Source organism: Meles meles, chromosome 4 (assembly GCF_922984935.1).
Source record: "Meles meles chromosome 4, mMelMel3.1 paternal haplotype, whole genome shotgun sequence".
NCBI classification, from domain to species: Eukaryota; Metazoa; Chordata; class Mammalia; order Carnivora; family Mustelidae; genus Meles; species Meles meles.
Window position 1 is genome coordinate 149,250,935 of NC_060069.1, and position 144,179 is coordinate 149,395,113.

Genomic DNA, 144,179 nt, shown 5'->3' on the forward strand with positions numbered 1-144,179 from the left:
CTGGTACTTTGTACTTATTATGATGTAGCAAGTTACTCAAAAAGGACCATCCTATTTTCATCCTTCATGGTTTTCCAGCCCACTAGACCACCATGTTGAGTTCCCATCAACACAAACTCCAGCCATGATTGCATTTTTTTCTGTTTGCATTTTTTCTTTTTTGGTACATATTTTCTTGTCATTCAGTCTTAGGGCTTGTGTCCCGTAAGGCTCTGCTCCTCAAAGAATGGTCCTTGGACCAGTGACATCAGCATCACCCCAGGTGATCCTTTAAAAACAACACATTAGGGGCACCTGGGTGGCTCAGTGGGTTAACCCTCTGCCTTTGGCTTTGGGTCGTGATCCCAGCGTCCTGGGATTGAGTCCCAGATTGGGCTCTTTGCTCAGCTGGGAGACTGCTTCCCCCTCTCTCTCTGCCTGCTGCTCTGCCTACTTGTGATCTCTCTCTGTTAAATAAATAAGTAAATAAAATCTTAACAAAAAGAAAAACAACACATTATTTTCCATTGAGGTTCCTTCTGTTCTCCTTCCTGAAACATTCTCTAGGTCTCCTCTCAGCCAGAGCTATGTATTTTTATTTAAACTATCGTTGTCCCAGCAGAACAAACTCCTTTCCCCAGTTAAATGTGTGTGGTCTGCATGAGGACGCCCCACAGTGGTCATTTCCTTTACAACCACACAGCCATCTGAACATCAAGCAACTCCTCCATGTGGAGGAGAGCTTTGCTGTTTTCCGCTCTTCACTGACCTGCCTTACCCACATACCGCGAATTTGAGAAGCTTCTTTCCTCAGAGGGAAAGCTTGTCTGGATTAGAAAAGTCCTGCGTAGAAACTTGACACTATCCTGAGCCGGGAGTACTTGGAATCACACACAGGAAAGGGCTGCCTATTTGTTGACCTGCCTAAATGACAGAATGTGTGTGTGGCCGTCTCTAATTACAGCACTCCGGAAGCATCACCCCAAAAGTACGACTGCTATGAACCACAGCACGTCCTTCAGCTAATCCTCACTAACCGAGGTGGACGTTCTCTTTCTGCAGGCACTGGCTTCTCAACCGTGTCCTTCCTGCCGTCTTTTCATGCCTAGGAGACTCATGGATCAATCCTCTGTGGGCACACGAGCCTAGCTAGCTCTGCCCCTGACTAGATAAATTTAATAGTTATTTGTAAATAACTGGCTCTTCTCAGCCAAACTCTGGCTTCTTGAAGAAGCCAAGTTCTTCAATGGGTTGAAGGACTACCCACAGGGACACGGAGATAGGACTTCTCACACTGAGAAGTCCGCTGTTTTCTGATGAGCAGGGAGGCAACTCTCATTTGCTGCCTCCTCTTGTGCCAAGAACTGTATGATTTCCACCCAGTTACCTGCCCCGGCTTAGGGGTAGGACCCAGTTGCAGATTGAGCCTCTGGACCAGTCCTGATCTTTGCTTTCTGTGTCTTGGATGCCAACATGGGAAGTAGAGCTTGCCCTGGGGGGTTCTATACTTAAAGAAGGCCTTTCTGTCTCATCTTCCTCAGCCCTCGTAGAGGTGTTCATCCCTTCTCTTTCATGCATCTGCTGGGCATCCGTACACCTTCTCCGGAAAAACATCTCTTCAGGTCTTCTGTTCAGACTGCTTCACAAAGTGACAATTAAATGTATCAAATAATGCTCTCCCTTTTTTGAAAGTAAAATAATACTATAAATTGTTAAATTAAAATTAAATTAATTTTAATTTAAATTAAAAATTTCATATATCTATGAATTAAATTAAAAAAATTTCATATATCTATGTATAAATGAATAAATGTGTTCAAATCTTGCTTCCTTATTTAGTCGATTTCTTTTCCTTTTGGCTTGGTTTCCCCTCCCCCGCAAGGAGAAGTAGTGCCCACACTATCCACCACTCCTCCTCCCAGCCCATGTTCATAAAAGTGTCCTTTCATATTTCTCTCCATGCCCAAATAATCATATTCAAATAGAGCTATGCATAAGCCTACTTATGACTATGTATATGTTTGACACAAAGAAATTGTATTATTCATGTTTTTCTGCATCTTGCTTTTCTCACTCATCAGGCTCTAGAATCCCTCCAAGCCAGCTTCAGTGACTCTAATTCATTCTTTTGAATGGCTATATGACAGACAATCCTTTGTATAACAGTATTGTGATTGAATCAGGTTCTTGCTGCCGATGGGCACTCTCTGTTTCCTTTTTTGTTATTATGTAGCATGATCCAGTAAATGGTCTTTTACTATACTGTCTGTACTGTAGCTTTCATTTTTTGTATCGTAGACTCCCAGGAGTGGGACCTCTGGGTGAAAGGGGATACAGAATCTTTAATTTTAGTCCATGTTGTCAGTTTGTTCTCCAAGAAGACGTTCATTGAGCAATCCGAAACTGTGTATTTTCCCTACAGCCCTGCCAACAAGAGATGTTTTCTGTTTTTAAGAGGTTATCAGTCCAATGATGTATAAGGTGATATTATATTCCATATTTGATTTTCATCCTTGATGCAGCAAATTTGAGCACACTTCCACTTTTCTTCAAAACCCCTATAACTTGTACCCATTCTAGTTTTTTCTTTTACTATCTTCAGTTACACCTTGGGACCAGACATTTTACTTTAAACACAAAACTAATCTTTTTCCCTCATAAAAAGCCTCACATTCATTATATGAACATACATTCATATATCTCTGCCATTACGTACTTTAATCACCCATGACTGATTAGTTAAGGGGTCTTAACTAAAGCCATTAACTTTGAGGTACATTTTCTACATTTTCACTTTCTGGAACGCCTCTATTCAAATGACGGTAGGACTAGTCCTCTGATTTTCTTGACTCTTACTATGCTCCATTTTCCGTCTCTGTGCCTTTTTGTTCCACTTGCTGGTAGGCCCTTAATTTTCTTTTCTACCCTTTCTATTGAGTTTTTCATTTCTACTCTCATGTTCTTAATTTTTTTTTTTTTAATGAGAGGTTTACATGTCTCCCCCCACCCCCAACATGGGGCTTGAACTCATGACCCTGAAATCAAGAGTCACTCTCCCGACTGAGCCAGCCAGGTGCCCCTTGTGATTTTAATTTCAAAGAACTTCTTTCCTTCTCTGAAGGCGTCTTTGTTTTATACTATCCTATTTTTGTTTCATGGATGTTTCATCTTCTTTGAAATCTGAATATAAACATATATATTCTGAATATATATAGCAAATCTGAACATACATATATATATATATAGTGATTGAAGTATAATTAACATACAGTGTTAAATTAGTTACATTAGGTGTACAATATAATGATTCGACAATTCTATACATTGCTCAGTGCTCATCACAATCAGTGTATGTTTAATCCCTTTTATCTCTTCCGCCCAACCCCCCACCCTCTAGCTATATGTATTGTAAGATATTTTTTTCCTCTCTCGGTAGTCTCTGCATCTTCTAAATTGCTTTGTGGCTTTCTGTTTGTTTGTTTTTTTTTTTCCCCTTTATTTTCCATAGTAGACATGTTCCTAAGGTGTCTGGTGATCTCTGGTTGTCTGCTCTTGTTTAAAACTAAGGAGGTAAGTGCTGGCCGGAAGCTCTGAAGGCACAGGTGGGCCGTGCTCTAGAGGGTGATCTGGCTGTTGCTTTTGTGGGAAGCTCCTCCTCCTGCTGGGAACGGGCTTCTTGGCTCTGTTAGACTTTCCTGAGAAGAATCTTCAGTCTCTCGTGTGCTTCACTGTGGAAGGGGAGGACAGGAAGACCTGTGGTTTCACTTAATTCCACCTCCCCACTCTGCCCCATTTCCAGGCAGCTATACCCACTCACCTTCTTTTCTCCTTTCTCCAGAGAATAAAACACCACTCTTCTCCTGGTAGTATGGAGTAGAACAGGAAATTTAAGGGTCTGACTATGCCTCAAATGGATTTTAACCCATCCTCCTTATTTTCATTTCTTACTTTATCCACCCTTCCAGAGGTTCCTGGTACCACCAGTTCCTAAGGCTTTGGAGGATTCTGTGATGTAAATCGAGTTGGTTTTTGACTTTCCCTGTTGATGGCTTATACCCTGTGGTGTGCTCAGCCCTCTGTCCTCCTCAAATCTGGATATTTCCAGACTTAAGCTTTGTGTTGCCTCCTCTTCTCTGTCTCCTTAAGGTTCTGTGCTCATTCATTACAAAATCTTTTGTTGTAATTTTGGAAAGATTGAACTCAAATGTAATCCTCTGGCATTATGAAGGCAAATCTTTTTCTTTTTCCTTTTTTTAAGATTTTACTTATTTATTTGACAGAGAGAGAGAGAGAGATAGATTGGGAGCACAAGCAGGGGGAGCAGCAGAGGGAGAGGGAGAAGCAGATTCCCTGCTGAGCATGCGGGTCTCAATCCCAGGACCCTGGGATCATAACCTGAGCAGAAGGCAGACACTTAACCTACTGAGCCACCCAGATGCCCCAAAGGCAAACCTTTATCACTTGTTCGTGTGTCTTCCTTGTAATTAGTCCATACGGTTAGGATTTCTTTGCTAACCCAATCTGACATTCTCTGGTTTGTAGTTTAAGCATTGATGCGTTAGGTTTTTTTTTTTTTTTTTTAAGATTTTTATTTATTTATTTGACAGACAGAGATCACAGGTAGGCAGAGAGGCAGGCAGAGAGAGAGAGGAGGAAGCAGGCTCCCTGCTGAGCAGGGAGCCCGATGTAGGGCTTGATCCTAGGACCCTGGGGTCATGACCTGATGCCCTGAGCTGAAGGCAGAGGCTTTAACCCACTGAGCAACCCAGGTGCCCCGATGCATTAGGTTTTATTCCTTTTATTTATTTTATTTATTTATTTTTAGATAGTTATTTTCTCTTTTCCTTTCTGAACAAATTGTAATTCATTCCTTCTCCCCTGAAAATTACTATGCTTTTCCAATCTATCTTCCATTTTTGGTTCTCATAATTATATACCTATTTCCCTACCATTGTTGAAAAGAAGGCATCAGTGATTTCCCTTATCAAGAGGCTCTTTATACTTCACCGTATGTCCCTCCCATCTTGATTAGCTGACTCCGGAATAGCGAGAGAGGGAACACAAGCATGGGGGAACTGGAGAGGGAGAAGCAGGCTCTCCACAGAGCAGGGAGTCCAATGAGGGGCTCAATCCCAGGACGCTGGAATCATGACCTGAGCCAACCAGGCACCCCTCCCTGGGTTTTAATCCTGCCTTTACCCCTTTCTTGTTTTGTGTCTATAGGTCAGTTGCTTAATCACTTTGTGCCTCACCCTCCTCCTTGGTGAAATGAGGTTAATACAAGTACCATAGTCCTGAAGGTTTTGTGAGGGTTAAGTTGGTTACTACACGACAAGTACTTGAAACACTGTCTCTTTCATATATATATTTTTTTTAAGATTTAACTTATTTACTTGAGAGAGAGAGCATGAGAGGGGAGAACGTCAGAGGGAGAAGCAGACTCCCCATGGAGCTGGGAGCCCGATGTGGGACTCCATCCCGGGACTCTGGGAACATGACCTGAGCTGAAGGCATTTGCTTAACCAACTGAGCCACCCAAGCATCCTCTTTCACAGTTTTTTTTAAAAAAGATTTATTTATTTATTTGAGAGAGAGTGGTGGGGGAGGGGCGGAGGTGGAGGGAGAGAAAGAATCTCAAGCAGGCTCCCCACTGAGCACAAGCCTGACTTAGGGCTCAATTCCAGGACCCTGAGATCACAACCTGAGCCAAAATCGAATGGGACACTTAACCCACTGAGCCATCCAGGTGCTTCTTTGCCTCTTTCATAGTTTCATAAATGTTAACTTATTAATGCATTTATAAACATTCTTAGATATTATACCATTATTGATTTACGTGCGTGTCATCAAGATGTACATGAATGCATCCATATATGTGTGTAAGTACGTTTGAGTGTTTATATCTATCTGTATAAATGTGTGTATATTTTCAAGGTTTATCGATGATTTCTTTTTTCTCTTTTCCCTCTGTGCCTTGGAACTTCTATTATGATTTGTACTGATAGGTGATTTAAATATAGGATTCTTGGATTATATTGATTATTGATTTTCTCTCAAAATTCTTTACTTCTCTTTCATGATTCTATTTATATTTTTGCTTTGTGCAAAGAGGATATTTATTCCTTTAATTATTTTATACCACCATTTTGGATATCAACATGGCTTTCCTTCCTCCAACTCATCTTGTGAAATGTTAGCTGGAAAATGATAATTTTTAGCTCCAACCTGCTTTTGGACATGAATTGGGACTTCATTTTTCTCCCTTTGGCATTCTCCTATGCTTCTATTTCTCTTGGCCCGTGCTGAATTAGAACAATCTGGTGGATTGCTCTCTCTCTCTCTCTCTCTCTTTCTCTGAGCCTCCTTTTATGTGTCTGTTTTCCTTTGTCCATTCACTGTGGCATAGTTTTGCTCATTGGCATCTCCAAATGGTGGCATCCAAGTCTGCTGGGAAGGCCTGATAGACGCAGGTAGGCTGCTAACCCATTGATGAGACCCCCGGAGAGAAAGTCTCTCTTCCTTTTCTCTTAGGCTTTCCCAGCTTCCAGGTCAGGGAGGGCTTAGCTCACCGCCCAGAAGGACAGGGAGACCATTTCTGGGAGGTCCATAAATCTCTGTGGGCTGAGATGGGTCCTCCAATGCTGATTCCTAGGTCCCCGCCCAGCTGCCTGGGAAGAAAGCCTGCACCACTCCTCTGCTTTGCAATTCTCTTAGAGCTCGACTCCTTCCTTGTATCCAGTTGTTGATGATGTGGCATTTGTGCCCTCAGGGGAGACAAATAAGTGGGAGCTGGTTGTGAAGGGGAAGGAAGTAGTGATTATTGACTCCCCGAATAGAGCCTTCAAGTATCAAAATGTTGATAAAGCAAAGCAGAGTCTGTAGCTTCCTGGCACTGAGAGGGTAAAGGGGGATTTTTATGAAGCCTAGTTTAAGGGGAGTCTTTCAACTTGGTGGGAATTGATTGGGATTGGGCAAAGTTTGTTACATAATGGTTTAGAGTTAGTGGATAAACTGAGAATGCCACCTGTCAGGAAGCATAAAGAATCATCTGATGACGGGGTTGAGGGTTCTACTGTTCTGAGAGGTGGTTATTTACTCATCAAGGACCACTGGATAGTGTTTTTTAGGTGAAAAAATTTTTTTTAGGGAATTTTTTTTTTTTTTTTAGATTTTATTCATTTATTTGACAGACAGATCACAAGTAGGCAGAGAGACAGGCAGAGAGAGAAGAGGAAGCAGACTCTCCGAGGAGCAGAGAGCCCGATGTGGGGCTCGATCCCAGGACCCTGAGATCATGACCTGCGCCGAAGGCAGAGGCTTTAACCCACTGAGCCACCCGGGCTCAGCCACCCGGGCGCCTCTTAGGTGAATTTTTTTTAAGTGAATGTTTTTAGGGAAGTTCCTGAAACACTCCAATTATTTACAACTTCGTCTTCCAGGCTTCCTGGAATAGTGATGTGATGTTAACCTAAACCGTGACCTGCGTGGTTGCAGATGGTTTTGTGTCCAGAGGTCCAGGTCAGTCACCATCCTTGCAAACTTCCCTGCTGCCAACTATGGCCTTCACAGGTGCATCCTCCAATTTGCTCTTTCAGGGTCAGTGCTTCTGACTTTTGGTTGCACGTGGAACAATGATGTCATGGAAAGAATTCGGGGGGAGGCAGGATATCTGACTTCAGCCAAATGCAGAATGGACTTGGGGACAGGGAACCTCTTTGGGAATTCTTACTTGGTTCTTGATGGTTCTTAGGAGGGAGACAGAGGTTGGGGACCTCCTAAGAAGACTGATGCTGGCAAATTGACTAGATATTAGGATGTATAGAGACCCTACTGACCAATCAAAAAATCACAATAGTCTGAGAACTATGGGACCCTATACTGGATTGACATACTCCAATCCAAAACATGCGGTTTTATCCGAGAACTCGAAGATTCTTGAAAATCATTCACTTCTCCCTCTTTGGTGTAGCTCACATGGTTCTGGTCTGCCTGTCACAAGGGCAGTTTGCGATAAGGAGTGTGTTGGGTTCCAAGCGGCAGCTTCCAGGGCTCTTTTTGGAGACAATGTTTGTGCCCAAATCTGGGTGGTCTTTTTACTGACCTGTATTTGGAAGATAGTTTTGCAATTAATAAAACAAAAGAGTTTTATTCTGATTCTTAAAAAATCAAATGTAGAGCGCACACAAAAAATGAGACAACAGTCAATAATAATAATAATAATAACAACTCTCAGAGTTTAGTGGTCTGGTAATTAATAATAATAATAATAGCAACAATAACAACTCTCAGAGTTTAAGTGGTCTGGACCAGGCCCGGGATTACTGGGGAATGTCTGCAGTCCATTCGCTTGAGCTCATAGGTTTTTTTTTTTAATATTTTATTTATTTATTTGACAGAGAGAGAGGTCACAAGTAGGCAGAGAGGCAGACAGAGAGAGAGGGGGAAGCAGGCTCCCCGCCGAGCAGAGAGCCTGATGTGGGGCTTAGATCCCAGGACCCTGAGATCATGACCTGAGCCGAAGGCAGAGGCTTAAACCACTGAGCCACCCAGGCGCCCCTGGAGCTCATAGGTTTTAAGGTGAAAAACGCACAGTTATCTTAGATAGAAGATGGGGATGGAAGAGGGTTGGCAGGAAACTCAAGAGCCAAGGGAGGCCAGATGCTTCTCTCCCACATGACCTCTGACTCTGAGTCCTAGGGATATCTTAACGCTTTTCTTTAGTATTTGATCCTCAGCTGATGCAAACCTTTTATTTATGCTCCCCCCTGGGCGGGGCGGGGATTGAGGGGATGCACAACAGGGCAGTTGGGCTGTTTTCACTTCTATAAAAGGCAGCCACAGGAGTGCTCCCTTTGATGTGTTCCGCCTCTGCTGTGGCATCTCCATTCCCAGCTAACTTGGTCTTTCCCATGTAGGGCTCTGGATTCCACTCCTAAAAGCTCTAATTTGGGGATCAGAGCCTGAAATAGCCCCTCCTGTTTAGCTTGTCATTTAAATAGCTAAGCCCCTGCCATGACCATTTCAAACCCTCTCACCTTTCATTTAGCTAAGCAGTTCTTTTTTCAAATTCGGCTTGTTTGTGAATGCAACTTGTCTTTTTCTTTATTCTGTAGCTATAAAAAGCCTTGATTGAAGGAGGAAAGAGTGAAAACAACATTCCTCTCAGTAAAGGACTAAGCTAGGATTGCAGAACCCGCGAGGAACTGAGCATAAGGGCTTCCAGCATCTCCCACCCCGAGTGGGACAAGGGTGGGGGTTGTTCAGAGCTGGGCAGGATTTAAATCCTGGTTTCAATAATGACCAACTTTGGGAACTTGGGCAAGTTACTTAACTTCTCTTTGCCTCAGTTCCTGCATCTGTAAAATGGGAAGGATAATAGTTCTAACACTTCATGGAAAGCATTCGTTACATAATTCGCAGAGCCCTTTGTTCAAATTTCAGTGAAGTGAATGCTGGGCCCCCTGTTCCAATGTCAAGATGGCGACAGCAGAGCATTAAACCAAGTGTGGAGTCCTTCTGGGGGAGGGAGGCCCTCTGTTGTTGCCCAGGAAGCTGGCCCTAATCATAGGACTGTTCTGAGGATTAAATGAATCATTGTATTTAAAGAAAAATTTAAAAAAAAATTGTTTATTTGAGAAAGAGAAAGCGTGGAGGGGTGGGGGGTGGAGGGCAGAGGAGAGGGAGAGAGAGAATCCCAAGCTGCCTCCATACCCAGTGGAGCCGGAGGGTGGGGCTCAGTCTCACATGACACCATGAGATCATGACCTGAGCCGAAACCGAGTCAGAACCACCTAGGCACCCCTGTGTTTAAAGCTCTCAAAGCAGCATTTAGCATACATGCAATCTCTGTAAATGTTAGTTAGATCTAAAAAATGACAATTCGGTATTCTGAGAACTGAAGAGGTTGTTACCACTTGAAGAAACTGAGTGAGTTGGTGGTAAATGGAGGCTTAGGCTCTGTCCCATGGCTTCCTACGTGGTTTATTTACATATGTTCTATGCTTTTTTCAGCAAAGGGTATTCATTCATTCAGCATTTTTGGATGCATTTTCGGTTCCATCCACAGTGCTAGACCAAGGAAATATGCAGTTTATGAGATTTGTTTTTTACTTACAATGCTTTAGTGCTCTAGAATAGTTCTCAAGTTGTGCTAACTCTGTCCTAGGATTGACCTTGGTGTTCTCACCTTATTAAGCTACATGAATTTAGAAGAGTCAGGTAAATGACACTGGGATCTTATCCTCACAATATGAATGGAACTTATAGGTGTAAATTATTTTTAAAAGATACATGTAAATATAAATGATGGATGAGTCTCTTCATGGGTTAAAGCAGGGAATGACTTAGGTGATTTAAAAGAAACCTAGTTCTAGCATTAGTAATGTAATCACATGTGCTCCAATTCTTTGTTAATGTTCACGGAGACAAAGCTGGAAAGACCTAGTTAAAATCACTCTATTTTTTGCTCTTAATGTGTACTTAAAGAAAATTATTAAAAACAGCTCAGATCGATAGGAGATAAATTTTTTAAAAACCCTTGCTTAAAAAACCTAAATGGAATACAAAATACTATTCATTCTATATTCTCATTCATCTTCATTTACTCTTTTTCTTGGTAAAAGGGAACATAATGTATGTTCATGTGAATTTCAGAATATAGATTTGGAAAGGGAATTCTAAAAGCATGCTAATAAGCCTCTTTAAAAATTCGACTACGTCTACCTGGTGAACACTGAGTAATATATAGAATTGTTGAATCACTATGTTATACACCTGAAACTAATATGACTTTGTATGTCAATTATACTTTAATAGTAAATAAAATAGTAAATAAAAATATAATAGTAAATAAAGTAAATAAAAATGTTTGAATATACATATTTATATGTATTCATATATATATAATTTTAACGTTCATAGGATGCAGTAGTTAGTTAGTTAGTCCAGAGGACTTTTAAAAGCAATAATTTTTTTTCATGTTCAGGAATGCTTTCCTGACAAATAACTTCCATTTTCATGGAACTCGGTCCATAAAGGACCTTATAGTACAGACTTGTCAAATTTAAATTATTAGGACTAGTCTGGCAACCTGTGAAATATCACTTGGATTCTTACCTTGGTTATGCTAGTCTTGAGTAAGGCTTTTTGTTAATGAAGGATGCCTTCACCTCAGACAACAGAAGCATTTATGAACTCTGTCCTCACTATTGATAGGTTTCTTATATTTAATATATTCCCAGATCTCAAAAGGAGATCATCTCCTGTCCTTCACTGGGATTTTTCTGTTCCAGGAAAATGTCTGTTTCTATTTGTAGTCTCTTCTAGGAAATTTTTTTCATTCTCATTTAGCTGGAGCAAGGATGGGAAGCTGTCCCTTCTCTGGTGGACTTAACGATGTTATTTCTGTATCTCATTGGAGAGGTGAGGCATCCATTCATTTGTGGTTAATACTGTAATTCTTAAAATGTATTTTTAAGAGCGGATGGAAATATCGGAAACTCCATTTTCGCTTGAATGCTATCACTGCCTAAGCTCACACAGAACTGTCAGCAAAATGCTGTTTGTATTGGGCAACTTCTATGAATTGAAAGTGGCCAAGCTAAAAAAAGGGAAATTGACAGGTGTCTTATTAGGTTTTAGCTGTTAGTCATTTTTGTATCTGCACAAGTAATTGACACCCCACTTCTAAACAAAGATTATGCATTTGCATGCTTTCAGGAAGAAGTCCTGCTGGGTGATTCTAATCCACTATTTTAGGATGTGATGGCTTAATTTGAAAAATGTTTTGATGAACAAAACATGATCTCTTCCTTGTCACTTTCCTCCGGTTTCACAGTATAATCAGGGACTGAATGGATTTTGCTGGGGTATGAAATATCCGATGACTAAATGGGTTTGGCAGTAAAATTGGGGGTGGTGTTGGTAACTGGCCTCAACAGGAAAAAGAAGAGGGATTATCTTCACTCTGTTCTTGACGGTTGCTGTAAAATGTATTTTTGGTTTATTACAAACCGGTTGTCCCTTTACTGAATCAAAACTAGTGAAGGAATTCTGAGGATAATTTGTTTTTTTTGTTGTTTTTGTTTTTTTTTTCATTTTTAGGGCTGTTCTACCTCCCCAAATGAAAGAATTTGGAATTAGAGGAATTTCAGAGAGCCTCAATTTTATGGGGCACCTGGGTGGCTCAGTGGGTCAATTTTAAATCTCTCACTTTCAGATCAGGGAAAGTGTGGCCCTGGGATGGGAAGTAATGATGTCAATGCGGCTAAGTGAGTGAGAGACAGAACCAAGATGAAAAGGTGACTAAAGCATTGTGTTGGGTCATTTTTCTTTTACTCTCATGTTGGTGACTTTTTCCACAATAAAGGTGAATTGCTAATGTGTGTCTTCTTTACTGCCCTTCCAAGTCATTTTACTTTTCTCCTACCTCTGAAAACACGGAGTCTGTGTAAGCTGGTAATGAAATGGAAACGTTTTGAGTTGTCAATTTAACTAATTAAATACCTCCACCATCAACAGCAACATTTTTCCATAACATCGGCTTCCCATTTAGATGAGTCTTGCAACTCTCCGTGTCCTTGGCCTTTGGGCACCACTCAGGAGGATCCTGTGTCATAGTCTAAAGTGGCTGAGCCCTTTGGGTAACTTCTGTTGTCTCTCCCACAAGCAATCTTGGGTTTAGAATCACTACTTTTTGCTTTTTATATTTTATTTATTTATTTGAGGGGGAGAGAGAGAAGCATGAGTGGTGGGGAATGGCAGAGGGAGAGGGAGAAGCAGGGGCCCCGCTGAGCAGAGAGCCCGATGCAGGACTTGATCCCAGGACCCTGAGATCCTGACCTGAGCCGAAGGCAGATGCTCAACTGATTGAGCCACCCAGGCACCCCCAGACTCGTTATCTTTTTACATCCTCAAAATACACATGTCCAAATGCATTGGCGAACAAGGTGGATTTTACTGTATGTTTCCTAGGGAAACGGATTACATACTGCTCAGAAAAATGTAGACTATTCCTTTGGAATCTCATGTTTCTCTTCTTGGCATCCTGTTGTCTGGTCTCTTTTCTCGCTTCCTCTTTCTCACACAGCTTTTTCAATTCTCTTCATTTTCTGGAGTGACTCAGCTCTGGCCTGGAGAGTGTATGGTAATCCCACCTTATCCATGAAGGATGGGTTCCAAGACCCTTGTGGGTGCCTGAAGCCACGGGCAGTATCACACCCTCTGTATGCTGTATTTTTTTCCTGTGCCCATGTTAAAGTTGAATTTTTAATGTAAGCACAGTAAGAGATGAGCAAGATTAACTAAGAATAAAATAGAACAATTATAACAATACACTGTAATGGAAGTCATGTGAATGTGGACTGTCTCTCAAAATGTTTTATTGTACTGTACTCACTCTTCTTACAATGACGTGAGCTGATAAAGTACCCACATGACGAGATGAGGTGAGGGGAATGATGCAGGCATTGTGACCCAGCGCTGGGCTACTCTTGACCTTCTGATGATACGTCAAAACGAGGGTCATTGGCTTCTGGACCATAGTTCCCTGGCAGGAACTGAAACCATGGAAAGCAAAACTGCCAGTAAGTGGGGGGACTACTGTATGCCACTCAGCAAAACTGAGGCCGCCCACAGTCAGCAATGACCTGGTGTGTTCTTCAAGCGTGCCTTTTAGGGCAGGGATACCTCAGTTCATTTGGTCATCCCTGCGGCTTTTTGACTACTGATTCTTCACAAAAACTGCTCTAGAGTTAAGATCAGTTCAGGCCTGGCAGTAGACAAAATTAGAAAAACCAGCAGAATAAACTGATAACTCTTAACTTCTCTCCTGACATCCCTGCTTTCTCTGGGTGTCTTCACTAGACACTTGGATCCCAGATTCGATTTAGTTCCCGTAATATTTATTGAGCTTCTGCTATGGACCAGGCACCGTGCATGTGCCTTTGCTCTAGTAGTTTCATGGTGGAAAGGGGACCAATCTGTAAAGAGATGGAAGCAACACCAAGTGCTGCGGAGTGTTTTAGCATGAGCATGCGCAAAGGCTTTGGGAATAGTGAGTTCAAGTGGCTTTACAGAGGAGGTGACAGCAGAGATGGCCTTGATCAGCAAGAGCACAAAGTAAGTACCAAGGCTATAGTGTTTGAAGGCACTGAGGGCTCAGTGTGGCCCCTTGTAGGGAGAGAAGGCCATGAGCTGAGACCAGAGGAGAAGAGGTCAAGGTGAGAAGACTTGGAATGGTGAATATTATCTTCTAGGCAAGACTCAGCCCACAGATGGAGCCTTGGACATCTTAACTTTTATCAAAGTTTGACACGTTGATACACTGACGAGCTGAGTATTTCCACAAGATTTGTTGAAAAATCCTAACAGCGCTCAGCCCTCCTCCCCAGTTCTCCCTTCCAAAGGTAACTGCTTTCTAGAATGATGTTGGTTTCTACCTCTAACCCCTGCACCATGCGTTTGCATTACGATTTCTTGCTTTTTTCGGTCTGCGTCATTATCTGCTGGCGGGAGAATGAGGATTGGGTTCTGCCTCCCTATACCCTGGTGCCATCACACACACAGGCACCCTTCCTACACCACCTCTTTTCAACAGTGAGATTTTAGTTGGATCAGTATTTGGTATTTACATTATTAAGGTCATATAACTACTATTCACAGCTGAGGCGAATAGTCAACTACTGTTCCTTCTGCTTTGCTACAGATGGCCCTGTTCATTTTCTTGTTTGTTTCCTTTTTCAGTTCATGTATTGTCATTAATTCAATCCTAAATGTCTTTGCTCTTCTGCCAACAGTATAAATCTCTTCTCATATGGTACCAATAAAGTCTAACTGTTTCCTATTCCTAAGGAATCATTCCTGTGGTCTTTGAACCTGCCTCTGTGGCCTGTCCTCTGCTCCTGGTCCATAGGGTCACTCTAATCTCCTTTACTGTCATGCTGAAAGTATTTTCCCTTCTCTTCTGTCTCCGTGTCTGAGGCCTCCTCTTTTCTAGTTTACTCCAATAGCTTTCTGAGAAAAGTGTATGGGATATAAATTATTTTTTTTTAAGATCTTGATTCTCACTCTTGATTGTTGTTTTGCTCCGATATGGAATTCTACATTGAAATAATTTTATCTTTAGATGATTCAAGATTAGCTCCATTTCCTTGTGGTTTCCAGTATTGTGACTGAGAGTCCCAAAACATTGCTGACTACTGATTCTTCTATTTTTTGCCTCCTGTTATGAAGATTATAATCTACTTTGAATCTCAACTTGCCTTGCTAAGGTTTGATTCAGGTATCAGCAGACTACTCATCCTTTCTTAGTTCCCTTCCACCTGCTTTCCAGCTTGTAAAACTTTGTTCCTACTGTGTTTGTCCCTATTTTCCCCCATCCTTATGGATTTATGCCTAAAAGCAAAAGCAAAATAAATAAAAACAAAAGCCAGCTACAACAAAAAAAACTTTACTATCATTTTAGTAGGGCTTCAGAAATGAAAATGTTTGAGCTGCCATCTTTACCTGTAAATCTCTTTAGAAGTGGAGGCATGGATCTTGGTTAGTGGTGTTTGAAGCTCATGGAATTTTGTTGGAGAAGTCTAGAAAATGGTGCATGCCCTCTATGGCACACTGATATTATGAGATGACCAATGGCTCTGCATCCTGGTGTTGTCATGCTGTGAATTGGCACAGTGGGCGGTGGGGTTATACTGGAAGCCATTCCCACACTGGCTTAGCCAGACGTATATTCTGTACTGAGACAGAGAACCACAGGAGTATATGGATAGTACATGTATCTCCAGTTCAACTTTCCTTTAGCCAAATTCCCACTGCGAATCCATTTCTACTCAACACAAGAGGAAATGTGACAGAGGGGAAGCAGAATTGGTAAGAGATGAAAATCTTAATCAATGTTGCTAATCTATTTCAGTTTTGCAGATTTTATAAAGACATATGACCATGTGAACCCATTGCAAAGGTCCCACCCAGGCTTTTGGAAGGGGTCTATGGGAGTCAGGGTTCCCAAAACCTGCCTCTGTCCAATGGATACTTTTCATCAGTGTATGATAGTGATTCAGACCTTTCTTTTTAAAGGAAGGTAAATAATGATGTTGTTTTGGTGATGAAATCCACACCTGGATGTTGTGAAACATATTTGGGAAGAAGTCACCCAATTTGGTGATCAGTTCTGCATGGAGAGGTGAGGGAAATGATGTTTTGTGTAAGAATCAGTGAGATCAGGAATCTCTCCTACTTCACTTCTGCCTTTCTTTCAAAACTTAAATGGTATAAATCCATACCTTATAAGAGTCTTATTGTGCTTTCAAAAGTAATATTTGGTTGGTATATCTGGACTCCTGTATAAATTTAAGCTTATAAAGAGGATGATGCTATTGAAGCAGGTGTGAACTTTTAGTGCTCATCTTCCTATTTGTTCTCCAGTCCGAGGGCATAACCTTCTTTTTCTGGGTCTCAGTTTCCCCAAGGAGTCGGATTAAAATCCTAGTCCAGTGTGATATTCTTTGTTTCTCGGACTGCTGATTATGGAGGCTTCGTATTCATTCCCTGCACAAGGAATAACTCGTTTTTATTCATTGAATGAAGTGACAAAGTTTGTATCTGTTGGCATTTGATTGTTAAGATAAATACACCCTGCATTTTTTGAGACTTTGCATTTCTCCTTTATAAAGAAATGACTTTTGAGACTCCCACTCTGGCGATGGGAAAAAGCATCTTCTACAAAGGCAACTTCAGCCATATGCCTTGAACAGGATTTTGGTTTGTAGATGAAGAAGTTTATTTTGGAAAAAAAAATTGGTCTAGTACTTTGTTAGCTCTGCAACTTAGACAAATTACTAAAACTTTTGGAGTCTTTTTCTTCCTCTATAAGACAGAAATGACTGTAGCCATCTTAAAGGTGTGTTTTGTGATTAAGTGATGTCATGTGTATGAAAAGAACTAAGCCAAGGTCTGGAAGTTATTGCCTCATCAGGTAAAATGACCCATCAAGGTCATTTTCACCACCATCTTGAAATCTGAGTGCCTCATGGGACACTGATATACCTACTTCCAAAGATAGTAGCATAGGATTTTTAAGTGGCCTTTTCTTTCCTTCCTTCCTTCCTTCCTTCCTTTCTTTTTTGCTATGCCAATACCAATTTATCAGTTTGGGGACTAATTCCCTCTGTACCCAACTTTCTGGGTGGGTCTGTGACACAGGCCTCAGTTGTCCAAATACTCTACTCCTTGTCTGTCCACAGTGATGGATATGGTCAATAACTTGGCCAATGACTCTTGTATCCAAGTATTCTGAGGAAAAGATATTCTCTCTCTCTCTCAAAATATTTTGTTTATTTATTTGACAGAGAGAGAGAGATCACAATTAGGCAGAGAGGCAGACAGAGAGGGGGGGAAGCAGCGTCTCTGCTGAGCAGAGAGCCCGATGCAGGGCTCGATCCTAGGACCCTGAGACCATGACCTGAGCTGAAGGCAGAGGCTTAACCCACTGAGCCACCCAGGTGCCCAAGATATTCTCTTTTGATCGGGCTTTTAAAGCTGATAGGATGTGAATTTAGATAGCTTATGGCCCCCACATGGGGAGTCTCCATTTGAGAATGGAGTTAACTCTAGAGAAAGATGACCCAGGAGGTGAAAAGAGACATATTCCTGATGTCTCTGTGCCTTTGTATAAATCCATTTCTGAAATGAGAAGTCCCCTGGATTACCTAGTCATGAGAACCAAAGTCATGAGAACTTTTGTTATTTATGCCAACGTTAAATTGGTTTTTGACTCTCATACCTGAAAGAATTCTGATATAAATCCTAATTTAAAGCTAAAGCTTGTTTTTACTCTCCCTCAATCACATGGGAGGTTTGACTGGCATTTGGTCTGCTCTCACAGTTGGAGGCTTTCAAAGTAAAGACATACACCAAGAAGACAGACAACTACAATAATTAATGGACCATACAGTTCAGTGTCTGGGATTTTTAGCAGTAGTTCAATGATTTTCTTTAGTAATTTCAGTAAAGATGTAACCTTAAGACTGAAGCTCATTTGAGAAATGTCAGAAAAATATTCAGGATATATCTACTTAGGCCTTCCAATTTTAACAGGCTGTGTTCATGGGTTAATATGGTACAAAAGAAGCAGTTGTGGTTAGAGAAAAGGAGGCCAATATTTGCAGACACCAGGTGCTGAGCACTTTCTTGATCATGTGTGCTTGTGTGAAGGGCAAGGATGTCATGAGCACCAATCAAGCATGAATTTCAATGTAGGTCGCAGAAGAAAAGTCCCATAAGCAACCAGTCATCATGCTTGTAGCAGTGTGGACAGAGGAACACTAAGGAATCATACTCTTCAAATGACTACTATATTCAAGTTGCATATACTCGCTTATTTTCAGGGAAGCCTTCTGTCATCTTAAATTAATGGGGTTAGGGGCGCCTGGGTGGCTCAGTGGGTTAAAGCCTCTGCCTTTGGCTCAGGTCATGATCCCAGGGTCCTGGGATCGAGCCCCACATCAGGCTCTCTGCTCAGCAGGGAGCCTGCTTCCTCCTCTTTCTCTCTCTCTCTGCCTGCCTCTCTGCCTACTTGTGATCTCTGTCTGTCAAATAAATAAATAAAATCTTTAAAAAAATAAATTAATGGGGTTAAATGGTGTTTTAATTGTGTTTAATTTATAAACATGTTTTTTATAAGTGTTTTATCAATTTGGTTTTAATAAGTTTCGTGAGAAGCTTGCACATAGTTTTATGCATGTTCTTAGGTACCATTATTATCAAAATTATCTAAGTCAATATTGGAGAACACTTTTTCTTTAAAAGAATAGTATTCACTTCCTACGAAGCAGTCCTGCTTCTCCCAGCCCCCCGCCCCCCCCCCAAAAAAAATCAAACCTGAATCTGATCAAGTTTCTGGATCTAACTGTCAACTTACAGGGAGTCTAGAGGGAACCTCTATGGTTTTCTAAAATAAATAAATTACCAAAAAATGAATTGTAGATTAAAAAAATGTAAAAACAATAGCAACCAATCATGTATGCAGACTTTGTTTGGGTCTTGATTAAAAATAAAAGATGAACTGAAAAATTAATTTAAGACATTTGTGAGAAAACTGGAGATCTGAGCGCTCTCTGGATGTTGATGATGTTGGGCAACTATGGGGATTCTTATTTGGTATTATACCACTCTTCAGATGTGTTAAAGAAGGGAGTATTCTTGCCCTTTGGGGTACATACTGGGATATTTATAGGTGAGAAGGAATTAATGTTTTCCTTAGGATAATATTAAAATGATAAAATAAATCTTTACTGTGTAGCAAGTTTTAAAACTTGGTTTTATTAGTTCTAGTTTATATTCTTGGGAAAGAGGCAAACATTGAAATATAAGATAAATATAATTTCCCATAGTCAATAATTTTAAAGAAAATGTCATTCTTCTCCATGAGCCTGATGTCTACGTTATTACAGAAATTGGGACACATATGTCAAATCTAATCAACTATAAATGATAAACATATAGTATAAAACAATTAAAATTCCATATAAAATGCTTCCCATACATCCCCTTACCCACACACTGTATTATTCTAGTTTGGGAAACCATGAGCTATCCTATACTTTCTTGTTGGGCTCATTCTATATATTAAGGGTCCTAAAACTATAGACCTCAGGAAAAATCTGGCCCACTACCTGTTTTGGTATAGCTCATGAGCTAAGAGTGGATTTTATATTTTTAAATAGTCAACAAATATGAAAGGGATATAAAGTTCCAGTTTTAAAATAAAGAAATCCCGGGGATGTAATGTACAGCATGGGGACTATAGTTAACAATACTGTCCTATACATTTGAAAGTTGCTAAGAGAGTAGGTCTTAAAAGTTCTCATCACAAGAAAAAGAATCAGTAACTATGTGTGGTGAGGATGTTAACCAGACTTATTGTGGTGATCACTTTACAGCATATACAAATATTGAGTCATTATGCTTTACTCCTGAAACTAATATAGTGTCATATGCCAGTAGTATCTCAAAGAAACCTTAAATACCAAAAGGGGAATAGTATTTGGTGATATTTAGAAATTGTATGAAAAACTAATTTCATTGTCTATAAGTACAGTTTTACTGGAACACAGCTGTGCTCATCTGTTTACTGTTTTATAACTAAAGTTTTATTGGCATCCATCCATCCATTTACATGCTGTCTATTGCCGCTTTTGACAACAGAAATGGCAGAGGTGAGTCATTGTAGCAGAGCCGGTATGACTTGCAAAGCTTAAAACATTTACCCTCTGGCCCTTTACAGAAAAAGTGTGTCAACCCCTGCTCTAAGTGACAGAATTGAGGCTGGGCATGTCAAGTATCTAGTGTAAACTTGCACAGAATCACAATGCAAACCTAGGCCTTCTAGCTCTAGATACACTTTGCATATGGTTTTCCCCCTAAAATAATAATTTTTACTTACATTGTGCTTATTGTCTTCTTGGCATTTTTGATCTTTAAATAATCAAAACAGCCTATGACAAATATATCATACTTGGGGAAACTGAGGCACAGATTAGTTAAGCAACATTACTGAAGTCCCATACCAGCAAGAGACGGAGCCAGGCTGGGGACCCAGAAGAGCCTGCCTTTTGCAATGAGGGAGCTGCAAACCCCCAGAAGGGCCCACTGAGTGGTTTAATTGTTCTCATCTATTCAGCCTTGAGCTTAGTGGTATAAAGATGATTGTTCTGCTAGCCTGAATTCTCCTCTGCACGAAATACAGTGGACCCTTGGAAAACACAAGATTGAACTATTCAAGTCCACTTATATGCAGATTTTTTTCGATACAGTAGTGCTATATTTCCTCCTCCTTATGATTTTAACATTTTTTTCCCCCTAGTTTGCTTCATTGTAAGAATAGAGTATATAGGGGCACCTGGGTGGCTCAGTATGTTCAGCATCTGCCTTCAGCTCTGGTCATGACATTAGGGTCCTGGGATGGAGACCCACATTGGGCTCCCTGCTCAGCAGAGAGCCTGCTTCTCCTTCTCCCTCTCCCGGCTCTCTCTCTCTCCCTCTCTCTCACTTCCTCAGATTAAAAAAGAAGAAGAACAGGGTATGTAATACATAAAACATACAAAATATGTGTTACTCAGCTATTTGTATTAACAGTAAGGCTTCTGGGCAATAGTAGCCTATGAGTAATTAATTTTGGGGGGGAATCAAAAGATACATGTGGATGATTGACTGCCAGCGGGGGGATGTTGGCATCCCTAAGCCCCCACATAGTTCAAGGGTTGGTTATTTCATGACATGAAATAATCAGTCTTTCCTTAGAACCTTGGGTCAGGAATGTCTTATAAACCATTCCCTAAACACCGTTAATAGGCATTAGTATTTCTTATTTAAATTTACAAAACCCTGGGCCCATCCCAGCCCTACTGAGTCATTGCCATGGCAGAGCCTAGGAATAGGATTTTTAAAAGGCATGAGCCCAGTGATGAGGCAAGTTTGGGAAACACTAGCCTGGAGCATACTAAATCTTTTTCAAATGAGTGGCACCTGGCTGGCTCAGTCAGAAGAGTGTGCAGCTCTTGATATGAGTTTTGTGAGTTTGAGCCCCATGTTGGGTGTAAAGATTACTATAAATAAGTAAGGAAATAAATCTTCCTCAAATGCTTATTGAATTGTATCGAGACTTTTGGACCCCATTAGTTGCAACGATGACCTGTCCCATGAGCCTCTGTGCATATTATAGACCACAATTCAGAAGCAAGTTTGGATTTCAGTTTTTGAAAAGCTCCTAGAATACTATTAAAAACTAACTTTCACCTCACAATAAAATACATTTATTGCTGAAGAGAAGAAAATAAAAATTATACGCATTGATTTTACCCAGAGACATACTGTTCATCTGTTACTATTTTGATATATCCTCACAATCCTTTTTTGATTGAATTAGTACAATTCTATTAAATTCTTAAAATACCATGAAGTTATTTTGGGTTACAGTTGTGGGAAGGGATTTCACTTGGGTTTCAGATTTGTTACTCTCTTGAAAGTGTTTAGATAAAGAGCCAAGAAATACATTGTTGCTCCTATGGGAACAGAAGAGCTAGTGAATATTAATTACTGTTTAAAACCTTGAATTTGTATCATGAGACTTGGACAGAGCACATTTAGATTATTTGGATGTGTTCTTTTTGTTCCTTTCTGGTTGCTGCCAAATTATCCTTTAATGAAATCTTTCTCTTTATAGTTCTTTATCAACTGGGCATCCACCAGATTACTGTTGTCATCTTTGATGTGATGAGGACGGAGCCATTGACACCAAGGCTCAGAAAATGGGCAGTCCCCAGGATTGCTTTAATTGACACGGAGGAACTGTCTGTGTAAAGACCAATGTTGCAACTGTCAGGTGCTTCTTACAATAACATAAAGAATGATTGTTCTATTGTATTTAACGTGTAACTTTCCTTTTCCATCTCTGGGTGGTTTCTCCAGAGTTTTGATGATCGGGGCAGTGGAGGAAGGTGCTACCTCATTCTGGGTCTTTCCATTTTCCATTTGCTCATCTGTAGGTAAGGATGACAATATTGACCATGATTATGTTATAGGATACAGGGAAGATGAGGATACGATAGTGGATAAGACTCCTTTGATAATTATAATGCATTATGTCGGGTGATATTATTAACCATAAAACAACAAGAATAATAATGATTCCTGTGAAGATTTGCCGTTAGAAATGCAAATAGGTTTCTATGTGAAGGCTCTAATTATCTGAATCTGTGTAGCTTATTGCTGTGGATATCATAACAAATTAGCCTTTTTTTTTTTTTTTTTAAGCAGGCTTCATGACCAGCATGGAGCCCAGTGAGGGGCTTGAACTCACTACCCTGAGATCACGACCTAGGCTGAGATCAGCTGACTGGCCAACTACCTGCTAAGTCCTTTTACTTATTTATTAAACTTCTTTTTCTGAGCAGTTTTAGGCTTACAGAAAAGAATAAATAAAAAGGAGGTTTCCCTTATGCCCTCCCAATGCTTTTTCCCATTTGTATTCGCATCTGGCATTAGTATGGTACATGTGTTACAAATGATGAGCCAGGATAGATACAGTATTATTAACTAAAGTCCACAGTTTGGGTTAGGGTTCATTCTTGGTGTTGTGTATTTTGTGGGTTTTGACAAATGTATAATGACATGCATTCACCATTATAGTATCACTGTATAGTATAGTATAGTATAGTATAGTATAGTATAGTATAGTATAGTATAGTTTAATATCACCAGTACAGATTCACTGCCCTAAAAGTCCCACCTGTTTAACCCACGCTGCTGCCTTTCCCCTGAACCTCTGGCAACTACTGATCTTTGTACTGTCTTCTTAGTGTTGCATAGCTGGAATCATGCAGTCCGTAGCCTTTTAGTTTTCTTTCTTTCTTTCTTTCTTTTTTTTTAAGATTTTATTTATTCGACAGAGAGAGAGAGCAAAAGAGGGAATACAAGCAGGGGGGCTGGGAGAGGGAGAAGCAGGCTTCCCCCTGAGCAGGGAGCCTGATGTGAGGTTTGATACCAGGACTCTGGGTTCATAACTTGAGCCAAAGGCAGATGCTTAAAGACTAAGCCACCCAGATGCCCCCAGTCTCTGGCCTTTTCACATTGGGTTCTTTCACTTAAAGATATACACTTAAGTTTCTTCCATGTCTTTTTGTGGCTTGAGTGCTCTTTTCTTTTTATCATGAGTAAGATTCCCCTATCTGGATGGACCACAGTTGGTTTATCCATTTACCTTCCAAAGGATGTCTTGTCTGCATTTGGGTTTCGGCAATTATGAGGAAAGTGGCCGTAAATATCCATGTGTGAGTTTTTGTGTGGACAGTAGTTTTCAACTCCTTTGGGTAGATACCAAGGAGCAGGACTGCTGGGTCATAGGGTAAGAGTCCTCTTAGTTTTGTGAGAAACTACCGAATTGTCTTCCAAGCTGGCTGTGCCATTATGTGTCCTCATCAGTATTGGGTGCTGTCCATGTTTTGGTTTTGACCATTCTGATATGTGTGTAGTGGTCACTCATGTTCGTAGTTCTCTAATGACCTATGGTGTTCAGCAGTTTTTTGCATGCTTATTTGCCATTGTATATCTTTGGTGAGGTGCCTCTTCAGATCTCTTGCATATTTTTAAAAATTGGTTGTTTGCTTTCCTACTATTTAAAGAGTTCTTTTCATATTTTGGACACTGGCTCTTTATCTGGTACTTAGTTGCAAAGACTACTCTTTCTGTCTATGGCTTGTCTTTGCAGTCTCTTCACACTTCTTTATCTTTAATTATTCAACCTCAATATCATCATCCAACTCTTTTAAACTAAAACACCTGCAGGTTTATAGCTACTAAAGAGGATGAACAAGTGAAATGCTCCATTCCTTTTCACCATGGACTGGTTTTGCAGTCGGGTGTGTTTGTAGATGGGATCGAGTCCTCGAGCCCATCAGCGTCCATCTCAAGCCTCACGTTCTTAACTGGGATCCTTGCTGCTATCATCTGAGAGTCAGCCTGCGGCTTGTCCGAGTTGGCCGGGTCTTGCTGAGCCGATTGGAGCTGCTGACATTTTTGCTGACTGGAGTCATGCTATCTTTGCCAGTTTGCTGGAATAGACACAGACACCGATTGGGTCACGCTGAAGACATTCCTGTCTTGTGAAGCAAGTCTGTTTGTATTTTAGGTTTGCCAGGACTAATGAATTAAAACATTTGGACTCTCCACAACTTGCTGTTTATCAATGCCTCTGACAGGAGGAGGGTTTTCTTTTGCACTTGCTTTTTCTAGAAGCATGACCACATCCTGGCTGCTGGAGAGGCAAGGAAAGGAGAGAGGGGTTGCGGAGGGAAGCGGAACAGGGAGGCCCGTGGGACGCCGGGTCTGGGGGAGAGCAGGTAGCAGTGAAGTGCCCTGACAGCTGTCATTGCTCCTCAGACTGTCCGTGACTGCTATGCAGCAGGTGCAGCCTGCTCTCTTACTAGGTCCTCACTCCACAAAGGCAACGACTGGCCAAGGCAGTGGCTGGCCCTGGATTACACAAGCGCAGACACTCAGCTAAGTGAGGTAAGGCAACAGGTGTGAAAACCGAACTAAACGCTCGGGGCACCAGCAACTTAACCGAAGCCCTGGTACAGCCTAGAGGAGGAATCAGTGGTCCATTTCCCCAGGCGGTGTGATGAAAAGGCAAGTTGGTTGAGGGGCTCTCCTGGCTGACACCGTGTGGAGCTCAAAATCCACCCCACTTGGCCGCTGTCATCCTTTCCAAGGCAGACAGATGTTCTCGGTTGTGTGGAGGGGAGGGGCTCTCATGAGCTGTGTTTATCCACTTCCTTTCCCCGCGATGGAAACCTTGAGGCAAATTCCCACCTCCCGTGCTTTATTTCTTGGTGCAGGAAAGCACTGGGAGATTGAGCCAAAAGAACAGAGCTTTTCATCCTTAGATGTTAGGTACGATGGGTTGGTGATGGTACAGTGCATAACAGTCAGACCTTTTCTCTTAGCTACAACTTTAAGTTTTTTTTTTTTTTATTGTTTGTTTTGTTAAATTTGAGACAGTCTGTTCTATTCCCTAGGAACAGGTGGCTAACAAGATGGTTGATTCTAAGCAGAGGAGACTACACAGAAATGTATGTCAGAGCTAAGATAAAACAAATCCAGAGTCAAGTAACAGCAACTTTATATTACCCTTTTCTTAAGTTGAATGTTTCATGTTATTATTATTTTTTTTCTAATGTAGAAGGACATGACTCGGAGTGCTTTATGGTTCATTGCTATTTGTGGTTTTAAATGAATGGGTCAAATACGATTCTAACTGGGTGATAAACAGCTGTCAGTTTGTCTCCAAAGCTATACTAGGTGTTTAATATAAGCCTGTTCTCTTTCCATATACTGGGTAGGATATGTCCATATGTATGTATGTCTAAATATACGTGTGTGTGTGTGTGTGTGTGTGTGTGTGTGTGTATGCATTCGAGTTTGCTCTATAAATAAGTGTAAAAACAAAATTCAGTGTTCTAGACACTATTTTTAGATACAAAAAAGTTATGGGAAAGAGTCGGAAACCTTGCTCTGAGAAAATGTCCTGCTAAACAGTTCCCAGAATCTTGCTGGGGATGGTTAAAGAGATGATTTATATTTGGCCATTTTTAGAGACGTTTTCCTAAGAATATCACTGAGAGCTTTGCTGTATAGTCTACATGAGAAGGAAAGTAGAGAGTTTAGGGAAGCGGGGTTAAAAATGGAAAAGTTGCACATGTGTATTTAAATAATGAAGATCTCATGTATTCATGACGATCTCTTTTCCTTTGTCCCATTGAACAAAAGTTATCTAATATCTTGGTTAAAATGTATTTGGGCTAAATCCTATTGTTATAACGAGGTAATATGCATGTATATTTGCCCATGTCAACTCATCTGTAGGATGTTTTGCATTCATTCTATCTGAGTTTATAAATGATAATTTAGCAGGTACAGTGAAACATCTGTAGGATGTTTTTAACTTCTTTTTTTTGCTTGTACAATACGTTGTTAAGATGTGCAACCTGATAAAAATTTGATAGATTTATAGGTAGTTAACTAGATATTTAAAGCACATTAATATTCATAATACAACTGCGGAATATTTTAAAATGTCTTTGGTATCCTTGAAGTGGTCCTTGATACTCATTCTTTATCACGCAATAATTCAGATCAATAATTCAGGTCCAATTTAGGCTTTTGAGTGTGAGAAGCTAATTTAATATGAAGCCATCTGATGCCCTATTAGGACTTCTTTATCCTCCTCAATTAAAAAGAAAACACTATATAAGGATTGAGGGGCCAGGGTTAGATCACTCAGTGTGAAGGGACACTAAAAAAGTGAGGTGGGTGGAGAATTTACTCTACGTCGTATATTTTATCCTAGATATGTATTTCCAAAACAATTTTTTTAATAAGCCAGAAAAAGAATTTCAAAAGGGGCAGGTGAATACTTTCCATGTAGGGGAAGAGAGCTAGGAACTGGGAGTATCTTGAAAATATGAATGCAATGCTTACTAACTTTCCCTCCGATTCCCAAGATCCTCTGAGTATTTGAGGGATGACTTGGGTAAGTGACAACGGCTCTCTCTTGTCCTTACAGCTGGAAGACCCAGGGGAAGGCCAAGGCTCAGGTGCCCACATGATCAGCACAGCCAGGGTACCTGCGGATAAGCCAGTACGCATTGCTTTCAGCCTCGATAATGCCTCAGGTAAGCTCTGCACCCAGGGAGGGGGCCATCTCCCTGCCTGTCACTGCTTTGTGGTCATCCTTTCCCGCTCCACAGAGGGTGTTTAAAAATGCATGCCTGCCATGACCTAATGATGGGGCGTGTGATTTTTCATCAAGCATTATTGGAGCGTGGCTTCCAGAAATGCCTCTGGGGATGCTACCCCCCACCCCCGTCCCCCGCCTCTGATGTCTGGTTGTTTTAGCACAACCAGAGGAGTTGTTCAGCACTTTTTGCTTTCCCTATTTAACTTTCTTTTAGCATAAAATTCCCGGAGCTATAACAATTTCTAACAACTCCCATGTATGTCATCATTGAAACTGTGTGAGGAGACGTTTATTAAAGCTCTGGCAGTTGGTTAGGTGATGTAAAAATATCCCTGTCCCAGTTCCAACAGCATTTCCTGGAGCCCGAGTTCCAAATGCTGGTTTCTCACTAGTTCTCCCACACTTCCGGCTGAACAAACAGACTTCAGCCAAGAGTGATGAATGGGACAGGTGAGGCAGACCCTCTTGAAATAGTAAGGTCTGAGGTGAGGCTGCCATACTTAGAGCCCTTTGTCATGACTCCCTTCGGTGACCTCTTAACACACATATTGAATTACACCACCAATGAAGGGGACCTCAGGTGGTGTGAGGTCACAGACGGGAGGAAGGGAATGCTTGGATCTCTTTCACTGGCATCAGCCTTGGCTCTCAGTCTGTCATCTGTTAAAATCCATATCACACACTCAAACATCTCAACCTTGGGACTTTTGGGGACTGAGTCTATTTACCTATCTATCAATCGATCAGTCATCTATTTTGCTTTGTTCGCTGCCCCTATAGGGGTAATATTTTGAGAAGTAATAATTGAGAAAAAGCAAGTTTATCTCCAAAATAATGCAAAGTAAGGATCTGGGCTCTGTGAAGTCTGACATTACCAGCCAATTCAGGCTTCACTAATACCAAGTGATTATGGTGATGGTCCATCTGCCTCCATTTTCCTGGACTGCGCAGCCCCCAGCAGAGGATTTGTTCTAGAGAAAGAAGAGGTGAAGCCTTGACTCTCCATCACCTGTTCTTTCAACTCCCCAATGGCCTGCTGTTGTCCTATATCCCTGCTCAGGGGTTGCCTTGAAATGCAGCGGTAAAGGGAAATCCTCCCAAAAGGCAAACCACCCATCCCAACAAGGAAAGGATAGTTAACATTAATTGTATTTCTCTTTTGTATTAAGCATTCATATGTATTATTTTAAGTCTTCAAAATAACCATGCAATGTAGAGGCGCCTGGCTGGGTCAGTTGGGAGAACATGTGACTCTTGATCTCAGGGTCCTGAGTTCAAGCCTCACACTGGGTAGAGAGATTACTTAAATAAATAAGTAAATATTAACAAAAATAACCATGTAAAGTGGATATTAGCATTGCCAATTTGCAGACACAGAGCTTGAGGTCCAGAGACCATGCTAGTAGGTAATAGAATTATGATTTAAATGCAGGTCTCTAGACTTAGGAATCTGAACTCTATTATTCTACATCACTACTCTAAAAAGAAAAAGAGGACCCCCCTCCTGCTTTCATGCATTTAATAAATGTAAGATTTTGAGGAATAGTTCATGCTTGAGTGGTTCGCTTTCAAGACAGATACATGTGAGCCCCCAAATCTAGGGACAGAGAAGTATAATTTACTTCCTTGTGATCATGTGCCATGTGAGCAGAACAAGTCTGGTTACAATCAGCAGTCTTACAAAGACAATTTCAGTACATAAAGGTTATTTATTCCAAGCAGTGTTATTATATCATAATTTTGGTTGAGACAAATACATGTACTGTTTCTTCTTTGTCATATTTATTTATTTAGGAAGATTTTGTTTGTTTATTTATTTATTTATTTGAGAGAGAGAGAGAGAAGGTGCATGAGCAGGGGGGAGGAACAGAGGGAGAAGCAGACTCTCCACTGAGCAGGGATCCTGATGCGGGATTCTATCTCAGGATCTTGGGATCATGACCTGAGCCAAAGGCAGATGCTTAGCTGTATGAGCTACCCAGGCGCCCTCCTCATCTTTATTCTAACATAATTCAATTTATGTACAGAAAAGAGTCATGGAGAGGTGGATCTTGATCTTTGGGCTGCATAGATTCTTCCTTGAAATACAAGATATACAACTTGTCATTAATTTGCCACCATCCTCTGAATGATAACAGCCCCTGACTAGGAGCTCTTGTATGGTTTTTTGTTTTGTTTTGTTTTGTTTTTTGTTTGTTTGTTTTTAATCAGTCAGTTTAGATTGATTCTTCCCAGTCTTTCAAATGTCCCAAGAATGCCCACTTTCAAAATTCATGTTTATTGATACAGGAACTTCCAAAAGGGGTTGTTGTTTAAGTAATCCCTACTCTCTAGCTCCATAAAAAGATGCATGGGAAGATGTATAAATAAATGGCTACAATTAAAAAAAATTTTTTTCCCCCTATGATCTGTGTGTCCTCACATCTCTAAAAAGGCATCTAACTCGAGAATCCAAGGCAGGAGTGGGTTCCTGTGTTTCTCAGCCTTTCTTAAAATAATGACCTGAGAGCACTCACCAAAAATACATGTTCCAAGGCCTTACTCTTGTGTATTCTGGGACAGTAGGGACAGATGGAGGCCTAGCAATCTGTATTTCTGTATGCATGTGAAGTTTGTGAGTGCACAGAAAGATGTTTCGCAGATATTTGGAGACACTCCCTCTGAATTCTTGAGTAAGGAGCCTGTGGAGTGTCACACTGAGCAACACTGGCAATCACGCACACTGTGCATGCCTTTTGAATTCCAGCGCATTCTAGAGCACACATTTAGAGGGAAAACAAAGGCAAACATCCTAGATTCCCATGGTAAATAGGGAAACTAGATGGAATTTTGGGAAGTAATTCCATATTTAAGGACTGATCATTGAGAGGTATGCAGAGTCCATGAGAAAAGAGACCTCTTTGCCTGTTAATATTAAATTTATTCATTTCTTATGAGTTTAATACAGTGCTCATTCCTTTAGTTATTTTAGAATCTTTTTTGCATATTTTTCTGACATGATTTGGTGTAGAGGTTAAGGACATAGGGCTTTGGAATCCCCAAGACGTGGTTTCTAGACTCATCTCTATCACTATGTGTGTGATTTTGCACAGGTCACTCAATTTTGCTGAACCTCAGTTTCCCACAAGATGTGTATAGTGGTAATTCACACAGTGGTTGTTACAATTAAATACCACTATATAAGGAGAGCATTTAGCATAGTGCTTGACACAGATTCAGGACTCAAATGGTCCTTGTACCTATGATCATCGGTTCTGGAGTATTAAGGAAAATACAGATGTCTTAAGCAGTTTTACGTCTCACCAACATCTTCCACATGTACTTAATGTCAAGATAGAGATTATAGTATAACTGGCCTGAGATTATTTAGAGAGTGGTTATGCAATTGGTGGATTCTGGGTACCCCTGTCTCTCCTCTTATCAATTAGCTGAACTTAGTTTCTATGTTTTTGCACACTGCCACAGGTGAGTGAGATGTGCAAATGCAAAGTATGGCATGATCCCTCCTATAGGCTTCAAAAAGAAAGTTGGGGGGAAAAATCTGTGGATTGAACAACCTCTTGGGAGATGTGATATTCAACCTGCTCTTGAAGAAAGGTGGGGTATTAAAAGGCAGTGTAGGAAAGGAGCCATCTCTGGGTACCAGGTAAAAAAATGGGAGCTATATAACTTTTATTTATTTATTTATTTTTTGACAGACAGAGATCACAAAGAGGCAGAGAGGCAGGCACAGAGAGGAGGAAACAGGCTCCCTGCTGAGCAGAGAGCCCGATTCGGGCTTGATCCCAGGACCCTGAGATTATGACCTGAGCTGAAGGCAGAGGCTTTAACCCACTGAGCCACCCAGGTGCCCCATGGGCTATATAACTTTTAAAAATTCTTCCTTTTCCTTCCAAACAGAAAGGCTGAGCAAAACCTAAACGTCAGGAAGAGCATGATATATATTCATGAGATAGTGAAATTCTCGTCAGCTGGAGCAGAGGTCTGGAGGGTGGAAGAGTGGCATATCATTTAACGAACCTGCTTTGAGCTTTACCTGGAATATCTGTGTATATAGCCATTGGCTAGGGTTAACTATATAATCCTAAAAGTTCAACAACAGGGTTTGGATTTGATCTGAAAAAAATCGAGTGTCCAAAGTTCTTGAGCAAGGGAGTGATTGGATGAAAATGGTCAATGTTTGATTGGTTGAATAGTCTGGAATGGGTAGAGATGAGAGAATGGAAGAGGCTTTTTTTAAAAATATATATATTTATTTATTTGAGAGAGAGAGAGAATGAGAGTGAGCCCAAGCAGGTAGAAGAGCAGAAGGAGAGGGAGAAACAGGCTTCTCGCCGAGCAGGGAGCCCGACGCAGGGCTCGATCCCAGGACACTGGGATCATGACCCAAGCCGAAGGCAGACGCTCAACCGACCAAGCCACCCAAGTGCCCCGGAAGAGGCTTTTTGTAATGGTACAGAGACAAGTACTGAGTGCCTAGATCAGACGATGGAATGGGATGACTGAATTCAGAGTACATTATGAAGGGAGGGTTGAAAGGACTTGTTGACAGACTGGCTCTAGATGGTGCGTTAACATGGTCTATTGATAGCAGAATGTGCCACAAACTCCAGATAGACTGTGGACCTTCAGGGGCTTAAATACAGGAAACAAGTTTTTAGTGGGGAAGTGGGGGCGGGGGGGAGATTGTAGAAAAAGCCTTTTATTTTTATTATTATTATTTTTTAAATATTTTATTTATTTATTTGACAGAGAGAGAGGTCACAAGTAGGCAGAGAGGCAGGCAGAGAGAGAGGGAGAAACAGGCTCCCACTGAGCAGAGAGACCGATGCGGGGCTCGATCCCAGGACCCTAAGATCATGACCTGAGCTGAAGGCAGAGGCTTAAACCACTGAGCCACCCAGGCGCCCCAAGCCTTTTAAAATACAATCACCACTTCTAGCTCATCATCAGAACCCTTCATTAAGTAACACTTAGCTAACCACAGTTCCTGGAGGCATCAATGACTCTTTTTAATAAACTAATGATATGATTGGCATTACTTCTAACCTGAGAATTCCAAAGAGTTAACTTTCTAAATTGGGACATTTCTGGAGTTAGTTTTCCCAATAGAAAATATGCAGAATAGAAACATGAATCCCATCTTTTTGGTTATTAGAGAATCACTGGCTCTTCTCCAGTTGGAGAGAATTTGGAGTTGGACAGACATGAGGATTTCATGTTCATTACTTGAGAGTTTCCTTTATTTCAGTCAAGCTATTAAATCTGCTACACTCAAGTGTAAAATTTAGACCTTGGCTTTGGGGCTCTTTTTGTTGTTGTCGTTAAGTTCTTAGTTTTGTTTTGTTTTTTTTTTAGGAGGAGTCAAGGATACTAGTATCAGCCGAAACCGGTAGTTTTCAACATCTTGTTTTTATTTTATTTTAAAAAATATTTTATTTATTTATTTGACAGAGATCACAAGTAGGCAGAGAGGCAGGAGGAGAGAGAGAGAGGAGGAAGCAGGCTCCCTGCTGAGCAGAGAGCCCGATGCAGGGCTCGATCCCAGGACCCTGGGCCGAAGGCAGAGGCTTTAACCCACTGAGCCACCCAGGCCCCCTCAACATTTTGTTTTTAAAAAAAATCTTTCAGGCTATTAGAATTTTTCATATCTGGCCATGAATTAATCATATGACACTTAATTAAAAAAAAATCCAAGACCCATTCTGTCAATATCTCTTTGATACTATAGGAGAATACTACTATTGATAGGAGAATACTCCTATATTGATAGGAGAATACTACTATTCTCCTCACATATCAGGGCATTTGTGTGGAAGTAGAAATGGGGTCGAGCACCTGACGTAGTGCACGTTGAAGCTGATTTCACTGGCTGTTGTGAATGTCGAGTGTGCACGTGCACAACTGGTTCTCAGCAAAATCGTGATGTGGGTGAAATGTCTCTTGTCATCATTGTTTTCCTTCAACTTTTTCTACCTCTGGTAGCTTTGGGAATTATTTCCCTCTCCCTCCTCAGGACCCTAATGTTTTCTGTCTTCTTTTGCTCCATGCTCTCAATCCTTGTTCTCTGGAAAGACTGGAGAAACCTCATTCACACTAAGCATTAAGTGAATGAATATTGAGGTTTACTTAAAAAAAAAACAACAAAACTCTTGGGGTGTTTTTATTTTTCTTTTCTCTCTCTCTCTCTCTCTCTATATATATTTTTAATATCCACAGGGGAATTGATAGGAAGTCAAGTTTTAAAGCTCCCCCTGGAATTTTGCCAGCTGGTGAAGGGTGAGGATGGTGTTTAGAAGAATAGGGGCTCAGGGAGCTGTTTGGGGCTCTTTCAATCACCTTTCCTAACTCTGACCCTGCCTCCAAAGCTGTCTTAGCACTCTGTGACAACAAGCAGTCAAAAGCTTCATAGATCCATCTGGGGGGAGTTGAGGGGGCAGGGGTCTCCTATATTTACATCTTTTACAAAGCATAGAGTTGAGAACCATAGTAAAAATGTAATAATCAAATACTATAAAATCAATAATATAATATCTGTAACCACTTTGAGTTTGTTATTCTGATATCAGATGAAGTTTCTTTGAGATACAGCTGGATTTATCCATTTGTATCTGTTGCTTAAGGCCACAAAGGCTGGAAGAGAAGTCATTATTTGGGTACCTAGATGCTTTTACTCATATCATCTCGTCAATTTAGACTGGCAGCAACTCTGCGGGAGGATGTCATTACACCCATTTCACAGATGCGGACCATTGGCTAAGGGAGGTTAAGGAACTTACCTCAAATCAAGCAGTTAATAAGTAGTAGGAAGGGATTCAAAGCCAGGCCCTTGGGCTGATTTTGCTTGATTATCCGTTTGAAGGTAGGGGCCATGTAATGAGAGGGAAGCATGATTGTTTCTGACAGCAAAGGGCTTTCTCAGTAGTCATGGGAAATGGTGGAGAAGGTTAGTTGTGTTATATTTTTATAGAGCAGGAAAGAGGAAACATAGAGATAAGTTTTATTTGGTGGTGTGCTGAGAAATAAATAGATCTCCAACTGGCTCTTTTTGAAGCAAATGTTTCTGGGAGAATATGTTGTAAGCTAAATAAGTAAAACTATTCTTACAAAAGAATAAACTGGTAAGATTCACAAACTCATAGCTACAATAATAGTGGCTAGATGAATGTTTCTAAGAAACATAAAACCTGTCTTTAAACTGAATCAGGTCTCTCTGTGTGGAGAAATTCAGTCTGTTTGATGTATGATTTTTTTTTTTAAGATTTTATTTATTTATTTGTTTTAGAGAGAGTGTGCACAAGCAAGGGGAGTGGCAGGGAGAGGGAGAAGGAGACTCCCTGCTGAGCAAGGAGCCTGATTCGGGTCTCAGTCCCAGGGTCCTAAGATCATAACCTGAGCTGGAAGCAGATGCTTAACTGACTGAGCCACCCAGGCATCCCTTAATGTATGATCTTATTTGTAGGTACTGGCTGAGGTGACATGATGATTACTATTAATTATAAAGAACCAGCAATCTGCTAGGTGTCATATGAAACTGATGCCTGTATCCATATCCATGTCTGTACTTTTAATCTGATGGGCCCTGAAAATCCAGTGTGTATCGAAGGGTTCACAGGTCCAATGTTTAACAGGCAGGAAGCAAAATTTCCAAAAGCTTTTGATGTGTTTCAAAATGACGTGATGTTCTAACAAGAACCAAGGTATACAGATATTTTTTAAAGGTTTTTTTTTTTTTTGATATATTAGTATATGTGCTGCCGAAGGAAGCACTTTTTTCTGATTTATTAGTAATGTGAGTTGGCAACCTTAGATCACTTATTTCTAAAAATAAAATATGAATCTTGATTTAGATTTAAAATGAAAGTTCTCAAAGACCTTTCATGCATAAATTAGAAGTTTTTAAAATAGTATTTCATACAGAAAGGGTTTGCTTTAATAAGGAAGTTAAAGGGAAACCCTTCCTAAATTCAGATTTAAATGAAGAGAGAAAACCCACGGGACCTGAGGTTATAGCTGCATCAGGGAAATCTCTCTTAACCAGCATGGGGAGAGCCAAGCAATCAGAAACAGGGATTCTCACCCTGCCTCCTGTCTGTATTATTCAGATGAGGAATAATACTTTCAGCCCCCACCATCATACACATACTCTCATGTGTACACCTCCACACGCAGGTCCCTGGCCCCCCATTACCCCTTTGGTTGGGTTTATGCTGAAAAGGAATGGAAAGTAAGCTCAGGTATATTAAACATTCATTATTGTTACAGATTATTTCCTAGGTATCAGGCTTTAGGCTGAATGAATTGACATATTTATTCCTTTACTAATAAGCTTTTGAGAAAGGGGAGGAGAAACCAGGTCTCGAAGAGATTATGTTGCTTGTCCACATGAAAAAGTGCCTGACCCGAGCCCTACAGAATGTGGGTTGATCCACTGTGTCTTAAGTGGTTAGGAGTCTTCACAGTTCCAGGAACGTTTTTGCATGAGCCTTGGCACTGTAGCCATTGCCTAAACCATCTGCCTCCTAAGTGTGAATCTGTCCCTGGTGCCCCGAAGGATGAGCTCCAGGACACCAGCGGGCAGGATAGCTACATAATTTGTGGAGGCACAGTACAAAAACCACAGAAACTCTCTAAGAGTTTCAAGTCCTCTCATTAGAGCATTACACCAGAAGCAGGGCCCACCTGGGGGAAGGTCTCTGTGAGTCTGCTTAGACACAGGCTCATGGGGCCAGGTCTGACTATAGAAAATGCAGTCAAATGGAGTGGATTCTGGGCAGGGCTGCCTCTTGAGTTTCTGGTTGGGGATTGGGGTGGGGCATGTCCTCTGAGCATGGCTTGTCTCTGTCCTGAGGTCCTCTCTGTGTGGAAACCTAAACTCTTCCTGCCAAGGATTTGCCCACAGTTATGCCCAAGTTGGAGAGCCCAGTGGAAGGGGGAGATAATGGATCCCAAAGTCCAGTCAAGATGTTGCCCAGAACAGTAGTTCTCAAGTGCTGCTTTGCAGACCTGGTCTGGCTTTGATGAAGTTTTCACTTCTTCAATGTACAACAGAAGAAACAAGGGCATGGCAGGGAGGTTTTCTTGGTGTGTGTTTGCTTTTGTTTCCTTTTGTCTCCAAAGCTAAAATGTATCCATTTATAATGGACACTCTTCTTCGATTACCTTTATCTTAAGATTTGGGGGCTAAAATGTTCTTTCTGTCAGAAAGAGAACTTAATGACACATGGTATGTGTTTTGAGTCATCTTCACCAGCTGAATAAAAAGTTGGACACTCTAAGGCATGATTCCCAATGTTTTGAGGAAAATTCACTGTCATGAAATATAAAAGTCGGGAGCCCATGGACCAGAAAGTGAAGGAGAGTGGAGTAGTATAGAGGAGACCCTGGGCTGGGAAATACCCCTTCATCTTACGACACTCCTTTCCTTCGTTGGAGCCCTTGTCCTTTGCTCTTCACTGAGTCCGGGGCTGGATGATGGCTTAGCCCTGTCCAGCTGTAGCATTCTCTGAAAACTCTAACCACATAGCTCTCATTGCTAAATAACATCGAAGGTTTGGATTACAGCCCCAGCAGTTCCCACTTATCTGATTCATGGGGAAACACAGAGAAGACAATTTAAGGAAATCTGAAACAGAATAACCACAAAAGCAACTCAACAGCTGTTCCATAGATGCTGGGACGAGCCCATCATAAAATGTACTATGGCATGTCTTAATGGTTGGGATACCAATAAGAAAGTTCTATCTTAAGTACCATTGACTTAGTCATGTTGTGTTTTGCAAAACAGGCAGCAAACATCTGCTTATCCAAAAAAAAAACAAAACACCAAAAAACCCCCCAAAACCCCCCCCAAAAAACACACACAAAACCCAAACCTTTAAATTATTTCCTTTATATTTCCAATATTCAAAAATTCCTTAGGATACACTTTCCTTGGTCCATTAAAGCCCACAGGGGCATTTTGAATAATGAAGCTGATGAATTACTTTTTTTAATAATAATACATTAAAAAACATGATAAAGTGATTTGTCAATTTAGCAAGAGCCTGACTACTTGCCTGGTACGTCATAGGCATTCAATGATTATTTGGTAAATAAATATATTTCAATAAAAATGTACTTGCATTCTGATTTTGTCATATTATAACTGCTCTCCTTAAAAAAAAAAAAAGCCGAATTTGCCCGAGAGAGGGTCTCTTGCATACCTACTGTACAATCCACTTTGTGCTTCTGAATTTTCAAAACAAACCTAACTGCTGTCAGGAACTCCGATCCGATGTCACTGTCAAAATGTTTTACAACGATTGGGCCAAATGTTGGTGGAACAGCTGTGCTACTAGTCTGCTTGAATCATTTTCCTTCTTTCCTTTTGGCCCAATCCTGTGATTCATCATTCTGCTTTTAGAATACTTGCCTATTTTTAAAACCAGTCAAAGAAGGCAGCCACTGTTTAAAAGTAAACACACCGCACATCAACTCAGACCAGCTTTGTAAGCAGCTTCACAAGCCCTGAAATTTCTGGCGGGCAGGGACGCCCGCTGAACCAGATGGCCTCGGGCAGTGAAAGGCAGCCCTGCCTTCCAGACTCGGTCGTCTCCTTACATCTGTCTTTGGTTTTCTTATTTCCGCTGCCGTTTCCCGCTTGGATTAATCCAACATGAACCATTCTTTAACCAAAGTCTTATCTTTATTTTGCTCATCATTATTACAACATCTGTTACATGTTTCTATGTCAACGAGTTAGACTTTTTTTTTTAAACTCAAGAAATCCAGTCTTAAGCCTTGTCCTCAAAATTATCAGCATGCTTACCTGTAAGTGCCATGGTTTGATTAGATTTCTATAATGCACTGTATTAATTCCAGGTCATATCAGAATTGGCTACTTATTTTACAATAGTAAAGCAATTGAATAAATTTCTTCTTTTTTATAACTAAGCAGGAAGGTGTATGACTTCATAGACTGCAAAGTAGATTAAATCCCAGGAAGCCTTGAGCTCCCTTCCTGGCTGACTTTTAGGATTCTGGAAGGCACTATCTATTCTGGTACTTTACAGAAGTGGTTTCTCCTTCTAACGAGTGGCTGTTCATCAATAATCCTAACGATTATTAGGGTTGGGGTGCCAATGTACAAGATGTTCCCATTTACCCATGCCAAGTTGTTCTGGCCTTGAAGTCAATGAACTGACATAAACATGATGTCCGGCTTATTGATATTTTATTGAAGTACATTTAAATCTGCCTTAGACCCAAATCAGTTTTATAAATGATAGATTTCATAATGAAGGCTACCTGTAAAGGGTCAGTAGCAGCAATAAATATCTCTGCTTTTTGTCCAGCTCTTTGCAGACGAGCAAGTGGACTTGGAAGCCGTAGTATCTGGCACAAGTTGTCATTCTGAGTAGGAAGTGAGCATTCAGAGGGCCCGGGGGTCAGATCTCCTTGTGTCCTCTTGATTCAGTCCTCCAGCCTGCAGCAAGGATCCTGGGGAGATTTCTCCATTTCTCCATGCTCTATGAGGCAGAACAGTGTTAGAGAACCTGCGGACATCTCTCGTCTGGCATAGGTACAGGGAAAGGTGGATTCAAATTTGGTGATGCATTATCATTGTCTTAAGCCACTTTTAAATGGGAGTATTCTTACGCTACTCTTGACTAAAATAGACCAGAGGCTATTAACTGCTGTGACCCTTGAGGTGTTTGGCGGAGGCAAATACTGTCCTCTATTGAATTCTCTTTCTGGTAATTATCTTTGATGCCTTCAAAGAATCTTACTGCCTTAGAAGCCAGGAGCTCCTTGCGTGCTGTGTTTTATTCTGGACTCTGCTCTCAGCGAGTAGGGAGAGGAGACTTGTTTCTTCATTGGGTACGGCCCATAGTCCTGCTCTTGTTCAAATAGAACGGCATAGTTTTAGAAACAGATTGAGTTATGATAGTGAGAACATAAAAGCCATGAACTTTCTTTTGTTACAATGTAAAAGAGATTCAGTTTTAAAACTATTCTTTAGCTTCTCTTTTGTCTTATTCTCATAGCTGTCTATCCCGGGGTAGGTGTTGCCAACGCGGAGGGGACAGGAATGGATGGCCCGGGGCAGCCAGAGTCCACCTGGACATATGAGGTTCTGCTGACAAGGGGCTGTCCTCTTGTAGCGCAGCTGGGTCACAGTATGTTCTCGAAGACATTTGGGGGTGATTAGAATATTTTAGGCCAAACTCCTCTCAGGTTTCCTTGGATGCTTCTGAGAACATCTTTTGATCCAGCAACACCTGCCTGTGCCAGTCATCAGTTTAAGGCAGTTGAGGCCAGAGCGCCCACAGCTCTCTTCGCTCTCCCACATCAAGGCAGTGCGCGGGGCCTCAGGTGGGGACTGCTGCCTCCTGCGCAGGGAAGAACCTCTCTGACTGGGTTGCTGCCTGGTGGTGGTGGTTTGTGGTAAGGACATCAAAGCTTGCCAACTTCGGAGTCACTCAGAGTCGAACTTCTATTTTTCACTAACACATTCTTCTGTCCCATTGAGGTTGCACTGGTCACCTCATTAGCGCCTTGTTAAAGCACTTTCTTGCATACCAGGGAATCTGCTTTTGGCTACCGTGAGAATCTTGAAGGACAAGCAGTGCTTCTCAATTGTAAAGCCACCAGACAGAACCGTGGAGGATTCTGGTATTTGTTTGCAGAATTTTGGCCGGGCCATCTATCTCCAGGCTTCTGTTTGTATCAAAAATGAGCAAGATTTCTTTCTTTTCTTTTTTTTTTTTTTTTTTTTGTATTCTCTGTGGTCCCGCCTGAAGTGATGAGAATAATTAAAGCAGTATATATTGATGATTTAATTGTATAAATCCAAAGATGGTGAGAACAGGAACTCCCCCCCCCCCCAACCTCCCCTGGAGAGAAAGAGCTCTATAGTGAAGAATCCTTTTATTTTCATGTTTTAGATGATACACCTTCTGAAGATGCCATTCCTTTGGTCTTTCCAGAATTAGACCAGCAGCTACAGGTAAGGATATATCGAGAGTCTTTCCTTTTTCCTCCTTAGCTTCACAGATGTAGTGAATGGACACGTGGCCTCATTGAGAAAAGACAGACTTGGAGACAGAGTGGGGAGCTTTCAAGTCAAGTCATCCATGCTTCTACTTTTAGAACTCCAAAGTCATGCAACTTGCATTTAATCTCCCTGTCTGGGTATCTGGCTATAGCACCAGAATATCAAGAATTTATAGTGTAAGCAAGCACCTACTTTTTAAAAAATTTCTTTTCAGTGTTCCAGAATTCATTGTTTATGAACCACACCCAGTGCTCCATGCAATACGTGCCCTCCTTAATACCCACCACCAACCTCTTTCCCCCCACCTCTTTCCCCTCCAAACCCTCAGATTGTTTTTCAGAGTCCACAGTCTTTCATGGTTTGTCTCCTCCTCCAGTTTCTCCCAATTCACTTCTCCTCTCCATCTCCCTATGTCCTCTGTGTTTTTCCTTATGCTCCACAAGTAAGTGAAACCATGTGATAATTGACTCTCTCTGCTTGACTTATTTCACTCAGCTTAATCTCCTCCAGCCCCATCCATGTTGATACAAAAGTTGGGTATTCATCCTTTCTGATGGAGGCATAATACTCCATAGTATATATGGACCATATCTTCCTTATCCATTCATCTGTTGAAGGGCATCTTGGTTCTTTCCAGTTTGGCGACTGTGGTCATTGCTGCTATGAACATTGGGGTACAGATGCCCCTTCTGTTCACTACATCTGTATATTTGAGGTAAATACCCAATAGGCAAGCACCTACTTTTAAGGAGTTCTGGAGCCTGGGAACAGGGCTGGTCCCTGCCTTCTTTCGCTGAGAATGTCTCTGTACCATTGTGCTGGTTGCCCATTTTGAATTAGTGACTAGGGGCAAACTGTGTGGAGGTGACTTGTCATGAATGGGCCGTGGGGTGGAGAAAAGGCTTCAGAATAATCTTTCCTCTCCTCCACCCCTAGCCCCTCCCCAGTCCTCTGACAACTTTCAGTAGAATATAATTATTTTAAGTTAAACATTCTGAATGCTGTGTGGTTTTGGTCCACAGAAAAACTATTTTGTGTGCATAGTTACGGATGCTCTTATCAAAGAGATCCCATTTTAGTACACCAGAATCCTTGGAAAGGAGCTGACTTACGACATTTAAGTTTTCTTTAGATGATATATGATGATTCCAAGCGAAGATGGCTTTAGGAAGAGGCTCTGTCTGGAAGACGTGGATATTGGCCGTGGGTCAGATGAGCTCTTGAGCACCTCACTTTGCAGTCACACTTAGGACAAACCTAATAGGGGTCTTGAATCTGGCACACAGATATTTACTTAGTCACTACTATTTTTTTTCTCTAAGTATGGATTTTGAAAGCCTTTAGGAGGGATCTGCATCCTCTATTTCCTATCAGGCCTCATGTCCCCTGTTGTCTTACACCCCACAGCTTTTCCCATTTGCAGGTGTGACTGGTATTCTGACATTATTCACACTCGTGACCCCCAGTCCTGAGCAGTCCTCGACTGAGGTGGGAAGAACCAAGAATGAGCCCTTGTGCAACCCAAACAATGTCCTTTTTGATGGGTTCCAGTTCTGATTTCAGTGCCCAGTGCACTGAGTTAAAAACCTAGTAGTAGCCAGGTCAGATCAGAAGAGCCTGTGTTCCAGTACTGGAATGGTCTCTTACAAAAAAAAAAAAAAAAAAAAAAAAATCAGCCTAGCAAGACTCCAGTGTGACTAGGCTGCTCAGAGGAGAGTCCTCCTCCTTACCTCTGCCATGGTTCTGGGCATCGTTACAGCCCTCCAACAGAAAGCCCACTGAACAGACCGGGATCCATTATGCAGAGATTACTGGACAGCACCAGAAGTGGGAGGGTTATGCTGATCACCACACAGCTGTCAAAGGACAGAGCAGTTCTCCTTGAAGATTTCTTCTGCCGCTATCAGCCATCTTATCTCCTCCTTCTCCTGCTCCCCACGCAGGGTCTTCCACCCAGCTCCCTTAGTTCCTGAGAGCTAACAGCCTTCCAATATCACTTTTTCTCACCATGGAGAACGATTCAGCTCTCAGTCTGCTTTGCTGCCCAGCGTGTTCTGTACACGCAGCTTTCCCCACTCTGATTCTGTCCTCACAAAACGGCTGTGCACGTGCTACTAGTAGTATAGTAGGGATTATAACATAATAGTTGTTGTTGGGATTATAATATAAAACGAGCTATTTCTCCCCCCAGTCCCAGGTTTTTTTTCTTCTTTATTTTATTGTCGCCTCAAGGTTATTTCATTAATTATCATGGCAGTTCGGTGAAAATAACGAGTATACATGTTTTGGAAATAAAACAATAAAAACATGTTCAGGTTCTGGTCTAGATCAAACAATGAATCATTAATTCTATTATTTTTTAAAAAGATTTTATTTATTTATTTGATAGAGAGAGACATAGCAAGAGAGGGAACACGAACAGCAGGAGTGGGAGAGGGAGAAGCAGGCTTCCCGCTGAGCAGGGAGCCGGATCCCAGGACCCTGGGATCATGACCTGAGCTGAAGGCAGACACTTAACAACCCAGTGCCCCATTAATTCTACTTTTTTTATATTGACAAAAACATTTTTTTTTTCCCTTTGGGAACATTGATGGTCTTCCCTGTTTCACAGATCATTCTTTAAAAGATATTCATAGCACGCTTGGCAATTCTCTGGACAATTTTTCTGTTAGAGCATCTCAAGATCCATTTGGATTTTATGGTTTTAATTCCATTTGATATATATATATATACATATATATATCACTTATATATTTATTACATATATATCATATATATATTAATATATATCAATGCAGATGAAATAGTCTCATTGGATTAAAATAACTAATTAGACCTAATTTCTAATATATTAGAATTTCTAATATATTTCTATTAGAAATAGAATTTCTCATATATTTCTAATAATTTCTAATATATTAGAAATTAGGTCTAGTTAGTTATTTTAATCCAATGAGACTATTTCATCTTCATTGATCCTTAACAAGATAAGCAGTTGAGATGCTACTTTCTGACTCATGGGTTTTGATCCCCTGATTCTCTACCCTTAAAATACGGTATTGTTTTACGTCTTCATGAATATAGGGAACAATCTCAGCTTCACACCTAAAATCATTTAAGTAAGTGCTTGTTTGTTGGGTGAAGGATATGATCGAGTTTGCTATAAACATTTGCCAGTTGTCCATGTCCTAACCATTTGGTTAGGGTCCTCTTTGCCTGGAGTGGTAGCCTGATACCTTTATTCTATACTACAGGGTATGAATGACTCAAAAACAAAATGATGGGAATGGAGAGGGGGAAAGCTAAGACAGAAAATCACATCTAAAACCAGATTCTTCTTTCCATGCTTTGCATAAGCGTATAAATTTATGTTGCATTCTGCAGCAGGAAGTCTCTGCATTGAAAGCAATGAAAATGCTTTATGTAGGAAAGGAGCAATCCATTCTGTGGAACAGACCATCTTCACAGTCGATGTCATGTGCTTTCATCACACGGTGATGGCTCTTGGAATTTTACCGACCATCCTAATCTTCTATGGGAGAATAAAATTTAGGTTACAAAGACAGAGGAAGTGCCTTGTGGTTGTCACTATTTGCCCGAGGATAAACTGAGTCTTCATTATCTCTACAGGAGCCTTCAAAACTTGCCAAATGAAAAATAAATGATGCCAGGTGATTACTGCCAGTGCTATTCTCTGCATAGCCTCAGATTTAAATCCCACCGTGCATACAGAGTGTCGCTAGGCAAGTGACGTTTCCCCACAGATAATCTCATGTGAGCCTTGCCATAATCATGTAAGCTAACTATTATGTCTCCACTTTAGAGATGAGAAACCTGAGGTCCGATTTTGGTCTGGGTAAATTTGCTATTTCCGACTCGACCTGGGATTCTGCATCTTGGTAGCTTTCTTTCCCTTATAGCTTTCGGGAAACCTGTGGACTGCTTAAATTACTTTGATAGGTATAGGGTTTTTTGTTTGTTTGTTTGTTTGTTTGTTTTGGTTTGTGAGGTTGCCATAATGTGGTTATAGAACAACGTTATCAAGTCGATTCTGACTTTCTGATATCTCTTACGCATTCTTGTGTTGTTTATAAAATGGAGCTATAAAGTAGCTATTTGGTAGACACTCTCTCACCAATTTGACCCCCTAGATTTTTCTGTTGCTTTGCCAAGAATGTGGACATGTTGGAGCATGTAATTCATGGTGCTTCTATTTTCACAGAAGCCAAAAAAAGCCCTATGCAAGAATAGCCGTGACAAACATTTCTCTTGATGTCTCTATTAAAGCAAAAGGTCGGACAAGAGACTTTGGGGTAAGGTAGATGTTAAAAGGAGCATCTCTTTATAATGTTTGTTTGTGGGCCTTAGGCCTCAGCTAGGGGGCAATGGGTAAGTTGATTCTATTTTATGCGGATTCCTTTCCTAGAATTTGGTTTCTAAATTCTCTCTGGCTATTAGAGGCAGTAGTTGGGTAGAGCTGGTTTAGCACACAAAGTCCAAAGAAAGGAGACTCAATTCTATGTCCACTTCTAAGAATGATTGAAAATCACTATTTTTTCATTAGGCTCCAGTTTCCTTCTATTGGAAAACAAGGCTATGCCCAACCTCCCTCTTTGTTCTGAAGGATGGTCTGAGTTGGCATCACGTTTGTTTTAAAATTTAACCGTATTGTTGTGTTTTGGAGATCGTTGTTTGTCCTATAGATGATCCGAAGCTGAGCTGTAATCTGGTCTTAATTGCGTTGCAATGAAGAATATGCTTTCGCTGTGCTTTCATAAGCACAAGTAAATTGTAACAAACTTCCTTAATGGGAATTATAATGGCTGGAATAGGGACAGTGGCATTAGATTGCCCTGAATTTGGATCTCAGCTACGTACCATTTTCATGATCTGGGGCGTATTATTTACTTCTTCTAAACCTCACTTTTCTGAACTGCAAAGTGGAGACAATATTGATCTCACACTGTTGTGAGAATTACATGGGGTAATGAGTAGATCTAGCATAGCGCTTGGCAAAATAATTGCTCACTTCATGTTAATTTCCTGCTTTAGTAAAATCTTTTTTTTAAATGAAGTATTTAAGAACTAGTAATTTATTTTTGTATGTGTAAACTGACAAGAGAAACATCTCTTTGGATATTTGAGTTAGGGATACAGGTTCTGATGCTCTCTTCTTTTCATTAAGCTCAGATACCTTGAAAACAACATGACTTTATTTTTTAAGCCAAATTGAGCAATAGCTTCAATCCTTCCCAACGTCCGCTCATCTAATCTGAGAAGACAGTAACAGGTGTCTCTGTGGTACACATTGAACTTGCCTTTTCTCAGACAGAGTCTCGTAAGTCCAGAAACTGATGTCATCTCCACAAATAAACAATTTCCTAGCTTCAGTTGTGTGCTGTGTTATCTTGTTATCCGAGCAGTCTCTCCAGAAATTTCTTTCAAGTCTTATTGTCCGTGTATGGCTTGATATCTTGGAAAGGAAAATGATAGCAAATAGGGAAGTCTTAGTATTCTGGAATTCTGCTATGCTGGTCTTGAACATCCATCTGGAAACGCAATTAAGAAATAATCCCATAGAAAACACTGAAAATGTCTGCATTTTCTTCCTATACGCATGCTGAAAAGTATTTTATCATTCATTGGTTGCAGTGACCACATGGAAAATATAGCCAGATACCTTGGAGCTTTACTATGGTGTCTTACTTTTATTTATTTATTTGCTTATTTTGAGAAGCCTAATAGCCACCCAATAAGATGCTTTATTGGAAAAGTTTGAGACTCTGCTGAGTAATCTCTCTTTTACTATTGCTTACATTAATAAAAATGACTTAAATATCCTTCATTTCAATTCTATAGAAGATTTGCAGTACCATGACTAGTGTTGATTCTGGCCATCAGGTAGATACTATAGAAGTGCCAATTCTTAAAATATTTTCAGGAGTGTTTTAAATTCTAAGATAACAGAGTTTTCAAATATTGTGATTAGTCCTGATGACTTTTTTTTTCCTTTTAGTTTTAACAAATTGTACCTTTTCATTTGGGGACATTAAAATGCAACATAAATTCAAACCAGATACCTCCACCCCCCACCAATAAAGATAACACTGAGATTCAAGGAATAAATAAAAAGTCTGCTCAGCAACTGTAGAATATTTAGCTTCCTAAATATAATCTTCTGTGTGGGAAGCTGGGAGAGGAAAATTAAATTCTTACATTTTTTTGAAGTAGACGGGGCCGGTAGTATTTGAAGAAGCCAAGTAGAAAAACGGAAGCACTCAAGTTGGCTTTGCCCCTTGCAGAGAGATGCTTGGCTTGGTTCTTTCCCACGGGGCGCTTTCCAGAGGACCCGAGTCCATTTCAGGAGGAGCTTGCTATAAACTCCCCAGCAGAGAGCAGAGATGGGATGGTGTGGCTCAAACCAGCATTCTTGGAACAGGAGCCTGCGGTTTCTCTCTTATTTCATCTTGTTAAATCTGTCCTGTTGATTGGGGTGGATACCAGTGGTAGTAGCGATTCACTCACACTGTGTGTAATTTAAAGCCCTTACAAGTTCCATCCTCAGGCAGCTGCGGGATGGGGAGGAGAGGAGGAGAGGGGGTGAGTATGGAGCAAGTGCCCCCTCCTGGGCTCTGACCTCATCCCAACCTCGATCTGGGTCTTGGAAAAATGTGCTTCAAAGTTGGCTTGAGTTGCTATTAGGAGAATATCTTGATTTAACCTTCTTAGAGCTGACTGTATTGTGAGTACCTAGATACCAAAGCATTGGGGGAGTCTGAAGGGTCATGTCTGCGATTCCACAGGACCCCCGTGCTCTGGTGCATGAAGAGTACCTTTACCTTTTCACTTTCAAATCAAGTATCTTTGGACTCCTTGTCTTCGGGAGGCAGTAGTTCATCCTTTAGGCAAGAGTGTGGGAGAAATGTATCCAGAGTGTGGGGAGAGGTAGTAATTATGGATAAAATAAGGAAATTGTTTTCTCCCAACGTGAAAAGAAATTCACTGTCAACATGAAGAGTTTATTTATTCTTTGCTTGTTCCCAGCGAATGACGACTATGAAAGTCTCTCGGACAGAATAGTCAAAATGAAGCAATGAGCGTTAAAGCAAAAATAAGTGTTAATTTTTATTCCAAGAAGATAATGGAGGGGTACCTGGGTGGCTCAGTGGGTTGGGGTCTCTGCCTTCAGCTCAGGTCATGATCTCAGGGTCCTGGGATCGGGCGCATCCGATCCCAGAACCTTTCTGCTCGGCAGGGAGCCTGCTTCCCTTTCTCTCTCTCTGCCTGTCTCTCTGCCTACCTGTGATCTCTGTCTCAAAAAAAAAAAAAAAAATCTTTCAAAAAAAAAAAAAGAAGCTAATAGATTTTTTTCATTTCGTTACCACCAGTATTGTCTTACATTATTTTTTAGTTTTCAATGTGAACACGAGTTAAACACTATCTTTACCTATGTGTGACTGATTAATTCATGAATGCCAATGTTTCAAATGTCATGTGATAGAAACCCATCGATAGCTCCATTTTTGCTCTGGAAACCCGATTCTTGTGTTTGAATTTTAAGAATCTATTGTCCTCAGGCAAACACTTTCATTTTATTCAATGAATGCTAGTGGTCATATGTCCTTTCTTATTTTGCGGGGTTATAAGAAGGTAAGAGAGAGTCACCCTCAGGGAAGACCTTGGGATGCGACACACACGCAAACACGAAAACACAAGGGACAAGAAGTGGCTGTTTTCTATATTGTACAGAACAACATGTCATTACCTATAGCTATACTTTTTTGGGGGGTATAAAACCAAATATCTCTTTTTTTAAAAAAGATTTTATTTATTTATTTGACAGAGACAGAGAGAGAAGGAATACAAGCAGGGGGAGTGGGAGAGGGGAAAGCAGGCTTCCTGCTGAGCAGAGAGCCCGATGTGGGGCTCGATCCCAGGACTCTGGGATCATGACCTGAGCCGAAGGCAGACGCTTACCAACGGAGCCACCCAGGCTCCCCTAAACCTAAATATCTTAATACTCTTCTTCATCAGAATTCGTGTTGGGATGGGAACCATATGTACTTAAAAAATGCTCTGATGAGTTTCTTGGCTGGGATAAACATCAAATGCCTTCCAACGACAGTGCATCCTGCTGCCAGGGGTACTTTGTTTTGTCTAATGACATTTAGGGTTTGTGGTGAATGACTGTAGACATAAAGGGATGAGAAACTTTAAGTTCCCTGGGGAGAAATTTGAGAAGGAGGGAGCATTAGGTTGCATATGAAGTGAGCCTCAGATTGTGAATCCTTGCCGCAATTCTTAGAAGTGAATCTTTGCCTCAATTCTTAGAAGATGAGTGGGGGGGTGACCCCTGGGTGGCTCAGTGGGTTAAAGCCTCTGCCTTCAGCTCAGGTCATGATCTCAGGGTCCTGGGATTGAGCCCCGCATCAGGCTCTCTGCTCAGCAGGGAACCTGCTTTCCCCCCCATCTCTCTGCCTACTTGCGAGCTCACTCATTCTGTCAAATAAATAAATAAAATCTTAAAAAAAAAAAAAGAAGATGAGTAGGGATAGCAGAAAGCTCTAAAGACAATTTTCTTTTTTTGCATTAACTTTTTAAATTTGTGGTGGAAACACATAGCACATTTTCTTGGTGATTTTTAAGTGTACAGTTGAGTAATGTTAAGTCTAGTCACATTATTGTACAACTAACTTCCAGAACATTTTCGTCTTGGAAAAGTGAAACTCTATACCCATTAAATAGCTCCTCATTTCCCCCACTTCTTTCCCAGCCCCCGGCATCTAATGAAATGACTTTACAGTGTTGTGGTGGGCTATGCAATGTAACTTCCTTCCTTGTTTAAGAAAACCTACTCTATTGGGGCGCCTGGGTGGCTCAATGGGTTAAGCCTCTGCCTTTAGCTCAGGTCATGATCTCAGGGTCCTGGGATCGAGCCCTGCATCAGGCTGTCTGCTCAGCTTGCTTCTCCCTCTCTCTGCCTGCCTCTCTGCCTACTTGTGGTCTTTCTCTCTGTCAAATAAATAAATAAAAATCTTAAAAAAAAAAAGGAAAACCTACTCTATTGCTCTTTAATACTTTCATACAAACTGAGAACTGAAAGTGGTGCTGAGTTACATGCCAGGTTGGGTGAAGACAGAGCTTGTGGGAGCTGGAGGCTTGAAATGACACCTGGCATCCTTTTATTCCCCGAGATGCTGAACACTAAGTATTTTTGGCTTTTCCTTTTTAAATTGGCCCTACTTTTTAATTGTGGGAAATCTTGAAAACAGTGTTATGTGTAAGTAGCATGATCATCCTGCTAAGAGCATATGAGGATACTGAATCTGTTCTGAAATTCTCCTTATCCTCATATACCCTTCGCAGCACGATCACACTACCTATAGGTAATATCTTCCAATGTCCCACAATGAAGAAGTGTCAGTAAATTATTACAGACAAAAAACTTCCCACTAGTAAAAAGGATTGCAAGGTGGAAAGCTGGGGGGGGGGAGACCACTCTCTTCTTCAGAAAATTATATATGTAAATGTATATTCTGTTCTTAAGAGAATTATACATGTGAACATAAGAAAATTGTATACATAACTTTATGACATAGTGTTGTATGTACACACACAGACACACATACATGTAACTTTCAGTTTTCCCTCTTGATCATAGCAGCCAAGGGCATTTCTTCCTGTACACAGCTACATTCATTTATTTCCTCTTAAGGACATGAACCCTTTGCACAGAATCCCAGAATCTTTTGGCTGTCACATAGGTGACTATGCTGATTTTGTGACTCAGGGACCTACAAGTGGTGGCAAGTTATGGAATGAGCTGAATATAGTTTATATGATGTTTGTAAGGACAGGAAATGGGATGCGAAGAGTCTTAGGGCCTTCAAGTGAGGACAGAGGACACAGATGATTTAATAGCAACTTGGCTAGGGTGCCCAGAGTAAATTGTCTTCATTCTCCTTACTGTTATACCTGGTAATCTGCCAGGGAAACAGGTGGAAATTGATGAGGGGGTGGTGATTTCTAGGACATAGACCAGAGGAGCCAGGAGTTCTGAATTCCTTTGGCAAGAGCTTTGTTTCATGGGGTGCATTATACTGTAATATTACTGGGCGGTACTTTTCAACTTATTTCTATAAAGAGAGATGATAATGGTTCCAACAGGCTGAGTTTATGCTGTAAATGTGTTCATGGCGCAGAAGGGAAAGATGCTCCGTAATGCAATTATTATTAGATTTTCCATGAATTTGGATATGAGATGTTCCACATGGAGGTAAATTCCATGCAAACCTATTTCAAATTTTATTTCCTTTAGAAGACCTCTAATCAGAGGCCTCCTGATGAATAAGAGGGGTCTTCTTATCTTTGATCAGACTTTATAGGATTTTATAGAACTTCATAGAATTTCTATTACATCCTGGGTGGGGTTGCTGAATACAATACCCAAAGAAATCTTTGTCCTCAAAGAATATAAAGAGAGGAGAAAGCAGGAAGAAATGCATTACTTCCTAATTTCTGAATATAAAATTAGTGAAAATATGACCTAGTCAGACATACACTTAGATATATAGACTATAACAAGAAAAGGATTCAAACAGGGAGACCACTTAACAATGAAATTGTTATTTCTGAGAGGTATATGCCATTTTCTGTGAATTATTGACTAGGGTGATTAAAAGACTATTTGCTAGTGTTTCTTAAGGTAATGTTTTTACTAATGTGTTCCTAACTAAAAATTAGAATTACAAACTCAAGAAAATCTAGTTCTTTAAAAAACAACTTCTGGAGGGGCGACTGGGTGGCTCAGTGGGTTAAAGCCTCTGCCTTCCGCTCAGGTCATGATCCCAGGGTCCTGAGATCGAGCCCTGCATCGGGCTCTCTGCTCAGCAGGGAGCCTGCATCCCCTTCTCTCTCTCTGCCTTCTTGTGATCTCTCTCTGTAAATAAATAAATAAAATCTTAAAAAAAAAAAAAGATCTTCAGAGAAGAAAGTATCAATTTAAAAAAATAACTTCTGGAAAGGAGTAGGATTTTCCACATAGTAAGGGTTTAAAGGCTTTCCCTCCTGGCTTTTGTTTTCCTTGTGGATGAGAGAGAGAAAAAGACAAAAATCCACATTCTCTTTGGCCTCACATGTGACAAGCATTGTTTCACTTGAGGTTTGGTCTTTCATGGGGTTGTTAATCCTTTATTTCCAGCCCAGCATCATTTCTTCAGTTTGTTTGCATTTCTCAGAAGAGAGACTTTCTCATAGGGCTACTCCATTCTCCAAGATGAGACTATGCCTCTGGGCTACAGGTGTAGGAAGCAAGGGATAATTAAAGGAGACCACTGAAATATTTCTCCACCACTGCCCTTCTCTAAAGTGGAGTTTAAGATTTCTGGGGGAGGGGCGCCTGGGTGGCTCAGTGGATTAAGCCGCTGCCTTCGGCTCAGGTCATGATCTCAGGGTCCTGGGATCGAGCCCCACATAGGGCTCTCTGCTCAGTGGGGAGCCTGCTTCCCCCTCTCTCTCTGCCTGCCTCTCTACCTACTTGTGATCTCTCTCTCTGTCAAATAAATAAATAAATAAAAAATCTTAAAAAAAAAAAGATTTCTGGGGGAGAAGTAGAGAATTATTAGAAGACCTATTTTTACTCCAATGCATGGCCAATAATGAGCATGTCCTGGGCCTCCCTGTTCTGGCTCCGGCCTGAGAAAGCCCATGAATGACACCGGAAGATGAATGTGGGGGAAAGGTCAGCCCACCCCCCTATTTTCAGTCTGGTAGAATCAGCCAAACTCTGTCCAGTGTTGACCAACAATGCTATTCTTACACACACACACACACACACACACACACACACACACACACACAAAGTCCTTCTAAAAGACATCAGTGGAGCGAAATCATTGATAATATATTCTGATGCGAAGAAATGGACTGATTTCTTCTTCTTGTTGTTTGTGAAGCCTTTGCCGCCTTGTCATGACTCCGCGGAATCCATGCAGGTGTTCAAACAGCACTGCCAGATAGCGGAAGAATACAATGAGGTCAAAAAGGAAATCGCTCTGCTTGAGGAAAGGAAGTGAGTACTGCCCCCCTGAACGCTCTTGCCTCTGAGTACTGTCTACTGGTCATGGACCTGGGGGAGGCAGGGAAGGAACGGGCTGAGCATGAGGGTGAGAGGGAGGGATGGGGACAAGGGATAGTCTGTGGGTCAGAGGTTACTAGGCCACTTCTGTGTATATCATGTTTGATGATAGAAAAGATCCAAATGGGACTGCTGAAGACAAAATGCTTTACTTTATGGAGTACTGAGAAGAACAGTAGGAAGACTTCTGACCAGAAACTTAAATTAAAAAAATTTTTTATTAATTTTTTTCATACAGAAACTTAAATGTTTAATAAGTATTTTTAGTTCAGGAAATTAAAAATACCAGAATACTACCCAGAGTCCCACTATGCTCCCGGTGCATGTGCCCAAAGGCCCCAGAGCACTTTGGCTTGGAGTGAATTTTGGTAATGCTTAATGGTAGAGCTCCTGCATCAAGTCAGGTAAGGAAGCCTGTAGGACAGATCTTTGGAATAATGTAAATGTGTTAGTCCACTAACTGCATTTTATAGTCCAGTAGCCCGAAGAGGTTTGATTGTTTGTTTGTTTGTTTGTTTGTTTTAATCTTGATAGCTTCCATTACCATTCCAGTTCTGCTGTAGGGAATTATAGAGTCCTAATAATTAAATTAATTAAAGCATTCTAATTTTAATTGCACATAGCTTTTTCTTGCAGAATCCTCCTCCTTTTTTTTTTTTAAGATTTTATTTATTTATTTGACAGAGAGAGATCACAAGTAGGCAGAGAGGTAGGCAGAGAGAAAGGGGGGAAATCCCTGCTCGATCCCAGGTCCCTGAGATCATGGCCTGAGCTGAAGGCAGAGGCTTAACCCCTGAGCCACCCAGGCGCCCCAGAATCCTCTTCCTTTTAATTGCACTCAGTTCGACCAGTGTCTACACCAGTGATCCCCATTCTTTCATGCTTTCAAAGCTTCAGACATCTTTCCACCCTAGCACTGTTTAGCCCATCCTTACGTGTTTATTAGTGAGATCTTTTGACTAATATTTGCATCTCCTACTACATGGTAACTGCTAAGTGCTTTTAATCCCTGAAAGCAGGGAGAGCCAGGTGATGCTCACCATTGTACTTCTGAAGCCAAGCACAGTGGGATGCGGATGCTGAATCAGGTTTTGCTGAGTGCCTGACACGTAATCAAAACGTGTTTCGATTCTTTAACTTTCTACTTTTTTCCCACTTTCTCTTCCTGAAGTGATACGTGGTATGCATTTATGACCTCGTTTTTAAATCAAAGCAAGTGAAATATGCTTTGAGAAGTTTATAAAATTCTTTAGACTCTTTGAAGACCCTCCCTGAGCTCCCCTCCCCATCTGCCTCTAATGGAGGTTGGACGGAATAACATGGTGGGGAGTGGTATGGGTTGTAGGGTTAGACCTTGCACTTACTCTAAGAACTCTCGGTTAACAAACTTTTTCTTACTTCCTTTCTGTGTTGTGCTTCCAACATAAAATCATCACCGGACTTATGGCTAAAGGGATGAAAAGATGTTTATGAGGAGATCAGAAAAACACAACTTTCGCTCATTTATCTGAGACTTTGGTTTTGATCTGAGAGTTCTCATGAATTGGTTGGAAAGCTTGGATTGCACATTTGCACACAATCTGAGTCCTGAAAAAGCCTCTTAAAGGAGTTGAAGAAGCTTATTAATAATACCCATAGGGAAGTTAAAGGAGGGCTTGTATAATCAGTAGCCTATAAATGTACCTCCTCGTGTGTGTGTATGTGTGTGTGTGTATGTGTGTGAACTGTGCTGTTTAGACAGAAAAAACAGGTAATCATGTATCTATTTGTCAACTCTTCAGATTGAAAGTATTGGAGAATTTGGCCTATTTCAATTAATCCATGGATGGCCTTTTTTTTTTTTTTTTTGGCAATGCCAAATTCACCCACTAAATTGTATGTTTCGTAAGTTTATATTTTTGTGTGTTTCATTAAAAAATAGGATAAGATGTACTGGTGACTCATATGGTCTTTTATTGAAAACATATCCTTGCTGTTTCTGCATAACTAATCTTATGTTTCCCCTAAGCCTGTTTGAACTTCGGACTTTTCTTGAAACTATGATGTTATCTCCCTCCCCTCCCCACACTTTCTTCTTAAATAATTGGCTAGATGTACAGGAAAGGCCAAATTCTTTTGTTATCTTTTTTCCTTTCTTTTTTTTTTTCTTTTTTTTTAATAAAGTCTCTCAAATTCTTTTTTCTCCATTCCTGATTCTGCTATTTGGGATTAGGACCTGCTGTTTCAAATCCTGGTCAATGCAATATTTTTTTTTTTTTAAAGATTTCATTTATTTATTTGACACAGAGAGAGAGAGATCACAAGTAGGCAGAGAGGCAGGCAGAGAGAGAGGGGGAAGCAGGCTCCCTGCTGAGCAGAGAGCCCGATGTGGGGCTCGATCCCAGGACCCTGAGATCATCACCTGAGCTGAAGGCAGAGGCTTAACCCACTGAGCCACCCAGGCGCCCCAAGGGGTCAATGCAATATTAAAACTGGTTTCCCTGCCTATGGTTTCACATTGCTGGAAAGGGACACCAAGTTCTTGGCCTGGCTTGTAAGCTCTAGCTCAGGATGGCCTTAGTATCCCTGTGGAATATTCTGCCTCATCCTTAGTCTCAGCTATGTTGGCCTATTCATTCTTCCTGCTTCTGTGCCCTGGCTCACACAACAAGCTCTAGGTCTGGAATACTGGTTCCTTCCTTTTTGCCTGCCCAAATGCCACCCTCAAGGAGAGCTTAGCAAATATCCCTGCCCAGCGAGGGCACGGGGTTCATCTCTCTTACTGGGCGAAAGAGAATACACTGGAATGATTCTTTTTTTTCTTTTTTAATATTTAATATTTATTTATTTGAGAGAGCGAGAGCAGGCATGTGCAAGCGAGCTGGGGTGGGGGTAGAAGGAGAAGGAAAGAGAATCTTTTGGAAGACTCCACCCTGAGCACAGAACCCAGGGTGGGGCTGGACCTCATGACCCTGAGGTCATAACCTGAGCCAAAATCAAGAGCTAGAAGTCCAACTAGTCGACTGAGCCACCCTGGAGCCCCTGGAATGATTTTGGGGGCATATTTGTGGGCTGGTGTTATCAATTTAACTTTATGTCCTGACTTTCTGCCTGTGCAGAATTCCCTACAAACACAGTCACCTTTTAACATCTCTTTGTGTCCCAGTCACAAAGCAGGGACATGTGCATAGGGTCAAACACGAGTGAGGGTGACTTTGAGTGACTGATTATAAGACATGGTAATACCCTCTATGTATACAAACACTGTAACAGATGTGTCATTTGTAATCTATAGGGTCCATATTTAAAATACAGAGTCAATATCAGCAATAAGGAATTGCTAGGATAAATTGGAAATAAATAAGGAATTACTAGGATAAATAGGAAGTATGGTATATCTTTTATTTAATAAATAAATAAGACTGGTTCTCCAGGGGTTCTTGGTGGTCACTGTTTTCATGAACACTTTACTGAAGCAGAAATTCATTACATAACAGATATTTTCCTGGACATTCTTTGTGTTCAAGCAAGATAAATTAGGTCAAATGGATCTGAACCAATTCATTAGCTCTCTGTGTTTTGATGATTTGGATATGAATTTCTTTCCCTCATTTCATAAAGTGTGGGCAATTATGTTGTCTCTGGTGATTGGCTAGCATGAGCTAGACCAAGGAGAGAAGCTAACTTAGGTATTTTAAAAAGAGTTTTTCTTTGGTGGAGCCATGTGAGCACAGGTGAAGCTGAACTTCTCTCTCATCTCCAGCGGGGGTCACCCTGGATCAAGGTTGGGAGACCTTGAAGAGGCCCGAGAAGAGTTGATTATAACTATTATTTTAAATCGTGTCTATTAGAGAGATAAAGAGAGTCAAACATTTTCTAGGACTATAAACTCAGCATGTAGTGAATTTAATTTAAAGAATCACTTCTGGCTTATTTGATGTATGAAAAGCTTGTTCTTACTTTTATTAGATTTTTTTTTCCTTCTCAATTGAAAAAAAAATGACGATTTTATTGAAGGCTTTAAAAACTTACCAAGAATTCTGACATCCATCCAGAAGCCCTACTATTATTTCTGCCTCTTTTTAGGCCTTTTGAATGTAAACCAATAGTTTTATAAAATTGCATATATAATAAAATGGAATGTATACATGCTTTTCTTAATAAATAAATAAATTTAAAATAGGACACAGTCTTTTTGTAAATGTAATGGGAAGACTTGAGAGGTGGACATTTTATGATTTCTGAAATTTATTACCAATATTTTGACAGCAAGTTAAAGTGTATGATTAAGCTACAATTAGATCTACAACCGGATTTACAATTAGTAAAGGTGGCTTTGCTCCAGACAGGGTATTTTATCTTGTTCAAAGGATTCTGTATATGTGAAATGTGTGCCAGATGCTGGGGTGTTTAAAAGATTGACTTAGAATGTCAGAAAGAGAGATTAAACTCTTAGAAAAGTCAGGATGAAAAATGTTACATAATTAAAGATTACTCTGGTTTTCGGTATGTTCCCAGAGTTGGGCTGCTACCCTCACAGTTTTAGAGCATTTTCATCACCCAGGAAACAAACCTTGAACCCCTTTCCTCTCCCCCGCTCTAAGCCACTGGTCCGCACCCATCTACCTCCTCTCTATGGATTTGTCTATCCTGGATACGTCATATAAATGGAGTCATACAATATCCGGTCTTTTTTTTTTTTTTTTTTTTTTTTTTTTTTTTTTTTTTTTAGATTTATTTATTTGACAGAGATCACAAGTAGGCAGAGAGGCAGGCAGAGAGAGAGAGAGGAGGAAGCAGGCTCCCAGCCAAGCAGAGAGCCCGATGCGGGGCTCGATCCCAGGACCCTGGGATCATGACCTGAGCCGAAGGCAGAGGCTTTAACCCACTGAGCCACCCAGGCGCCCCTATCCGGTCTTTTTTGACTGGCTTCTTTCACTTGGCATGATGTTTTCAAAGTTCATCTACGTTGTAGTATGTGGCATACTTTTCATGGCCGAGTACTCAATATCCCATTGTTTGGGCAGTCTGTATTTTATTTATCCACCCATCAGTTGATGGACACTTGGATTGTTTGCCCTTTGGTTAAATAGAAACATCTGAGTACAAGGTTTTGTGTGGAGGTATGTTTTCAGTTCACGTGGGTATGTGCCCCAGACTAGAACGGCTGGGTCATGTGGTAACTCAATGGGTAATCTTTGGAGGAACTGTCAGACTGTTTCTAAAGTGGCTACACCATTTTTAGTCCCACCAGAAATGTATGAAGGTTCTGATTTCTCCATACCTTTGCTGACTTTTATTATGTCTTTTTGGTTATTTGGTTATAGGCAGGCTAGTGGGTGCAGAATGACGTCTCTTTGTGGTTTTGACTGATGCTTCCCTGATAGCTGAACATTGTTGAGCATCCTTTCATGGGCTTTTGGCCTTTTTCATATCTTCTTGGAGAAATGTGCATTCAGATTCTTTGTCCATTTTTCCAGTTGGGTTATTTCTCTTTTGATTATGGAATTGAAAAAAACTTATATAATTTTTTGTGGGTTTAGGCAAAACATTAGAAAAGGATTTTGATATGGGGATAACATAAAAATATCAGACCTATATCTTTAGATCTCGTTTTTAAAAGATTTATTTACTTATTTCAGAGAGAGAGCGCACACAGGAATGGAGAGGGGCTGGTGCAGCGGGAGAGGGAGACAAGCAGATTTCCCGCTCAGTGGGAATCCTGACACAGGGCTCAATCCTGGGACCCTGAGATCATGACCTGAGCTGAAACCAAGAGTCTGACACTTAACTGAGTCATCCAGGCACCCTTATCTTCAGATCTTTTAAAAATATCATAAAATGGTGATTGAAAGAGCAACATCTCATTGAGGGAAACATATCAGGATGGGGAAAAGGGAGCATATGTGATTGGTAACAGCATAGTCTAAAAATAGCCCTGTTATGATTTGTTTTCAGTCATGACATTTAATTTGTTCTGAATTTTCCAATAATGATCGATTTTTATGTTTAACCAGAAACATTTATTTAGGACATTCCTGATGGCAGAGATTTTAAAGCTGTGTCCCGGGGAACATTTCAAAGATTGGGGATAGAGGGGGTGTCACGCAGGGGGCTGTCTAAAGACCAACTAGAGAAAGTCCTATCTGGTCAGTTTTATTTGCTTCACTTCAGGGTGAAATTTTCCTTGAAAAATGGTATCACAGCTAGAAAACATTGAAAACCAAACTTCACTTTTATATTCCAAGCATTTAAAAAAATTCTTTAAAAAAATTTACACAGACCCCAGAAATTAGCAAATTTATTGTCATAAAGCAATAGTAAATGGAGATACTTCTCTATGAGTGTTTACAGTGTAACCCCGTGACCCAGTACCAGCGTATGCCCTGGTCATAATGATTTGGGCCTTTTATGCCACCTAATTATCTGATGTTCAGTCTTCTACCTAGAATCTCATTCCTCAGTCTCTCTCCTTCTAATCTCTGCCTGGCACCACAATAAAAGGGGCAGAATATTTATCACTTCTCAATGGGAGTGCTTTTAAGTAGATCTCCCTGGCTAAGGAAAGAGGCTCCAATCTTTGGGGGAAAAGAATGAGGAAACTTTTGCCTTTCATCCATTCCTATTCCAGGATTAACTCTCTCTCTTTTAAAAAAAAAGATTTTATTTATTTATTTGACAGAGAGAGAGAGAGAGAGGAGAAAGAGAGAGAGAGAACAAGCAGGAGGAGCAACAGGCAGAGGGAGGGAGAAGCAGGCTCCCCCTGAGCAAGGAGCTTGACTTGGGCTTCGATCCCAGGACTCTGGGATCATGACCAGAACTGAGGGCAAATACTTAATCAACTGAGCCACCCAGGCACCCCTCCAGGATTAACTCTTTGTGGGGTGATCAATAGGGGAAATCTCCATTTCCTTTGGGGTCATGGTTCTTAACTAGACCAATTCCTCGGTCCCCAACCCCTGGTTATTGGCAATGTCTGGACACATTTTTGGTTGTAATGATCAGGGGTGGGGAAAGATGCTACCGGCATTTAGTGAATCGAGGCCAAAGATGATGCTAAACCTTCTGTGATGCCAGTGAATAGAGCAGCCTCCAATAACAAAGAGTTTTCCAGCCCAAAAGATTAATTGTGCCAAGAGAAATTCTAGAGCAAATCTCACTTCTTCCTGCAAGAAGTGTTGCCCTTTGGCTCCCAAATGATGTAATACATTTATTTCTTATGCATTATTCATTTGTAGGGCTTCAATTACCACAGTCTAGACTGTGCTTTGCAATTCCATTTCAATACCATTGATTGTTCCCCCACCCACATAAAATGAAGGCAGACTTTCACATTCTTTTTTGCCATCTTGAGGCATCTGCTTCTTCTCTCCTGTGTATCAATGCTTGCACTAGAACACACCTCTTTTAAGAACCACCAATAGTGCAGTCTAAATCACTATTTAGAATAAAATTCTCCCCATGATGAAGATAGTATTTTGTCACATTATTATCTAGAACTCTTTAGCTCATTATGGCAAAAACATCTTAGATTTTGTCTTTTCCAAATAAAAGTCTTAGTCATCTTTGAGAGTCCCAAGAACGATGGTAGTGGTCTTGCCAGAAACAGATGAATTCATGTTTTAATTTTGGAGTTAGTTTCCACAAAGTTTCAAAGTTCTCTTTCCCTTCCTCCATTTGTTGGAGAAAAAAAACCAAACCAACCAAACAAACAAACAAAAGCTTTTCCAGGCATATGGTGTAGGATGGGGATGGCAGATGATCTATGATGGACCCAAGGTCAAGGCCTTTCCATTGTTGAAGTACATCATGTTGGAAACTATATTAGAGGTTCTTGATTTCAGAAATAGGATTCCATGGGCAGCCGGGTGGCTCAGTGGGTTAAAGCCTCTATCTTCAGCTCAGGTCATGATACCAGGGTCCTGGGATCGAGCCCCACATCGGGCTCTCTGTTCAGCAGGGAGCCTACTTCCTCCTCTTTCTGCCTGCCTCTGCCTGCTTGCAGTCTTGTTCTCTCTGTCAAATAAATGAATAATACCTTAAAAAAAAAAAAAGAAATAGGATTCCGGTAATGATGGTCTCCTACCCCCTTATCACATTACACTGAAGGGAGTGCTAGAAATGATAAACACACAATCAAAGGCAGGGCCACATTTTAGCCAATTATAGATATTGATTTGTTCCTCAGATCATCTGTTTATAAGATTCTCTCCATAGTTTGTTGTGCCAGGTTTAATTATGAATTGCTAATGGATGAACATAAACATATCTATATAAATAGTCTTGGACAGAAGACAACATACATTTTGACAGTATTCATTGAATATGTGTATGTTTGCTTATCAGAGACATCAAACTAATTTAGAAACCTATCATTTGAGTCCTCTTGATTCCAGTAAGGAAGAAATTATTATTGACTTTCTCCAACACAGGAAAACTGAACTAGACCATCATGATCATTCCTTTTAGTTGCAAATTCTGTGATTTTGTGATTTATCTTTTCTTACCAGTTAAAACTAATAACAGATGTCCTAAGGAGTTTTAAGCAAGGTCAGATATGGAACCACAACCATCGCTATTGTTATACCTGGTACTCCCAATTTCCAGACCATGATTTGGGAGCAAAACTCTATTTCGATGTGAATTATTTGTGTGACACAGTTCATTTGAGTTTTAAGTCTTATTAATTTCTCTAGAACAGTTACATAAGGAACTTTACTAATACTTAATTATTGACATTTCCTGCTTAAACTATGCTTAGAGGCAAAGAGCCATAAACATTTAATGAGAAGGATAGGTTTGATTTTTGGCTTTTTCTTATGAGTTAGGTGACTTTTTCCATTAAGTTAAGCACCGTACATTCCCATTTCCTTGTCTTTAAAATACATGTGATTTGTCTCTGAGGTATCTTACTCTTTAATTATTCATTCAGCAAGTATTTATTAAGAGACTTTATGTTCTAAATACCATGGAAAATTCAAAGATCAATAAGAAACCTTGTGTATTTATATAGCAGTGTTCTAGCTTGTCTTCCCTTTGTCCCCTTTGGGCACTTTCTTTCCAATGCCTAGTTTTGCTCAGTGGTCATCAAAATCGGTGCACAAGGCAGTGCATGGGGTAAAGGACGAATATACAAGAACTTCAACTCTGACTTGTGTTTTGTCCGTTTCCTGGGTAACTTTTTATTTTGATACTTTCAAACTTAGATCAAAGTTGCAAAAATCATATAAAGAACTCCCGTATATCCTTTGCTGGATTCACTAATTATTCAAAGCTTCCCCAGTTGAACTTTATTATATAGTCGACATTGCATACTACTGGCATTTTCTCTCTCTCCTTCTTTCAGTGAGATGAGATATTTATCTGTCTTCAATCTATCTATCTATCTAATCATGCCCCATGGTTCTAAATGCTTCAGTACTTCAGTATTTTCTAAGAATAAGGACATTCTCTCATTACCCATAGTACCATAATTACAAATTAAGAATTTTGGCATTGATGCATTACTGCTATTTAATCCATGTTTAAATTGCATTAATTTCTGAACAATGTCCTTCATAGCAATTTTTTTTCTAGTCCAGAATTGTGCATTGCACTTAGTTGTCATTTTTCTTTAGTTTCCTTAAATATGGAACAGTTCAGGCTAGCAATTTGAAGACTACAGGCTAGCAATTTTGTAAAAATTTCCTTCAATTTGAGGTTGTCTAGTGTATGCATTTTTGGCAAGAATACCAGAAGAAGGATGTGTCCTTGGTGCCGGTGGTATCTTATTTATCTCCTTACTGGTGAGGTCAAGGTTGGTCACTTGGTTAAGGAGGTCTTCCAGGTTACTTATGCTTTTACCTACAGAGAAGGAAATCTGACACATGTTTATAGGCAAAGAATTTGGTTAGAGCTAGTTCAGGATTAATTGACTCACATAAGAGGAGTGGACCTGTTTTGGGTCGTCATGTTTGATGGATCTAAATATAGACTGGGAATCTTCAGCTCCTTATTATGTGTATTTATATCAATGAATTATTTACATGCAATTACAGAGAACTGAATTTGTTTAAGAATTTATCACTACAAGTTCCCTCCGATAACCTTAGCCTACCTCCTGAATTCTAGAGTCAGGCCAGCCTGAAATGTAGATACATTGTTTGTTAAATAGGGCTGCACAATACACACAAGTAGTAGGGAAGGAGATGGAAAATTATATTTGCAGGAAGGAGTTGGATTCTTTAGTTCAAAGAAACCTAATAAAGATTTGTTAAGCTCTGCAGTAGAAAACAAAGGAAGACAGTATTTGAATTTGGAAGACAAAGACAAGGTAAGAGACAAACTATAGTTCTACCCATAGGACAATAGATCCTATCTTAAATTATAAACTGACTTTTGGGTTTTTTCTGCCCTAAACTAATTGTAATTTTTACAATCTGTTGTATTCTTTAAAAAAAAAAAATCACTTTTGTTTCGACCGTTGAAGGACTCATTGAGATTTTTGATATCTATTTAGTATTTTGGATGTGTCTGTTTGAGGTACTAGAATAAAATAAAGTGGCTAAAACTAATGAAACTGGAAAAGCTAAAAGGAAGTCACCGGAAGCCAGTAGAGATGGTGAAATTCAGGAAAGCCGAAGGAAACGTTCTGCTTCCATTATGCTGTCACTGCACCCTTTAATTTGCTTGCATTAAATCTTGTGCTCTTGGGGTGCCTGGGTGGCTCAGTGAGTTAAGCCTCTGCCTTCCGCTCAGGTCATGATCTCAGGGTCCTGAGATCGAGTCCCGCATCCGGCTCTCTGTTCAGCAGGGAGCCTGCTTCCTCCTCTCTCTCTCTCTGCCTGCTTGTGATCTCTCTGTCAAATATATAAATAAAATCTTTAAAAAAAATAAATCTTGTGCTCTTTTCCTCACCTATCCTCTGAATCTTCAGAAAGGAGCTCATCGCCAAGCTGGATCAGGCAGAAAAGGAGAAGGGGGATGCCGCTCAGCTGGCTCGGGAATTCGAGGTGCTGATGGAGGAGAACCGGACGTTGAAGCTGGCTCAGTCCCAATGTGTGGAACAGCTGGAGAAACTTAGAATACAGTATCAGAAGAGACAGGGCTCATCCTAACTTGAAGTGATTCAGTGTGAGCATAGAAGGTTGGTGACTGTTGTGTGCTGGCCAAAAGATTTTTATTTTTAAGGGCTAGTGTGTAAAATTTTATTGTTCCTTTTTATTACGCACGTGGCAAACGTCTATAATGAATTTAATGCTTGCCAGATCGAGTTTGACAGAAGGGATATTTTATTTGAAATAAGATGATTAAAGCAAACCTATGGCCATAATATGTTTTCAGAGATCAATTATTCATTTCCAAAGATTTTTTTTCTTCTTTAGGAAGATGTGATCACCCTGTACATCAGGGTACAAAATGAAGGAAAATAGAATATTGACCGACTCGGCTAAGAATCCTGAGCAGAATCGAGCCTTGAAACAAACTAGTGAGAGGCTCGCCACAGTTCATATCCGTGTATTTTTAAACTTCACGTCTTGACTATTTCAACTGTGCTCGGACCTGAAGTCAGAAATGTCTGCACACATATTTATGTTCACCAGAGTTAGGTTTAATCCCTCAATGATTGATTGTACTAAGAGTAAATGGTGGCCCATCATAAAAGCTTTCTCGTGAAAATATTAGCAGAAAGCATGTTTGTGCCAAAAACACATCTGCCAGTGCTAACTTGCTGTTGGAATAAAATGCTGATAAGGCTGCATTTCTTTCACGCCACGTTACCAACCAGTAAACATCTCTGCCTTTGCTTGTGTGTCTTCTGGGGGCATGGGGGGGATGGAAAAGTATGGTTTGGACATGACTTTGGTGAGTTCCCATGAAAACATCAGCAAAACTGCAACTATGACTTTGTTTTGGATTTGAGGAGATCTTTTGGATCAGTAATAACAAGTAGGATATATGAATAAATTCAGGAATAAAATGATTTTTCCCTTGTTCCAACTATCACCGTCTTTCCCCAAACTGATCTCTTTGTTTTTTGTCCATTTCTATTCATGTAACTTCTTTTTCATTAAACATGAGTCAAAATTGTCAGTCTGTGTTTTGTCTCTTTCTGAGCTTCCCTTAGGCTAAAAATTAGTTGGGTTTGGTTACCCTGAGTTAGGCTATGTTCTTATCTGAATGTGTGAAATAAGCAGTGAAGTCCCTTTTCTTGGAAAGACTGTGGTTTCTCACAGAAATCATTCAGAGTTCTAATATTTAATATGATGCATTAGTCTCTTAAGGTATTTTCCAGAAAACATAAAAGAGAATAGTTGATTATGCCAGTAAGATGGCTTAGAAGAGACCAGCTGTTATGGGGCAGGAGAAGATTTTACCCCGGGGGGACATGTGGCAAAGTCTAGGGGCATTTGTTGTTGTCGTTGTCATGACCAGGTTGAAGAGTTGCTACTGGGTGTCTGGAGACTAGAGGTCAGAGATGCAAGGACAACACTCCAACTACAAAGCATCGTCTGGCCCAATGCGCCAATGATGACAAATTTGATACACCCAGGACCAGCCTAGTCACTGGGAAGCACATTGCGGGGTCACAAGTTTCTTGCCATGTGCTGCAGAGTCCATGACGTCCTTCAATCTCCTGACTCTCCATTTCCTCATTTGTAAAACACAGCTTTTAGATAGATCTCAAAGTTTTTAATGTTACATGTGCCTATTCACCCTGAAACTGGTTTAACATTTGACCAAAAATGAAAGTCTCTATTATCCTGGTAGAACCTTCTTCTTTAGTAACCCCAAGGCTCATAGATACTAATACAAAGGAGGGATTGTCCACCAAGTTTCTAATGGACTCGGAGGATGAAGAGTATGTTACCAACATTTACACATAAGAATTCATTTTTGGTCACTGCCCGTCTGAAGATAGTTACACCTATTTCCAGAATTCAAGCAGTCATGGCCCCTTATAGATAATGGGGAGGAGCAGGGAAGTATAGTTCCAAAATATCTTTGCTCTATCAGAATGAAAATAATTTTGTTGGTCAAAATGTTTGAACACTACTGGTTATATATATATATATATATATATATATATATATATATATTTTTTTTTTACTTTATTTGACAGAGACTGAGATCATAAGTAGGCAGAGAGGCAGACAGAGAGAGAGGAGGAAGCAGGCTCCCTGCCGAGCAGAGAGCCCGATACGGGGCTCGATCCCAGGACCCTGAGACCATGACCTGAGCCAAAGGCAGAGGCTTAACCCACTGAGCCACCCAGGCGCCCCACTACTGGTAATATATTAAGGAGAAACTGAATAAATAGTTTTCATGTCTGTGCCAGTCTCAGCCTGAAAATTTACTATGTGCTTCCAAAAGGTATCTATTCATGACTCAAAAGTAAGAATTTCCCTAGGTGTGTGTGTGTTGTTCATTGAAAATATGAAAACGTCAGCTACTTTTGAAGCATTACCAGAGCAGTCCAAAAGTAAAATATTTTACATTGTCAGTCCCATCTATTTCTTCATTCGACAAATTTCCCCCAATCTTACTTACTGCTGCATATTACTGATATAGCCCAGAATCATTTAAGGATTTTCTCTCTTCAAATACATTTACTGTATTCCTCCTACTAGCTAGCAGTAATGAAAATGTTACAGAGCATTAAAAATGAGCACAGAGGTCCTATTAATATTACGGTGAAAATATTTGCACTGAAGCTAGAATTAGAGGAAAATGTAACCTTTACTAAATTGCTCTACTAAAGAGTCGCTGTTTGTAGGTCATTTAGTTTATGTAGATGTGCAAAGAACGTGGTTCTGTGTGGCTAGAAGTCAAATCTCTCATTGTCGGTACGGGCAGAACATGTTGCTCTATCTCATTCTGGTACTGGGCTGGGATGTATCATTAAGTCAGTACAAATAAGGAAATAAAAACCATCTGGAATTCAAACTCAATTCAACGAAAGTTTATTATACACTTTCCTGGTGCAGGGCAGAGGAACTACAATAGAGGATGTAAGAATGAGTGACAGAGTCCCAGCCTTCGATGTGCTTCCAATTTAGTAACAGAAATAGCACACACATTCTAGTTCCTGGAACACATGAATAAACACAAATGCAACAAGATAAATGACATTTATAGTAGGCGCTCAAAGAAGGAAAGAATGGCATAAGCAGGACTGTGGTTGGGAAGCACAGAGCGAGGGCCACACATTTGGGGGCAGTAAGTAGTCTTCTTGTAGAGTGTGTATGGGGGGTCGTGGAAAATTAAGTTGGGCAATTCCACTGGGCTCTGGTTGTGGGGGGAGTTTGGAAATGCGGAAGGCTTAAAGATATCTCACGTGGTTGCAGAACATGGGATGGGTCACACAAAACAGAGACCAGAAGTACGAGGAATTGTCAGGAGGGCAGTAGGAGGGAGGGAGCAAGACGGAGAATGGTAGCAATTGAAGTGGAGTCACAGTTCACAGTCTGGGAGGGATGGAGGGGTGTGAGGGGCAGAATCAGTGTGGCCGGGAGGTTTGCATATGTAATAGAAACAAAGAAGATGAGAACTAACATTTAATGAGCCCCATTCTGTGCCAGATGATGCTAGGTGCTTTATATAGGTTGTATTGTTTAATTCTTACAATAGTCTGAGAGGTAGCTAGAATTAACCCCAATATCCAAAACCAATGACTGATATTAGAAAATTTGTCCAGAGTTCCCTAACACTGGGATTGAAATACAAAGGTTCATTCCTTTATCATTTAATTCATTCTTTTAACGATTTCCTGAATGCTGTACTTTGCCAGGCATTCCAGAAGGTGCCAGGGACACAACAGTGAACAAGAGAAAAATGGGTCCTGTTCTCAAGATACCCTTGGTCTAGTAAGGGAGGAAGACATTTACCCAAAAGTAGTCTTGGGTTAGTCTTAAAATAGATCCAAAAATCCCTTCCAAAGGTAGAGCTTAATTTCCCTGTCCTTCAGTGTGAGCTGGACTTGAAGACTTGTTTCTGACAAACAGAATGGAGGAATAGAAGTATGTGACTTCTAAGACTAGGTTATAAAAGACCAAGAGCTTCCTTCTCCTCTGTTTTCTTGTATCACTTGCTCTGGGATGAGCCAGCTTCCATGTTCTGAAAAGATTCAAGCAAGTCCTGGAGAGGCCCACATGGTCAGGAGAACAGAGGACACACTAGTGAACTTGGAAGCAGACCCTCCAGCTCCAGGCAGGACTTCAAATGACCATAGCTGGGCTGACATCATCTTTTTTCTCTCTCTCTTTCCTTTTTTTTTTTTTTTTTTTTTTTTTTAAGAGAGGAAAGGGGAAAGGGGCAGAGGGAGAGGGAGAGAGAGAATCTTAAGCAGTCTCCACACCCAGTGTGGAGTCCAGTGAGGGTCTCCATCTCACAATCCTGAGATCACAATCTGAGCTGAAATCAAGAGTCAGATGCTTAATTGATTGAGCCACCCAAGCACCCCCGGCTGACATCCTGATGCAATGTAACGAGACTCTGAGCCAGAACCACCCAACCAGGCTGCTCCTGGATCTTGATTAGCAGGAACCAAGAGATAATAAATGTTTGTTGTATGAAGCCACTAAATTTCAAGGGGATTTGTTATGCAGCAATAGATAACAGATATACCATAGAAATGAGGTAAGGAAATGCCAAGCAGAAAAGAAACATACTTTATGGATGCACATATGAAAGAGAATCTAACTGAGATAAGGAGTCTGGAATGATCTCCTAAAGGTGATAAGTACTGAGCTAAGATCTGGTGGATGAATAAGAGCTTAAGACACAAGTGGAGGTAGGTGGAGGAAGGCATCTAGACAGAATGAAAATGTGCAAAGGCCCTGTGCATGTTCAAAGCCTTGAAGGAAGACCAATGTGGCTGATTATGAAGATGTTGGGAGAGTGTGTTTTGGGATGAGGTTGTAGAATGAAGCAGTAACTTGAAGATCACATTAAAAATTTTGGCCTTAATTCCCCCAAAATGGGAAGCCACTGAATTTTAAGCACAGGGGGTATCATGTGAACACATTATCTTCTACAATGACACATTTTAAGAGTTTTTTTTTTTTTAATATTTTATTTATTTGACAGAGACAACTCACAACTAGGCAGAGAGGCAGGCAGAGAGAGAGGAGGAAGCAGGCTCCCTGCAGAGCAGAGAGCCCGATGCGGGGCTCGATCCCAGGACCCCGGGATCATGACCTGAGCCAAAGGCAGAGGCTTTAACCCACTGAGCCACCCAGGTGCCCCTAAGAGTTTTTCTTTTTTAAGTTACCTTACCTTCAGTTGTTGGGAATGCTATAGAGGGTATTTATACTGTATGGATTTGGCTAGCTGGCCAGGAAGTCTGAAGATAGGGTTAGTTATACAGGTTATTACATACATTTTACTTGATAAGTCATTCCAATGAATATTTTTCTCCTTAGAGAATAATAAACCCTCAGTAGTATCATGTGTCCTGACAGAATAAAAGACAGACTGAGTCTACCTTCACAGTCACCATTAATATATTTAATTCGATGACACTAATATTCCTGCTTTTTCCATGAATATTTCTACCCCCCACCTTTTAAAAATGTTTAATAAGTGTTTCAAAGTTTCCAAGCCTATTCCAAGGCAAGAGAATACTCTGAAGCGATTGGAACTTCTAAGACAACGTTTTCACCCATCTTGTTATTTTAAAGGACCAAGTCAGAGCTGAGAGTGCAATTAAATCACACGTGAACATAGAAACTCAAATGCACATAGTCCGAGATGAAATAACCATAAAGCTGATAGCATGAACCTTTAGGTTCCTTGAATACCCTTCCAGTTTGACTGTCCATATGACATCATAGGGAGAATATATTATTTCTCACAGTTACCAACAAATGCTCCCTCAAAGAGAGATGTCTTATACTTGAAAAGGTTTTAAGTTACAGTGTTAAGATCATATGTTTCATTTTGCTCTTGGAAACCTTGAAAACATTCCTTCCTAGTCAGTCCTTGTGTGTGGGTGGCTTTTGCAAGTGTAGATAATATGATAATGATGGGGAGGGGATGGCCTGAGTCACACAAGAACACACAGTTGTTCCCTCTGGAGTTTGTCTTTTAAAAAACTCCTTATTGGCTGCTTTTGGACTAAGGCATTCAGGACAAGAATTCTGAGCAGAAGGACTGAGCCCGTGTGAATAAAGGAGGAACCAAGTTTTTCAACAGTGGAATGAGAGGAAGAATTCGCATTTGCAATCGGCTTCTCTGAACCAATTTTGTCTGTCATGAACATGTCTGGGCAGTGGCTGTTCTCTCAGATCTGAGTCTTGAAAAGGGAAAGATAAAGAGATAGCAGGACAAGGTAAAATTATGCGTGAAAGAGACTGTCCTCCCCGTCCCTCCCCCCAGCTTCTTGTCTGCTCATTTCTCAAAAATGGAGTAAATACTGAACATGCTGACTTTCCCCATCATTCCTGTAAATAAGGATATGACTCACAAGCCCTGCAATCTTTAGAATGCCATAGATACTATGGTGATTTGATCATTTAAAAATAGCTGGGAAAAAGCAAGGAATCGGCCGTGGGTAAGTTGGGATGGTCTTTCTTTCTTTCTTTCTTTCTTTCTTTCTTTCTTTCTTTCTTTTTTCTCCCCACTTTTGTTTTTGTTTTTCATTTAACTTGCAATTGTGTCAAGCCCCAAGTATCCTGACAACATCTGGTTTCCCAATCAAATTTTAGGGTTTTCTGGGAACTAACACGGCGAACACAGTGGTCAGATCCCAGGCGAGAAGCAAGACTCAAGACTTTCCAGGAGTCACTGTGGTCTACAGGCAAATCTCTATCTGATTATATGTTCTTCTTTTCACAGAGAGAGATGAGTGTTGTGGCGTTTGAATACACTGGCCTGCACCCCCAAACTGTTGCACGACCGTTGCAACATTATAAATACAGATATTTAGGGTGATAATTATAGTAATAGTGGTTGAAATAGCAGTAACTATAAACACCTACTGATTGGGGTGCCTGGGTGGCTCAGTTGTTAAAGGTCTGCCTTCAGCTCAGGTCAAGATCCCAGTGTCCTGGGATTGAGCCCGTATCAGTCCCCCTGCTGGGCAGGAAGCCTGCTTCTCCCTCGCTCACTCCCCCTGCTTGTGTTCCCTCTCTTGCTGTGTCTCTCTCTGTCAAATAAATAAAATCTTAAAAAAAAAACCAAAAACAAAACCCAACCTACTGATTGGCATTCACTGATTTTTAGCTAGCTGATCCAGAAATGGGAAGTAAGGAGCCTCTTTATTAGTGGTGCTAAAACCCCCACAGCGAGACTTTCTGCAAGCCTCGTTTCAGTTTGAGATTTAGGATTAAGGTACAGGTGAGGAATTTCTGTATCCCCCAAATCTCAGTCTGACCTTGTATAATCAATGTCCTGGTAGGGAACAGGAGCACTTCCAAAAGGGGCCAATGGAAGAGACCTAACGAAGGGAATATTGACAAAGCTGGGGGAGAATTAAGGGAAACTGGGAGGGTTGGGGAAGCCCTGGGGATTGACAGCCTAGGGAAAGTCTCTCTTAGGCTGGAAGATGAAGGGGTGAAGAAGCAGGACCAGGACCTGGCAGAGACTGTGTCTGGAGGGAAGGTTTCTCCCCATCACATCCTCAAGAACTTGTGCTTTCTCCAGGACAGGGGGGCCACAGGGCTCCCAGGGCTTAGCAGGAAGAGGCCTGGGCTTAGCAGGGAGAGGCCTGGGCTTAGCAGGGAGAGGCCTGGGCAATAATACTTGCCCTTCCCTCTTCTGCTGGTGGCTTCCAGGGCGCAAACCCAATCACAAGTCAACTTTGTGGCTTTAGTTCAGATAGGCAGTCCCCCCGGGGGAACATAGCAGGAAGGAAAGGCAGGGACAGCGGATCAGCAGGGGCGCATGGAGGGTGTTTAGCACAGATGACCAACAAGCTAAAAAAGGTAGAAATACCTCAGAAGTGCTTAAGAAAAGTAGGATAACCATGCTTGTGATTTTAACCCAGCGTCCTTCCTACTTTGTACAACCCCATTAAATGTCCAGAAACACAAACCAAGAGGACCCTCAGCTCCTCCTCCCTGAGGAGGGATTGGGGGCAGGGATGCCAGACAAACATGAGATACCCAATTAAAACTGAATTTCACAAATCAGATAAACAATGAATAGATATATAAATATATATAATATTAGTATGTCCCAAACACTGTGTTAAAAAAAAAAAGTTGCTTATCTGCAGTTCAGTTTTAACTGAGAACTCCATATTTTTAATTGGATAAATCTATCAATCCTAATTAGGGAGGGTGGTGTGGAGATGGCTCTGTGGGTGTACCCTGCCCTTTCCCAACCTCGACCTTAACTGCCATTAGTTTAGAAGAAAGTGCTCTGGAAGTAGAATGTGGTATAGGATTTCTGAAACCATGCTCTTGCAACATCGGTGTTTGACGTGTGAAGCATTTAAAAAAAAAAAAAAGGAGAAGAAAACACTGTTTCATGGTCAAATAAGTTAGAGTAACACGGTTAAAGTTAAAGAGCGCTCCCAGCTTTAGGCTTTCTCCTGGACTTTATTTATTTATTTATAGATTCTATTTTATCTTTATTTATTTTTAAAGATCTTATTTATTTGTCAGAGAGAGAGAGTACAAGCAGGGGGAGCAGCAGGCAGAGGGAGAAGCAGGCAGAGGGGGAGCAGCAGGCAGAGGGAGAAGCAGGCAGAGGGGGAGCAGCAGGCTCACTGCTGAGCAAGGAGCCAGAGGATGCAATATGCGACTCTATCCTAGGACCCTGAAATCATGACCTGAGTTGAAGGCGGATACTTAATACTGAGCCACCCAGGCATCCCATAGATTTTACTTTTAAGTAATTTCTACACCCAGCATGGGCTTGAACTCACAGCCCCGACATCAAGAGTCGCATGCTCCAATGACTGAAGCAGCCAGGTGCCCCTCTCCTGGCCTTTAATGCTACTATGCATTGTGACACCAACAATGAGGCTTTCTGGCTTTATTGAAAACTCAGTACAGCAAACAAATGACAGACCCAAGATTCTTTTGTTCCACAGTGACCAGAGGGTTCCATTGAAATGCAATTTGAATTTAGCAGTCATTTTGATGTCCATCATGTTAAAACAGAGTTCTACCAGTACCTCAGAATCTTGCTTTAAGGCTTAATTTGCATTTATAAAGAGGTTTTTAAAGCTCCCCATAAATGTTTGCAAAGTGATAGCAATCTATTTAATAAGATATTAGATTGTTCACTTGATACTGCATGGTTTTGCTTAGGTTAAAATGAGGAATCACTTAAAACCAAATTATCATCCAAGCAGGGGTAATCCTGGATTTTTCAGAGAGAAAAACGAGGACAAAAATATAAGCTTTCTCTGCTTCGCAAGGTTATTTTTGGAAAGAAATGGAATGTTGTGAAAGACACACAAAAGATGATTGTGCTGAATGAAGTTTTCTTCTTACCTTCACTGTACAGTTGGTGAGCTATACGGTTTTCTTTCTTTCTAGTCCTAAATATTTTAGCTAATTTACTGTCCAATCCGTAATCTTATCTGTAATGTGCAATGGGAGAAAAAGGGAGGTGCATCAGGTTAGGATTAGAATCCTCTGTGAAATAAGTCTGTCAGAGAAAGACAAATACCATAATGTTTCACTCATATGTGGAATTTAAGAAACAAAACTGATGAACATAGGGGAAGGGAAGGAGAAATAAAATAAGTTGAAATCAGAGAGGGCGGCAAGCTCTAAGACACTCTCAACTCTAGGAAACAAACTGAGGGCTGCTGGAGGAGAAGTGGGGGAGGGGGTAACTGGGTGATGGGCGTGAAGGAGGGCACTTGATGGAATGAGCACTGGATATAATATGGAACTGATGAATCATTGAACTCTACCTCTGAAACTAATAATACACTATATGTCCATTAATTGATTAAGAAAAAAAAAGAATCAGCTTTGAAGGGCAGATTCCATGCTTGCCCCCCACCCCCAGGCACCTTCATCAAATAACAGTGGAAAGTTTTTTTTTTTTTTTTTTTTTTCTATGATGTGAAAAACTGGAGATGTAGATCCCTGGGTTGAGTTGGAGGTTCTGCTCCATAAAATCTTGAAAGCCTCAAATTTCTCTGTCATTATTGAGGGATCTCCCTCATTGTGAAGTCCAAGATGGCAGCAGCTCATTGTTATGGTTTAAGATGGCCGCAGTGAGGAAGGGACATAGAAGCAGAGCGGCTGACAGGGTGGCCTGGCTATCCTGGAAGGTGCCACAAGATGCTTCGGGGCCGTGGGGTGCCCGATATTTGCTCAAACATTATTCTGGGTGTGTGAGAATGTTTTTGCATAAGATTTGCTTTTAAATGAATCAACGGAATAAAGCAGATTGTCCTCCCTAACGTGGGAAGATTTATTTTTTTAAGATTTTATTTATTTATTTTTCAGAGAGAGAGAGAGAGAACATAAGTAGGCAGAGAGGCAGGCAGAGAGAAGCAGGCTCCCCACTGAGGAAGGAGCCTGATGTGGGACTCGATCCCAGGACCCTGGGATCATGACCTGAGCTAAAGGCAGTGGCTTAACCGACTGAGCCACCCAGGCGTCCCTGTGGGAAGATTTCATCTGATCAGTTGAATAGAACATAAAGGCTCTGAGTAAGAGGGAAGCCCTTCTCCTGCCTGCCTGCCTTGAGTTAGGACGTTGGCTCTTTCCTGCCTTCAGACAAGGACAGAAACATTGGCTCTTTCTGGCTCTCAAGCCTGCTGGCTTTCAGATGAGAATTATACCACTGCCTTTCCTGGGACTCTAGCTTGCAGATGACAAATCTGGGGACTTCTCAGCCTCCATAAACACATGAGCCAATTCCTTATCATAAACCCACCTCTCTCTATGTATCTCCTGTTGGTTCTCTTTCTCTGGGGAATGCTTACTAATACAATCCTCTTGTCTGGAACTTAGTATGGAAGAAAAAGAGCAAGTATGTGGAGTGAACTGTGTGGGGGTGCAAGCAGAAGATTCTGCCACAGGAAGGAAATGCAAACCCTTCAGGCTACGTGTGAGTCAGCAGGGGTGCAGTCTTTCATTGGGGGAGCTGAGGGAGAGCACGGTCATATCAGCAGGTCAGGCTCTCCATTTATCCATTTGGACAGCAGTGTCTTCCTTTGTCCTACCAGTTCAAAGTTCCTGGAAAATATTAATCATATCCACATTCCTTCATTTTCAGTATCTATCCAGAGTGTGTTAATACAAATATCTCTACAAAGAGAAAGCTCTGTCACTTTGTGCAGTGATGCATGTTTGTATTGATATGAGTATATGTGTATAAAACATGCAAATAGGGTATTTGGTCTGTTTTAATGACCGAAATAGAAGTAAGGGTGATTACTTTTGTGTACCAAGTAATATACCCTCAGCTTCTTGGCATTTTCTTTTTCTTATACCAGGTAACTATCAAGGGTGAAAGATGGATGACAAAAAGTTTTGACAATGATCAGAAATTATTCAGTTCCTAGACTGGGGATTTTTTTTTATTAGTTTTAAGGGTAGAATTTAGTGATTCATCAATTGCATGTAACACCCAATGCTCATTCCATCAAGTGCCCTCCTTCATGCCCATCACCCAGTTACCTCATCCCCTCTCCCCTCTCCAGCAACCTTCAGGTTGTTTCCTAGAGTTAAGAGTCTCTTATGGTTTGCTACCTTCTCAATTTTCATCTTATTTTACTTTTCCTTCCCTTCCCCTATGTTCATCTGTTTTGTTTCTTAAATTCCACATATGAGTGAAATCCTATGGTGTTTGTTTTTCTCTGACTGACTTATTTCACTTAGGATAATACCCTCTAGTTCCATCCATGTTATTGCAAATGGCAAGATTTCATTCTTTTGGATGGCTGCACTATATCTGTATCTACATCTATATATAGATCTATCTATCTATATCTATATCTCCCACCACTTCTTTATCCACTCATCAGTCAATGGACATCTGGGCTCTTTCCATAGTTTGTCTATTGTGGATGTTAATTCTATAAACATTGGGGTGCATGTGCCCCTTTGAATCACTGCGTTTGTATCTTTCGGCTAAATACCTAGTGTAATTGCTAGGTCTTAGGTCGGGGATTTTGAAACCACTTCACTGGCGGGATGCAGATGTTACTCCTCTATTAGAGGTCTAGTTCTTGATTTTCAGAGCAGTTATCCAAGCTCTTGTAAGAACTGCTGATAGAAACCTACGTCTCGTTCCAAGCTTTGTACAAAGATCAATTGTACACAATTCCTGACTGTTTTTGCTCAAAGTCTTTTCTTGTCTCTTCTTCTTTCTAACTGTGGGAAGGGCATGGGAGTATGAGATCTGTTTGGTTTGCTATTATTAGATCTTATTATAGGGCCATCAGAATAATCAGTTGGTGGAATGTTGAATAAATGCTTACTTTTAATTTGTAATTGGTTACCAAACTTGAAGTTTTATGTAGCATCAGGACTAATCGCATAATTTGTGTGAAATTTCATACCAAGTGTGAAATGAAAATTTGGGGCCCCTTGGTTCAAAAACTGAGATTCTCAAGATGCTGATGTAGAGCATTTAAAACCAGAGCAGAGCCCTTCTGAGTGTGGATCCTGGGCAACCGCGCAGGTGGCACACCTATGAAGCCAGCCCCTCTTAGCACTGTATCATTATCACTTTGATGTCCTTGAAGGCTCCATAAAACTCCTACTTTACCCCTCCCTCTGTGCCCTCGAATCTTCTCTTTCTCCCCAGATCTTCACTTTGCATAACATCATAGGAGATAAGAGGATCTAAAGAAAAAACATTAATTGGTCTTAGATATTTTTCCTCTTTCCTGAATATTAGGACTCACAGATATTTCCCTGACTTCCGACTGCCTCTAATATGAGGCAGTACCCTGAGTTGCTTCCTTGTCATGTATACACACGTGGAGAACATTCATGGGGCTCTATGTATGAAGGGGACCGAGTCCTACTAAATAAATTGGGAATATTTGTCAAAGGCCCTTGACCTATAAGAATCACATTGTCCACGTGTAGTGAAGAGTGAACTAATTTCCCAGGGAGATAGGATACACCTGGATCTTGAAAGATTTATAAGACAAATGAAAAGTACATATTCTTTTTTTTTTTTAAGATTTTATTTATTTGACAGAGAGAGAGAGATCGTAAGTAGGCAGAGAGGCAGGCAGAGGGGGAGGGAGAAGCAGGCTCCCTGCCGAGCAGAGAGCCCGATGCAGGGCTCGATCCCAGGACCCTGAGATCATGACCTGAGCCGAAGACAGAAGCTTTAACCCACTGAGCCACCCAGGCACCCTGAAAAAGCACATATTCTAATCAAAATAGCTTCTGATTGCTTTGTTTCCTGTGCTACTGTATTTGTTAGGGCTCTTCAGAGAAGCAAAACCAGTATAAGGAACTGGCACATGCAGTTACAAAGGTGGGCAAGTTCTCAAATCTCCAGGTGAGTCAGTAAGCTGGGGACTCCGGAGAGCTGGCCGTATGTATCCAATCTGAGTCTGAAGGCCTGAGAACCAGGACAGCCAGTGGTGTGGCTCCTGTCTGAAGGCAGGCCCGTTGGAGACCTAGGAGGAGCTGGCTTTCAGGCAGAAAGCATTCCCTTCCACTTGGGAGGTGGTCTGCCATTCTGATCCGTTCAAGCCTCTGGTACAGCATGAAGCCCGCCCACTTTGGAAGGTGCAATGTGCTTTACTCTATCACTTTAACAGCTAATCTCATCCCCAAACACCCTATAGAAACACCCAAGCTAATGTCTGACCATATATCTGGGCCTTCTGGGGCCCAGGCAAGTTGTCACATAAAGTTAACCATCACGGACACCCTGTTGTCACAAATTCTGCCTAGCACTTAAAATTCCTGGCTTCCCACGTGGTACAGAAAGTGAGCTACCGTTTATGCCATTGGTTTAGGTCTATCACCCGGCCATAATGGAAGAGTTAATGAGAACAAAAGAGTTAATGGAGAACCATCTCCAGAATATCTACATCAAAGTTTACTGAGTGTGAAGCACAAGCCAGGGAGGAGAAAATAACCAACAATAGTTGATTTCTACAAAGAATGCTGGTGAAGAAGCAGCTTTATTTAAGTGGGTTTTACCTACAAATTTCCTTCTTTCACCGGTCAGCCCTCTTGCCAGGGTCGTGACTTTATTTTCTCTCGTGTTTGCTGTTTTAGGGCTGGAACTGAGCGAGGGTCCTCTCCGCTGCTGTATGGACAAGGCTGGGTTAGGTAGGACGTACAGAATGAGGGTGCATCGTTGAAAGCGGATGAGAGAGTGGCTGTGGGTGCCGGCACCCATCACCATGGGGCAACGAGAGTTGGAAGGAGTAAGCTGAGGGGAGGATAGGAAAGAATGTTGGAAGGAGCAGAGAGGGGAAGGCTGGACGGTGTGACGTGAGCCCAGGTGAGCTGGTCATGGTAAGTTCTACATTCTTTTATTTTGATTTTTTAAAATATTTTATTTATTTATTTGAGAGAGATCATGAGCAGGGGGGAGAGGCGAGGGAGAAGGAGAAGCAGGCTCCCCGCTGAGCAGGGAGCCCATCTGGAGCTCAGTCCCAGGACCCTGGGATCATGACCTGAGTCGAAGGCAGACGCTTCACCAACTGAGCCACCCAGGCTCCCCCCCCCCCCCCCAGCTTTACACTCTTAAAGAAGATGCTCAGATTACAGCAGGAGAGAGAAACCAGCCTGGAGCTTGGAGAAGACTCAGGTGCTAAGAGACGAAAAAGAGCTGTCATCACTGAATTCCTTGAGGAAAAAAAAAAACAAAACTATTAAGAAGCAGCTTAAAAGACAGTGACATCCATAGGTCAAACAAGCTTGAACTAAAAGACAGATTTGATTAAATAGTGAAGCATGAATGCCATGGTCTTACTTACCTTAGGGCTTTGTTCCTGTTGTTCTCTCTGCTGGGGCGTGGAATGCCTTCCCTCTTGACATCCTCTGGTTCATGCCTGTTAATTATACCTAGCTACTTTTCCACCCAGAAGACCCCTCTGACCCCTGAAGACTGGGTTTCATGCCTTCTTCCACTGTGCTCAACTCACCCTATTTTGGAACTTATTGTACTGATTGAGATAGCTTTCTGCCATGTCTGTTTTCCTGAAGGAGCTGGAAGCTCCTTTATGACAAGGGTTGTGTCTTGTTTAAACTTGCATCTCCAGAATATCCTTCAGTGCCTGGCACTGTATAGGCATTGAATAGGTATTTGCTATCTGAAAGAATCAAAGAATGCTTGAAGACCCTACTCTTGTTCTCCTAGTGGTCCTTAAAGCACCGTGCCGGGCATTTGGTGATGGAGCATCAGGAAGGCTGAGGTAGAACTGAGGGTGAGACAAAGCAGTTGGACACTCAGCCTGGCCTTCAAGAGCCTGGTCACAGCTGTGACCCATGGTGTAACTTAAGACAAGTGAAATGATACAATATAGGACAGTAGGAGTGCCTGATTTTAGTCAATAAAAATCTACGGTGTTCCGTTAAATTTGAATTTCAGATAAACAACCCATAATCCACATACGTCTCATGGGATATTGGGGGCATACTAATGCTGATAATTATGCATTATTTATTAAAATAAAGGTTTGACTTGACCTTCTATAGTTTATTAACCCTAAAAGAGAGGAACATGGCCTATAAGAGATGATATTACCTCTGTCTTTTAGGGGGTGATATAGAGATCTAAGAGAAAGACAATTCAGAAAAAATTTTCTCGGCAAAATGGGAACTGAATTGAGTTGCAAGGATGCAAGCCAAAACGTGGAAGAAATGCAGTTGAGGCAGGAGACATCTTGGGTGGAAAGTCCTTGGCAGCTTCAGACACTGGCTGCCATCTGGTTTGGCCAGTGTGAGAAGGTGTGAAATCCAGCGAAGTGGTGGACTGGGTCTGGTGACTCCCCATGTGTCAGAGCCTCAGCACCACCAGTATCCCCACCCCTAGGAACAGGCGGGGCAGGATCTTTCTGTCTGGGCCAATGTTTCATCTTTACCCAGCTGAGCCGCGCTTAGCTTCTCCCTGTCAGTGATGAAGAAGAAACCCCAGGGACATTTTGCAAGGGTCAGAAACTGCTCAGTCATTTGCATTTTTTTCAAACACTGGTGTCAAAACAGCATCTCTAGCCAAGTTGAGGAGAAAGTGAATATTAATAATGACTTACCAAAACAAGATGGGAAATACTAACAACTTTGAAGGCATTCATAATTTCCTCTTTTCCACTTTTCTCTTACAACATTTATTTAGCATTATATGTAAATATATAATGAAATTGATAAAATAGCTTACTTAGCATCCAGGTAAGAGGTGGAAATGTTTATATAATCTTTATTAAGCACTTGCTATGCTCCAGGTGGCAACATATCCAATTTCCACTAGTCTTTTTTTTTTTCTTAGATTTTATTTTTTTAAGTAATCTCCATATCCAACATGGAGCTCTAACTCACAACCTCAGGATCAAAAGTTGTATGTTCCATGGACTGAGGCAGCCAGGCACCTGGCAATTTTCCTGCCTTAGTCACAATACTACTGTAATGCTATTGTACATACATAAGCATATGCAGTAACATTATAACACTACTGTGCATATAAGCATATACAATAATACTAAAATGGTTGTTGTGTACCTCTTGCTGAAGTTCATGTTTATTTGTTCATCTGTGATCACTCAAGCAGCAATTTAGTTAATTTGGAATTCAAATCTGATTTGACTCTAACATCTATATTATTTCCATTATATCATATCTATAGATATAGACTGATGATAAATAACAATTATTTAGCCTTACAGCATGCACCCTACGGGAGCAGAAAGGAAAGAACATCTAAATCTGTCGTATGGGCATCAAGCATGGCTTTGTAGAGAAGGTGGTACTTGAGTTGTGAGTGACAAAATTTTCTCATCTTCTAGTCAGATTAATTGTAGTCAGTGTGTGGTGGATACTCGCAATAAAAGAATTATTACTAGTTTTAAAACCATATTGTATTAATTCTAAAAAGCTCTCATTAGTTTTTTGTAATCTTTTATTAAATGTTCCACATTAGTGACACATACTTGAATTCTCATACTTGCTTCTTTTTTATTACACACCCACTAATATAATTAGTCATATTCATTAAATGGTCATTATTTATAACTTCAGTTATTATATGATTATAGTTTGATACCACTTTTATTAGAAACACTACACATTCACATAGAAATGTGTTTTAAATGTCTTTATAATTCTATAACCTACATGATGGTTATGTAGTTGGGTTACCAGATTCCTCCCACATAATTATTTCAATTATATAAAATGTTACTTACATAAGTGGAATGGTATTATAGTTGTAAAATATTCAAATCTGTAATTATGTAAGATTAAAGTAAGAAGAAAGCCCTGAAATTTTAGCAACATACTTCCTAGAGAAAATCTGAACAGTTCTATTCCTATATTTTATTTTTAAATTTTATTTATTTAAGTAATCTCTACACCCAATGTGGGACTGGAACTCATGACCCCGACATCAAGAGTTGCATACCCTTCCAACTGAGCCAGCCAGTTCCTCTATTCTTGTATTTTAAGCAACTATAATGATAAAATATGGAAACAAAATGCTTGTCAATGCTTTGCTTTCTCATAAGACATTAGCCAAATTTTAGTTTAAAACCTCAAAGAGTGTTAGTTTTGAATACATTCTTATAAGTTGAATCCACTTTGAACCCAAATCTGGCTTCCAAATTTTCTCTCCAGGAAGCCCTCTAGAGGGATCTTACTTCCCTGAGGTTAATACTTACCTATTTCACCCTGGCAACTCATTATAACTTTGCAGGCTTTTCTTGTATAGAAAAAGCTATTTAAAAATGCTCAGGACACTATTCTTCACTTAGTAAGCTTCGACAGCCATCTTTGACTGACTGACTTTCTGACAATGACTGCCCAGAAGCCACAGGAAGAAGGGCTAATTCTGGCCTTGACTAGAACGTTTCCGGGGAAGGTTCTCCGCTTGAATTCAGATGTGTTTCTCAGGAAGTCATATAAACTGGATGCTTATGCTTATTAAAGGAGAGATTTTATTTTTTTTTTTATTTTTTTTTAAAGGAGAGATTTTAAATGATGATAAAATTATGACTTCCATACAATATAAAATGAAACATGTATCAAAGATTTTAGTTAACTCAGGAATTAATGAGGGACCAACAGATGTCCTTGCTTGTTTAAAAAGAGAACCACAAGTTTATAGTCAGATAAAGAATGTGGCATGAATTCTCAAATACATGGAAAACTGGTAAAATTGATCAATAGCCACAGGAATACAATTTGCATTTTTATGGACAGGAATTGTTTGCATTACAATAAATTTTCCACAAGTTAACTTCTGTATCTAAAAGGTGGTGAAATGGCCTCCTTGGAAGCAAACAAACACATAGATAACCCAGGGGATGAGCTAGAAGATGCTTAGCAAATTTCAAAGTTTGTCCCAATTTTTTAATCCTGTAGTCTTTCTTTAAAGGGTGCTTCTGTGGGGGTGCCTGGGTGGCTCAGTCAGTTAAGCTGCTGCCTTAGGCTCAGCTGCCCAGGGCCCTGGGATTGAGTCCCAAGTCAGGGTCCCTGCTCAGAGGGGAATCTGCTTCTCCTTCCCCCTCCTCAACCCCCTGCTTTTACTCTCTCAAACGAATAAATAAATAAATAAAATTAAAATCTTAAAAAAAGGTGCTTTGGGGGCATATGACATCTTTATAATGATAAATAACTAAAGATTTAGAACTAAACCGGTGAATAAATTAGCTATTGGGGTCTAAGACTCACACACAGGAATTTAGCCCTGAAGTTCATTTTGGACAATAGCATGAAAATTAAGGATTCTTTTGAGAATCTGGTACTAACTAATTATATGTTGATGTAAAAACTGAAATATTCTATTTTCTGTACATTTCCGTGAAATACAATGTGAGCGTTCTGAATGACTTGAATCAGTTCTCTAGCTAGCAGCAACCTCCGTGTCACTCACAGATTGACCTCCATAATACTGGCCGTGCTAATTCCAGCAGTAATAATAAAAAGTATGGCAGCCAAGTCTTACTGATTCCTTTTTTTAAATTTTTTTTAAAAGATATTATTTATTTATTTGACAGACAGAAGTCACAAGTAGGCAGAGACGCAAGCAGAGAGAGTGAGGGAGGCAGGATCCCTGCCAAGCAGAGAGCTTGATGTGGGGCTCGATCCCGAGACCCTGGGATCATGACCTGAGCTGAAGGCAGAGGTTTTAACCCACTGAGCAACCCAGGTGCCCCATCACTGATTCCTTAATACATGCCAGACACTGTGTTAGGTCTTTTACTTATAAATTTTTAAATTTAATTTTTCATGCCACCATATTCAGTGGGGTATAATTATACCTATTTCATGGAGTAGCAGTTCATGCCTTCCTTACTCAACTCCTTCTTTTTTAATAAAGAAAAGGAAAATTTAAGCAAACAAGTTTCATTGAACGATCTGAATTATAGTATTTCAAAAGCAGCATGGTTCAGTGGACTAAATAGCAATCCTTTTTTGGCTCTGGTTTCCTCAACGACTTGGCTTCTTTCCCCTCAGTTTTAAGCTATGAATAGCTTTACATAATTGCTGATGCTTAATCTCTCTGCAATGCTTCGAGAACTCTCTTAAGGTATAAAATCCTCAATTATTCCTCTTTTTATGAGTGAATTGGAAAGGACGTGAGTGCTTTGCTTTAACAGACAGATTTAGAGTCTGAGACTGTTGACTTCTAGCCATTCAGAGAGAAGACATCTCAAAGAGTAATGCAATGAAATTACAAAACAAACAGAGTTTGGGGAACTGAGATACTATCTGGACTACCCACGTTGGAAAACTATGTTCACACTTACCGTCCTCCTTACACTTCTTTCTCCTCTTCTTCGTCACCTCTGTTCTCTTTATTGGCTCTGTATGCTTAAAGAGTCATTTAGTACCTGACCACACAAACAAAGAAATATGCTGAGTTTGACTTTCTTGATGGCGTACCTTCAGGAATTCATTTTAATACATGTTGCATTTATTTTACGGATGACTCTTCCTTGCCATCCTATAGTTACAGTTCTAAACTCTATCTTCCTCTGAATTTTTATTTCCTTGCTTTGCACTGTGGCAAAAGGAAAACAAAAAGCAATCGCGACAGCAAAGACACCCTCTCAGTAAAGATGGTTTCCCCCAGGCCTGACTGTGAGCTTTCTCCACCCCGCTCGTAGAAAGGGTTAGAATAAGGAAGTAGCATGAGTCATTACGATTGCCACACTTTCAGGAAAACCCCTGTTCTGTCTTCCTCTCTACCCTGGGTAACAGGAGGTAAAATTTCAGAGCATATGTTCAGGAGTTTTCTGTAGGGATGCAGCATCAATTTGATTAAAAACAAGAGAAAGGACATACGTTAAATAAAAATCTTTGAAGAGCAGAAGAATGGCTCTGATCTAAATTTGTTCATAAGCTAGTTGTTTGGAAGTGGGAATGCAGTTGCCGTCTCTTACACATCCTCTAAAATTGTCCCTCGCTTAGTTCCCCCAAGCATATCCCACCCCTACGTGGCTGGCATACAGGTAGCCAATAGTCACATACATTTGACACATTTGGCTTTCCAGCTTGATTACCAGAGACATGTTCAACAAAGTGAAAAGATAGCCTGCACCATGAGAGATAATATTTGTAAACCAGATGGTTAATTTTATATATGGTGTGAAGTAGGGGGTTTAATTTTATTCTTTTGCATTGGTTGTTCCAGCACTGTATGTTGAAAAGATTATTGTTGTTTGTGTGTGTGTGTGTGTGTTTAAAGTATATTCTCCATTTTATTTTATTTTTTCCCCCAGAGAACAGTTTTTCTTCAGTCCTAAGGACTTAGCTCCTTACTTGGGTTTTTGTGGAAGTTGTGGGGTAGCACCCTTGGGTCTAAATCAAGGTTGTTGGGGGTGGGGGGAGTTGGTCCTTCCAGGTTTCATAAGTGCAATTCCTGACTCCCTTGCTGTCAATGGCACAGCTCACACAGTGATGTAGTTTCACACAGAGGTTGGGAAGCATATAGGCATCGAAGACACTTGCTTTGGAAATGTCCCTGATGACAGTGGCCTCTACTATGTTCTGAATAACGAACTTCTTAATGACCTTGCCCTTGGGCACACAACTAGCAGAGCTGGTGTAGCAAACACCAGCTGCATTTGGCCAAAACCCTTTCGGGCACCACCATTATTCCTTCTTTTCTTGGTTGTCTTGGAAGTGAGGATCCAAGAGAGTGAAAAGATCATTATTTATCCATTGAATTATGTCATTACCAAATTGTCTCTACTTTATTACTGTAGCTTTGTAATAAATAGTTTTGAAACTGAGAAGTCTAAATTCTGTAAGTTTCGGGTTGCCTTGGTGGTTCAGTCAGTTGAGCATCTGACTCCTGATTTTGGCTCAGGTCATGATCTCAGGGCTATGAGATGGAGCCCTGTGTTGGACACTGGGCGTGGAGTCTGCTTAAGATTCTCTCCTTCATCCTCTGCCCCTGTTCCCCACCTCCCCACCTCCTCTGAGGCGTGCATGCTTGCACACACTCTCTCTCTCTCAAAAGAAAAAAAAAAAAACCTGCAAGTTCCTTAATCTTTTTGAAGATTGCTTTGAATAGTCTGTTTCCATATAAATTTTATTAACATTAACCTGTCAAATTCTGAAAAAAAAAGAAAAAAAAAGAACAAAAACAAAAACACAAAAAACTAGTAGCTGGCACTTTGAGAGGGATTAGTTTAAATGCAGAGATCAATTTGTGGAATATTGCCATCTTAACAGTAATAGTGCCTTCTGACCCATGAATATGGGATGTTTTTCCATTTATTTAGATACTCTTTAATTTCTTTCACTGATGTTTTGTAGATTTCCAGTATATAAATCTTGTGCTTCAAAAAATTTATTTCTAATTTCTTTTCTTTTGTAAATATAGTTGTTTTCTTGATTGTGTTTTTGAATTATTCTCACTCTTTCCTTTAATTCTTTAAACATAGTTTCCTTTAGTTCATTAGGTGATTTAAAGTCTTTGTTTAAGAAGTCCAAAGTCTGGACTTTTTAGGGAGAATTGACTGGTTGTTTTCTTTTGCATGGGCTATAAGTTCCTGTTTCTTTAAATGTCTCATATTTTTTCTGTTTTAAACAATATATTGTGGCAACACTGGAAATCAGATGCTTTCCCCAAGGTTTGTTGTTGTTGCTGTTTTTTGTTTTTGTTATAGTGTGCTGTTCTTTTATTCATTTTTTTAGGGACTTTCCTGCACTCTTTCTGTAAAGCCTGCATTTTTTGTCATGTGTTACCATTGAAGTCTCTACCTGGTTAGCTTAGTGGTCAGCTAATGATTAGATGACTGAGATCTCCATAAATGCTTTGAACCAATAACTCTCCCAACCTTTATAAACATGTATCTTCGGTGATCTTGCTGGCGGTTTACAATTCTGCCTTATCTTGAGCAGAGTCTCCATGCAACCTGGAGATGAGAGATTAGAACCTTCTTATGTCTTTTCTGTGTATGCACACAATCCTGAACATGTTCTAGATTTCCAAGAAAGCATGTGAGCTTTTCAAAGTCCCTTCTGGACCTTGCCTTCCCCTGTTCTTTTTAGGTGATTTGATTAGTAACATCATCTTGGGCAGCTGCAATGTTAAAACAATTGTCACTGATTTTTTTTTTCTTTCAAATTTCCTGGAATCAGGGATGTTGGTCCAGAGCATGTTCTGAGTCAAGTCAAATAAAGACACATCCTGGAAATGGGGATTTTCAGTAAGCTTGCCATAAGCTGGTCAAATGTTGACAATTATGCGGCTTTTGGGAAGTTCCAAACCCATCCTATTCTCTTCAGTTAGAATGCTGGCTTGCATGATTATCACAGTTATGAAGCTTTTGGTCCTGAAGGCTACCATGAAGCTGATAGGGAAAGATTGTTCTTACCAATATTCAGCCATTTTTCTTGATAAACACGACTTGGAATTTTGTAATTCTTTAGTTAATGTCCAGAATATGGGAAAAGTTGATTTTGACTTTTGCCTGAGTTTTATTGCAGATTTTTGTAGGTCCTTATTCTGCCATTCAAAAAGCACTCTTTTCTTTTTTTTTCAAGAGGTTGAAAGATAACTTTTTGAAAAGGTAAAATCATGATACCCAAATCAATACAAATATATATAAACTCATGCCAAAGAGTTTTATTTTATTTAGCTCATTACTTAACGTGGGGCCCAGGAAGATGCTCCAGATTCAAGAGGGTATTGAAGGAACACATGCACGCACACGCACACATACACAGGCAAAGAGAATGCTGTCTGATTTTACATCTGATGCATATTTGCTTAGTGCTGACAGCCACCAACCAGCTGTATTTCTCAGATCCCAATACACTTGCATTTCTTCCGAAAATAATCATTAGCATTGTGATTCGTTTTCTACCACTTTCAGAGTTGTAAAATACCTGAAGGACAGTGAAAACAAAGATAACATTAGAAGGGTAGATGGACGGGACACATGGTCATCATTTTTGTCCACACCAAAGTCTTTCACAATTTTATAATATACATACTAATATATTTAGCATAAATTATAAATATATTAGTATAAATATTAGTATAGTATAAATAGGAATGAAGAGGAGAGCATGAGAATGGCACGCAGACATGTGGTCAAAGGGGTTGTTTATGACTCCATCTTTGGGGATAATTTCTTTTATGTGCCCCAGACTCTTCATCTGTGAGGGAAAGGAGATGGCCCAAGTGATCACTGAGGCTCCTTCCATTCCAGCCGTATTCTTTAAAGTGTGGATCTTGGGCTGCCAGGGGCAGCATCACCTGAAAAGTTCTTAGAAATGCAAATCATCAGGCTCCTTCCCAGTCCAACTGAATCAGAAACTCCAGGCTGGGTCCCAAGAATCCATGTTTTAACAAGCTCTCCAGACAATTCAGATACAATTACATTTTGAGGACCATTACATCCCAGGTTCGTGATATGGGTCTTTGATATCAGGGAGATTCGGTTGTCCCAAGATCTATTTGCTACCTCCTCTTGAAGTTGGAAAGCATGCAGTTCCCCATTTGTATAAAAGAGAAAGTCATTTTGGTCGAAGCTTCTTTGCTCTAGGCAAAACTTCAATCTACTATTTATTTCAACATAACCAGTTTCAAGATGGCTCGGAGAAGTATTTCCTGAAGCTTTGGGTTTCACATATTTTAGACAGTTAGAAGATCTCTCCCAGTTGTCATGGCAGGCAGAGATGAGATAAGTCTTTCCAGATCTTGTGCTGGAAAACATTTCTGTTTGCTCCTTTCATATAAAGGCAATGATCACAGGGAACTATATGGCATAACTGGAAAACTTCTCCTTAAACTGTGTCCCTGGGTGGGGCACTTCTGCTCTTACTTATGATGAGCTATTCTGTTTTTGTTCGTACATTTCATTTCTTTAGAGGTTACAGCTATGCTGTGCCATATAAAGTGGTGGTTTTCAAACATCCTAATTCTATAACATACCTTCTGTACATTATCAGCATTCTGCTCTTTCTAGTGTTTCCTACACTAGTATTCTCAGCTTAGCTCCATCCGATTGACTGGTATAAAGATCATCATTGTTTCTAACCTGTTGCCTTGACCATCTATGAAAACTCTTTTATCCGTGACTTACCCTTAAGAATGGATTACTAATTACAGTGACCAAAGTAGTACCCATGAATTTAAGAACCACTGCGACTTTAGAACTTGTCAATAACCACTATTCACCCTGTAGGCAAGTTTCTCCAGGAGGTATTACTAGGTTAGCTAGGGAGAAAGCATTACGTGTAGTCAATTCTCTCTTGAAGATTCATAACGTACATTGTGTTAAAGGCTCTGAGAGTCTTATCATAGAGAAAGTTACCTGTGTTTGACTCAACGTTTTCCAAACTTTGAGCATGGAATGTTTGTACTACTGACATATCTAACGCCATCCAGCTTGGGAGGGACAGGTGTAGAAGATTTGAGTTGATGTATTAGAGCAGATATTTCACAGAATCCGATTTCATTCATTTATGATCAAATGAGGGAAACTATTTGAGGGCCAGTCTTAGATAACAAAGTATCAGGGTAAATGTGAGTTAGGTACCGACGGTAGTAGTTGAGTCTGCCATGGTTTTGTTACTCAAAACCTTTTAGAAATACAGAGTCCTGGGTCCTAACTAGATTTATTTAATCAAAATATTCAAAAGTTTCATTTGGGTGAGATGTGATTCCCATGCATTTTAAAGTCTGAAAAGCATTGATTACAGCATTTTCCCATGGTATTTCCTTTTTTTCACTCCCTACTCCATCTAGAATTCCTTGGGATGCTTCCCTTCCTGGATATTCAAAATCTTTGCCATTATTATTATTATTTTTTAAAGATTCCTTTCATTTATTTGACAGGGAGAGAGAGAGAGATCACAAGTAGGCAGAGAGGCAGGCAGAGAGAGAGGGGAAGCAGGGTCCCTGCTGAGCAGAGAGCCCGATGCGGGGCTCGATCCCAGGACCCTGGGATCATGACCTGAGCCGAAGGCAGAGGCTTAATGCACTGAGCCACCCAGGCGCCCCCATAGTAAACTTTTGAAAATTAATAACATTCTCTAGATTGTTGGACACTTTTAATTAGTTTTCTGAAGTTGGTTTCTCTAAGTCTTTCTTTAATCGTAGGAAAGAGTGGGGGATTGTATTAATGATCTCCTTCCATTTAAAAAAGTTCCTAAGTGTTAAAAACATAAATTCTGCATATATTAAAAATAACATTTGTTATCACAATAATTTATTTTCACATGTCTATCAGAACCATGCAGTGGTAGCCACAATAAACATTATACAGGGGGGCTCCTGGGCATTTCAGTCAGTGAAGTTGCTGACTCTCGATTTCAGCTCTGGTCATGTTCTTGGGATCCTTGGATGAGTCCTGTGTCAGGGTCCCCACTCGACCTAAAGTCTGCTTGAGTTTCTTTCTTCCTCTTCTCTGCTCCTCTTGCCCTGTGCACACACACACTCTCCCTCAAAAAAAAAAAAAAATCACAGTGAGACTCTATAGTAAATATCAACTTTTCCACTGAAGGCAGATCAAATAACAAATTTGGGCTAGCCCTTAATTAAAATGTCTGAGATTTGACCACGTTTTCATTAGACAACGAATGTAGGTTTTGATGACCCCAGCCTCCAGGTATTTCCAGAGGAAGCAGTAAAAGGAAAATTTAAATTCTGACAAAGATTTTCCCGTTTGTTCTTTTATGGGGAAGAAGAGCTGTATACTAAAATCTGAAACATTAAAAACCCATTATTGTTTTTGTTCCAAGCAGATACCTGGTCTCTAGTTTTATTAGCCTATAAGATCATAGAATTCCAGAAATATTCCTGAAAGTTCTCTTTTCTTCAACCCTTGTGCTCATATTTATTCATGTCAGTGAAGAGAGTAGGCTTAATATTTGAAAACATGTATCATGTAAAGAGGAAGTGAGAATTGCAAATATGGGAAAAGAATGTGGTACAAAGAAGGGCATTCTGCTTAGCAGAGAAAGGATGAAAGCTTAGGAGAACCAGCTAAATGTATGAGATCACTAACTCAACATTTTAAATTCCCCCGTGCTGAACTTTAATGGTTTGCAAGAAATCTGAAAGGCATTAAGCTTCTAGGAAAAACTGTTGCAACTCTGGATTTTTGCCTGTCCTTTGACCCTAGTAAGACTGTTTAAAAAAATAAAGTTATCAAGGGAACTTGATCTGTCTCTAAAATGAAGAATAAAATTCTGTTCTTTCAAGCCTCTGATATCACATATCTTCGTACTTTAAAAAAGCTCAAATTCACTGAGGGTTAAAATATTAAGAATCTATTCATGCACAGAAAACAAGAGTTGTTTTCTCAGTGTCAAGAAATGATTGGCTTTGAAACTCTGCAACAGCATTGTCCAATACTGCTTTCTGTAATGATGACAGTGCTCCATATTTACAGTTAAATATGGTAGCCACTAGCCACATGTAGCTCTTGAACATTTGAAACATGGCTAATATGATGGAGAAACTGAATATTTATTTATTTTTATTTTGATTCAAATTTAAAGAGCTATAGGGGCGGACACCTGGGTGGTTCAGTCAGTTAAGCTTCAGACTCTTGATTTCAGCTCAGGTCATGATCTCAAGGTCGTGTGATCCAGCCCTGCATGGGGCTCTGCACTCAACAGGGAGTTTCTTTGAGACTCTCTTTCCTTCTCCCTCTGTCACTGCCCCCCCTCCCCCAGCACACTCACTCACTCTCTCTCTAAAATAAATAAATAAATCTTAAAAAAAAAAGGCAGCTACAGTGGTCAGTGACTACTGTGTTAGACAATTCAGCTCTAAGAATATTTTCTTTCCATTGTGAATTAAAATTTAAAGCATTTTTATTTCTTAACATTATTTTCTAGTTTACAGATTTAGGGGAAAAACTATTTTGTACCTCAGATGAGAACAAATTTTATAATATTTGTAAAGCCATTGCTTATAGATATTTTCTTGAAAATAACAACATTAAGTTGTCCACTAGACAATGTTATATAAGTGATAGACATACTTCACGTGAAGTCCAAGATACTCTTACATCTGTAGTCTTCGGGGAAGGCTTAACTGAAAATGACCAAGGGAAACCTGAGCACAACAAAGAGAGATCTTCGCCGGTGCTGTAGGTCTGTCATTTTCTCTTTTTATTTTTATTACATTTTTTTAAAAAAGATTTATTTATTTATTTGAGAGAGAAAGAGAGACAAAGAGAGACAGAGATAGAGAGAGAGTATATGCAAGCATGTCCAAGTCTGGGAAGGGGCAGAGGGAGAGAGTCTTCAAACAGCCTCTCTGCTGAGTGTGGAGCCTGAGGCAGGGGTCTGTCCCACTACTCAGGAGATCACAACCTTAGCTAAAACCAAAAGCTGGACAGCGGGGCCAACTGAGTCACTCAGGCACCCCTATTTCTACCAATTCTGAGTGACTTTATCAAGTCCTTTGGTTTATTTTATCCTTTTCTGACTGGCATTTGAAATTGGAGACTAGGTTAAATAAAGGACCCAGGTTTTAGATGTGTACACTGCCTACCTGCCACCACCACCGGAAAAGATCGGAGGTGATGAACCAGCATGAGTAGTGGCCTGCAAAGAAGCCCCCTACGAGCTCTTCCTTATTTTAAATGTAATGCAAATGGTATTTCTGAAAACATCGTCTTTCCGTTGGGTCTCTCCTTCAGGACTGGATTAGAGACCACATAGGAAAACCAGTTTCATTCCTTGATAATTAGGCACAGACTGGACACATATGAGGCAGCGAACTAGAAAACAATCCTCTTTCAAGCCCTCTGTCCGCTCTCCTTTCCTGCACATTCATCTCACAGATCTTATTTGCAGGTACTGGAAAGGTTAGCCCATGTGTGTGCCAGCCCCTGTCGTGGTTCTTTTGAAGAGCAATTTGACCTGTGCTATATACTAAATGTGCCTCCCCCCATATTCATATGTTGAAGCCCCAACTCCCAGCGTGATGGTGTTAAGAGGTAGGACCTTTGGGAGGTGATTACAGGCGAGAACTGGCTTGTGATAACAAACCCAGGAAGAAAGCTTTCCTCGGGAGCTGAATTGGCTGGCAACTTGATCTTGGACTTCACAGCCTGAAAAGCTGTGAGAAATCAATGTCTGTTGTTTAAACCACCAAGTCTCTGATATTTTTGTTACAACAGCCTGAGCTAAGACAGCTTGAGAAAAGGAGCAAAGCCCTCCGCCCACTCTCCTTTGGAATGCAAAACTAACATACAAAGGCATCCTTAATAATCTTACTCTAATGGTATAGTTTTGAGTTGCCCCTTACAGAATCATGCACAGATGTTCTAATGCTTCCCTTTAAGACTGGAGATATAGTGGACCACGATAACCTCACCGAGCTGAGAGAATTAATTGGCATCTGGTGGAAGCAATCTCAAAATTAGGAGGCACAAGATTTATAAAAATCAAAGAATATAAATATGTTTAAAAAAAAAAACCCTTTTCTAACCCTCAGGGGATAATGCTTAAAATGGCAAAATACAAATATTCATCTCCTGTTAACCACAAATCACCTCTGAACAGTTCACACGGTATATATAGTATGTGGAAAGACCTTCACAAGGGTTAGCATGTATTTACACTTTGCCTATAGAATTAAGATACATTTTTTAAAGATTTTATTTATTTATTTGACAGAGATCACAAGTAGGCAGAGAGGCAGGCAGAGAGAGAGACGGGGAAGCAGACTCCCTGCTGAGCAGAGAGCCTGATGCAGGGCTCCATCCCAGGACGCCGAGATCATGACCTGAGCTGAAGGCAGAGGCTTGACCCACTGAGCCACCCAGGCGCCCCAGAATTAAGACAATTTTTAAAAATGCCTAAGCAAAATTGGAATGTGGGACTGTTTACTTCTGACAACCTCTGCCTACCTGTTCTTCTTTGTGTTACTATCCTGCCTTTCTTCCTTCTGAAACGCCTGCCCCCGCCAAACATAGACACACACATTCACAGATCCTGCATATGGAAAAACAAGTCTTCAATCTTTATACTTCCTGTTTGTTCTCTGCACTACCAACACGCCCCCGCCCTTTTTGAAAGATTTATTTATTTGAGAGATATTGTGTGTGTGTATGTGTGTGTGTGTGTGTGTGTGCATGTGCCTGTGGGGTGAGAGGGGTTGGGGGACTAGAGGGGAGAAGGAGAGAATCTTTCAAGCAGACTCCATGCTGAGTGCAGAGCTCCACACTGAGCTCCATCCCCTGACCATGAGATCAGGAACGGAGCCAAAATCAAGACTACAACACTTAACTGACTGAGCCACCCAGGCATCCCTCTGGCCCTCTTTTTGTAATGTATAATCCATTTAAATCTTCTAGTGCGGTGTCTTACGCTCAGAATCTTTCCTGCCCTCCTAAACCCTGACAGGATTTGTGGTCTTTTGTCCTAGGCCCTTAGGTTTTACTTTTTAGTGAGTAGTCAGAAAAAAATAATTCCCGCTAGAGTTCTCACTTAAAAGGAAAGATGTTAATATGTGATAGCTTTCAGATACCAGATGTACACTCCTGAACAGTACATGGGCTTTGGAAATTAACTATGTGACCCACAGGCGTGCCTCAAAGGGCTGCAACTGAAGGTAGGTTGGGCGTTGGTGGAAGAGATACTGCCGAAGCATAGGACCTTTTCTGTTCTCCTCAATTCACACCATCTAGATAGCGTTACAAAGAAATTTTCTAGGGGATTATTTGTCACTCATGAATTGGTTTTGGGGGTGCAGCCAAAAATGAGTCTGAAAAAGCTTTATTTTATCACCTATTGCATAATGGTGATTCCCCAGGTTTTTATAGGTTAAAAAATATATTTATATTTTTTGCAAGTAGAATTATTTATCCGTAAGTTCTAAGGGGCTTTAAAAAATAGGACTAGAATTTCATGGAGACAAAAACTTCATGTGACACAGGTTTAATAGTAAAGCTTTTCACTGTTTCCTTCATTAGTCTTGAAGTTGCAAGTCCTTGTGACGTGAACTATGGAAACTCTGTAACGTTCCAGACACCCCTGTCTCCTGGCCTGGTGTGTGCATTATCTCCACGAAGACTGCAACAGCAGAAATGCAAAGAGAAAGAGCCAAATGTTGGCTTTGGATGGCCAGAGCAGTCTCTGAAGTCCTCTGGTTTCCTTTTAGCCCTTCCCATTGGCTAGCTGCTACTTGTTCTTTGTCACTTGGCTGCAGTCTGAAGTCTCCAGGACGCCTTCTCCAGTTTCCGGTACGTTCTCCTATTTTGGCTTCATGGTGTCAGAGCACACTTTTATCTCAGTATTTAACACACCTTGAAATTACTCATGTTACCCTTTTCTTGGCAGGAGCCTTGCTTATTCATCTTTGGACTTCCCCCCATCCCACCCCCTCAGTGTCTGCTTTGGGGCCTACCACATGGTAAATTGCTCAATAAATGTTTATCAGACAGAGGGAACTAGGTAGGATTGGGATGAATTCTGAATCACATTTTGTATTAACAGAACTAAGAGTAACAGGGAGTTGGCAAACTCTTGGTAGAAGGCCAGATAGTAAATATTTTACATTTTGCACGCCATCCTCTTTCACAACTCAAGTCTGCTAGCAGAAAAGTAGATAGTACACAAATGCTTGGGTGTGGCTATGCTCCAATGTAACTTAATTTACAAAAGCAAGTGGCACACAGATTGGGCCTCAGGGATCTAGTTTGCCAGCTCTCGTGCTATCAACCAGCAGTGGTTTACTGACCTCATGTAGTTCCGTACTTTAGAGTTCATTTGTACATGGCTGCTCTTCCCCAGAACTCAAAGTATTTTTGCATATTTGAATGAGAGTGTATTATGGTAGAATAATAATCTACTCAGTGGTTTGCTGGTGGCCTATAGATTTAATGTCCAAGCAAAGATGTATAATTTACAACCAAGAGGAAGCTTCCTCACTAAGAGAAAGCAATTGAAGTCCCACTAGGTCTAATGCACTTGTGAGTGGGAAGAAACCATTAATATCGGCCGTCCAAGCAAACAGTATTCTTAAGAACAATCTGTTCTAGTGTCTTCCAGGTCAATGAACTTCTTAATGGACAGGAATTATGAGCTTAATAAAGTTGTAATACTGTTTCTGCTTGTCAGAGGAAGTTCATTATTCAGACTCTGTTTCCCTGCATCCTCCTGTTGTCCCACCATTTCTTGACATTAGTGATGTTCTCTGCTAGGCCTGTCTCTCACAGGGCTCCACTTGGTCCAAGCTGGACCTTGACTTCTATTGCCCTCTGCTAGGATTAAGCCTTGAGGGTAGCAGGAAGGCAGACTCTAAGGGCTCTAGGATCCCTTTCAAGTTCTCAAATTTATAAAATTCTTTCTCCTCTCTAAAGGCCTCTTTTCCATCCTCGCCCAGCTCTGGCCTTAGCACATATCCTACATTTAAATTAGCTGCTCCTTTTCTGAACTCCAATTGCTTCTTTAGGCTATAGCACATATGGCAGAGTTCGTTTGAATATTAGCCTGATTTCTGTGTATTTCCCCTTCCTTCTGTGTGTTACCTTCACTTGAACTCCGGGGAATCCTCAGAATTTAATCAAACACCAACATAAGCATTTTCAGATGCTTACTTATAGACACTTTGCAAGTTTGGGGCTGAGGCTGTGAGAAGGCCAGTGGAAGGGCAATAGGGCTATGAGAGGAAGGTGTGGAGGGACACTTTCCCAAATGGAGCTGGGAAGGGAAGGAAGGACCAGGTTGTGGAGGGAGTCGGCACTACAATGAGCTGATCCACTTGTCCTCAGGAACCGCTTGCTCTCAGGAACTAATGGTTACTGCGCAGGGGCAACCCACCATCTAAAATCCACCAGGGCCTTTATTTGTGCCCTGGACAAAGATGGAGTACTTGCAGGGAAGAGAAAATATTTTTTCTTACTACTCTTCTAGGTTCTCTGGCTGAGGCCCTATACATTATATAGATGAAAGACACATTAATAAGAGAAAAATAGTTGGAGGCAGCCATTTGTCCTGGTGGTAGTGGGGGTTGCAGGTCTTCTAAGGTAGGTTCCCCCCCACCATTCCACCATGGAGGAGGCAGAGAGCACAGCTGTGGCCCTGGATGCTTTCACCTTCTACTGCATGGGTGATGAAGGCACTAGCCATGCAAGCTCAAGAGATGGTGGTTCGTGTGGCCCATGTGGGCCTATGAATGGAAGTGATCAGGGCTGCATAGTAGAGGGGCAGGTGCATGATTGGTCTGCAACTCCAGAGCTACCTGCCAGGGTTTAAAATTGTAAATGAGAATACAGAATATTATTTATGAGGAAATGAGAGTGAGTAAGTCATCTCTAACCTCTCCCAGCCTTTTATTTTCCATAAGAGAGACCGTATTAAAGTTATATGTTCAAAGATTGCATAATCCTGCCTCCAGCACCAGTAGTTTCTCTGTTTCATGATCCAAAGCTTCTTCAGTAACAAATGAAATGGTCCAGGGGCATGGAAAATATGACTTTTATATTGGTGTGTGATTGGCTGTGAGTCCCAGCATTTTCACTGAAGGGAGTTTTGTTTGGGGCAGAAAAAAACAAAAAAAAGGTCTTTTGTGCTTTGCCAGGAAAGGCTCCATGAGACCAGGTCAAGGTGGCCATGAATATCTTAAAGAATGGTTGTGGTGGGCTGGATTGCTATCAAGTATGTATATGAAATGTTTGAATACAATCTTATAGCTTTATATTAAATATTTGCACATATTAGTACAGCCTCATATGAGCACATTTTAAAATTTAAAATAAATCATTTTTTTTAAGAGAGAGAGAGAGTGAGCATGAAGGGGAGTGCAGAGGGAGAGAGAGAGAATCTTAGGGAGGCTCCAGGTGCTGCTTGGAGCTGGAGGTGGGGCTTGATCTTATCACCCTGAGATCATGACCTGAGCCAAAATCGAGTCTGATGTTTAACCAACTGAGCCATCCAGGTGCCCCTATAAATCCTTGCTTTTGTATTTAATTTTATCTATCTATCTATCTATCTATCTATCTATCTATCTAATCTATCATCTATCATCTATCTATTTATTTCAAGATTTTATTTATTTATTTAACAGAGAGAGATCACAAGTAGGCAGAGAGGCAGGCAGGGGGTGGAAATCAGGTCCCCGCTGAGCACAGAGCCCAATCCCAAGACCCTGAGATGACAACCTGAGCCAAAGGCAGAGGCTTAACCCACTGAGACACACAGGCCCCCCAGTCTTTACTTTTTTAATGAACAAAACTCAAAATATGTAAAATGTAAGCCAGTAGAAGTCATCTGTCAGTTGAATAGTTTATTTAATTCAAATGAGAAGACTTTCTTTTACCTCTCTGATTAAAACATGTCTGATAGGATAAAAAGAAAACCAATCAGAAGTTTATTAACATGTGCATTATGCTTACGTATGGGAGCACTCAGATGTGAGTAACTCAAAGTGTTGGTTAGAACTTGGGCTTATATAGCATCTTAGCAAAGGAAGAATACATTTTTAGAAAATTCACAAGACAAAGAAAAAGGACTTCTGAGTTTTCATGGCAGCAAAGTGTGGGAACGCGGATAAACTGGAAACTAATATCAGATAATGCTAGTTGTAGGAAGGTTTGTCATGTAGTTTCCTCTGGTGCCATCTCCAGGCTGATAAGGGTCTAAAGTTGTCTCTGTGATTAACTCTTGTTCTTCTTGGAGGAGGCGGATCCTTTGTAAGTTTATGTCCTGAGAAGGAAAACCATGGTGTCCTGGCCTAGATGGATCAGAACAGTTGGGAATTTCCCTGAGAGAGGAAACAAATGTGGACATATTACCATCATTACACATTCTGCGTGGTTGCTAACATTAGTTATTTCTTGTGAGTTAGTCTTGCTTTTAATTATTTTCTATTAATAAATTTCTTCATCCCAAAGTGCATAGAATAAAACGAACCAGGCAGAGTTCTTGTAAGGATAAGTGAATGTGTGTAAGTCTTGTAAAAGTACTCCATTATACCAAAATAAGGAATTATTATTAAATCAAAAGCTCTCTGAGGATCAACTTTTATTCTTCATTTGTACCACATGATGACTCATGTCAGAATATCATCAAGATATGAAGTTTGTGGAAAGTAGTTCCTGAATTTTCATCATATTGGTATTATATTCATGAGTCATTGAGGTTACAAAATTCTTCCTGCATTGAATGTTCATTCTCACTCTCCCTTAAGGCTTCAACTCACATGTCCCTTTCTCTGTAATCCCTTTGTCAACACTCCTCTGCTCCAGCTTTCCCTGTTCTGTTCATTCCTTTTTTAAAAATTATTTTTATTAACATATAATGTATTATTTGCCCCAGGAGTATAGGTCTGTGAATCGTCAGTCTTACACACTTCACAGCACTCACCATATCACATACCCTCCCCAATGTCCATAACCCAACCACTCTCCCCCTCTCCCCCCAGCAACCCTCAGTTTGTTTTGTGAGATTAAGAGTCTCTTATGGTTTGTCTCCCTTCTGATCCCATCTTGTTTCATTTTTTCCTTCCCCACCCCCCAACCCCCCCACTCTGCCTCTCAAATTCCTTATATCAGAGAGATCATATGATAATTGTCTTTATCTGATTGACTTATTTTGCTCAGTATAATACCCTCTAGTTTCATTCACGTCTTTGCAGTGGCGATATTTCATTTCTATTGATGGCTACATAATATTCCATTGTATATATATACCACATCTTCTTTATCCATTCATCTGTTGAGGGACATCTACGTTCTTTCCATAGTTTGGCTATTGTGGATATTGCTGCTATAAACAGTCAGGTGCACGTGCCCCTTTGGATCACTACATTTGTATCTTTAGGGCAAATATCCAGTAGTTAGATTGCTGGGTCATTGGTAGCTCTATTTTCAACTTTTTGAGGAACCTCCATGCTCTTTTCCAGAGTGGCTGCATCAGCTTGCATTCACAACAACAGTGTAGGAGGGTTCCTCTTTCTCCGTATCCTCACCAGCATCTGTTATTTCCTGACTTGTTAATTTCAGCCATTCCTACTGGTGTGAGGTGGTATCTCATTGCGATTTTGATTTATATTTCTCTGATGCTGAGTGATGTGGAACACTTTTTCATGTGTCTGTTGGCCATTTGGATGTCTTCTTTGCAGGAATGTCTGTTCATATCCTCTGCCCATTTCTTGATTGGGTTATTTGTTCTTTGAGTTGAGTTTGATAAGTTCTTTATAGATTTTGGATACTAGCCCTTTATCTGATATGTCACTTACAAATATCTTCTCCCATTCTGTCAGGTGTCTTTTGGTTTTGTTGACTGTTTCCTTTGCTGTGCAAAAGATTTTGATCTTGATGAAGTCCCAATAGTTCATTTTTGCCCTTGATTCCCTTGCCTTTGGTGATGTTTCTAGGAAGAAGTTGCTGAGGCTGAGGTTAAAGAGGTTTATGCCTGTTTTCTCCTCAAGGATTTTGATGGATTCCTGCTTCACCGTGAGGTCTTTCATCCACTTTGAGTCTATTTTTTTGTGTGGTGTAAGGAAATGGTCCAATTTCATTTTTCTGCATGTGGCTGTCCCATTTTCCCAATACGATTTGTTGAAAAGACTGTCTTTTTTCCATGGGTCATTGTTTCCTGCTTTGTTGAAGATTAGTTGACCACAAGAGCTGAGGGTCTATTTCTGGGCTCTCTATTCTGTTCCATTGATCTATGTGTCTGTTTTTGTGCCAGTACCATACTGTCTTGATGATGACAGCTTTGTAATAGAGCTTGAAGTCTGGAATTGTGATGCCACCAAATTTGACTTTCTTTTTCAACATTCCTTTGGCTATTCGAGGTCTTTTCTGGTTCCATATAAATTTTAGAATTATTTGCTCCATCTCTTTGAAAAAAAAAATTGATGGTATTTTGATAGGGATTGCATTAAATGTGTAGATTCCTTCAAGTAGCATAGATGTTTTTGCAAAATTTGTTTTTCCAATCCATAAGCATGGAATGTTTTTCCATTTCTTTGTGTCTTCCTCAATTTCTTTCATGAGTACTTTATAGTTTTCTGAGTACAGTTTCTTTGCCTCTTTGGTTAGGTTTATTCCTAGGTATCTTATGGTTTTGGGTGCAATTGTACATGGGATTGACTCTTTAATTTCTCTTTCTTCTGTCTCGCTGTTGGTGTATAGAAATACAAGTGATTTCTGTGCATTGATTTTATACCCTGACACTTTACTGAATTCCTGTATGAATTCTAGCAATTTTGGAGTGGAGTCTTTTGGGATTTCCACATAAAGTATCATATCATCTGCAAAGAGTGAGAGTTTGACTTCTTCTTTGCTGATTCAGATGCCTTTAATTTCTTTTTGTTGTCTGATTGCTGAGGCTAAGACTTCTAGTATTATGTTGAATAGCAGTGGTGATAGTGGACATCTCTGCCATGTTCGTGACCTTAGGGGAAAAGCTCTCAGTTTTTCCCCATTGAGAATGATATTTGCTGTGGGTTTTTCATAGATGACTTTGATGGTATTGAGGTATGTACCCTCTATATTTACACTTTGAGGAGTTTTGATCAAGAAAGGATGCTATACTTTGTCAAATGTTTTTCAGCATCTATTGAGAGTATCATATGGTTCTTATGCTTTCTTTTATTAATGTATTCTATCACATTGATTGATTTGCAGATGTTGAACCAACCCTTGCAGCCCAGGAATAAATCCCACTTGGTCGTGGTGAATAATCCTTTTAATGTACTGTTGGATCCTATTGGCTAATATTTTGGTAAGAATTTTCACATCTGTGTTCATCAAGGATATTGGTCTGTAATTCCCCTTTTTCGTGGGGTCTTTGTCTGGTTTGGGATCAAGGTAATTCTGTCCTCAACATTTCCCTACCATTTCTATTTTTTGGAACAGTTTCAGGAGAATAGGTATTAATTCTTCTTTAAATGTTTTGTAGAATTCCCCTGGGAAGCATCTGGCCCTGGGGTCTTATTTGTTTGGGAGATTTTTGATGACTGCTTCAATCTCCTTACTGGTTATGGGTCTGTTCAGGTTTTCTATTTCTTCCTGTTTCAGTTTTCGTAGTTTATACGTCTCCAGGAATGCATCCATTTCTTCCAGATTATCAAATTTGCTGGCATATAGTTGCTCATAATACGTTCTTATAATTATTTGTATTTCTTTGGTGTTGTTGTGATCTTTCCTTTCATTCATGATTTTATTTATTTGGGTCCTTTCTCTTTTCTTTTTGATAAGTCTGGCCAGGGGTTTATCAACCTTATTAATTCTTTCAAAGAACCAAATCCTAGTTTCATTGGTCTTTTCTACTGTTCTTTTGGTTTCTATTTCATTGATTTTTGCTCTATCTTTACTGTTTCTCTTCTCCTGCTGGACGTAGGCTTTCTTTGCTGTTCTTTCTCCAGCTCCTTTAGGTGTAGGGTTAGGTGGTGTACTTGAGGACTTTCTCGTTTCTTGAGAAAGGCTTGTATCACTATATACTTTCCTCTCAGGACTGCCTTTGCTGTGTCCCACAGATTTGAACAGTTGTGTTTTCATTTTCACTTGTTTAAATGAATTTTTTCAATTCTTCTTTAATTTCCTGGTTGACCCATTCATTCTTTAGTAGGATGCTCTTTAGCCTCCATGTATTTGAGTTCTTTCCAACTTTCCTCTTGTGATTGAGTTCCAGCTTCAGAGCATTCCAATGATTCCAATCTTTTGGTACTGGTTGAGACCTGATTTGTGACCCAGGATGTGATCTATTCTGGAGAATGTACCATGTACATTAGAGAAGAATGTGTACTCTGTTGCTTGGTGGTGGAATGTTCTGAATTTATCTATGCTGTCCATCTGGTCCAGTGTGTCATTTAAGGCCTTCATTTCCTTGTTGATCTTTTACTTGGATGATCTGTCCATTTCAGTGAGGGGGGGAGGTGTTAAATTCTCCTACTATTATTGTATTATTGTCAATGTGTTTCTTTGATTTTGTTATTCATTGGTTTATATAGTTGGCTGCTCCCATGTTAGGAGCATAGATATTTAAAATTGTTAGATCTTCCTATTGGCAGACCGTTTAAGTATGATATAGTGTCTTCCTCATCTCTTATTATAGTGTTTGGCTTAGAATATAATTTATCTGATGTAAGGATTGCCACTGCAGCTTTCTTCTGATGCCCATTTGCATGGTAAATTGTTTTCCACCTCTTCACTTTAAATCTGAAAGTGTCTTTGGGTCTAAAATGAATTTCTTGTAGACAGCATATTGATGGTTTTTTTTTTTTTTATCCATTCTGATACCCTGTGTCTTTTGTTTGGGGCATTGAGCCCATTTACATTCAGGGTAACTATTTAGAGATATGAATTTAGTGCCATTGTATTGCCTGTAAGGTGACTGTTACTGTATATTGTCTCTGTTCCTTTCTGATCTACTATTTTTAGGCTCTCTCTTTGCTTAGAGGACACCTTTCAATATTTCCTATAGGGCTGGTTTGGTGTTTGCAAATTCTTTTAATTTTTATTTGTCCTGGAAGCTTTTTATCTCTCCTTCTATTTTCAATGATAGCCTAGCTGGATATAGTATTCTTGGCTGCATATTTTTCTCATTTAATGCTCTGAATATATCATGCCAGTTCTCTGTGGATAAGTCTGCTGCCAAACTAATATTTCTACCATTGTATGTTACAGACTTCTTGTCCCAAGCTGCTTTCAGGATTTTTCTCTTTGTCACTAAGACTTGTAAGTTTTACTATTAGATGACAGGGTGTGGACCTATTTTTATTGATTTTGAGGGGGGTTTTCTGTGCCTCCTGGCTTTTGATGCTTGTTCCCTTTGTCATATTAGGGAAATTCTCTACTATAATTCCCTCCAATATACCTTCTGCCCCTCTCTTTCTTCTTCTTCTGGAATCCCAATTATTCCAATATTGTTTCATCTTATGGTATCACTTATCTCTCAAATTCTCACCTCGTGGTCCAGCAGTTGTTTGTCTCTCTTTTGCTCAGCTTCTTTTTTTCTCCATCATTTGGTCTTCTAGGGGGTATAGCTCAGTGGTAGAGCATTTGACTGCATCATTTGGTCTTCTATATCACTAATTCTCTCTTCTGCTTCATTTATTCTAGCAGTAAGAGACTCCATTTTTTATTGCACCCCATTAATAGCTTTTTTGATTTCAACTTGGTTAGATTTTATTTCTTTTATTTCTCCAGAAATGGATTTTATTTCTCCAGAAAGTGTTTCTCTAATACCTTCCATGTCTTTTTTGAGCCCAGCTAGCACCTTGAAATCATCGTTCTGAACTCTAGTTCTGACTTATTACCAGTGTTCATATTGATTAGGTCCATAGCCCTTGGTACTGTCTCTTGTTCTTTTTTTTTTGTGGTGAGTTTTTCCACCTTGTCATTTTATCCAGATAAGAATATATGAACGACAGAATAAAATACTAAGAGAGGCAAAGACCTCCAAAAAAGGTATGCTAACCAAATCAGTAGAGACCCAAAATTGGGGGGAGAAGAAAGGTGAAAAAAAGAAATGAAAATTTAAAACAAAATTATATATATATATTAGACTGGTGAATAGAACAGAGTCACCCATTTGATTTTGGGTGTATTTTGGTCTCTTAGAAAAAACTATCATGAAAATTTTAAAGAAAGGGAAACTTGTATATATACAAAAATAAGGGTAAACATGATGAAGGGATGGAATATGACTATAAAGATGAAAATTTTTAAAAAATTATAAAAGAGGAATTGATAAGATAAGTTGGTTGGAAAAAGAAAAAAGGGGGAAAAAAGAGGAGGGAATGTGCTCAGGTTGGAGACTAGAACAAAGCCATGTGCTAGATTAGGATATACTTTGATCTGTTAGAAGAAATTAGGGGTACCTGGGTGGCTCAATGTGTTAGGCCTCTGCTTTTGGCCTAGATCATGATCTCAGGGTCCTAGAATCAAGCCCCACATTGGGCTCTCTGCTCAGCAGGGAGCCTGCTTCCCCCCCCCCCCACCCTGCCTGCCTCTCTGCCTGCTTGTGATCTCTCTCTCTGTCAAATAAATAAATAAAATCTAGAAGAAGAAGAAGAAGAAGAAGAAGAAGAAGAAGAAACTGTATTCCAAAAAAATAAAACCCTATATCTATACAAAAAATAAGATTAAATAGAATAAGGGGATAAAATATGACTATAACAATGAAGGTTTAAAAAGATTTTTTTAAGAAAGGTATTGTTAAAATAAACTAGTTAAAAAACGTTAAAAGAGGAAAGAGGAAAAGTTTAAAAAATAGAATAAGAAAAAAAATAAAATTAAAAAAAATTTAACTTTGCAAGACTAAAGCATCATGGGGAAAAAGCCATGAATTCTATGCATTGCTTTCCCTTAGCTCTGGAGTTCCACTGTTCTTCTTGATCAGTGAGCTTGGTCCTGGCTGGATGTTCTTGCTTATCTTCTGTGGGAATGGCCTGTTGTATTGATTCTCAAATATCTTTGCCCGAGGCAGAATTGCACCACCCTTGCCAGGGGTTGGGCTAAGTAATCTGCTCAGGTTAGCTCTCGGTAGCTTTTGTTCCCAGAACACTTTGCTCACCACTTTGGAGTACGGGAATGAAAATGGTGACCTCCTGATCTCTAGTCCAGAGGAGTCAAGAGCTCAGGGCCTCACTCCTCAGTGCACCTTCAGAGAAAAGCAGTCAATCCCCCTGTCTCCCTGGTCTCTGGCTGCAATCTGAGCTCACCTGGCCTGTAACTGAGCATTTCTATCTCTGGCACATAGCCCTGTTTGGAGTCTCCAAATCCAGCAGATTCCTGCTGCACTGCTCCTCCTGGAGGAGGAAAGTGAATATCCCCAGATCTGCCACTTGTAGGGTCTCTGCTCAAAGAGCAGTGGCCCTTACTGTGCCTTGGATCATGGTTTAACATAACCCTGATCAGAAAGCTCACTCCTTGGCTCTGTCTCTGTAGTCAGCTTCCCCACTCTGATATCTGGCAGCTCTGCCACACTCAGAACGACCAATCTTTCTGTGACCCCGTGGGTCCTAAGACCACACTGCCCTCGTGAGGACTCCACCCCTGCTTAGCCTCTGGAGTATGTCCCTCAGTGGAGCAGACTTCTAAAGGTTCCAATTTTGTGTTCCACTACTCTGCTCTTTGCCAGGATCCGCACACCTCCCTCCACGGTCTATCTTCCCTTTGCTTTGGATTCACTTCTTTACATGGCCTGCCTTTCAGAAAGTGATCGATTTTCTGTTCCTAGAATTGCTGCTCTTCTCTTCTATCTCCTGTTGAGTTTGTTGGTGTTCAGAATGGTTTGATACCTATCTAGCTGAACTCCTGGTATCTGATGTCATTTCAGTCTGCTACTCCTCCGCCATCTTGCCCCCCCACCCCTACCTCGTTCTGTTTGTTCATTCTTCTCTTATATACATCACAGTATAATTATTTATTTACATGTCTGATTCTCCTGCTAGCTTATGGGCACTTAGAGGAGAGAAAAACAGAGCCTATGTTTTGTTCATCTTTGTATCCCTAGCATTTGTACTATCTAACAGCATAAATTCTCCACACAGTCCTGCAGCTTCTGGAGCTCTGCTGATGTTTGTAGAGCAATCAAACTTTGGAACTCTGATAAAAGCAGTTGAATGTTCCTTACCTATAAATGCAACTTGGAACGAAAGACATCTGGTCTACTGTAAAAATCTCAAGTGGTCTCCATTTTCCTTTCTTGTCTCCTTTCACTCATTTTCCAAGTACGGTCAAAGAGAACATCTTAAAACAAATCTATTCATAACTTTCTTGATTAAAACTCTTTAAAGTCTTCTCCTTGCTAAGGGATAAAGTTAAACTTTTTAGGATGGCACAGGACCCTACGTAACTTGATCCTGTCTGCCTCTCAGGTCTTATCTCTCTTTCTCTTTTTTAAAGATTTGTTTACTTATTTGGGAGAGAGAGAGAGAGAAAGAGAAACAGAGACAGAGAGAGAGAGCAGGGTGGAGGGGCAGAGGGAGAGGGAGTTTTAAGCAGTCTTTGTGCTGAACACCGAGCCTGACGTGGGGCTTGATCTCACAACCCTGAAGTCACGACCTGAGCTGAAAAGCATCTAATGCTTAACCAACTGGTCCCAGGACTTATCTCTTGATGTCTCTTCTCCATTCCCTTCCCATATTTCTCCACCCCTCCACCCCCCCTTCCCACATGCCACTGTAGAGATGCTGAGCTCCAAGTAATATGTAAGTGGACAGTGCTGCATTAACCTCTGCTCTGTCTTTTTTTCATTATCATCCTGTTCTTTCACTGTTGTCTCTATGCATACTTTTATCTCCTTGATTATTTAAACTTCACTTATTTTATAGTCTTGTTCACATCTATTATATCTAGTTTTTGTAATGTGAATTTTCCATTTCTAATGTTCACTGACTCTCTCTCGTGATGGTGGATTGTTTCCAAATGCCTCTCTCTCTCTGAGTGTGTGTGTGTGTGTGTGTGTGTGTGTGTGTGTGTGTGTGTATGTGATTTTTTAGTTTATTTCATTGTGAGATCATCTTCAGTAGGGGTCGATTTCCCCCCGGTGGGAGTAGTGCCCTCCATAATGGAAATACCAATTTTGCCAGTTTTCTAGTGGTTTCATGGGTCTCAGATGAGCTTTATGTTAATGTCTTAGCTTGGGATTTTGATGGGGACAATATAAATTGGACGCTCATATGCAAATGTGCCCTGGGTGTGGGGTTTTCAATGTTTTCCCCACCCTAAGTTCCAGGCAGATGGCAAGTTTTCTTGCTACTTCTCTAGGATGGTTGGGAGAATATTTCTAGTTCCCTTTTTCTAGATGGCCCAGCTAAGTGCAGAGATCTCAGTTCCACCTCTCTACCTCACACGGGCTATATTCTTTTCTTTTTCCTGCCTGGATATTAACAGCCCTCTCTATAAGGAAGGCTGACAACCCCTGGGGGGTTGCTGCATCAGTTTGATTTACTACTCTGCATTTGGATGTCCCATTCATTTCTTGAAACTATGGGCTGTTTTCCTTTACTTCTTTCAAGCTTGGCTATTGTTTCTTATGCTATTTTATCTGTGGAATGCTGTGGAAGCAGATGTGTCAGTTTTGTCCACTAGGTTGCTGGAGGGTCTCTGTTTTACCCACCAGGGTTATCCTTCTGTCCTTCGTGGCCCCACAGCAGTCTGCCCTCAGACTAACTCAGACCCAGGTGAACTTTGCTCATCTTTCAGTACCCAGCTCAAACACCCTTTCCTCAAAGGAGATTTTTCTAACCCTTTCCCAGAGTGAAATTTGTCTTCACTTACAACTCTACTGTGTTCTTCATTCTTCTACCGTAGACCAGAGACATTAATGTGCTTAGTAGCATATATGACTCTCTGTTCTTCCCTGAAGATTGTTTTTTATTTATCTTTGTGTCCTCAGGGTCTTGCACTATATGGGGTCCATAATAAATGTTCAATACATGCCAGATGAATGGATGAATAAGTGAATGAATACATAAAGTGGGTAGGTAAGGAATAACAAAATTTAATAGTGTATCTGTCTTTGTCTCTATGCCAGGTTGTCATAGTAGCCTATTTCTGTAAGGACATTAAGAAATTCAAATTTAAACAAAGCATTTTATTCTTGATAAGAAGTAAAAGTGTCAGACGTGCAATCAGACTAGTAGCAGCAATCACAGTTAGTGCTCACCATATGCCAGGAGCATTAAATTCACACATCTAATTTTTACAACAATTTTCTTTTTGAGACAGGTGCTTTTACAGATCAGGAAACTGAGTCACCAAAAGGTTAGCTCGACCAAGCTCATAAATAACTTGACCAAGCTCGTAAATGTCAGTACTAGAATTTGTGCTCAGGTACTCTACTCGAGAGGCCATGCTTATAACTATAACATTAGACAGGCAGCCTGTTAATACCAACAAGAGAGACATGTTGAAGTCTCTGGACCCAAGATTTTTTTAAAGCAATTATTTTTAAGTCCAAAGCAAATAGTTGTTTTCTAATGATGGCTCAGGATCTTAAATCTTAAAACTGTGTTATGTGGGAAGTATATAACCTCACCCAGTAAATTATCTCTATATTTAACTGATCAGCCTAAAAATCCTCCCAGAATTGAATTTAGGTCTCAGATGTTGCTGTTTAAACACCTGCCTTCCTTATTCATAGGTGACAGAAAAAAAAAAAAAAAAAAGAACAAATATAGCAACCTTCTCCTTGTGTTCCTAGAATGAAAGATGAGGCTCAATGAAAAATTATTTAGTAGTACAACCTTTTTTTTTTTTGACTCTAGAAAGCAGCTAAATATTTCAGACATACTGATACAAATTCACCATGGCCCTTATTCACTCTTGTCTGTTATCACTGACCACAATGTAAGAATCAAGACAGTCTGCAGGCAGAGCAATGTGCCTCACTGGCCCAGCCATTCTGACTCCCATATTGGCTTTGGGTGGTTCCCACCATGCTCATCCTTGTGGATGCAGACAGCAGTGATTCCTGACTTGCTAATATGATCTCATTCTCTTATCTGAACTCCTTTAATGGAAATCTGTGGAGAAGTGATGGCTTCCTCACTGGCTATAAGCAAAATGGGAATAAATTTTTAGAGTGGCAGAAGTTTCTTAGGGTTATGAAAGAATATGCTAAAGAGAGATAGGCAACTTGAGTGGTTACTAAAAATACCCAGCATGCATGGACTGAGATATGTGAGGGTATGTGCAGCTGAACAAACACAATGACTATTTCTGTAGGGACCCTCAGTGTTTGGTGCTTTGCTTCTGATGATGCACCTTACTATTTAAGGAGTGCAGGAAAATTATCCTATCTGAAGTCCAGAATAGATTTTCCTCTTTAAGAGAAATTTATTTTTGAATATTTGAATGGTCCTTGAGTAAAATATATCTATCATAAGAAGTATCCAGCAGTAACATTGCCACTGAGATGACACAGCCCAAGAGCCATGATGAGATCAGAAAAGTAGAAGTAATCAGTATAGTACAAGGAACTTCATTTTTCTTTTTATTTAAGAAACTGGCTCTGTTACAGTGACAGGATTTCCAGAAAATGGATGGTTACTGAGATGAGATTACTCGTGAGAGATAATGTGGATGATTCAGGTGAAAAGTTTTTCTTGTCTTCTTTTTGGGTCTGAACTACTATATTTAGACAAAGTTCAAATAGATAGTAGAAGTTACCACAAGTATTAAAATTTAAATGCCTGGCATTTAGTTAATGATTGGCCACCTTGTTTAAGGTGTTCTGGCCATGCACAGAATTGTAGTACAATTTTTCAAGGATTAAGAAAGAAATCACACTGAAGGACAATATCTGATAAAGGGTTCAGGCGGTTTGAGTTCATGTTTGAACAAGTATCAGGCAAAAGATTTATTGTTTTAGAAATAATCTCCCTGTAAAAGATATCTTGAGTTGTTTATGAGTTACTGGCACTTTCTTATAAAGCTCCAGTTGTTGCTTTTCTCAGAGAACTGGGAAGTCCCTTTTGACTTTAGTTGTGTTCAATGGATAGCTCTCTGTCTACAAAGACTGGGTCTTCTCTTTTCTTGCTAAAGGACAAAACTGGAGCATACATAGGTGATTGGGTGCAAGGGCCTCCATGAAAGGATTTTCTCACCCCAGTGCTCTCCATGCCTGGAATTCGTTATAATTCTTTAGTTTGGGAACTGGATACCTGTCAAGATGACTCGGAAAGAAAAACACATTCTTTGATTTTGCAAGGATGTATTTTTAGGGTCAGATGATATGAGAGAGGATCACGCAATATCAGGATAGTTGACCTGAGTTGACCAAAGAGGGTAAGCTGAAGAAACAAAAACAGTAGCCTATTTTAAAGTGTAGCTGACACTATACAGAAAAATAGCAGGTAACTCAGGGAAAAGGCAGCGCATTGCGATGGGTCGAATCTGGAGAATATCGAACCTAACATGACAGATGGTCATGGTAATACAGTGGCTTAGTTTGCATTCTGAAGTTTTTCAGTTCCAAGTGACATGGATGGGCAAGTGTATTTTTCAGTGACCATTTTAAAGAAATGCAGTCTTACCCATTTTTGGGGTATGTGGTTATAAAAGGGTTAAAAAGCAGCAGTGATGGAATATATTAATCCTGTAGCATAGAAAATAATTGGGTAAATTTTTAAAGTAAAATCTTTTAAAAAAAGTAAAAATTTTTAAATGTTATTTGAATTGAACTGATAGAGAAAATAAATGGGTTGAAAATAAATGAATTTTAAACTGATATTTTTCTTTTTTCTTTTTATTATGGGCTTAAATTTAAATTCCAGTTAGTTAACATACAGTGTACAATTAGTTTCAGGTGTACAATTTAGTAGTGATTCAACACTTCCATATATCATCCCATGCTCATCACGAGTAGCCTCCTTAATACCCATCACCTACTTAACCCCTCCCCCCCCACCTCCCCTCTGGAAACCACCAGTTTGTTCTTTATAGTTTTGGTTTACCTCCTTTTTTATCCCCCCTTTGCTCATTTGTTTTGTTTCTTAAATTCCACATATGAGTGAAATCATATGGTATTTCTCTGACTTAGTTTTACTTAGCATAATACTATCTAGCTCCATCCATGTCATTGCAAATGACAGGATTTCATTCTTTTTTATGACTGTGTAAGATTCTTAGACTGATTTTTTAATTCCCAAAGATATTATTTTCTGTAAAAACTCCTCTTTAAAGGAATATATATTAAACAAATTTACAAAGGGGATTTCATGTGTTTTAAAAACAGTATATTTCAATTTTAGATAGTAGTTTTGAAAAACCTACTAAGAAGATGGGAATTTTATCATAATACATTTCTTTTCCCTCCTCTTATTATAGGGTTACAACCAAACCTGGCCTGCTGCTTGTTTTTGTAGATAAAGTTTTATTGTAATTTGTTCAGTTGTCTGTGCTCATCTGTTTATATATTATTTATTTTTGCTTTTGAGTTACAGCATTGAGAAAGGAGTAGTCCTGATGGAAACAATATGGTCTTGTTTTGGTAAGTAAAGTTTTTGTATTAACACAGCCCCATCCTTTTGTTTGCATATGGTTTATTCCTGCTTTTGAACTATAGCAATGAAATTAAATCATCTTGACAAAGACCATGGGGCTGGCAAGCCCAAATTATTTAGTCTTTTGCTCTTTTTAGAAAAAGTTTATTGACCCCTACTATATTGTTACTTCTTATATTATCAAGATGTGTATCTCCTTTGCAACATAATTCCGCATTTTTGGTATATTTATATGCATACAGTGCTCATTACTAGTCCTCTTTACCATGACTTCTCTAATTTTGGGTTCTTTATTTTGATTCTTTTCTGGATTTCATCAGGTAGTTTCTTCAATAAAAGGTTATAAGAGCTGAATTTCCCTTTTTACATAAAAAATGTATATATGCTACAATTTACTTTAAAACATCTTGGGTAGCTATTATATTCTTTCCTAAAAAATTATGTAGATCAAAATAGTCTGATAGAATTATAATTCTAGTAGCCACATTAAAAATATTGTGTAGAAGAGATAAAATTAATTTTAAAAGTATAAGGTGCCTCGTTAGCGCAGTAGGTAGCGCGTCAGTCTCATAATTTTAAAAGTATATTTTATTTAACTCAATATGTTGAACTATCATTTTAACATGTAGTCAACATAAAACTTTATTACTGAGATTTAAAAATTATTATTATTATTATTATTATTATTTTTTTTTTTTTAGAAAGAGAGAGAAGTGTGATTGGTGAAGGGCAGAGGGAGAGAGAGAATTTTAAATAGGCTCCATGCCCATCATGGAGCCCAACATGGGGTTCGAGCTGAGATAATGACCTGAACCGAAATCAAGTGTTGGACACTAACAACTAAACCACTGAGGCACCCCTAAATTATTTTTTTATAGTAAATCACCAAAACCCAACATGTGTTTTATGTTTACAACACAACTCACTTTGAATTAACCAAGTTTCAAGTGTTCAAAGGCCATATGTAGTGAGTGACTCTCATATTGGACAACACATTGTACACTATTCCCATTTATAGTTGAGTGTGGAATGTTGCTATGCCGAAGTCTGAGATCTGTCTGATAATTGTTTTTTCTCCTTGGAGGTGCCTAGCATTTCCTGATGCTTGAATGATCGTTTCTTCATTATTTTTTGAAATTCACTAACTTCATGTGGACATATATTAGCACAAAGAGTTCCATACCTAATTTTAATATTCATTCAATGTGCAGATTTAATGTTTTAATTTCAAGGATTTTTTTGGTAACATATCTTTGTAATACTTTTCTTATTTCATTTGTTATTTTTCTTCTAGACACCAATTATGCATTTGTTGGGGACCTATTTCTGTAGTGGTTTCTCTATGATTCTTTAAGTACTCAGGTTTATTTTCATTACTATGACGTTCATAATCTTTTTCTAAATATAAGTCAGTGGATTTTGTTTTTTTTGTTCTTTCAGTCTTATTTTTAATGACATTGTTTTGCTTCTCATTTTATTTTCTAAAAATCATCTTTTCCCTTTTCACATTATAGTGTTCTTTATATTCTAATTATTGTGCTATTATTTTGTCAAAGTCAAATGGTTCTTGTTGATTCTTGTCCTATTAAAACTCTTCTGAAAATCTTCCATTTCATTTGCTTCGTTTTTCTTCTATGTTAGTTTCTTTATTAATTACATATTATATTTTCTTTCTCCTCCAATTTGTCCATAGTTTCTTTTCACTATTCTCACACCATTTATTACTTTTATTGTTGGCCATGGTTCTTTACTCCTCTAACCAGCACATTCTTTTCTTTCTTTAAGATACTGATACCATTGGATGTTAGATGACTCTGAGGAGAAAAGGGAGGCATAAGTGTATATTCTTTCTCACCCACTTGAAACTTTAATTTTTGCACTTTTTGCTGATTTGATAGTGCAACAAGTGATAGTTACTTGTACAGAGTCTGCATAGTGATTCTCACTGGTACCCAAATTTGGACTAGACTTTGTGTGTAGCCAAGCTTTAATTTATTACCCCATTCATCACTACCAAAAGCTATGTTGTTTACACCTTTTGGTTTTCTTTACTGCCTCTCCAGTCAGAAGAGGAAGAAGATAAGCAATCTACTCTACTTCTTTTCAAATTGAGTGCATGTTAGTGAGAATTCTCAGGATTTTGTTAACGAATATATGTGGGTTCTGGGGAATGGGTAGGAGTGAAATTAGGAGCTATGCCATACTCTTCTCTGTGAGACATATCTGCTTTTTGAAATTAGGAGCTATGCCATACTCTTCTCTGTGAGACATATCTGCTTTTTGAAATTCTGTTTATTAAAGTTAATGATACCAGGTCATATTCCTTAATCTGCTGGTAAATTTTTTCTTTATAGCTTCAGAAATAGTTAGTATTTCTTACTAGATACTAGGTGAAAGTTATTGTAAAGCAGTTTCATTTCTCCCCTTACACAGTAATTTCTTTTTTATGAAACAAAAGAAAACGAAACAAAACAAAACCAAATTAAAAAAAAAAAACCCAAAACGCTTATCTCTGAGTGTGTCTGTGTGTGTGTGTGTATGAGAGAGAGAGAAAGAGAGAGAGAAAAAGAGAGAGAGAGAGAGAGAGAGAGGAACAAAAGAATATTCTGGAATGTTTTTGAGATAATTTCCAGTTCAGAAGTTATTCTCCTGTTTCCAAAAGTCGGGGCCTCGGAATATGTCCAAGACTGTACTCACAAAGGCAGTGGGAAAAGGAGAAAAGCAATTTTTAGGGCTTCTGTCAGATTTGTAATTTGTAAAGTTCAAGCGTCGGTACATATTTGTATAGTTGCTGCAACTATAGACAGAGGATATTACAAATTCTATTTTAAGAGCTTAACTTTGGGGTATTTTCAAATAGAGATTTAAAAAAAAAACTCTGAAATTCAGGTAAAACTGACATTGGAGAACGAATTGGCTAATATTTGAGTGGGAAAAAAAACCAACATTTCAAATTTGTAAATCAGTGCATGGTTGACCACTGTGACTTGGGAGGTGATCCTGAAGGAATCAAAGGGTAACATAGAACCCAGATAAAATCAGAGGAAAATCACATGGTGTAGACCCAATAGGCATTTAGGAATAAGATTCTGATAGTCCAGGAAAGTGACTCCTTTTAAAGAATGGGGTTCAGGGGTGCCTGGGTGGCTCAGTTGGTTAAGCGGCTGCCTTCGGCTCAGGTCATGATTCCAGGGTCCTGGGATCGAGCCCCGCATCAGGCTCCCTGGAAGCAGGAGAGCCTGCTTTTCTCTTGCTTCCTCTGCCTGCTGTTCTACTTACTTGTGCTCTCTCTCTGTCAAATAAATAAATAAATTAAAAAAAAAAGAAGAATGGGGTTCAATCAAATCCAGTTCTCATGGCAGCCTGCATCTTTAGTGAAATTTTTAGAATAAATACATGCCCTTCTTATCTCTGTTTCATACTTTATGCCAGAGGATGCTTGGCTACTCAATGCAGAAACCGTATTGGTAAACATTTCTGTCAGTTCTTTTATTGTGTCCTATAAAGTATGTTTAAAAATTCTATTTTATAGATGAGGAAGCAGAAATGAAGTGTCTTTCAGTGTGTGTATTTTTAATTTTAGCACCAAGAAATTTTAAGTTAGAATGCAGTGAGATTGACTTTTATCTTTTGGTGTACAGTTCTATGAGTTTTCATACGGATCTAGATTCAGGTAACCCCTACAACAGTAAAGACACAGAACAGTTCTCTTACCCCCTAACATTCCTTTGTCCTGTGCTTTTGCAGCCACAACCTGCCCTCACTCTCCTAATCTCTGACAACCATGAATCTCTTCTCAGGGGTGATAGTATAATCTTTCTGAGAAATAGAACCTTACACCAGGTAACCTTTTGGGACTGGCTTCTTTTACTTGGTGTATCCTGCCTCTGACATTCATCCAAGTTCTTGCATGTACTGATGACTCACTGTTTTGTCTCTTTGTGTTTGTTCAACCATAGTTTGATGAACCACTGAACAACATTTGGGTTCTTTCTGGTTTGGGGTAAATATGGATACAGCAGCTTTAAACATCCATGTAAGGATTTTTTTTTAAAAATATTTAATTTATTTATTTTTTCAGCGTAACAGTATTCATTGTTTTTGCACAACACCCAGTGCTCCATGCAAAACGTGCCCTCCCTATTACCCACCACCTGTTCCCCCAACCTCCCACCCCTGACCCTTCAAAACCCTCAGGTTGTTTCTCAGAGTCCATAGTCTCTTATGGTTCGCCTCCCCTTCCAATTTTTTTTTTTATAAACATATAATGTATTTTTATCCCCAGGGGTACAGGTCTGTGAATCACCAGGTTTACACACTTCACAGCACTCACGATAGCACATACCCTCCCCAATAACCCCCTCCCCCTCTCCCATGTAAGGATTTTTGAGTGAACATAATGTTTCATTTCTGTGGGGCAAATACCTAGGAATGGGATTGCCAGGTGGTATGGTAAATGTATGTTTCATTTTATTTATTTATTTTTTAAGATTTTATTTATTTATTTGACAGACAGAGATCACAAGTAGACAAAGAGTCAGGCAGAGAGAGAGAGAGAGGAGGAAGCAGGCTCCCTGCTGAACAGAGAACCCGATGTGGGCTCCATCCCAGGACCCTGGGATCATGACCTGAGCTGAAGGCAGAGGCTTAACCCACTGAGCCACCCAGGCACCCCAGTATGTTTCATTTTAGAAAGAAAAAACTGTCAAAATATTTTCCACAGTGTCTACATTTTGGGTTCCACCAGAGATGTGAAAGTCCCAGGTGCTCTGCCTCCGAGCCAGGACTTGGTATTGTCAGTGTTTTTTATTTTAGCCACTCTAATCAGTGTGTTTTAAGCCTGGTTTTAATTTGTATTTCTCTAATGGCAAGTAATTTTGAACTTCCTTTCATGTGTTTACTTGACATCCTCTTCTCTTTGATGAGATGTGTGTCTTTTGCCTATTTTTGAATTGAGTTGTTTGATTTACTACTGTTGAAATTTGAGAGATTCTTATTCTGGATCTAAGTACGATGTCCAATATATGGTTTTCAAGTATTTTTTCTCAGTCAATAGCTTACCTTTTCATTCTTTTAATGATATCTTCCACAGAATAAAAGGTTTTAATTTTGATATAGTCCAATTTATTATTTTTTTTCTCTAACAATGTGCTTTTGTTGTCAGGTCCAAGAATGTGTCTATTCTTGATACTGAAGATTCTCTTACGCTTTCATATGAAAGTTATATAGCTGTATGTTTTACATTTATTTTTATTTTTATATCAGAGTTGCTTTATTTGTTTCATTCTTTAATTTAAATTCAATTAATTAACATATAGGGTATTATTAGTTTCAGAGGTAGGGTTCAGTGATTCATCAGTCTTATATAATACCCAGTGCTCACTACACCCAGTGCCCTCCTTACTGCCCATCACCCAGTTACCGCATTCCTTCCTGCCCTCCTCCAGCAACCCTCAGTTTGTTTCTTATGATTTAGAGTCTCTTATAGTTCATGTCCCCCTCTGATTTAGTTGTTTTATTTTTCCTCTCTTCCCCCATGATCCTCTGTTTTGTTTCTTAAATTCCACAAGTGAGATCAGATGATAATTGTCTTTCTCTGACTGACTTATTTTGCTTAGTATAATACCTTCCAGTTCTAGCCATGTCTTTGCAAGATGTTCATTTTTTTTTTTTGCATATAAATGTCCAGTTACTCCAAAACCATTCATTTGAAAAGACTACCTTTTTCATTTAATTTTCTTTGGAATGTTGTTGTCAAAACTAATCGGTCATATTTGTGTAGGTCTGATTTTGGACCCTCTATTCAATCCACCCATTGTTATGTCTAAACTTTTACTAGTACCACATTGTCTTGATTACTTTAACTTCACAATAAATTCTTGAAAAAGATAGTGTGACTCTTCCATCTTTATTCTTCTTTTTCAAAATTGTTTTAGTTATTCCAGTTTGGTATTCCATAACAATTTTAAAATCAGTTTGTGTATATTTACAAAAATCTTGCTGGATTTTGAGGTGTTATTGGACCTATTGATCAATTAGGGAGAATTTACTTCCTCACAGTATTAATCTTTCAATGCATACATGTTGTATGTCTTTCTATTTATTTAGGTCTTTGATTACTTTTGTCAATATTTTGTAGTTTTCAGCATATAGATCCTGTATGTTTTGTTAAATCTATACCTAAGTGCTTTATATTTTTTTAGAACTAATATAAGTGGTATTATGATTTTCATTTTTTTCTTTTTCTTTTCTTTTTTTTTCTGAGACGATGTGAGTGGGGAGGGAGGGGCAGAGGGAGAGGGGGAGAAAGACTCTTAAGCAAGCTCTGCTTGGTATGGAGCCTGACACAGGGTTGGATCCCTTGACCCTAAGATCATGACCTGAAACAAAATCAAGAGTCGTATGCTCAACTGACTGAGTCAACCAGGCACCCCTTAATTTTTGTTTTTAATTGTTTATTATTAGCAGGTAGACATACAATTGATTTTTCTGTGGTGACCTTGTAATCATGTGACCATGACACTGGGAGGTTTTTTATTTTTGTTTTTCTTTCTTTTTTGTAGAAACCTTGGGATTTTCTATGTAGATAATCATACTGCTAATAGGGACACTTACAATTATTTTTTTCTATCTGTATGCCTTTTATTTCTGTTTCTTACCTTAAGGTACTGGCTAAGACCTCTGGTATGATGAGGAATAGGAATGATGCAAGTGAATATCCTTAGTTTGTTCCTAATCTTTGAAGGAAAACAGTCAGTCTCTTGTCATTAAGTATGAAAGTTATCTGAAGGTTTTTTTTTTTTAATTCCTTTTATTGGATTTAGGAAGTTTACTTCTATTCTTAGTTTTTAGAGGGTTTTGTTTTTGTTTTCAATCAGGAATGGATGTTGAATTTTGTCAAATGCCTTTCTGCATCAGTTGATGTTGTCATGTAGTTTCTCTTCTGTCAGCACTCAATATGATGGATTGCATTGATTGGCCCAGATTTTCATTTCCAGGACCCAACTTGGTCATATTGTATAATTATTGTATAATTATTTTATATATAGCTGGATTTTAGATTTTAATATTTTGTTATTTTTTTGTTTACTTGCATATTTTCATTTAATTCTTACAGTAACATTGCGAATTAAGATGTATTCTCAAATCATAGACATAGTGAGGATTGGGAGTGTTGGTAATTTGTCCAAAGTTACACGGTGAATAAGTTTGATAAATGGATTTCTGAATCCAAAATTATTCTCCTTCCACTCTATCACCAAGCATGGGATTTGGAAAAAGAGTAAGAGGGCCTCAAGAGATCTCAACTGTGGTCATGCCTTCAGGATTCGATAAATTACTTCTCAGAGTGTAAAGGTCTTCTAGATTTGTTGTCAGAGACAGTAGAGAATTAGAGAGGAGAAGGAATCCTGACAATGTGCGAATATTTAAAAAATAGATTTGAGAAATTCTAGAATCCTTTATTCGATAAGTGGCTGATGAACACTTGGAACAGAAGATGATAATCAATAGGGACTGACATACGCTTACTAAGAAAAGTTCTAAATAAACTCTTATTTTCTTTGATCATAAATTTCCTGGATTGCATGATCACCATGGAGTAGCAGACAAAGCATATATCTTATTAGCTCTGGGAACCCCGGTTGTCATCATTGGACTGAAATCCACATGGGAGAAGATTAAATAAGAAACTACTCCAAATTAAAACTAACTTGTATAGCCAATAAGGACTAGCTTAATATTACCTAGAATAATTACCAACTCTCCAGTCAAGTCCATGAAGACTTCATCTTCCATGACCCAGGCAGGTGTCCTCCCTGTCTGTGATCATTGTGTCTATTGCATTCTATAATAAATTTCCACAATGTGCTTTTTTCCACACATCCTAGATTATTCCACAATATTCCTAGGGAAGTTGAAGAGCCACATTTCCTAGACATATGCGAGTTTTCTAAGGGGATAAGGATTTCTGCATTCTCATGACCATCGGCACATGATTTGGTAGAGTAGCCTCTCATCAGAGCCCTGAGGTTTCTTTATAGACTGTTTCTGCTGTTGTTTTGTGATTGGTTCCTCTTTTGGCTTTTTTTTTTTTAAATCAGTTAGCTATCTGTGCAGTTCTTCTTTTTCTTTTTTTTTTTTTTCTATAGAAGTAACTATAAATAGCACAAATAACCAACCCCTTCAATCTTTATTATTGTCTTGCTTTGGATAAAGCCTATCGAAATAATCTTTTGAACAAGGTAGAGGCATGTGGGATGGCTGATACTACAAACAGATGACTTTTCAGGTAGCTGGACAATCAGATGATAGGATATAAATCAAAGGAGGTCAACCTGGAAGGAAATTTCTCCAGGCATCCATGCATACCACAGTTCATGCATGCCATATATTAATTATATAATTAATATATTAATTATTATACAATAATTAAAACAAAACCACAGTTTTTGTTCTTGGAGTTTTCCTGTGATTTTTTTTTTTTTTTTTTGGTAAGTTCTACACCCATCATGGAGGCTTGCTTGAACACATGACCCTGAAATCAAGACTTGAACTGAGACCAAGAGTCAGACGCTTAACTTACTGAGCCACCCAGGTACCCCTCCTGTGAAAATTTTATCAGTGGCTTAGGCATAAACATAAAAGCCATGTTTATCACACTTACAAGCCTACAGTTTATAAAGCTAGGGTAAAAGATGAAAGATCTCTCCAGGCTGGACCACTGGCTCTGAAATGACATGAAATATGTGAGTCCCTATTGTCAACTTCAAAACGTCAATTTTACAATGATAAGATATAACATACAAACCTTTCTGACAGCATTTTTTTAAAATATTTTATTTATTTGACAGAGAGAAATCACAACTAGGCAGAGAGGCAGGCAGAGAGAGAGGAGGAAGCAGGCTCCCTGCCAAGCAGAGAGCCCAATGCAGGGCTCGATCCCAGGACACTGGGATCATGACCTGAGCCAAAGGCAGAGGCTTTAACCCACTGAGCCACCCAGGCACCCCCTGACAGAAGTTTTTGTGATGATGAAAATAAAACCTGAACAAATCAATTAACTATGAATTTGCAGCAAAACCAAAATACTACATGGCTGCCAAAAAATTAACACAGTCTAATACGTCAGATGCTGCCTGTAAGATCTGAGTTCTAAACTCCATGTTTTATATCCCTTTGTATCCCCTGTGTCTTGCACTTAATAGATTCTCAGTGATTGTTTACTAACAGCTATGATAGTCAAGATGTAGCTGGAGTATTGTACTGAAATTTCACTGTCATGTTTTAAGGGGCAGTTGTTAAGTTGGAGTGCACATAAATAATGGTGGTTCAACAGAGAGGGTCTGAAAACTACATTCTCAGACAGCCAGTGGAAAAATTAAGAGTGTGCAGAAGAGATGATTAATGAGAGACAGGCTAATTATTTTGGTCTAGATTCATTTTATCCTGTCCCAAGGGAAGAACTTGATCGATCCTGTGGGGAGGTAGCTGTAAACTCAAAATTAAGAAGAATGTTCTATAATTAATGGAGACAGTGGTGTGGACTATTGAGTGAGCATCTGTTAGGAATATTGCCAAGGGAATTCTTGCCTATGAATATGGTATGGTGATTTAGCTTGAATGGCCTTTCCAACTCAAAGATTTTATGTAGTAAGTAGCAGTAATATTTGGTTAAATTTTTTGGAAAATGATAATAAATGTGTGTGATATATGCATTTTTCCATTTCAAGATTTGGACAGTTAACTGACTGAGGCACCCAGTTGTCCCAAAGACCTTTCCTTTTTAATGATGTAGCCAAGAAATGGGATTTTGACTTTTTTTTTATTAGATTACAATTTTATTTTTTCAATTTGTTGTGGTTAGATATCACTGGACATTTGTGTTAGGCATATCCATTATTTAGTCAAAATGTAGCTATCTCTCTGTTGGTTTTTTAAGTCCTTAATTTTTCTGAATTTAAGAAGTCATTTTACAGCTTTGTTCCACATTCAGGTCATTGTAATTATTTACAAAGCCGATAATAATATGTTTCAGTTTCATTTATTCTGCATATTATCCCCATAGTTAAATAAACAGCAAACATTAAATTTTTAAATGTTAATTTTTATTATATAGTGACTCAAATACCCCAATAATGAAAAGTTAAGTCAAACCAATTGCATGCCCTCAAAATAGTTCAGCGTAACCCCAATTTCCATTTGCTAACAACACAAGTCAGCATTTTGTTATTCAGTGGATTTATCACCACATTCTTAACATTATTTTACCCTGGATCCCTGGAACACTGTTTTCTGGTTCTGCTCTCCAACTTCTTCACAGAGGCCTCTCCCTCATTTTCATCTTAATTATGGCACTACTTGAACAAAGTCCTTGTCATTGTCTTGTTTCTTTAGGATTTTCTAATTTAAGGTCTCATCTATTTCCATGCTTTACACTCTGGAGCCCCATTTTTCCTACTACCTGCCATGCCTTGGCTCTTCAGCTCCTACTTAGGACTCTCCGTAGGACTACAGATCTAAGATCCATCCCAAACAATTTTTGTTTTTCCCTCAAAACAAAACTTTGGGCTTGTATCTGTTTTTGCCAGTAATAGAACCTTACTCTCAGCCATTAAAGCTCAGAATATATCACACTCTTTGCTTCTTGCTTGCAGAGGTAGTGTCTCATCATTGGATGATGGGGAGGAGCACAATTTCTGACTCAGGCTAACTAGGTCCAAACCCAATCCCTTCCCACTTCCGGTTGCAAACCTGAACTAATTGTTCAGCCTTTTGAGGCCTCCTTTTCCCCATCTGTCAAATAGAAATGATAGGAACAATCTGTAGATGTTGATGTCCACATAGCTGGAGCAACTATTATGGATTTGATAGCCCAAACTTCCAGGCTGACCAGGTCATTATTATGGTTATTCAGACATGTCTCCCATGAAATGTGGATATCAACAAAACATTAAGTAAGAGAGAGATATTATATTTAGTTTTCAAGTCACTCCCTAGTGGTAAAATTTTAATATACTAATAATATTCACTGGGATATGTGAATATATTAAAGTGTGGAAAATTTAAATATACTGTATTAGCTTACCAGGGCTGCTGTAACAAAAGTATAAAAGACTGGGTACTTTAAACAATAGAAATTTATGCCTCACAGTTCTGGGGACCAGAAGTCAAGATCAAGGTGTTGGAAGGTTTGGTTTTTATTCAGGCCTCTCTTTTTTGGCTCATGGATGGTCATCTTCTCCCTGTGTCCTCACATTGTCTTCCCTCTGAGTATATCTGTGTCCTAATCTCTTCTTATAAGGACACCAGACATACTGGATTATGACCCACTCTAACAATCTCATTTTATCTTAATCACCTCTTTAAAAATCTTACCTCCCCCAATCACATTCTGAGGTACTGGGGATAAAGTCCTCAGCATACAAATTTGGGGGATGGGTGTGGGGAGACACAATTCAGCCCACAGCATACACCTACTTGAGGCCTTAATGGGTGAAAAAATGAGTAGAGTTTTAAATTTGTCTCTTCTGCGCTTTCCCATGAGGTAATATAAATTAACCTGGGGAATCTAGGTGGTTTTTAAAGCAGTTAATTTTGTGGTGTTTCATTGCTACTCCTGAGTGGAGGGAAATGAAACTCAAGCTGACCTATTTGGTTTCTCTGACACCAGCTTTGCTCACTCTTCTTGGGGAAGGGTGATTTTGAAACTACAGACTAGAAAGGTTTTTGGACTGTGTGAGTCATGCTCTCCCTGTGACCCTTACCATGCTGGGTGATCAGGGTTTGGCTATAAAGTTACTGCTCTGGGCAAAGAACAAATTTCCATTCTGATATTAGTCCTAAGACCAATATCACTCTGATATACCATGTATTATTGTGTGAAGCTTAAAAATCAATCCACTTAATATTTTGTCTTCTGTAGGTAGAGTTTAGCTCCTTTACAGATCAGGTTCGCGTTCTTGGGTAGGGACCCAAGGTAGGGGGAGTAGGAGGCTGGAGGGAGTCAGAGGGAGTTTGCTTCTAACATGAGTATGGGCTCAAGTGCCCTCTTGTGTCTGCTTTGTCTTACTTTGCAGAGGAAGAGCCCAAGTTACATGGAATCCCATTGCCCATCTAATTCCTTTTCCTCTTGATTTTCAGACAGGTTTTAATCCCGATTAGATAAACTGGTGATAGAATCATTTTCAGTAGGGTTTGGTTCATCTTGATGATTCTTTGATACCTTTAACTCACACAGTTGTTTGAGTTGTGTCACAGCTCAGTCAGCCCTGAAAGCTATTCTGAGGAGGTCAGGGTTATTATGTGGTTTATGCAAAGAGAAACTCTGGGCATTGTCTGCTCCAAGTAGCAAAAACAGGTACTGTCAGAAGAGACAAAGCAAATCTACCAAGTGCTGGAGAAGCATTTCCTCCTGAGATGTTCATTACTTTGTGAAGCCCAAGTGCAGCAGGGGGATCATGGGAAGAATATCTTCCAGTGGAGCCTGATAGTATTTGCAGAACGAGTCAAGTTGCTCTTCTGATAGTTGAAGATGTCTGTTGACGATGTCATGTATTCTATTTTGCTGAGTAGGTATTTAGGATCTGCTTTGGGAGGAAATGAAAGTATGACAACTGGCAAGGGGGAAGGAAATTACAGAAATTTGCCTTTTCTGTATATTAAGATCTTTATGTCAATCTAGTGTTTTGAAACAATGTCCAGGCTACCTACAAGCATTTTAAATGAGTGCTTTGCTCTGTTTCTTTAGCTGTACCCACCTGACCAAGTTCTTTATTTTCATTATTTGTCAGAAGTGTTTTCGTTAAGCACTTCCCTCCTCTTCCTTCCTCTTCTGAGCCCCTCCCACTCCACCCACCTGCCTTCTCTATCCCCCGTCCCAAAGGGAGAGTGATGCATCTTACTCATGCTTTACACAGTTCTCTTTGGGGAGGATCCTTACCACTGACAATCAGGTTGACTTGTGAAATTTTCCAAAGATGACGTTTCAATGGTTGTGGAGATCACATGGTTTGATTTCCCCCTCCCCCCACACATGCAGATAATATCTACACAATGGTATCTTATACCTCTATTATGTGTGGAAGCCTTGAGCAGACGTGTCCTGGGCTGATCACTCGCTAATTGCCTCAAGATTCAGAAGGCCTTGCTGTTGTAGTCACATCTTCTGTCTGCTGACTTGGACTAGATGTTAGAGGTTCCTGCCCGACCCTTATATTTATTCCAGAACAGGCCAGTGTAGAGACTAAGGAAGGGCTCTCACCAGCAGATGGAAAATTCAGCCCCCAGCCCTGCCCAGCGTCTGCCATTTGCTCACTGGCTGTGGTGGCCTCAGGTGGGTCATTTAACCTCTCTGGACTTAGTTTCCTTATCTATAAAAGAAACACACTGACCTGATAGGGAAATCTGGTTCTAACATCCCTTCCAGCTACGGCTGCTCTGTGGTAACACATCCCTGGACAATCATTTTTTATGAGTTCCTTCTGCTCACCCTTTTCCCCAGACTCCTAAGTCCTAGCATGTGACTCATCCCCTCTAGTTGGTCTAGCCAAAGAGTGAATCTGCTTTGCTTTTAAGCTTCCGAAGAATAATTTGTTCCAGGGACAGCAGACATCATCTGTGATTGCACCAGTCAACTTGCTGCTAGCTGTCTTCATGAGGCCCAGGCCTCATCACCAAGCTGAGCTTGCCAGGGATTAGGGCGTAGCTCCCACATGCTTGAGGTCTGCTTCCCAGCCCTGTCTGTCCTTGCTGGATGAGGCAGCAGCATTCTAGGAACACATGCCCTCTACTCAGCCTGCTTTCCTGCCATCCAACTCATTTTCTGAATTTCACTGTATTTTCCTCCCTGCCAGTCCTGGCAAGACTGAATTTGCTAGGTCCTGCAAGTCCCTGTGGGCCTGTCCAGGTGGTTAGGACTTTGGTTGCTCTTGGCTTCTTCCCTAAAAATTTTTAAATGCTTTTAATTGATTTGAAAAACATGCTAACGTTGAGTTTTAAAGTATTTGTAATTGTACCCCAAGGCCACTGGCTGAGCAGTGGAGTTGTCAAACAGCCCATAAGTAAATAACTTAAAAGGAAGAAGTGGAGTCATGAAGGCAGTTGCCTAACTGGGAGCCCAAAGAAGCAGTTTCTCTCTAATAACCCTCCCGGTGTGCATTAATTCCACAGTCTCTAGGAAGGGAGGACGAGTTACCTTGCTTTGGATTCCAAGAAATGGGTTGCAGTGGGACAGATATAAACCCGTGCTTACCAACTCCTTCAAGGCTGAGTTATGTTATGGGCATTCCCAGAATTGTAAAATGGTTAATAATGACTCCCTAGGATAATGACGACTTGTAGCAGCCCAGTTCTTGCAAGATGGCACAATTGCTCTTTATCCCTGGTACGTCTGACTACAGATAACATAGACCTTGAACTAATCCTAGCTAATCTCTGGCTCATGTTTAGATTAAAATCCAAACCCCTCAAGCAATGGAATGCCCTTAGAGATGGAATGCTTACCCCAATGCAGTTGTATTACTACTTTGTGGTATCATATGTATTAGTCAGCTTAGCTGGAGTAACACACAATCTCCAAATCTCAGGGGCTCACACCAACAGATTTTCATTTCCCACTAGCATGGCATGGTGGTAGCTGTGAGTTGGTTCTACGATTCTGCTCCAAATGTCTCCTCTTTTTAGGGATCAGCAAAAGAGCAGCACTTAGTTGAAGTGTGCTGTTTTTGTGGCAGAGAGAAAAGAGAGAATTGGCTGAAATATGTGGTTCTTCTAAGTGTTTCCTTGGAACTGGGAAACTAGCACCTCTGCTTGCATTTCATTTGCTCAGACAAAAGTCATAAGCCAAGCCTGATAATGTGGCAGAGCAGTATACTCCACCCACAGAGAAGCACTACAAGTCACCTGGAAATGGGCGAGGATGTGCAATCACCTTACAGGGAAGAGAGCCAATGTGGGAAACAATAACATAATCCATCATATTGGGCTGACATGCCAGACATGTAACTTCGTGAGAAAGGCAAGGCTTTCAACAGAAGTCTCAGACTATAAATCTACCTTTCCTATCCTTGGCTCTCAAATGAAGGAGACAGAGAAGATCTCTTTGATTTTCAAACTTGGGAAGCCTTATACCAATGTTCCTTTTGTGAGATGAAGTTTGGCTTTGATCTCACTCCCTCAAGATTCACTGATTTCCCACCTGACTGTCTCCTTTCCTGCGTGTTGCTTCCATTGGTTTGATTTCATTTGGTGGCTTTGGTGTTAGTATAAGTCTGCTTTGCTCTTCTTCAGGCTGACTCCGAAACAGTGCTCTTACAGCTGCAAAATCACCATGATTGGGAGCGAGGCCAGAAGATGCAGGAATCAGCACAGGCAGAGACCAGAATGTCTTAGCTCTGAGATGGGTTCAACAAGATGACAGAAGAGTGAGACACAGAAACATGCATAAATCTCTCTATTTTAACCGACTGATCCGTTACTTAATTAATTTTTTAAAAAGATACTACATATTTATTTGACAGAAAGAGTGAGCACAGGGAGGGGGAGCGGCAGGCAGAAGGAGAGGGAGAAGCAGGCTTCATGCAGAGTGGGGAGCCAAATGTGGGGCTGAATCCTGGGACTCTGGCATCATGACCTGAGCCAAAGGCAGACACTTAACTGACTGAGCCACCCAGGTGCCCTGGTTCACTGGTTAATTATTAAAATACCAAGGGAAGGGGCACTTGAGTGGTTCAGTTGGTTAAGTGTCCAACTCCTGATCTCAGCCTGAGTTTTGATCTCGGGTCTTGGTTTGAAGCTGTGTTGGGCCCAGCACTGGGCTCCACACAGGTCCTGGAGAACACTTAAAAAAAAAAAAAAAGAAAAGAAAAAGAAAAAGAGAGAAAAAATACCAAGGGAAAAATAAAGGAAAGTGAAAAGCAATTTTCATATCCCTGCAAGCAAAATGTGAAAAATAATAGCTGCCTCTTACTGATATTTTCCTGTATGCCAACCCCTGTACCAAGGCCTCTGCAGACATGAGAAGTGGGACTGTACCCTCTGCGTTGGAGATGTGGGGCTGAGGCCCAGAGAGAGTTACTACTTGCCCCGTGCCCCACAGTCGGCCCAAGGTGAAACTCAGATGAGAACAATGGTTATCTGATTGTATAGTTCATGTTTGTAAAGAAGATATTGTTAAATAAAATGGTTCTACTTAATGTACCAAGGAGATTGATTGAGCACAAAATTCCCTTTCGTGAGAGTCAGTGAGCTGCCTTGGGGACTCTTGATGGGTTGGCATTTTGGCAGTCAGGTTGCTTGGGTTCTGTGCCCATAACTCTAGTTCTAGCTCTTCCACCATCCATACATGAACACAGTTTTTTTACTTTGTAATTTTTTTTTTTTCTGGTGCCCTGATCATATACTTCCCACTCCTCCTCAACCTAAGCCTTTCCAGAAAGTGTGACAGGCGGGTGGAGTTTCCACCTCTAGCTGCAGAGCACTGGTTATGGATAGCACTGAAACCTACAGCTTGATTGGACTGTCTCCTCAGAATTCCCAGTATTTTCCATTTTTCTCAGTTTCTCCATGAATCATCATGTCCCTTAGTGCCTTTCTTCCACCTGACCAACGAAAGGAGTAGTCTCTTAGAATTAGGGTCATACGAAATAAATTTATTGATAATGACATACTTACAATGAAGACGTTTTCCTCTAAAAATTACGCTAGCACTCTTTATATAATTATGATGTATTTGTTCTTCAGTTGTTTATATCTTCTTTTTGAAAAAAAAATACACAGTGTGTGAGAGGTTGGCAAGATCTATCCAGAAGCAAGGAAAATTTATTTTAAGTGCTGCAATTATGTCAATTATATCATGAAATCATGAATTGTGGCTCTCTGTCAAAACGTGTTGTATTTCCTCAGATGTGCAAAAGATGATGAATTCCCAAGATAACTCACTGAGGTGTCTTTGTTAGGCTGACATATTTGATATTGTTCCCAGATAACTTACATGGTCAGAGAGCTTCTCATTATGCAACCTGTCCTTGAGCAAGAGACACTAGGGGTTTTGCTCAACCACTCAATGTTCAGATGAATTGTTGATTGCTTAGCTAGCCAAATCAAGTTAATCCTCTATTCATCTATGCCAGCATTTATTTTAAAAAAATTTGTTGAATGCTTTCTATGTGCCAGACACATTTCCAAGTGTTGGGGACTCCTAGGGAATGAAACTGATATGTACCCCTCCTCTTGGGGAGATTACACTCCAGCGGTAGGTGTTAGAACAACACACTCCGAAAAATGTGCTTGGTAATTTTTAAGGCTTAAATAGTTCAAAAGGATTAGAATATAGATTTCTATATTAAGCTTCTTTTAAAAGAAATTTTACCCCGGGGCTAATAATACATTATATGTTAATAAAAAGTAAAACACTAAAAAAAAATTTTAGGCACTTATCTAAGTCAGCTTACATTATTCATTTACTGCATTTCTTTAAAAAAAAAAAAGAATTTATTTATTTATTTGAGAGAGAGAAAAGAGTGAATGTGGGGGTGGGAGGGAGGAGGGCTGAGGGAGAGGGAGACACAGGCTTCCTGCTGAGTGAGGAGCATGACCCGGGGCTCAATCCCAGAATCCTGGGATCGTGACCTGAGCCAAAGGCAGACACTTAACTGACTGAGCCACCCAGGCATCCCCATCTACTGTATTTCTTGACAAATAATTTCTTGCTGTTTGCCTTTCAGTCTCCATTCTAAAATGTATTTGCAAAGTCAGGAAGCTCAGGATAAACGTCAATTAAAACAGTATGTTAGCTACATTTTCAAATAATAGGCTTAGCATGCTTATCATGTGAAGTGGATTTGCTGTTTAAAGCAACAGGCCTAATTACTAATCTGGAAAAAAAAAAAAAAGAAAAGAAAAAGAATTTAGGAAAACACTACTGACCAAAAATTCTGGAAGTGCAGGGACCATAGGATAATTATGATACTTTGTAAAGGGTCTGAAAGTTGAAGAAATACAGACTGTGTATGTTTTGACATTATAAATGATACATTGATGAAAATGAGTTTATCCTGTGTTTCCTGACTGGGTGGGACTCTCTGTGTTTTACTTTTCTACCCATGCAGTAAGGAAGTAACACCTTCCTGATACTTCCTACATAGCCCTTGTTTTATCTCTCCTTTATTCTTGGAATGGAATGCAGATTTTTCTTCTAGAACACTATTAACTTACCTAAACTGAGACAATGGAGTTCTGGTTTTATGGAAAGAGACAGGAATTCTATCTGCTGGTTCTACATCAGTTGCCAAGGGCTTTCTGATATGGGCCAAGATGCTTTCCCTTGTGTCCTCCTCTATAAAATGAGAAGTTGGGGGTAGATATTTTCTAAGTCACTTTTTGTTCTAACATGATGTGTTTCCACTCCATATGTGTCATTGTGACCTTAAGAAGGTAGGAGGATAACATTTCTTCCCCTTTTTTGGATGTCTCTGCCCATAATCACCATCTCTTTAAGGGTTTGGATTCATCCTTAATGGCAATAATTCTTTCATGCTTTGTTAATAAAAAAAACTAGAATATCAATTGACCTCCTCCTAATCAATTAGAATTTGTATGAAAGAGGGAGAAATGCACAAATTGTGGGGAGAATAAGGGCAGTATCCCATTACTTGTTAGTCGGATTTTATGGCCTATTATGATTTTTGAATATTTTAAGTACACACACCAAAAGATAATTTTAGCCATTCTGACAGGTGTGAGGTGGTATTTCATTGTGGTTGTTTTGTATTTCCCTGATGATGAGTGATGTTGAACATCTTCTCATGTCTTTGCTAGTCATCGGTATGTCTTCTTTGGAAAAATGTCCATTCATGTCTTCTGCCCAATTTTAAATTGGATTATTTATTTTTTTGAGTTGAGTTTTATAATTCCTTTGTATATTTTGGATACTAACCTTTTACTGGGTATGTTATTTGCAAATATCTTCTCCCATTCCAAAGGGTGCCTTTCAGTTTTGTGATTATTGCTTTTGCTGTGCAGAAGCTTTTTTGTCTTGAAGAAGTCTCAATCATTTATTTTTGCTTTTGTTTCCCCTGCTTCTGGAGATGTGTTTAGTATGAAGTTGCTTCAGCTGAGTTAAGAGGTTGCTGCCTGTGTTCTTCTCTAAGATATTGATGGATTTCTGTCTCACATTTAGGTCTTTGATCCGTTTGAATTTATTTTTGTGTATGGTATAAGAAAGTGCTTGAAGATGTGGAGAAAGGGGAACACTCTTGCACTCTTGAGGGAATGCAAACTGGTGTAGCCACTCTGGAAAACAGTATGGAGGTTCCTCAAAAAGTTAAAAATAGAACTTCCTAATGACCCAGCAATTGTACAACGAGGTATTTACCCAAAGGATACAAAAATACTGATTTGAAAGGATACATGTTCCCTGATGTTTACAACAGCATTATCAATTATAGCCACATTATGGAAAGAACCCAAATGTCCATCAACTGATGAATGAATAAAGAAGATGTGGTATATTTGTATAATGGAATATTACCGGCCATCAAAAAGAATGAAATTTTTCCATTTGCAAGGACATAGATGGAACCATAAGTCAACCAGAGAAAGACAATGATCCTATGATTTCATTCATACATGGAAATTAAGAAATACAGCAGATGAACATATGGGGGAAAAAATAGAGAAAGAGGCAAGCCATAAAACAGGCTCTTAATTGTAGAGAACCGAGTGTTGCTGGAGGGGAAATGGGTGGGGAATGGGTTAAATGGATAATGGGATTAAGGAGGGCACTTGTGACGAGCATTGGGTGTTGTATGTAAGTGAGAGTCACTAAATTCTCCACCTGAAACTAATATTACACTGAATTTAAATTAAAAACTTGAGAAAAAAAAAAAAGTAAGGACTTTCAGGAATGATGGTTTCCAGAACTCAGAACCACATTGAGGTCTTATATTTTCATGTTTGAAAAATATAGATCAATTTTGTTGAAGACAGTGGATTAAAGATTAAGAAGAGTAGGACCAGGATATTTCAAATATTTTGACATACTTTTCCTCAGGAACCTTCATGTGGGTGTCCTGTAAATCAAAATAAGATAAATTAGCAGCCCCCCCAAAGAAGTCTGTGCCCAGGCTGTATGCAAACCAGAACATATGGCAGAGTGCTGTCTCCATGCATTCCTCTATCTAGGAGGAAGGCTGAAATGTTATTGTCATAGTCAAATGATTAAAATAGTAATGGTTTATTTACTCTCCCCTAGTGTGGTTGGGAAATATGCTAGATTAAAACTCAGGCAACTGAGTTTCTCTTTCTGATCCACCAAGTACCAGGGTAAGTTGGTTTCTCCATGTGAGCTTCTTGGCAAATGTCTCCTCAGGCCTTTACTGGAGAGACAGGAAACAATGATGACAGAGCTGGGCAAGCCCAGACCCCACACGAGCCTCCTCTGTAATTTTGGATAGTTCTGGAAACTGGACCATCAGCTGTAATTACCTATGTCGGGAAACCAATGTACACTAGGCCACGTTTCTCAACAGCTTGCCCTGCTCCTAAAAACAGCTCAGACCTGCTCCACGGGAGCATTAATCCTGGCAGGCGCAGAAGGTGAACTCATTTTGGGCATACGTTCCTGTCAACAACAGAAAGAACCACTGTTCTAAGCATAGACCTGACCCAACTCTGCGGTAGCTGTTTCACTTTTGCAATTTGAGAAGCTACATACTTTCACCTTATAGCAGATCTTGGTCAGATAAATTTCAGTGAACTTCTAGGTCTCTGCAGACACAACTGCGAAACCATGACCACCTCCACCACCATTACAACAAAATGAATTTCGGTGGTTGAGTGCCATTCCTCGGCTCTTTCTCAGAGCCGTCAAGCTAACTGGAACAAACGAACCAAGCTTCTTGTGTCATCGGCACCCATAACTGTGTTAAGTGGGAGGTGTGTGTATGTCTTCCACTCTCTTCACACCAAACTGTGGGGGCCATTTTAAAATGGTGGCCATTTTGTAGAAAGAAAGCCAGGGTAAAATATCAATGGCCCAAAGGTACAGCTCAGTGATAGAGCCATGAATTCTTTACTCTTTCATTCCATACAGCAGCAATCAAGTATAAAACCAAACACAAAAATGTATTTCTATACATGTTTTCTTTCAACCTGAGATTTTGAGCTTTTGGTAGATATTAATTTCCTTAAGTTTTATGATAATAATACTATTATTGGTTACATTGTGTTCTACATCTGAGTGATTGCATGTTGTAAAGACATAATGATGTTGTGACTTGCAAATGATTTTAAGAAATGTTCCATGAATATGTCTACAATTTGCTATTCTCCCTAATTCAGAGTTTATATTCATGAGAAAAAGCTTCAGGAAGAGAAAATGTACCACGCAATTTTATTTGAGGCTTTTAAATAATTATGAAGAGAAAAATGGATGAGAAGAATGTGTAGACTATACTCTTTTTTACATTTCAGCAAATATAAGAGCTGACTGCACCGGCCAGATGGTTAGCTAAAGGGTATCCATTCAATAGAATGCTTGCATAGGAGAAAATTAATTACCTTATAAGTTTATTAAAGGTTATTATTTTGAATGAGCTAAAGTATTTAAATAAGTGATCTTGATAGGAAAGATATTGAAAAAAAACAGCTAAGGTATGAGGCAATCTTCAATTGAATTTGGACTGGTAAGAATAAGTACATAATATTGCTCAGTGAGAATCATAGGGTGTTATCACCATCTGGTACCTGTTGATGTTTTAAGATGAAGAAATAGCCTCAAGCTTTTAAGAGTGAGCAGAGTCTGAAACTCAGGTTTTCTTATTTTGAGTCATTTGCTGGTTTCAGCAAACCCCTGGTTCCAAAGGAAAAAAAGTTCCTCCACCTGGCAACTTTGCAAAATTTATGCAAGGGTATTGACATGAGGTTGGCCACTCCCAAAGCTATGCTTCTACAAAAATACTTTTTCCTATCAAGAAATATCACTGGACAGCTCACCAAAAAAGACATGTAAATGGCAAATAAGCATATGAAAAGATGCCTCACGTCATATGTCATTAGGGAAATGCTAATTAAAACAGCAATGAAATCCTACTACACACTTACTAGAATGGCGAAAATCCAGAATACTAACAACATCAAATGCTGGTGAGGATGTGGAACAAAAAGAAGTCTTGTTCCTGGTCAGTGGGAATGTAAAATAGTAGAGTCACTTGGAAGACAGTTTGGTGATTTCTTACAAAATTAAACTGCAAAATCCAGCAGTTGTGTTCCTCGGTATCTACCCAAGGGAATTAAAGACTTGTCCATCTCCAAACCTTCACATATATGTATATAGCAGCTTTATTCATAACTGCCAAAATCTGGAAGCAACACAGATGTCCTTCAGTAGGTGAATGGATAAATAAACTGTGGTACATCCAGACAATGAAATAGTATTCAGCCTTTAAAAAAGTTACCGAGACATGGAAACACATGGAAGAAACTTAGATGCCTATTACTAAGTGAAAGAAGAAAACCTGAAAGGTTATATATTATATCATTCCAGTGGTATGACATTCTGGAAAAGGCAAAACTATGGAGAGAGTAAATGTATCAGTGATTGTCTGGGCTTGGGGGAGATGAAAAGATGGAGCACAGAGGATATTGAGGACAGTGAAACTATTCTGTATGATACTCTAATGATGAATACATGTCATTATGCATTTCTCCAAACCCATGAAATACGCAACACAAGACTGAACCCTATGGGGAACTATGACTTTGAGTGATGATGTATCAATTATAGGTTTATCAACTGTAACAAACGTAGCACTCTGATGGGGGATGTTAAAAATGGGACTGTGCATGACTATGCATGATTTTGGGGCAGGGACTATGGGAAATTTCTGCACCTGCCTCTCGATTGCTATGAACCTAAAACCGTTCTTGAAAAATGAAATCTATTAAAAATAATTTTAAAAATAAATAATACTGGAAATCATAGTCAAATTCATATTTTACATTTAAAATTTGTCTTTTAAATTGGTTGTACAAGATGAAAAACGGAAAACATTTTGTTTCATCTGTCTCAAGAATGTCCATGTGTTGGGGCGCCTGGGTGGCTCAGTGGGTTAAAGCCTCTGCCTTCAGCTCAGGTCATGATCCCAGAGTCCTGGGATCGAGCCCCACATCGGTCTCTCTGCTCGGCAGGAAGCCTGCTTCCTCCTCTCTCTCTGCCTGCCTCTCTGCCTACTTGTGATCTCTGTCAAATAAATAAAATCTTAAAAAAAAAAAAAAAGAATGTCCATGTGAAGGTTTCTCATACTTTAAAATCCGAACAGGGGCACCTGGGTGGCTAAGCCTCAGTCTTTTAAGTGTCTGACTCTTGACTTTAGCTCAGGTCATGATCTCGGGGTCCTGGGATTGAGCCCTGCATCTGGCTCTGTGCTTGGTGGGGAGTCTGCTTCAGATTCTCTCTGGACCTCCCCCGTCTCTCTCTCTCTCTCTCTCCTTCCCCTTCACTCTAAAATAAATAAATAAATCTTAAAAAAAAAAATCTTAACATAACGAAGTGAGCATATGTAGGCAATGGAGTTTGATTTAACCCTTGGTGAGAATATGGGTTTTACCATTTTCTAATGGAAAAACCTGGATTTACGCTCAACATTTCAATTCCTTAGTATTCTACATTTCTCGAGTTAATTAAAAATAAAAAATTTTCCAGTGTTATTTCACACAGCCATTTCCCTTTTGCTATATAATGATTCTTGATATGTAGAGTAAATATTCAACAAAAAGCAGGATGCCTATTTTTGAATGGTTGCTTTTTGTCCAGTAGAAATTTTGCCTTTTGGTCACATGAACTTCTAATCTGAGTAGTCAGCAAATTTTGTTTGACTTCTCTTTCTTATTTTAACAGACATTAAGAATCTCTATTAAACCTTTTCCATTTTCAGTTTATTTGATATTAGATACAGTATTATTCACAAGAGGAAGGGCTTATTTCCCCATTTCCTTCATAGTTCCCAAAGTGCTTTTTTTGGATGATTTCATTTCTTCTTCCAAGAAGAAAATTGGCTAACCTTCCCTTAAAAGTTATACTGTACAGCAAGTGTTCCAATACTTCATTTGGTCACAAATGAGAAACAGAATTTTTACAACATGACTTTCCTTCTGTGTGGTGAGCACAGTGGGTGGGAATCAGCTTCACTAAAGAAAAAGACAAATGCTCCTTTGTCTTTCTCCTATTACAGATTCTAGAAACCCAGGGTTCCATCCAAGCTCTTGAAATCATATAATTTACGTCAGTTTCTCCTCTTCTGATAAGAAGGCTATATGGAGAGATTTTTAGAACAAAACTCTCTCTTTTGTTTGAGTGAGGACTAAAATTTCTATTTTTATGGTTAAAGTCAACATTTCCAGCTTTCAAATTTTTCCTATAATCTGATTCTTGTCCAATGAAGAACAAAACTAAGGAATCAGAACTTAGTTTAAGAGAGTGCTAATAATGTGTATGTACATTTTCTAAAAAATTAGTAGGCATGTCTGGGAAGCTGACCTACATATGGATCATACCAATATACTCTTTTCCTTTTGTGTTGGTTCAGCCAATGGGAGCAGTTGCAGGCAATTGGAAGCGAAAAGTAAGGAGAGTTTGGGGTATTCATCCCTAGGTTCTTTTCCAGTCTGCCTGCCTCTGAGGGCTGGCTTCCTCTCTCAAACTTTCTCTCTCAAGCTCCTACTTCCCTCCTTTAGTAGCTTCTCTTGTCTTTCTAGTCCTGGGACACTGTACCATCCTCTCTAGCTTCTCTACACTGTGCTCTACTTTTTTAAGTAGGTAGAGCTCAAATTGCTCAAATGGACTGTGCCACCGATTTCCTAGTAGGACACTAACTGATGCACTTCTCTCAACATATACAGCCCCAAACCAGAATGTTTGGTTTGTTAATTGGAGTAGGTGATTACCACCTGCCACCCCCACTCCCCAACTCCCTGATACTTTGTTAGGGTGCCCAGTGTAGGGCACTCAGTCAGTTGAACGTCAGACTCTTGACTTTGGCTCAAGTCACAGTCTCAGGGTTATGAGATCAAGCCCCACACTGGGGTCCATGTTGGGCATGCATCCTGCTTGGGAATCTCTCTCTCCCTCTTGTCCCCCTCCTCCCTTAAAAAAAAATCAATAATGACTGACAACAATATCTACTTCTCTGTAGTTTTTATGTAACAAGATTTAAGATGTTTTAATATTTTATTATATTTGGTATTCCCAACTATTTTTAACTTGAAACATTCAAAATTCATCTAGAAAATATTTAAATGTTTTCTTTATGATTGGTGTTCTGTAGAAGAATTCTATTTGAAAATGAGTTCTACTGCTTTAGAAATTTGGAGCCTTCACTTTTTCCATTAAAAAAGTACCATATTCTCACTGAAAATATTTAGGAAATATGAAAGTGTTAAAACATGCCAATAATCCCACCTATACACTAACCATTGATAATGTCTGATGCTTCCTTTTATTTTTTCAGTTTTCTTCCTATATATATTTTCCAAATATTTTTGTAATCATATAGTCCTTGCAAGGAGTGCCTGGGTGGCTCAGTCGGTTAAGCATCTATCTTTGGCTAAGGTCATAATCCCAAGGTCCTGGGATTGAGCCCAGAGTTAGGCTCTTGGCTCAGCAGAGAGCCTGCTTCTCCCTCTACCTCTGCCTGCAGCTCTCCCTGCTTGTGCAATTTCTCTGTAAAATAAATAAATAAAATCTTTAAAAAAATATGTATATGCAATTTTTCCATGACTTAATGTTATATCATATATATTTTCTGTAATATTATTGTATCTCTGGTAGAAAATATTAAAAATAGTTTTTGCCAAAGTAACCTTTTTAAAAAAAAAAGATTTTATTTATTCTTTTGTCAGAGAGAGAGAGAGAGCACAAGCAGGCAGAGTGGCAGGCAGAGGCAGAAAGAGAGAAGCAGGCTTCCAGCTGAGCAAGGAGCCTGATGTGGGACTCGATCCCAGGACCCTGGGATAATGACCCAAGTCAAAGGCAGCCACTTAACTGACTGAGCCACCCAGATGTCCCGCCAATGTAACCTTTTAAATTATTTTTATTTTGTTATAAGAGTAATATAAAATAACATAGGAAGTCTCCTAACTGGTCCTAAACTTTCTTAACTGGTTCTCCTACTACCCCCGCCCCTTAAGAGATAACCACTTTTAAGAGTCTCAACTATCCTTCCAGAAATTTTCAAGCATATAAAAGCATATTCTTATACAATGTAACACTTTCTACATTACATGTTATCTAAGTTTGTGTACACACCATACACTGAGAGAACCATTCATACGTAGTTTCATAAAATGTCTTAGTGGTTTCTTTTTCAGGTTAATCCCTATACATTTTCCTCATTTTTAAAAAAAAAGCTCAGTGAGTAACTTTCTATTGTATTGCATACATTAATTTGGTACGTGGTCCTCTAATAATGAACCTTTAAATTCTTTCTTTTTTTGTGCAATGATAAAATGTGGACACTAACTCCATGATGCCCTTGTACAGATTAGAAAATGACACTCTTCTGTGAAGGATGCCTTCTCCGAGTGCCTCCAGTTTTGCTCTCCACCATTTCCAGCCTAGATCTGCTCCTTGGGAAGCTGACCTACATATGGATCATACCAATATACTCTTTTCCTTTTGTGTTGGTTCAGCCAATGGGAGCAGTTGCAGGCAATTGGAAGCGAAAAGTAAGGAGAGTTTGGGGTATTCATCCCTAGGTTCTTTTCCAGTCTGCCTGCCTCTGAGGGCTGGCTTCCTCTCTCAAACTTTCTCTCTCAAGCTCCTACTTCCCTCCTTTAGTAGCTTCTCTTGTCTTTCTAGTCCTGGGACACTGTACCATCCTCTCTAGCTTCTCTACACTGTGCTCTACTTTTTTAAGTAGGTAGAGCTCAAATTACCAAATGGACTGTGCCACCGATTTCCTAGTAGGACACTAACTGATACACTTCTCTCAACATATACAGCCCCAAACCAGAATGTTTGGTTTGTTGATTGGAGTAGGTGATTACCACCTGCCACCCCCACTCCCCAACTCCCTGATACTTTGTTAGGGTGCCCAGTGTAGGGCACAACCTAGATAAGACCTGGCAGCCTTGACTGTAATCCAAATGATGATTTTGTGTGTGTGTGATCTTTGTGTGCTTTCATGAATGGCACAGGATAGATAATTTGCAGTAGAATTGTTGGGTCAAGGGTCATATAGACCTTTTAACTTTCAAAGGATTTGCCAAATGGTTATCCCAAAGACATCCTGAATTTACATCCTTTTTGGACTTTCACCAACTATCAGTTGTAAAACATTAAATTTTTTGCCATTTTTATAGGTAAAAATGGTATTTCATTTTCTCTTTGACATTACATATATTTATTCTTGAGTTCAGATGGGTATCTTTTCTACTGGGTTAGTATTTTCCTTACTGATGGGGCCTTTTGGTGGCTCAGTTGGTTTAGTGGCCATCTCTTGGTTTTAGCTCAGGTCATGATCTCAGGGTCATGAGATTGAGCCCATGTGGGGTTTTGCACCCAGTGGGGCGTCTGCTCAAGATTCTCTCTCTTTCTCCCTCTGCCCCTTCCCCTACTCACTCATGCTCTCTCTGTCTCAAATAAATAAATGAATAAAATATTTTCCTAACTTACTTAAAAGTATTACTTTTATATTAAGGGAATAAGTTCTTTTTCAGATGTGTAGGAAATATTTTTTTCCAATTTCTCATTCCATATGGATGTTTAAAAGTTTTTATATAGACAAATGGTATCAGTCCCCCCCACCCCCCAGCTTCTGGATTTTGTGTATGGTCAAGAAATGTTTTTCTTACTCCAAGATAATAATTGTTAAAATTCTATGACTTCTAGTACTTAATATTCTTTTTACATGCACTATTTTGACCCATCAGGAATTAACTTCTATATGGAAGAGGTAGGTGTCCCATTTTTTTTTGCCAAATCCCGATTTGATTTGGCAAAGGCATTATCATCAATAGAGCTCTTTACCACTTACCATTAATATGGAATGCCATCTTTATGATATACTAAACTCTCAAAGGAATTTGGTCTATTTTTATATTCTTTATGTTCTTCCAATAGTTTGTCTTTCTAGTTATGCTAGGAAGATTTGTAAGATGGCCTCTATTGATCCTGGTGTTCATGACTTTGTGTAATACCCTCCTCTTGAGTGTGGGCCAGACTTAGTTAATTGCTGCAGAAATGATGGGATGTCATGTCTGCAATTAGATTACAAAATCGGTGACCTCTAGACTTACTTCTTTTAAAAAAAAAAAGATTTTATTTATTTATTTGACAGAGATCACAGGTAGGCAGAGAGGCAGGCAGAGAGAGAGGAAAGGAAGCAGGTCCCCTGCTGAGCAGAGAGCCAGATCCGGGGCTCGATGCGGGGCTCGATCCCAGGACCCTGGGATCATGACCTGAGCCAAAGGCAGAGGCTTTAACCCACTGAGTCACCCAGGCGCCCCTAGACTTACTTCTTATTAGGATTCTCTCTCTCTCACTTTCTTTCTGTCTCTCTCTCTTTTTCTCTCATTTGTTTGCTTTGTTGTGAGCTGCCATGTGAGCTGACTTATGAAGAGGGCATATGGCAAGGAAAGGGAGAGATCTCTAGGTTTCAGCCTGTGAGGAACTGAATCTTGCCAACAACCAAATACTTGAGCTTGGAAGCAGGTCCTACCTAGTTGAGACTTGAGATGATTATACCAGCTAGGTACTTTGACTGTAGCCTTGGGAGACATCCAGAGTCAGAAAACCCAGCTAAACCATACCCAGACTCTTGACCTCAAAAAATTATGAGGTAAAATGCCTGTGTTGTTTAAGCCATGTTTTGAGAAAACATGTTAAACAATGATAGATAATGAATACACTAGTTCTGAGACAAGATGTTTTTATTCCTGTAGTTTTATGTGATTTAATATTTGATTTAAAAAAGATCTTTCTCATTTTATTTTCTCTGGATTTTTTTTTCCCCTGGCTATTCTGGCATATTTGATCTTCCTGAAGAACTTAGTATAGTTTTATCAAATATTTTGCAAAATTTTATTCTTTTCTTAGTTGATTTTTTTAAATGTTGAATTGATAAATTTATAGTTTTTAAGTTTTTCTATATAGGAACATTTAGTCAACTCTCCTTTTATGTGTCCTTAGTAAAGTTGGGGTACTTTATTCATATTTGTTCTACACAGTAACCATTAAGATGATTCCTAATTATTTGTTTTGTTTTGCTATTATAAGATTTTGTTTATTTTCTCCTTTGTTATGATTTGTATATAGGAAAATTATTCATTTTCATAAATGATAATTTTAACTAGTTTATTTGATTCTTTTATACACACAATCTCCAAATAATGACAATTATGCATCTTCCTTTCCAATATGTAGACTCCTCATTTACTTTTCTTATTTAATTACATTGGGTTTTATTTCTAGAACAATGAATTACAGCAGTAGTGCACAGCACCATTTTTTTTTTTTTTGTAAATTTGAATAGAAAATTGAAAGTTTTACCATCAAATTTGATGCTGGCTTTTGATGTGATTAAACATAAAATTGATCTCTTTTGCTTTGTATCAGGGATGGATATTGGATTTTGTGTCATTTCCGCATTGATTTTGATGTTTACCTGATTTTTTTCATGTGAATTATTATTATTATTTTTTAAAGATTTTATTTATTTATTTGACAGAGATCACAAGTAGGCTAAGAGACAGGCAGAGAGAGAGGAGGAAGCAGGCTCCCTGCTGAGCAGAGAGCCCAATGTGGGGTTCAATCCCAGGACCCTGGGATCATGACCTGAGCTGAAAACAGAGGCCTTAACCCACTGAGCCCCCCAGGCGTCCCTCATGTGAATTATTAATACCAGAAGTTATACTAATAGATTCTCTAAGATTCAACAATGCAGTTAATGATGACAGAATATTCCACTGGTGAAGGTCTTGTAGCTTCCACTTCTATGCAAGCCAGTTTTTGCTTTTGTAACCACCTCTTTAAGAAGCATCTTCATGTTTATAACTTTGTCCTTTGTTAACAATAATAATGGATCACATATATACAAACTCCTATCTCTCAGCCTCTTTTACACTTCATATTTATTAATTAGTTTTTTAAAGACTTATTTATTTATTTGAGAAAGAGAGTAGGGGGTGCAGAGGGAGAGTGAGAATCTCAAGCAGGCTCCACACCCAGTACGGAACCCTATGTGGGACTTAATCTCACGATCCCGAGATCATGACCTGAGCCAAAAATCAAGAGTTGAATGCTCAGCTGACTAACCACTCAGGTGCCCCTATTAACTCATTTTTTTTTTAAAAATTACATTAACCTTATAAAATAGGTATTATTAGTATTATACCCCTTTCAAAGATGAGGGAGTTGAGGCACAGGAAGGTTAAAAATAACTTGGCAGGGGCGCCTGGGTGGCTTAGTGGGTTAAAGCCTCTGCCTTCAGCTCAGGTCATGATCCCAGGGTCCTGAGATCGAGCCCCGCGTCGGGCTCTCTGCTTGGCCGGGAGCCTGCTTCCTCCTCTTTCTCTCTCTCTCTCTGCCTGCCTCTCTCCCTACTTGTGATCTCTATCTGTCAAATAAATAAATAAAATCTTAAAAAAAAAACAACTTGGCAAAGTAAGTGATGGAACCAAGATGCAAAGCACACCCACTGGGCCCAGGCACAAACTAGGTAATGGCCACCACCCCAGTCAGATACAGAACATTTCCATCATATCAAAATATGTCCTCCACATGTCAGATAAAAGCCTAGTATCCATCGATCTATCTATCTATCTATCTATCTATCTATCTATCTATCTATCTATAGTATCCAAGATCAAGAACTTATAAAACCCGACATGCAAAAACCAATCCAGTTAGGAAATGGGCAGAAGACATGAGCAGACATTTCTTCAAAGAAGACATACAAATGGGCAACCAACTCATGAAAAAATGCTTAACAACACTTGGCATCAGGGAAATACAAATCAAAATCACAATGAGATACCACCTCACACTGGTCAGAATGGCTAAAATTAACAAGAGAGGAAACAACAAGTGTTGGCATGATGCAGAGGAAGAGGAACCCTCCTACACTGCTGGTGGGAATGCAAGCTGGTGCAGCCCCTCTGGAAAACAGTACAGAGGTTCCTTAAGAAGTTAAAAATAGAGTAACCCTACAACCCAGCATTTGCACTACTACGTCTTTACCCCAAGGATATAAATGTAGTGATCCAAAGGGGCACCTGCACCCCAATGTTTATAGCAGCAATGTCAATAGCCAAACTGGAAAGAGCCAAGATGTCCAACGACAGATGAATGAGTAAAGAAGCTGTGGTGTATATATACAGTGGAATATTCCTCAGCTTTCAGAAAGGATGCACACTTACCATTTACATCAATATGGTTGGAACTGGAGGGTATTATGCTGAGTGAAATAAGTCGGTCAGAGAAAGACAGTTATCATATATATGCACTGTATATATACAGTGGAATATTCCTCAGCTTTCAGAAAGGATGCACACTTACCATTTACATCAATATGGTTGGAACTGGAGGGTATTATGCTGAGTGAAATAAGTCGGTCAGAGAAAGACAGTTATCATAGGGAATATGTGGAATTTAAGAATCAGGACAGAGGGCCATAGAAGAAGGGAGGGAAAACAGAATGAGAAGTCAGAAGTCATCAGAGAGGGAGAAAAACCATGAGAGACTCTTAACTCTAGGAGACAAACTGACGGTTGCTGTAGGGGAGGCGGGTGGGGGGATGAAGTAACTGGGTGATGGGCATTAACGAGGGCACACCATATATGAGCAATGGGTGTTATACAAAATTGATAAATTGCTGAGCAGCACATCTGAGACGGATGACTTACTATAAGTTTGCTAATTAAATTGAAATAAAGAAAACAAAAGGAAAAAAGCGTCTTCCAGCTTCTGTGCAATCATCTCCCATCTCGCATGGCCCCAGGAAACCATATACTCTTATCACTATAGATAAGTTTTCCTATCCTAGAATTTCATATGAATAGAATCGCCTCTTGTGCGTTTTTTTATGTCCAGCTTCTCTTGCTCAGTGTAATGTTTTCCAGGTTCATTCACATTATTGCATCTATTAGTTTGTTCCTTTTTATTATAAGTAGTATCCTCTTACATGGATTCACATAATTTGTTTATCCGTTCACCTCTTCATGGACATTTAGGTGATTTCTAGCTTTGGGTATTACAGATAAAGCTGCTATGAGCATTTCTATACATGTACTTTGTGGACATGCGTTTTTACTTCTCGTGGGTCAATAAGAAAGCATAAAATAAGTCTTTTCTTACATCAATACTACACTATTTTGATTAGGTTACGGTAGAAGCTTGATGTTAATGAGATATATATCCAAAGTGATTGCTTAATTTCTAAATCCCCCAAACCACCATTCTATCAAATTTCTCCTGTAAAAATGTATGTTATTACTGAAATTTTTAAGGAATTCCTTCAGACGGTGTTAGTGTTTAATTGATGGCCCTTTTAAGTCAGTTTGAGGTCTTTTTGGTTCTTGGTATGACTAGTAATTTTTTATTAAATCCTGGTACTTAAAATCTTTTCTCAAACAACAAAAAAATTCACAGCTTCCCATTTACAGTTATCTCTTTCTTCTACTGCTAGCTGCAGGCAACCACTGGCCCATTTTTCTCTCTCTCTCTCTCTCTCTCTCTGTTGTCTTCTCTAGAAATTTCATAAAATTTGAATCATATAACATGTAGTCATTTGTGTCTTTTATTTTTAGATTTTTTATTTGTTTACTTGAGAGAGGAGGTGTGTGCACAAGTGGGAGCAGGGGTCAGGGAGAGGGAAAAGCAGACTCCCCACAGAGCAGGGCTTGATCCTAGGACCCTGAGATCATGACATGAGCTGAAGGTGGATGCTTCACCAACTGAGCCACCAGGTCCCCCTGTGTCTAACTTCTTTCAATTAGTATAGTATTTTTGAGTTTTCTTCAAATGTTTTTCAGGTATCAGTAGTTCATTCCTTCTGTTGTTGAGTAGTAGTCCATCTTAAGAACATACCAGATTTTGTTTATCCATTCACTACCTGAGAACATTTAGGTTATTTCCAGTTTTTGACTATTATGAGTAATTCTGCCATGAACATTCACTACAAAGTATTCATTTCTCCAGATGACTGGGTGGTTCATCCGGTTAAGCATCTGCCTTTGGCTTGGGTCATGATCCCAGGGTCCTGGGATTGAGA

General features: G+C 39.8%; 1 protein-coding gene across 5 annotated transcripts; it reads left to right on the forward strand.

Annotated features, from left to right (window-relative positions):
- The first annotated feature begins 24,840 nt into the window (after window positions 1-24,840).
- Window positions 24,841-88,868, forward strand: MAP3K7CL (MAP3K7 C-terminal like). Of its 5 annotated transcripts, XM_046002854.1 has the most exons (6): window positions 25,576-25,607; window positions 27,101-27,209; window positions 40,204-40,265; window positions 52,268-52,383; window positions 63,344-63,553; window positions 88,830-88,868. In XM_046002854.1, exons 2-5 carry the CDS (start codon window positions 27,140-27,142, stop codon window positions 63,522-63,524), a joined length of 429 nt encoding a protein of 142 aa, XP_045858810.1. In that variant the 5' UTR covers window positions 25,576-25,607; window positions 27,101-27,139; the 3' UTR covers window positions 63,525-63,553; window positions 88,830-88,868. The 5 variants fall into 5 exon arrangements, with proteins under 5 accessions (XP_045858811.1, XP_045858813.1, XP_045858810.1 ...); XM_046002855.1 differs by lacking the exons at window positions 25,576-25,607; window positions 88,830-88,868 and adding an exon at window positions 24,841-25,044 and having other exon boundaries at window positions 63,344-64,497; XM_046002853.1 differs by lacking the exon at window positions 88,830-88,868 and having other exon boundaries at window positions 25,580-25,607; window positions 63,344-64,497.
- The last annotated feature ends 55,311 nt before the right edge of the window (window positions 88,869-144,179 follow it).

Coding starts and splice junctions, on each gene's coding strand:
- MAP3K7CL (XM_046002855.1), top strand. CDS start 27,140: ATGATCAGCACAGCCAGGGTACCTGCGGATAAGCCAGTACGCATTGCT. Junction 27,210..40,203: donor CAGCCTCGATAATGCCTCAG/GTAAGCTCTGCA, acceptor TTCATGTTTTAG/ATGATACACCTTCTGAAGAT. Junction 40,266..52,267: donor AATTAGACCAGCAGCTACAG/GTAAGGATATAT, acceptor TTGTTTGTGAAG/CCTTTGCCGCCTTGTCATGA.